This window comes from Podarcis filfolensis, assembly GCF_964270895.1.
Source record: "Podarcis filfolensis genome assembly, chromosome: 5".
In the NCBI taxonomy this organism is placed as follows: domain Eukaryota; kingdom Metazoa; phylum Chordata; class Lepidosauria; order Squamata; family Lacertidae; genus Podarcis; species Podarcis filfolensis.
In genome coordinates, this window is record NC_139608.1 from 62446325 (window position 1) to 62554097 (window position 107773).

General features: G+C 41.8%; 2 protein-coding genes and 1 long non-coding RNA gene across 11 annotated transcripts; 1 reads left to right on the top strand and 2 right to left on the bottom strand.

Moving 5' to 3' along the window:
* Positions 1-6776: 6776 nt before the first annotated feature.
* On the bottom strand, positions 6777-83618 carry MYOF (myoferlin). 5 transcript variants are annotated; one of them, XM_083614033.1, is made up of 55 exons: positions 83308-83490; positions 76355-76410; positions 74692-74783; positions 66208-66316; positions 65695-65785; positions 58948-59108; positions 58161-58289; positions 57610-57672; positions 57470-57520; positions 57234-57264; positions 56552-56678; positions 56343-56421; positions 54990-55116; positions 53366-53469; positions 51865-51933; positions 51725-51768; positions 50551-50633; positions 48838-48876; positions 46520-46644; positions 45464-45580; positions 44710-44887; positions 44255-44379; positions 43059-43165; positions 42581-42773; positions 41245-41397; positions 38895-39026; positions 38170-38333; positions 34207-34321; positions 33380-33485; positions 32597-32736; positions 32249-32422; positions 30592-30703; positions 29758-29835; positions 28802-28983; positions 28550-28708; positions 28334-28432; positions 28074-28235; positions 26473-26638; positions 25017-25093; positions 21596-21607; positions 20050-20148; positions 19450-19575; positions 19126-19281; positions 17459-17550; positions 16599-16769; positions 15460-15608; positions 14931-15070; positions 13967-14055; positions 13157-13252; positions 12460-12601; positions 10987-11086; positions 10652-10845; positions 9897-10006; positions 8205-8352; positions 6777-7444 (listed from the first exon to the last, which is right to left on the bottom strand). In XM_083614033.1, the coding sequence occupies exons 1-55, from the start codon at positions 83393-83395 to the stop codon at positions 7400-7402; spliced, it is 6276 nt and encodes a 2091-aa protein (XP_083470159.1). In that variant the 5' UTR covers positions 83396-83490; the 3' UTR covers positions 6777-7399. The 5 variants fall into 5 exon arrangements, with proteins under 5 accessions (XP_083470159.1, XP_083470157.1, XP_083470155.1 ...); XM_083614031.1 differs by having other exon boundaries at positions 56563-56678; positions 83308-83367; XM_083614029.1 differs by lacking the exon at positions 56343-56421 and having other exon boundaries at positions 56563-56678; positions 83308-83618.
* LOC310762799 lies at positions 61572-64189 on the bottom strand. Its single transcript, XR_014548185.1, has 2 exons — positions 62002-64189; positions 61572-61623 (listed from the first exon to the last, which is right to left on the bottom strand). It is a non-coding gene; the product is annotated as an uncharacterized lncRNA (long non-coding RNA).
* Positions 83619-87518: 3900 nt separating the features above from the next.
* Positions 87519-101879, top strand: CEP55 (centrosomal protein 55). Of its 5 annotated transcripts, none has more exons than XM_083614149.1 (10): positions 87543-87788; positions 90218-90409; positions 90727-91011; positions 93987-94046; positions 97368-97509; positions 98675-98979; positions 99710-99781; positions 100643-100768; positions 100894-101123; positions 101521-101879. In XM_083614149.1, the coding sequence occupies exons 2-9, from the start codon at positions 90251-90253 to the stop codon at positions 101101-101103; spliced, it is 1359 nt and encodes a 452-aa protein (XP_083470275.1). In that variant the 5' UTR covers positions 87543-87788; positions 90218-90250; the 3' UTR covers positions 101104-101123; positions 101521-101879. The 5 variants fall into 5 exon arrangements, with proteins under 5 accessions (XP_083470278.1, XP_083470275.1, XP_083470277.1 ...); XM_083614151.1 differs by having other exon boundaries at positions 98678-98979; XM_083614152.1 differs by having other exon boundaries at positions 87519-87788; positions 100897-101879.
* Positions 101880-107773: the final 5894 nt, after the last annotated feature.

Here is a 107773-nt window from a genome sequence, read left to right on the forward strand (position 1 = left end):
GATGAGAAACAACTCAGAGACAGTGTAAGAAATATGAAAGTCTATAGACCCAAGGAGTCATGGAAAGGAGAATGTTAACTTTTTTAAACGATGATTGCTGTTGTTTAGTTATACGTCACTTTTCAATACAAAGGCTTCCAAATAATGGTAGCATATTGATACAACAAAAGATACAATAAAATGCAACAAATCCTCAATATAAAGATAGCAAAGTCACAAAACAGAAAGGGAACAAATTGGTTCATTTTTAAGTTGTGCAGTAGAGGGAAAGGTAGGATTTCATGTTGAGGAGGACTAGGAGGTGAGGTCATATTTACATAAAAACATTGCCTGCAGTTCAGGCTTTTACACTTGGAAATGAGATGTTTTCAAGTCTATTTTATTCCTATTGTTATGGACTTTAATTTGAATGGTACTGTGTTGGGAAGTCAGATTGTCTGCCTTTCAAATGCATTGAAAAGTATTTAGTTATTTACCATGGGTTTTAGGGGAAGACTGTTTACCAAGTGGAAGGTTATTATTTTTAACCATTTCCAGAGCAGTAACTGTGTTTGCTGGTTGCAGCAAAACAAAGAAAGAGCCTTGTGGCTTTGTAAAGTATTCCTTAAGATACATGCTTTCATGGCTTACAGTCCATCAGATTTCTAATTTCACACATCTGCACATGTGCATGTCGCTAAAAAGGTTTGTTGTCAAAGCTAAATGCTATCAGATAAGGTCTTGTGATCTTCAGACAAAGGGCGGTATACAAATTTTGCTACTGCTACTACTACAACAACAACTACGGTAATACTGCTTCTACTTCCAGGAGTTCAAGGAAGTTTAGACCTTGTTTACTTGAACAGTGGCTGCCCCATGCAGTGGGGCAAACTTTGTTTTTAACACTGAGAAGTGTTTCAAAAGCAATTTGCATGCTTGCAGAGGATGTCAGCAATTAGGGTGCAAGGAGTTAAAACGCTGCATTGGCCTAGCACTACCCTCTTGCGGGAACCTCATTCTTCAGCCCTTGGGATTGTGTCCCAGGTTTCTGATTCTGAGTGACTCAGAAGGAAGTGGTTGATTTTGTATTTGTTTCTTTGAGGTACACACACACACACACACACACACACACACAGAGAGAGAGAGAGAGAGAGAGAGAGAGAGAGAGAGAGAGAGAGTACTGTCAGAAGTGCCAGTTTGGACCTCCTCAGGTTCCAAATGCCTAAAGAGTACTAAAAACATTCCAAAGGATGCCCTGTGAGTCCCAGAATAGGCCACCTCTTTCCAGGTGATCCTTCTAGGAATTAGTCTGCAGTTTTGGAGCAGCTGAATACTACCACTTAGAGCAGGGGGCGGCAAGGTTTACCTCGCCTGGGCCGGTTCACTCCAGTGGAGATCCGTCCAGGGGCCGGATCGCGTGTGCGCGTCAGCATGCACACCCACGATTTCTGGCATCTGCATCTGCACAGATGCAATTGTCGGTGTCGGCATCTACACAGATGCGATTTCTGGCGCTGCGGAAGCGAGTCCCCATGCTGCGCTTTGCCAGTTTAGCACAGCACACGGGGACTCGCCGAGCTGGTGGCTCAGTTCGGGGGCAGCTCGTGGGCCGGTTAAACAACCCCTGTGGGCCGCTTGTGGCCCATGGGCCTTAGGTTGCTGACCCCTGACCTAGAGGCAATGGCAGTTGCCTTGTTATTTATGTATTGACAGGACTGTCCTTTTAACTTCAGTCATTCAAAGAATCTTGCTTTTGCTTTTCATCATTCAAATGATTCTTTAATTGGCACAACCAAAGCATTCAGTTAGCTTCTTATTAATGTATATCTATTTTCAGAAGGATATCTATTTTCAGTTGAAGAAAAATGAGCCCAATTGCTCTGGATAGAACCATTGTATTTTATCACCATTAATTTCTATTCAGAGCAGCCCATTGAAATTAATGGGCCTAGGTTAGTCATGCCCATTAATTTCAATGAGTCTGCTCCAAGTAGGACTATAATTAGATACCCCCCAAGCTGCCAAATATTGGTACATTTAAAACAAGGAATATTTCAAAGCACTTTTCAGCTTTCATTATTGTAATGTGCATGCAGGAAAATTGCACCTTGAACTGTACTAGTTCTCTGAATGTTACATTAGACAGTTACAACATTACATAAATTACACATGCCTCTGCATGGGCACTGGAGTCTGTTTATGCATACAGTATATCAAAGTCATTTGACTGGAATTTTGGTGTGTATACTGACATCTTGTGACTGGCAGAAGAAATACAAGCAGATGTCAGTAGAGTCAGGATGGTGAAACCTGCGGCCTTCCAGATGTTGTGGGACACCAGCAGATCCCATTAGACCAAGCCAGCATGTCTGGACAAGGATGATGCAAGTTGTAGTCCAACAACATCTGGAAAACAAGTTTTACCACCCCTGCAGAGCTTTGTGTGTAATGCATTTAGGAAGGGCAGAGGCAGGTGGATGGGTATTAGATTTTTAAAAATTGTGCTGTATACATTGAGCTGGTAAAGAGAGAGGAAATAATCACAGTACGTTGTTTGTCTAGACTTCTATTCAACATAAATGAACTCTTCCCACCAAAGGCTGGTATAGTTGAAAGAGAAGTGGTGGAAGGAAGAACAGAGCACAACAAAAACAGCAGAACAAAAGAATTGAGGATGGGTCATGCATGTTTTGTTACATTAGGTCAAAGGTTCAGTTGCTGGCACCTCCAGTCTGAAGAAGCAGGAAGCAAGTGGTGTACCTGAGAGGTGTCGCTAATCATAATACCTTGCAATGCAGAAAGTCCCTGTTTTTTTGAAATGAACAGCAGTTGTGGTATGTCTCAGTATGGATTGAAGCCATAGTGTTGGGGGAGAAGCTTTCACCCAACCACTTTTCCTAATTTAAGGCCATCAAGGTATTTGCACCACGGAAGAAAACATTGGAATACCAGTTGCCAGGGTGCAGGGAGGGATCACTTAAATTGGGGGGGGAGGATTGTACAGAGAAAAAGGATATATCCCTATCAGTTATTTTTAATTGCAGTGTTTGTTTTTTAACTTAAACAAGCAAAGGTGCACAAAATCCCAAACATGGGAGGTCTGCTTTGGCTCCAACAGTAAAGCGCTTTAGCTTGATTTAGCTAACTGTTGGGTATGGGGTGGGGTGGTCTATAACAATGGTTCTCTGGGAATTAGTGATTTTGAAGCATTTCAAAATGGTTTCTAAGAAAATGAGGTTGTTTATAAACTAAGAAGTCATATGCTTGCCAGCGCTGCCGGAGAACCTTGAATCCAGATATTGACTGCAGTCCTCCAGGTCTATTTCTTCCTTGGGACTCTCCTTAGACTACATTCCCTCCCCAGGCCGCCGGCCACTCTCCCTATGCTGCATCCCTCCTTAGCCCTGCACTGCACCCTCCTCAAGGCCTTTTGCATGGCTGAAATGTGCTTCTTGCTTGCCTGAATGGAAGTGGGTGCAGGTATAGAAATCTCTGAATCTGACAAAGTAAGAATCACACCAATTGCTCCCCCACCCATTTTTGCCTCTGACCCCATTTCCACCATGTGGTTCCCGCAAAAGATTCCCAAGAGGGAATGCAGCCCTAGTACTGAAAAAAGATTCCTCTCTCCTGTCCTAAAGGAATTCTATCCTTGGCAACTGCTTACAGGAGTGGGTTCACAAAATTTTATGAAATGCTCTTTCAGTACCCGCAACATCTGTTAAATACGTTAAAATGCCAATCTCAGCAGAGAATAAATTTTATTTTCACTCCACTAGCTTCTTCTTTGCTTACTGTTCTTCCCCTCCCCCTCCTCCCTTTCTTCATCTGCACTGTACATTTAAAGCACATGTATATCACGGGACGTGGTGGCGCTGTGGGTTAAACCACAGAGCCTAGACTTGCCGATCAGAAGGTCGGCGGTTCAAATCCCCATGACAGGGTGAGCTCCCGTTGCTCGGTCCCAGCTCCTGCCCACCTAGCAGTTCAAAAGCACATCAAAGTGCAAGTAGATAAATAGGTACCGCTCAGGCGGGAAGGTAAACGGCGTTTCCGTGCGCTGCTCTGGTTCGCCAGAAGCGGCTTAGTCATGCTGGCCACATGACCCGAAAGCTGTACGCTGGCTCCCTCAGTCAATAAGACGAGATGAGCGCCACAACCCCAGAGTCGGTCACGACTGGACCTAATGGTCAGGGGTCCCTTTACCTTTATATCATCATAACAGTCATGGATTCCCCCGAAGAATCATCACAAACCCACAGTTCTAAGTCCCCTTAACAAACTATTTTGGGGAAGCCATAATCTTTAAATGTATGGTATGGATCTCTCTGCCTTCTCTCCTTCTTCCTTTTCTTCAGTTCCCTGTCAGTGGCCAGCAACTGTCTTCTTCCTCTTTTTCACTTACCAGTTCATATTCCTAGGCCTCGGGTTCCTTCAGCCACCCAGAGTTCCACTGCTTGCCAACTGCAGACATCACGCTAACCATAAAACACAGACTATGGGGTAACTCTAACACCTTAAGTTCCAGCTTTTGGTTATCATAAGTTTATGACGCTATAGCTGTTTTAGCCAAATAGCCTTTCTCCTGCAACACATTTTCATGACTGAGGCAACAGGAAAAGCTTCGTAGGGATAGCTCCCTTAAGGCAGGGTACTCTTACAAAGCACGGTGCTTTTTAAAAGTGTTTGAGCAAGTCGTAGGCATTTTTGCTGTAGGCTTTGATGAGCAGTTGTTACATATTGAAAAGATCTGCTCAATGGTTTTAGGGCTGTGAGCGGCTGATGCATTGCCAGTTCAAAAAAAATAACTTCTTGTCACCTTCACACTCCAAGTGTGAAGGATTGCTCAGGTTCCATTTTCATTATTGTTTCCCCCAGAATGGCGCTGACCAAATCTCTCTTTAATAGTATTTTAGCCTTTGGATGAAAAGCAACTCTTCTGTGTTTTCCATCCCCTGTTAAATTTGTGTCACTGACTGAAAGGCCTTAAATCAGGAGTGATCAAACTTGCATTGACACAAGTTGCTGGTTGCTGCCAGAGTATTACAATTTCAATACTGAAGTGACAATCCATGTGGATTGTGATTAGTTCCAGCTCTGAGCTGTCACGTTTAGGTCATGCCTCTCAAGTCGGTTCTTTCCAGTCCCAAATAAAAGGCTATTATATCTTGACAGCACAACCGTTCCACGCTGGCACATAACACTCCGCATTATGGAAATGATTTCCTGAAATTATACCCACCAGCTTACCTCAGAAAAATTTAGCTGATTATCATTTACCCACAAAAAGGTGCAAACCGACTGAAATCTACACATCTTTTTACACAGACGCAAGGTCTGCCCTGTCATGACTCATACCAATGGCAGAGAGAACCTCGTAACATCTATAGCTGCCATATTCTTATTGGTAGTGACAGGGCAAGCTGGGCTCCAACAGGAAATAAAGCCAAATTGCAGAATCCTAAATGTTTGCTCGTAACCACACTTCACATATAAGTATAAACATATGTTAAAACTACAGTTTGGGGTGCCCTACAATAGGGGTGCCTATTGTATTGTAACTAAAGCCTTTTCTTTATTTCGTTAGTGACATCTGAGGATGAATTGGGCAATGTCAAAAGAGGGGGGCTGGTTCACATGTGCACATATACACCATCTTGGTTATACAAGATTTGATTCCTCTCAGCTGCGTGTGTGGACTTGCTCTGTTTTAAAAGATTGTGCTAGATATTGATGGGCATGAAAGTTCTGTCTGTGATGGCTCATTCACACATGTAAGTTACAGAGAGGGCAGGATGGACTTGCAGGATGTTTAAGGCAGCAATGCTATATACACTTACTGTACTTTTCCGCGCATAAGACTAGGATTTTATCTTAAAAAGTTATGTTAAAATTTGAAGGTTGTCTTATGCACGGATAGTGTATCCCTCCATTTTCTTAATTTGTGGTCCCCCCAAAAGGAGCGTCTTATACACGGGGGGTGTGTGTGTGTTATACACAGAAAAATATGGTAACTGGATAGCGGTTGTGGTTCCTTAGGGAGCAACAAACCACATTCCCAGGTACAAATATAATGGGAAGCCAAGGTGATTGGATAGTGTACCCTCAACCCCCTGGCTTGCTGTAGCAGTCAATCCTATATCAGGGGTCAGCAAACTTTTTTCGCAGGGGGCCGGTCCACTGTCCCTCAGACCTTGTGGGGGACTGGACTATATTTTTCGGGGGGGGGGGATATCTCCCCTCCCTTCTCCACAGCACTGGATGAGCCCCGGTGGCTGCTTACCTGTGCCTTGTGAGTGGCAAGGGCTGGCGGTGGCAGCAGAGGGATGATGAGCAGCGCGAAAGGGCTGGCTCCGGAGAGGGGCTGCTTAAAATGGCGCCTAGCCAACCGTGGCTCAACAAAGCCCAGCCACCTTCCTCCTCTAGGCAGGGTGGGGAGAAGCCAGGAAGAGAAAGGGAGGAGGCGCCACCAAGATGTGGGTTTTTTTGGGGGGGGGGGAAATGGCGCAGCCTGAACAATCAGAATCCCCACACCGATCCACGCGGCGATTCCCGGACTGACCACGGGCCGGATCCAGAAGGCAATTGGGCCGGATCCAGCCCCCGGGTCTTAGTTTGCCGACCCATGTCCTATATAGTTAATCCTCACTCACCCCATTCATTGATTTCAGTGGGATTATGGGTATCCAGCTGCACACTATTGTAATTATGATACTACCACCGTCTTGACATCTGATTTTTGCTGTTGTGAACACATAATTGAAATTAGAAGTAACTATAATAATCACAATGATAAATCATGAGTTTATATTGCTTTATTTCATCGTTTTGCTCAAAAAGTTGAACCACAGCGAACGGAAGCTTGTTGCTGTAAATATGACCTTTTAAAAACATGAGGTTCACACAGCTGGTGAACAATTATTATTGCACTGTTTTGTTTTTTTTCATTTCTAAAAATGTAAGTAGTGCCTGCTTTTTCCATAAATCAAGAGGCAGGATTTCAAAGTGCTCATGATAAAAAAAAATACTTTAAGTAGAGTGCATCTTTAAAAAGGAGAGAGAAAGAGAAAGCTTTCTGGAATAATGTTTTTGGAAAGTAATTTTTAAAACAGATGATAACATAACGAGAAAATGAACTGTTGTAGTCAAAACGCTGAACTGTAGCATAGTATTTTACAGTTGGCACCACCCAATACATCATACATAACAGTTCAATTCTTAGAAATGACCCTCTTCCTGGTTAAAAACACAAGCAGCTTGATTTATGCCGCAATCCTATCCAGGGAGTAAATCCCACTGAATACAGTGTGGCTTGGTTTTGAGTAGATATGTATAGGATTATCAGGTGGTTATGTTTGGTCCAAAGGCGGAGGTTTCAAAACCTTACTGGAATGTAACATTTTATAGGAAAGGATCTTCCTTATTTAGGTGGAAATGGATTCACAATCTTCATTGACAGGTAGTTCTACAAAAAAAGAGAAGGAAAGGTGATCAAAGTGCATTCTGAATTTAAACACACACTTATTTTAGTTGAAGAGTGTTTCGCTAAAACTCAGTTCAACATACTTTTAATTTAATTTAGGCTCTTTATATCCTGTCCCACACCCACAGATCTCTGGGCAGGTAACAATAAAACCCATAAAACCACATTATCAATTATAAAAACCACAACAATACAATCAAAATAGCAATTGAAACCATTTCAAATGGCAGGGAAGCTATTGTCAAAGACCTGGACAGGACAGCCTGGCATCTAAAGGTCAGCAGTTTAGGCACCAACTAGATTTCAAGGGGGAGGAAATTCCAAAACTAGGGTGCCACCATTAATGTCTGCCCTTGTTTCCCAGCAAAATGTACCATTCTAATGCTGGGATGCTAAGGATCATCCTCCCCAGATGCATCATCTGAAAAATTTGGATTTGGCTGGAAAATGTATTGGCAGAGCTTTGAGAACTGGAGTAACTCTGGCTAGTGGTCTCAGTCAACAAAGCCGCTAGCTGCTACATCTGCATTACATCTTGTTCCAAGTTATCTTCAGAGATAAACCCTCCGAAGATATAAAATTCCCTTAAGTGAAATGACAGGCAATTTATTTCCTTCCCTTTCCAATTCATGTACTGCTTCCTGGACAGGAGCATCAGGCTTGTATCCTGAATATAAGCCTATAACAGACAGACGCAATGTCACAAGCTAAAAACACTATTACACATTTTTTAAATGCTTACCGGCAGTGAGTACAGAAGAATTGCTGCAAACAAGATCACAATCAGGAGGAGGATGATGCCAATGAAGACCCACTTAAATCTGCGCCACACAATGAACTTCATTGTCTTGCATGGATTTGTGAACCAAAGGAAAGATGTATCTGGTCGGCTATATTTTGGAACAACAACAAAAGTTGGTTACCTTAGCAAGAAACATAGGATACCAAGTAACTCACATATTTATTGCTAATGGGCTCTTGATTTTGTGTAAGACAAAGATTGCCAACCTGGTAGCCTCTGAACAATTTGGACTACAATTCCCATCAACCCCTGCCAGCAATAGTCGGGGATCATGGGAGTTGCAGTCCAGCAATATCTGGAGGGTATCACCTTGGCTACCCCATTATAGCTGATCATGCTTAGAGCATCTCATACAAAGACAAAAGGCAGGTGTTTTAAAATAAGACCTGTTTGAGCCAATTTGCTGTAAATTCACATTTCTACTGGCTTTATCTTCTTGTATGCAGGTTAGGAGTCTTCAGGTGAGAGTCTTCAATCTATTCACTTCTATGGAGCTGAGCCTGCTATTCCAAATATTGAGTTGGGGAAAGGAAACTGGGTTTCTCCCATTCAGCATTTTCCTAGCTGCATGGTGCCTTTGGAATTTTGCCAGCCCTGTCATTGGGCCAACCTTGCTTCTAAATCTTACACAGTAGTTTTCTATCCCTCATCCTTTTCATTTTCTTGCAGTGTTTGCCTGGCCTTAATCTCTCTTGATGCCACTACCAGCTGTGCTCTGATGTCACACAGTTGTAATGGTTCCTCCATGACTTCCATTGCCTACTCTGCTCTGAGAAGGTTCAAACAATTCAAGAACTAGGGAGCCGAATCCCAATATGAAATCTGAATGCCAAGTTTCATTGACAATTTTTTATTAATGAAATCACATTACTATTACCTACATGTTGCATTGGGCTTTTACATGACTCCTTACTGGCAAATCAGTCAAGTGGGGTTTAAATGAAAACAGACACATGATATTTGCTGCTTAGGTATAAAAGTTAAATTATCTGGAAACTTAGTAAAGCCTAGCATATAATGTCTCATATTTATAAAACTAAAGACCAGATAGTTCAGAATTTTGATCATGTGCTGCAGAGAGGGCCTATATATCATGGATAGGTGCTATAAAGTATCCAGAATATTGTTGATGCTAAATGTTTTAAAATAGTTGATTTGTTTAATTCATGTTACAGTCTGTTATTTCTTGAGAACACTGTGTTGGATCCTGACTTGGTCATGCTTAGAATAAAATCATTTATTTCAATGGGTTTACATTAAGCCTGACTAAGGTCACACCCACATGATACATTTAAAGCACTCTTATATCACTTTTAACAGTTGTGGCTTCCCCCATGAATTGTAGTTTGTTAAGGGTGCTGGAAATTGTCTCCTAACTTTCAACACCATTAACAAACTGTAGCTCCCAGGATTCTTGGGGGGAAGCCATGACTTTTAAAGTGGTATAAGGGTGCTTCAGATGTATGGCACAGATGTCTAGATTTGGCATAGCATTCATTCATTTCCCATCTCCACAACTTCCATCATCCACAGCCAGCATAGCCAATCAGGGATGATGGGAACTGTAGTCCAACAACATCTGGATACTCAAGGTTAAAGAATATTGAATTCAAATATAGCAAAGTATCTTACTTTGGTTGCTCTAATTTGGGGTTCATATTAGGTTCATCTCTGCCTTTACCAGCTGGCCGTTCATCAATGTCTTTTTCACCAAGGACTTCCAGAGTCATCTCAACTTTACCCTTCAAATAAATGAAAATACCATCAAGGATTTCACAATGAAAGTAAAACAGACCTCCAGTGTCAGGCATTACAGATGAAGAAGAGAAAATACACAGGGTGGGCTAGGTTCTTAATGCTTCCCATTAAGTTTTAAGAAACAAAACTGGAAATTTGTGTGCATAGAATCCTTGGGTTTATATGCCACAAAACACTAATTATAATATATTTTCAAGCCATATAAAATGGGGGGGGGCAGCATGCATGGAGATATAGATCACAGCTCTTGAATCAGAAAATATTATGAATGCATTAAAATCAATGGGAGACAAGCTATTCATGTCAATTGGTCCTGGATGCAATCACTGGGTCTTATTGTGCACATCTGGGGCAGGTTAATGATAAGTTATTCCAGCCTCTTCCAACTTGGTGCCCTCCATATGTTTTTGACAATAGCTCTCATTAGCCCCAGCTCTGATGATGGACACAACATCTGCAGGTCACCAGTCTGAGGAAGGCTGATATTATGATATTATGATATTTTGCTCATGATATTTAAGGAAGGCGGAGAAGTGCTTGAGGGGAAGGGAGTTATAAGAGATTTAGAGGCAAAATGAAACCCTGGCAACTAATGATGTAATTATTTATGCATATTAACGGGGACGTACAGCCAAAACACGGGAGCCATCTTTTTCTGCATAGCATGGCCACCATCCTCTCATGGATTTCTGTTCAAAGAGTGAAGCAATCTTAGGGGTCTTGAGAGTGTTAGTTGGCTTGTATTCTGGAATCATGTCCAAAGAGCACTTTTCTGGAGACTTTGCTGGCACAATTGCATTGTGTAAATCAAGTTCAACAAAACCTATAGGAAAAGACAGAAGGGTTGGTGGGTGGGAAATCTGGTCACACAATTCGTTTCTCTCCAAATGAAAACTTGACAAAAATCTCTCCCTTTGCAAAACTCCCCACCCACCCAACCCATATTATACTTCAAAGGGCATACCAAGATAGTCATCCAAGGAAAACTTATCATTGTCCCATATTTGAATAAGCAGCTTGGGTGGAATTCTGAATTCTGTATTGTCAAGGCTCCAAAAGTGTTCCTAAGGAGAACAAAACCAGTAAAAAGAAATTGTAGTTTTCATGCCTGCTGCAGTGACCCAACCTCCCTCGCACTGCCCCTAATTCCATCTCTCTGTTAGCAGCATTTCCACAAACAGGGAGTTGTGACTACAGGAAAAAAGTGTGTGCCTAAAGCTGGGTTGTGCAACCTTTTGGCCCACTGGGGGACCCAGTTCCCCAAACCACATCTACCTATCAATCAGCTCATGTTTGGGCAGGTGATCTCAGATGATGGGCAGAGTTATATTCTGCATTGGCCACACTCACCATTTCCTACAAGGAACAGCACTATGCAGCCACAGCAGCACACTCAACATCAGCTAATGAGCGAAGAGTGAAATCCTGCTCAGTGCTCATTTGCTGCTTAATATATCCCCCCCCCACCTCTGCAGGCCAATTTTGATGAGTCAGACACCTGACATCATCATGACTGACAGTGCATGGCTCCACCCACCTGTCAAAGTTGGCCAGTAGAGGTAGAATGAGATAGCGATTTGGTCTGCTGGCCAAAAAGGATCACATTCAAAAGCAATTCATTAGAATGTCCTCTGCTTGCCTAAGCTGGTGAAAACTTTTGCTGCTGCACTCACAGCAGACAAGTAATCTGTTTCCTTACATCTGAACTGTCAAAATAGTTGCTTTTTTATTTTTTAAAAAGAATCCTACCTGAAATTTTCACACTATGAAACATTTTAATATTATGCAGGTTTGTAGTTCTGGAGCCAAAAAGGTGTGGGGTTTATTTTTTGTATCTTAGAACTCATTATCAGACATAGTGGAAAGAAAACTGTATCTCAGGGATATGCAAAGCAAGGTTCATATTTGCATTTTTAAATGTTCAGGTGGCAAGGAGTGACGAATACTTGCTTGAATGTGTGAATTTGGTAAAGGCCACAATCTGACCTACCTATGGGCCACTCTAGATATGACATTACAGACACCTGTAGTAGTTCTTCCAATATTAAGGCTGATTTTTTATATATATGAAAAGCAGATGTGGGAGGCTGAAAGTTTCAGTGGAAGGGCTTCTTAACCCTTTCTACTCTGGTCATTTCCTTCCCAAAATCATGTTCTTACACTCTGCTACTTTTCCATCCTCTATGGATGGAAAAGCATCTGTGCAGGGGAACAGCAAATCTGAGCAGAAAAAAACAAAGGAGGGGAAAGAACTTTCCTTCCATCCCAAACAGATCTACCAAAACATGTGGCAGTGGAGGCTGCAGTTTGCTGTGTCATTTTTTTTTTTAAAGATTCAGGAAAAATCTACACACCACCTCAGTGTCCTGGTGCAAGGCTTTTGGCTGTGAATGGCCAAGCTTAATTTTTATTATTAACATAATCAGAGAAGAATCACCTTTTTTGAAACTGTACAGAGCTGCTCAGCTGGGAAATACTCAAAAGGAAAAATAAATCTCCAGTTGAAGTTCCCTTCCCCGTCTAGGGACCTGTAATGCACATCTGTTTTCTGCTTATTTTCTTCATGGCCAGGCATCCATCTGAAACTCAGAAACAAGGACATTTAGCTGTGCACAGTGAATAGGACTGATGGCTTTGCACAATGCAGCAACACTTCACCGCAGCTTTGGAGCTGTAATGTCTATGTTGCAAAACACCAGAACTGAAACAGAGACCCTGGCACTCTACTGTCTGATTTCATCCCAAATAGCTCCACTAATCTCAGTGTAATGTGGCCAGTTCTGCCAGTTAGATATCTTGCCAGTAATCGGTCCCAATGTCCCCATTAAACTTCCTACACCCAAGATAACAAAGAAGTCATTTGACAGGGCCAGCTCAATACATTTTCGTGCCTGAGGACAACGTTCCAGCCTTTCATTAATTCCTTCTTCCATGAATTACATCACAGGCTGACAGGCAATGGCTTTTCATGCTTCCAGACATGGGTTTTCCCCTCCTTGAGCTGCTGGGGATTGAACCTGGAAACGTCTGCAGGCAACGTTCAATGCAGTGGTACTCTTAATGAGAACCAGACCTTTAAACTGATCTTACAGTTGTGTTCATCATTAACAAGATCTGGGATATGGGTCTCTTACCCTTTCACATAGATATCACTCATCTCTTCCCCTGTGATGCTTTTTTCATCCAGGATGACATCCTTTGTGTTCCACACAATTACCCGCAGCTCATACCTGTAATACAGGATTTGCTCTTAGGTTTATATCCAGCAGATCAGAGGGAGCCAATATGGTTCGTTCCCGATGTTTTGGACTACAGTTCCCATCATCACCAGCCAGCATGGCCAATGGTCAGGAATGGTTAAACTTGTAAAGGGTTCCCATTCATCTTTAAAGTCACAGTTATCCTCGTCATGTAATTTGTGTGTCAGTATTTAAAGAAACAACAAAATGAACTGGACTCCTTGGCAGGTTTTGAATAAACATTCACAAACTTTTTACTGATAATATTTAGATAGATAAATTAAGGATCTGTACAGTTTTGTAACATGCAGAAAATAACATATGTTGGTAAACCAGAGAGAGGAGCTGAGGGAAGTCCGGGGGGGGGGGAGAGAAGGGGAGGGTGGGTTATGTTTTGGTGAGGGGAAAATAGGGGGGATTTAAGGATGATATGCTTTTTGATAATATGTTATGTTGAAATTACTAATAAAAAATATTTTTAAAAAAGGAATGGTTAAACTTGTAGTCCACAACATTTGGAAGGCACTTGGTTGGATATCCCTGTTGTGGAGTATAAAGAACACGTTTGTATTCTAGCAGTGGAAAGGACTGGAACAGAATACGAAGTAAATGCAAACACTGTGCTCATAATCATCACTGCAGTTAAAGAGTCAGCATGGAAGTTCCAAAAAAGCATGCCACCTACCACAATCCTTATTTACTTACTTCTTAGCCTTGCGAGGAGTGATGTTGAAAGGAGGGCCGGGTGGACCCATGCTTTTGGGGAAAACATCCACCCACATCTGAAGCTTCCCCTGCATCAAGTAAGGCAATCGTGTCAGGTCTTTTTTTTTAAAAAAAAAAAACCTGTTATATGACATTATCAGTATTCCAATTTGATATCATGGCCTGAATCCAAACAACCATGCAGCTTATTGCATATGCATAGTTAGACCTTGGGCTTGATTCTCCACTCTTACACCTGCCTACCATGTCACATGGCAACACATGGTTGAAACACATGAGACCTTTCAAAAGTAATTTATGACATGGCATTGCTGGGTTTCCTGTTGTTTCAAGGTGAAGATGTCAGAAATTTCACTTGGAACGCCCAAGCCCTTGCCACAGTCAATACAGCGCTTGAAGTGCTGTGAAAAATTACAGGTCTTTACCAAAACATCAAGAACGGAATACTGCAGTGACCCATGAAACAGCTTCTCATACCACTTCATATAATAACAAAACAAACAAAAAACAATGCTTAACATGCAGGGGGGAAACCAGAAGCTCACCCTGCCCCCAAATGACAAAATATGATAAAGATGAAAAATCCTCATCCAGCTCTAATTGTGTGTGGTATTTTTTTGAGGGGGGGGGGTTGATACAGCTAGAGGTCCCAGTGGATACACAGTGCACTTTTTTTCTTCTAAAAAAATGTTTAGGGGTACTGTCATTTTCCTACTCCTATTGAAATACTGCCCCTCAATGAGGCCAAACTTAGATTCATAAAGAGTTTAGGGGTAGGCGTCCCCCTGCGTCCTCCCAGAAAAAAACACTGTATCTACATCAGGTATGTGATGCCAAGCCAGTCACCAGGGGACTTGGTGGATGTAACTGATGTAGAGATGAGCTCCTTGAAAGAAAAGTGGGATATAAATGCAGTAATAAGTAAAATATAAATGTATAGTACTTGTGAGATGTTTGGCTGGAAGGTACTGTACAAAGTTCTTGTCTCTACATGCTCAGGCACCAAGCCCTGAGTTCTGAGAATGTAAAGGGCAAGCCGTTCTTCACCAGGCCCAAGGTGTTCATGCAGGTTTTTGTTGGCCTCTGAAGTAAAGAAAGAAAAATGTAAATCAGTAGGCATTCACAGCCAAATACTGAAATTACCAAGTATAAATATATACAATCATTCAATAGATTTATTGTGGACCAAGAACAGCCTGCTAGATCTATGAGCACATAGGGTTTTCACTGCTAGCTATGGAAAGGCAAAATTCCACTCAGTCATGCATTGCATCTCTTTCACTTTCCTATAGCGAACAATTGGAAAGCCCCAGTTCCACATGCTGATCTGGTTTTCCACGTCAAAACTACTGGCTACAATTGACAGTGAAGTTTCAATTCTATATTCTTATAAATATAAATGCTCAAGGAAAACACAGTGGGGACAGCACAAACACAAATCAGCGAAACTCAATAACAAGGAGAAAACTCACCAAATTCTTCCAAAGTGTATTCTCTTCCTCCATAACTAATCCTCCTCCCGTTTTCAGAAAGGACTGGGGGAGAATAGCCTTTGACCCTGGCTAAATTTTGCAAGAGTTGTGTTGGCTTCAGTTGGTCTCTCCATGTATTGATACCTGAGCTTTTTTAGGAATTAAGAGAAAAATTCAGGATAGATAGACAGCATGTCTCTTGGATACAGGCACATCATTTCTTAGTAACACTTTGCCATATTCCTCAATATGATGAATGAGTGGATGGAATTATGTTGAATTTAAAAGACGGGAATTCGACTCCACAATAGGGTGTTTTGCGAAACTAAAATACGCTAGGCTATTTTGGAGCCTATGAGAACTAGTTTAGCCTTCTTCTGAGCCCAAGTGATTTTCCCTCCATTGCCAATCACCTATTTCAAGCCTGGACAAACTGTGCTCACTCAGCTTCAAATCATAGTTGATAAAGCTGGCTGTTTTCACTAAGCATAGTTAAGATTAACCACATTTTATGGTTCGGAGGATACACTAAACTGTGGCTAATCTAAAATGGAAGCGGAGCTTCTAATTTTTTTCTAGCCAAGCTGGAGGAAAAGAATGAAGTACCGTATATGAGTCTGGGTGGATGCTATGCTCATTCCTGAAACCATGGTTTAGTGTTATGTCTGAATGAAGCCAAACATACACACACTTCTAGGCTATTTTTTTTGTTGCAATGAAAATGAAGTGCCCACATGAAGGATGCTTCCCCCTTGATTTCTTACACACACTGAAGCTGTAAAATATTATTTGGCACTGCTCACAAGGGCTTCCCATTTCCTGCAATGAAAGCAGCAGTCTTGGATAAGAATCCTTTTTACTTATGAAGCTGCCTCATTGAGAAGCTCACATGTGCAGGAGCTTCAGGGGCACATTGGCATATATATAGGATTCTGAACTGAGGTAAGTTCAGTGCAGACAATGCTTTAATCAGGAAAGTCATAGCATATCCTATCACAGTCTGTGAAAATGCAGTAAATATGAGACGTTAAGTCCAGCCAAGATAACTGCTTCTAAGGAACGTCGTTTTCGCAGGGAGACATTTAATCATGGGCTTAGGTTTTCCATGTTTTTAATAGCTATAGTAGTGAGCAACTTACACACAGTACTGCTGTGGTATTCCACATTGAGATCCAAAGCGGGAGAGAAATCTGTTTTCCAAATCAATGATGGTTTCACCAACTTTTTCATCTCGAGTCAGCATATCATAGTCATAAACAGAAATTTTCAGATCCTTCTCTTGAGGCAAGAAGCAACTCAGTTCGTACATTCTAAACACAGGAATATTTGGCATGTTTGAAATTCAGAAAACTAACCACCCTGAAAACATTAGTGACACTCACAACAAATACGATCAGCATTTTTCATAAACCAGTAAGCCACTGCAATTGGAATTACTAGTTAAACTCCCTGCAAGGGTCACTATGGACCTGTGGACTGATAAAGATAATTAGCTGATAGAAAAAAAAACCAGCAAATGAGTACTAGAAAAATGCTTATTTGTAAATTATAAATACATTTTATTTCATCACATTCTGAGGACATTAGCATATCATTAGCATAAGGATTAAGCCCTCTACCTTCTTACAAAATCCCCCACCCCTTTAAAAAAATTGTATACAATTCCAGGTTATTAACTGGAATATTAGTACTATCAGTAGAATATATAAGCATTTTTAAATGGGAGAATTTTCTTCTTCTGTAAATTGAGGTGAGTGTTATAGTCCATCCCTCACTGTGTTCTAATCCAATTCAGGATCCTCCCATAACAGAAAACCAGAAGAAGAGCGTGCCACACTTTTTCCCCATTCCCCTGACTTTTTTTTTATAAGTAAGAGTAAGGTGAAATAATGATTTCTTGAAACAAAATTAAGGCTATAACAAGGCATAATTGTTCTTTAAACTATGAGAGGATTAGAGCCATTCTAATCACACAGAAGGAGGAAGTCTTAAAAGTTACCTGCCAAAAATTGGATTGATAGTGTTGGGAATATAATGATCTCTGTCTTCCACCACTTTTTTGCCCAAGGTGATTTTAATATAAGGATCACACTGTTTGGAAACAAGGGTATTGTTAATTCATGTGCACTGTAGGATTGATAATTAATACAAGCCACATTTTCTACGAAGGTCCATGTCTATATATGGAGCTCCTACACAAGGAAATTTCCCAAGGAAATTTGGCAGACAGAACAGCTCTGGGCATGCAGCCTTTTGTGCAGATAGAGCTGGTCCTTTCACCTAAGAGGCTGGGGAACCACTCCAGCTCTTCCCAGCAAGGAACTCCATTTATGCCATGGTGCACTGGTCCCTGCAAGTACGGTAATTGCTATGTCAGTCATTACAGTCCTTATCTCATCTATTGCTGTGACACCACTGTGAGGCAGGTAACAGATGCTGCCTTTTAAGAGATATAGATGGGGAAGTGACTTGCTTAGGAGCACCTGGGGGAGTCCACGTCCACCTGAAAATTTCAGCCCAGATTCTCAATTCCAAGTCTGGCATTCTCAGTCATGGTATTATTTTATAAAAGATTTCAGTATTCATATCTCTGTACAGTCCTACCTTGGATCCCAAATGCCTTGTGAGTCGAACATTTTGGCTCCCGAATGCCGCAAACCCAGAAATGAGTGTTCTGGTTTGCGATCGTTCTTCAGAACCTGAATGTCTGACATGGCTTCTGTGGCTTCTAATTGGCTTCAGAAGCTTTCTGCAGCCAATCGGAAGCTGTACCTTGGTTTCCAGCCCTGTATACCTGAAGGAGTGTCTCCACCCCCATCGTTCTGCCCGGACACTGAGGTCCAGTGCCGAGGGCCTTCTGGCGGTTCCCTCACCATGAGAAGCAAAGCTACAGGGAACCAGGCAGAGGGCCTTCTCAGTAGTGGTGTCCGCCCTGTGGAACGCCCTCCCATCAAATGTCAAAGAGATAAACAACTACCTGACATTTAGAAGACATCTGAAGGCAGCCCTGTTCAGGGAAGTTTTTAATGTGTGACATTTTAATGTATTTTTAATCTTTGTTGGAAGCCACCCAGAGTGGCTGGGGAAATGCAGCCAGATGGGTGGAGTACAAATAATAAATTATTATTGTTATTATTGTTATTATTGTGAACATTTTTGGAAGTGTAATGAACTTCCAGAACGGATTCCGTTTGACTTCCGAGGTACCACTGTATATATCTGCCTATTTCTTCCTGCAAAATTATTATTATTAATAATAATATTATCCGAATCCTGGTCTAAACCAGAATCCTGGTCCAAAGCTGTACTACAACTTGCAGACCAGGGATGTCTAACTGGTCAATCATGAGGTTCTGGTGTTGATTACGGGCTCCCTTGTGGTGGCATAAGAGCATCCGGCCCCTCCCCCTCCTCCATTCACGCATGATCGTTAGAACAGAAGACAGAGTTTTCGCTGCGAGGCAGATTGTTCCCTTGGTGAGTGACATTTTCCTCTCCAAAATGGGACTTTCCTCCCTAAAAAAAGCTCAACAACTCAACACCTCAGGGGTAGATCACTGCTAGTTTTTTATTCTGTGAGTAGATTGCAGTCTCTTGGGAGTTGGATGTCCCTGCTGTAGACAATAGTGGTCTAATCTTAACGCTCATCTGGAAATGTTAACTCACCATTCCATTGTTATCCTTAGGCTGGAGTTCTAAGCCTCGGACTATATAAATCCGAATGATACACTCTTGAGGCCCACTGTCTGGAAGTTCACGGAACTGCCGAGGAGGAGGTGGTACATTAGGGTCATCTGGTAATGCGTAGATCCTAAAAGAGCCCTATGAAGTTAAACAAAAATGAAAAGGTAAGTCCAAACCAAAACAAGCCTTTTTTACTTGGTTATTACGTATCTGTTCTGTCTTAGGAATGGAGTACTACGCAGAACAGTACCGTACTTAAGCTTGGTTTTCTGCCTAATAATGTAATTTAAGGTGTGCGTGTTTTACCTTAAATTCTCCCACAACACTAGGGTCATCATTTTCTTCAGACCTGCCCCGATGCAGCTTGAAAGTATCACAAAAATCTGTTAAACCCCTAAAATCGGGTACATTCTCCAGTTCACTCTTGTACACCTTGAAACAAAAGTTAGGTAAAATTACAAAAAAAAAGCATTAGAAACAAACAAGTGGCAAGCTTCAATAAATGCACAACTTTGCAAAACATCCCTAAGTTTTAAAGAAAGTGACTGTGTGTGTATATATAATTCATGGTGCATGTGAAAGCACTTTAGATTGCCTGGGATAATAATACAGTAAGCAGCAATCTGTTATTTGGTGGCGCGATCTTGTCATTTTCCCATAGCACTCATGCAAAATGTGCAGTGATCATGCAAGAGAATATGCCTCTTTCAAGGTAACTTTGGAGTTTCCCCCCTGGGACCTATTTCACAACCCCTTGTACAAAAATAAAAAAGCAATATGCCTCAAGTTTTTTTAAAATTGAGGGTGGCAAGTTCAACCAAAAACAGTACATTGAACTAAAGTCTGCTTATTTTTAAAGTTGGCGACATCTTTAAACAACAACAAGAATGCACTCAAAACAAATACCTTTAGCGTATCGTATCCCTTTGCAATATATTGTCCACATTTCTCAGTATCTCCTATTGAAGCATAAAACTTGCTCCACCAGTCGACAATTTCTTCCTCCTATATAAAAATGGGAGATTATAGGTGTATGTAAAAACAAACTGAAATCCCAGGATGATCTATTCTAGCCCATGGATGGGGACCCTGTGGCCCTCCAAATGTTGCTGAAATACAACTTTCATCAGCCCTATCTGCTGGCCATGTTAACTTGGCCTGAAGGGATTTAGAAGTCCAGCAATACCTGGAAGTTCCCCACAGGCTCCCCACCTCAGATCTAGTCCTTAGGTGTGGAAGCTAGGCAGCACACATGTATAGCAGGGGCCAAGCCTTAACCAATCACAGCAAGCAGAGGAAGGGGCACCTTAAGCTGGATATGTGTGCTGTAGACCTCACCAGAAGACATTCTGATTAAATGGCCCCAAAGTCTATGATGGGGCCAAGAGAGATTCACAGATCATATGGTTCCTGTAGCAAAAAGTTGCAAGGCAGAGAATGGCTCTAGATCTAACAGAGCCTCAAAGCCTCTGGAATGTTGCCAGATTACATTGGATATGCCAGAAAACCCTCTTGCATGAGATGCCTTTTCCTGGCATAGGACCTCTTTCCCCACAATCCCAGCAAGGACCCTTCCCAGCAGATCTCTTCAGAGTAGGTGCACTAAACTGGCAGACTTGGCTCTGGGTGACCTGAGGGGCACAGAAAGGCCTCCAGTGGTTAAGATTCACATTGGCACATCTATGGCAAGGTGTCGGGAGCTCTGCACGTTTGCAGTTCCCTGACCCTAAATTTGGGTGCTGGTGACACTCAACCTGCTTTCCATGCAACTTGCACAGGGAGTGCACTGCGAATAAAAGACAGAATATGTAAGAAGCTAAAGATTTAGTCCGAAATACAGAGCAGAAAACTGAAGTGACAAAGGTGCATCTGGCTAATTGCTATTGCTTTGTTATATCTCTTCATTTCAACAGAGCTTCAGTGGTTCTCTTGTGGATAGCTCATTAAAATAAATACAACGAGGAATGGGGAACTTTTCTTCCAATAGGTCCTCCTTTCAGAGCTGCTTTTTCAGAGGAAATGGGTGGGCAAAACTGCATGTAGCTGCACCCTTTTATTAATACAGTTGTACCTCGAAAGTCAAACAGAATCCATTCCAGAAGTTTGTTTGACTTCCAAAGTGTCCGAAAACCAAAGCGCGGCTTCTGATTGGCTGCAGGAAGCTCCTGCAGCCAATCGGAAGTTGCAGAAGCCCTGCTGGACGTTCGACTTCCAAAAGAACGTTTGAAAACTGGTACAGTCACTTCCGGGTTTTGATCATTTGGGAGCCCGTATTCTTCCTTCAAGAAACTTAAACTCATGCAGCCGCCACTGACCAGGTTGAGGCTGGTTAACTTTAACAATGTAAAGTTATTATGTGCTGTATTACCACATATTTTAGAACATGGTGAGACTTCTCAATAAGTACAAAGGGAATAGTTTACATAACCAAAATCAGGATAGATTTCATTACCTTTTCTGTGAGCTGTTCAGGAGGACACATCCAAAGGGATAGGGAAGGAAAAACCAAAGAAGAATAGTTAAAATTCAACCAATATTTCCCCCCGGTTCTATACACTGAATAAAATAAATTGTGGGTGTTTAATGAATATATTAAATGTGCAGGCAATTTTTTTTTTATTTGTGTCTCTGCATATTGACCAAGTATTTATTAGGGTAGTATGTCCATTTCATAACCAACAGACCTGTTAATCCAACAATTTGATACTCCAGAAAATTAATGTAGCAATTTGATACACTTGGAAAATAAAGCATTTAATGGAACTACCACAAGGGCTCAACCTGATTATCAGCCGGACAGTTCCAGGACTCATTCATTTGTTCAGAATCTCCCAAGTAACTAAAACTGCACTGGTGATCTGTTACTGTTAAAAGGTGAGTAGGATGTGTTATATAAGAATTACATTTTATTTTCAGTTTTATGAAGATTGCGGTCATACGCCATGTGATTCCAAATCCATGCTTTAGATAGGCTTATTATTTTGAATTGCATTGTTTTATCACAGGGCTCCTTTGGGAGGGTAGTCAAGAGAGAAAGTTAATAAATAAATACTTTACAGAACCACTTTACAGAACCACCTTCTGCATGTCTGTTGAAAAGTAAGTTCCAGTGAGTTTGACAGGACATATTTTGGGGTTGCATCCTTAATATCTGTTTTATTTTATTAGTTTACCATGATGTGAAAGCCAGTCTTTGTGCAATAAACACTTTCCACACAATATTGTGCCCTCAGCACCTGGTAAAGCTCTGACCATTTGGCTATTGAAAGTTGCAGTTCTATGAATTATTCTATATTGGTGGGGGGAGAGAGAAACTGTTTTTTTCTGGAGTAGGAAACTTGTCATCTCCAAATGTTGTTGGATTCCAACTTCCATCAGCCCAAGCCAGCATGGCCAATGATGAGGGACAATGGGAGTTTAGGTTCAGCAACATCTGGAGGGTCCCAGATTCCCCAGCCCTCCTTTAGAGCTTGAAACAGAGAGAAAGTATTGTGAAAATTATTATTTCAATTGGCATTCTAATGAAAGAGAGAGAAAACACACGCAAAATGAACCATTATTTTCTTGCTGCCCTTTGTACAGCTACTACCACCACTTCTGCCCTGATATTTTGAAAATATAAACTTGATGATTCTGTGTAAGTCTGTAAAACAAATTCCCACAACAAACTACAATTATAACCTCTATCCGTGAATGCCACTGATTAGCCCATGAACACTCATTGTGTCCCCAAAACCAGTAAGTTTGAGATTTTGGAGAAAACATCCATGTAAAGATGAGAATCATCTACTGCAGGGGTCGGCAAGCTTACCGGAGGATGGGCCGGTCCATGCTCCGTCTGTCGGAGGATGGGCCAGAGCGTGTGTGCACACAAGCTGTTCCGGGTCGGAGGAGCGCCCGTGCGCATGCGCACAGGCACCATCAACCCAGAAGTTGTTCCCTGCGCTACGCTGTGCCATGCTGCACCACACCATGCCGGTAAGAGCGGGTGGCAGGGACGGCAGGGGTCACCATGGGCCAGATAGAGGAGCCCCATGGCCCGCTACCGGCCCATGGGCCTTAGGTTGCTGACCCCTGATCTACTGCATGTGAAGATAAGAATTTTCCTTCAATATGCAACTTAACTTTTTAAAAATATTTTTATTATGTTTCATTTGTATATGATTTCATCTTATCGTCAACATCCAATTCCGCACCCTGTGTGAATTGCTAATGTGAATGCAAGCTTTCCAGTTCCAAATGGAAATACTGCTCTGCAAATGTCCAAATGTGAATGGAAATTTATTTTCTAAGTAATCATTCTGCTTTAAAACCTGAAACTTGGTTTTCTCCAAAACCTCCCTGCAGAAGATTCAAAGGAGGAATGAAAGTTCAGTGAACCAAAGCACCTAAGGCCCCAGGTGAATAGTGCGCATGCGTTTTCTTCATACATACATGCACTGTTGTTGGAGAAGCCATTTTGCTGAGTGCTGTTGACATACCGCTTAAACACTAGAAATTGGAATGTAGTTTAGGAAAGTTCTACATCTGTTATTCTAGTCTGTTAACGGCATACTCTTTTTTATTGTTTGCTTCCCCAAGAAGCCTTTATTTTGTCTTACATTTAAAATATCTCAAATAATTGAAGTCCATATTTTATTGATATATTGATTTTTTAAAGTTTTTTTAAAAGTTTGCTACGTTGATCTCTTCAGGATCTGAGCATACTACTTCTTCCTTTTCATTCATAAGTGTAATCCTACAACCTCTAGGTAAAATGTGAAGTTATCAAGTAAAACATTACAAGCCACAGGCCGTATACAACCCTACAGTCCTTCGTTTCCCCAATCTTTCTTGATAGTGGTTAGTGAACGATGACCTCTAATTATTACAGTCGAACAGGAAGACTGACTGATACAACGAACATATGTTATTATCTGCAAGGACATGGACCTCTGTGGTTTACTTTATCATCACTCAGTGTGTTTACAATAACACAATGTTTGCTCATCTAATTGGCTCTCTCCATATGGTACAATTAAAGGGCAGCTACACTACATCAAAGACTAAATGAAACGGCAGTCAACGAGGGAGAAGGGGCTTCTCAAAGCAAGACAAGCACGGTTTTAAACAACCTGCAATTACACAGAAACAGATAAATCACAATTTTAAAGCTTTTGTATTAAATGATGAACTTCAAATATGTTCATCGTGTGTTAGCACGCAAGCTAAAAAATGCATTAAGTATTAGCATTTGGACTCATATTTGCTATTGATGAACAATCTTGCATATTAGTTAACTGGCAATACTCAGTTTACAGTAAATAATATAGGAGTACGTATTGATGTTCAAAATTACTTTGAACTTGCTAAATGCAAATGTGCACTACATGCATCTAAGCTGAGCCATTCATCTTGCCATGTAATTGAGGAAATAACAGGTAGGCCATGCAACTGACAGGTGTTTTGTTTAACAGCACCTGCATGAAAATGCTATTTGGGCTCCCTAAATTCAACCAAATCTAATTAATATTTCGGATTTTGAACCTCAAGGATTGCCAGTGAACAGGATAAGAGTTCAAACATTATTCATCAATTTATTCACTGAATAATTTTGAACAGCAAATATGTTCTAAAGCTGCTGGCAAACAATTCACAACCAGCATATACAAGTAAGAGATTTTCATTTCCACAGAGCAATAAAATAGTAAGACTGGAGAAATAACAAAGTATATGCCATAACATATACTTCTACATTGTATTCCCAGAGCTCCCTCCAACTTTTACAGACACTTTGCCTGGTTAGGTTTGTGTCTGCTGAAGTTGTAGGCTAAAAAGCCAATGAACTGACTACAAAAATGGAAAGAATTGAACCTGCAAATTAAGGCGATTACCTGCGCTGCTAGTAAAGGTTGCGTGTCTTCCACTTCAATGACCACATCTCGCCGAGGTGCAGCTGACAGAAGAGTAACTGCAAATCAAACATTCCATGATGATAACCAACTCATGGGGGGGGGGGGAATCACACCTGTAAACTTTTCTTTAGTCATAATTTTAGCCTTTATTTTTTCCAGTTCCTCCTGCTATCTCTCTTTGTCTAGAAAAGTCTAGAGCCTGCACCAAATTGTCAGCTGCCTAGAGCTCATGTACACGCAAAACATGTACACACAAAAATATTCTTGAATATATTGTACTTTTGTGTGGATTTTATTGTACACCAATTTGGGAGAAAATCTTGCCTAAAAAGCAGGTAGTAAGTCAGGCTTTATGTTGGGCGGGGTGGGGGTGGGGCAGAACTAAGATATCTGTAACGCAATTGGTCAGTTAGTTAAGTATTTTTATTTATTTCCTTGATTAGGGGGGCAGTTGCTATGCCCATGTAGCCAACAAGGTTATTCCATTTGTACAATGGAATTCCCCCCCAAAATCTGCTCTGGGAGGGGGAGGAGAAGTTCTACTGCCTTACTGTGACAACTTTATTGGATGCAACCCATAATAAAGATAGATGGGTTGGATATAACTGTTAGTCATACATAGGTCTCACTGAAATTACTGTAAAAAAACAGTAATGACTAACTTCAGCCCTGTTGATTTCAATGGGAATGTAACTGGCTTAGGTTCGAGACAACCCATTTGCTTTCCACCAGGGAGCTGAAAACTATTAACTCCATAACTCAGTGTGCAGATCAATTAAAAAGGTGGGACTGGGTCACAGCAGTCCCAAGGGTGACATTGCAAAATCACTCGCTAATATTCTTGCTGCTTTCTCAACTTTCTGTCATTATGTGTGAATACTAGGGATGGACTTATTAGTTTTGTTTCAAGAGTGTGACAGTTTTGCATGTGTTCATTCATAAGTATATCCTGTCCTGTTTCCACATTAATCTATTTTTTTTTAAATCCACACAATGACTTGTTTAAATACATATTTTCTCTCAAAACATGTATTCCCTCAAAGTACCCATTTCTAAATGCATCCCCCAACATGCAGAGAACTGCACCACAAAATCTGAAGAAGTATAAAAACCAAAGGAAAACTGCATTCAGGTCCCCACCCCGGTCCAGAAGATATTGGTACAGTCAATTTCTATCAAAATTCAAGAATAATGATTTTCTCAAGCATCCCTAGTGAATACTGGTTCTTTAAAAGCGGTACTGCCGGGCGTGCTGAGTCAGTCTAACATCCATGGAAAAAGTTGCCTCTACCTTCACAAACGAATGGGAGATACAGAAAAGTCGGTGTACATTTACTTCAAGAGATTGCATGTTTGCTATGTTTCCTGCAAATTGTATTGATCGTTAACAGACCTACATCCGATAAGAAAAATGTCATTATTATGGGAGCTCTACCTTTCATCTGTGGTGCAATGTCGGCTTTCGTCGCATAAGGATCACAGCGAAAACGCTCCAGTGCCCCAATGGTACATTGTCCCACGATAGGTTTACGGCCAAATTGCCTGTGGTCTATCACTTTAATAACTAGTGATGGCGTGTACAATTCCTCTTTGGGCAGTGACTAGTTTAAAACAAAAAAACAGAACACAGTTCCTTAACTTAAAACAAATACACACCTCACAGGATTCCTTTGCTTTCGAATGAGCTGTACAACCTGCCCTGATTCTGGCAACTCTTAAATGTATGTAGGTCTGTACCAAAGCGGAATGTGGGTGGGCCAACTTTAAGAACAAAAGGGATGCATGGATGGGGATGCTGAGCTTCCTCACATCCAAAACTTATTTCCATTCAAACTCTACCCCTGAGTGCTTCCCTTTCAGTTGGGCTCCAGGACTGGATAATGGAATAGTTTCTTTCTTTTTTTTACTTGAAGGCACCCACAAGAGAGAGCTTTATACACCCGTAGTATAACCTTGAATCCAGCTTGGGAGCAACTAACAGCCAGTTTGTGAGTTGTAATCAAGAACGGATGGGAAATCCACTGAGCAAAAAGTGAAGCATTTTTGCAGTAGGCATGAATGCACATGCACGGGCATGCAAGTGCTATCTGTGCTACGTGAGTTTCCCACCCTCTTACACAGCCCTTCCCTGGATGGGCATGCAAATATACATCCACATCTAATGTCAGTGCCACTGAGCATGGCCATCCATGTGCAACAACGGCTTTACACAGTGCTTTGCTGCACACAGGACTCTCTAGAAATATTTAAATCACCTCAAAGGTAATTTCCAGGGTGGGTTCATTTACTCAATCAGAGCTGCCTCCCTTCATGAGGCTGGGTGATGCGTTTGCCTCAGGCGGCACTCCTGAAAATGTGTCACCTCGTTCTGCCACCCAGCTTTGCCACTGGTTTCCCTGGCCTCTAGGGACAGAGAGGGACTGGCGGCAAAGCCTGAGTCAGCAAGAGGGGATGTGTTCCGCCATCCAGCTTTGCTGCCGGGTGGTGGTGGTGGTGGGGAAGATCTTCCCCACCTGGTGGCGTGGTGGGGTTTTGCACCAGCTTATCCTGAAGGAACGGATTCAAAGGCTCACTGGCAGGCAGGAGGGGGGATCCAGAAAGACTCTTCCCCCCTATCCGTCCATCAGGGAAGACTTCTTATGGAATTATGTCAAAGAGAACAACAACTACCAGATTTTTAGAAGACATTTGAAGGCAGCCCTGTTTAGGGAAGCTTTTAATGTTTGATGCATTACTGTATTTTAATATTTTGTTGGAAGTCGTCCAGAGTGGCTGGGGAAGCCCGGCCAGATGGATGGGGTATAAATAAATCATCATCATCATCATCATCATCATCATCATCATCATCATTATTATTATTTGCACTCCCATTGCAGGGATGACAGCTGGCTGTTTAGCCTCAGGTGCCAAAACGCCTCAGGCCACCTGATATCCACTGCTATTGCTCTAATATAAGCATACTAATTCAAATTTCCCCCTTTACCAGCACCACAACTGTGCTACAGATCTTCAATAAAAGAGAATTCAGCACCATACCACTGTCATGCAGAGAACAGATCCAGGAAAATTTGGTGTCTTCTTCAGGTTTTTAATCACAACAGATTCTATCATTTCACCTCCACACTCTATAATAAGACTAGGGGAAGTAACAGAAGCCATTTGGTAGCTTTTCATGTTGCGCAGTCCCCAGGCAAGGATCTGTTTCAAACAAAAAAACAAAGCAAACACCGTCAACGTTGCTAAAGGAAAACATGCTCTGTGCATCATTGTCCATTTTCAAGTAACAACAACAATACCTCAATAAGAGTCCGTTGAACCACGGGTCTGATTCCTTGTGGCACCATGTAAAGGTTTGATGCTTTTTTTGAAGGAAGAATTGGAAGGTTGGTTCCACCCTGCTCAAAGATACAAAGAAAAGGGTTTCTTAATGTATATAAAGCCTGAGTCATACAGAACAATCATCTCGTCAAGGTGGCTTTAAGTCTGAAATCAATATATTTGTTTTCTGTTACCTTTTCACTCAGCAAAAGCTCAGCTGCTAAAAGCACATCTCCACAAGCCTTGCCCCCATTCATAACTGGATACCAGAGAAGTTTCGGACTGATGTCAATATCTGGGTTGAGCTTGACCATAGGACAACAAGAGGTTCTTCCAAGGAACTCATCTTTGCCCTGCAAAAATGGACAAATCCAAAATAGTGAATTTGTAACCACCTGCTGTCATTATATAATCAAGAGGAAATCTGGAAAAAAGCTGCCACCTACCACTTGGTCACTGTCAAAGAGTTCAACAACCACATGAGGAGGGTTTTGTTCTACCGTGTAGGGATCTCCATAGATTTCAATTTCATCAAATATGATGGTTTGATCCCATGTTGGGTTCAATGTTGACTTGATGGTTTCGGTTGTTTTGCTTCGGTGAAGGAATGAAACATGAGCATACGGATCTAAAAAACCACAGGAGAACAGATATGGGTATAGTGATCCATTTTAAAAGACTGCCTTTTAAATTCCCATTCTCTCTTTCTTCTATAATTGGCAAACAAAAGTTGATCTGACCAGCTGGGTGTCTGCCAACCCCGCTGTAGATATGATAGAGAATCCAATTTAAAATTATTCTTGTGCATGGTAACCATTCTTTAATACATTTGTATCTAAGGTACAACACCCAAGGACACATGAACAATAGAGTCATTCCACCTGCAACTTAAACAGTACATCCCACAAACTGAACACACAGATCTGACATGAGTCTAAAACGTAGTTATTTATGGCCTTATTATGAAGCAGAGGTGAATGATTAAAGAGCTCTAGGCCTCCTATTAGAAAGACTTTTAAACCATCAGTGTCTCTGAAGAAGGTACCTGATTATGGGTATTAGCATTTCCTGTACAAATTGTCTTTACCTAGTGCTCAGAGCAATGTAAAATGTTAGATGGAGGCCATCCTCACTGACCTCTTAACAAGGGATCTAATTTCATTTAACTTTTTTTGGTCGTTAACAAGAAAAGGTGTTAAATACATTCTTTGAAGAGACAGGTTTTCAGAGGGTTACGGGAGAAAAAATGGGATTGGGGAGCGGACATGAAAAAAAATCAAGAGAAACTCCCAAAGCCTTGAACATTTCAATCTAACTGCTGCAGGAAAAAAAATAATGGACTTGCTTTGGCAGACAAATGTGTCCTTTGGATTTAATAGATCCCCACCTCCATCCTAAGTACCTGAAAAGCTGTCTTTATCCAAAGCTATTAGATTTCTTGCTTGATAGATATAACATCGAAGGTGGTAACTGTAGACTCCTTAAAAAGAAAAAGGAAAATCAGCTAAATCAGAAGGCTGTAGCAACTTCACCTTTTCAGCTCTAAACTTCAGCATCACTGCTTCCTCCCATCACTTGACTCTTGGTGTGCTTTCCATGGCCCCACCCCACCCCGCCTGATTTTAGTGGTCCACAAGCTTCGTTCAAGTGGTTGAAGATGAGAGGTGACATATCCAATGCATTAAATATTCACATTGATTTTTAATTGTATTTTTTATTATTTCTTTAATTTCTTATATACTGCATTGTTTTTCATTTGTTCGGTGGAATTCAAACAGTAATGCAATGAAATACAACATGTAAGAAATTAAAGAAGCAGTAGAATTAAAAATCATCCAGCACCTAGGACAGCACATTGCAATTGCTACAACACAGAGAAAAATCATGAAGTGGTTCACCAAGACCCTCAGCAATTTTCAAGTGGTCCTTAGGGAGAAGGTGTCTGAGAATCACTGGCTTAGCCTATTGTGCAACCAAAATCATGGTTAAGGTATCTGCTTCTTAACCACATTTTGTAGCCAAGGTTTGTCCCGGTTTGTTACAGGTTGTGGTTAAGGACGAGAGATCCATGGAGAGGCAAAAATAGTTATTAATATTTTGATCACACAGAGAAAGCTGTATCAGATGATGAAAAGGGTAAAGCCTTTAGAAAACTAGTCATGCAGCCAGAACAAAAAGTCTTGCAGCACCTTAAAGAAATATACAGTCTCAAATAAGGAATTTCACATGAACTTACTGTCAAAGTTGCAAGAGATTATAGGAGTGCTTGCACCGAATATACGTGTTGCTGCTGCCTCTTTGGTCTTCTCAGAAGATTTTTCTCCCTCATCAATGCTTGTATCTGCTCCCTAAGATTATATGCATATTATTATTGTTTCTCATTTATAAAACTTGAACGGAAAGCCCAGTTATTGATTCAGATATTCCTGGAAGGAGTTGTAGTTGCTGTTTTAAAAAGTATACTAATATTTATTCACTCATGTGGGTTCAAAAGAGTAATGTCAGGACCCTAAACCAGTCACACCCAGAACACTTCAAAGAAAGGGAGAGACTGAAATTCACTTCTACAGGCAATTGATGATCATAAATAGTAAAAATAAGCAATTTCTATTCCTTGATCCCTTCCACCACTCCTAGACATAATTGTCCATTATTAATACATTCTTACAAGGTCAATGCTGTTAGATAAAAGTTCATCAAAAGACTGCATGAAAAGATGAAAAGTTAAGCCTCATGTTTAACTCCACATGTAGTTTGGGAGGAAGAAGACTGAGAGAAGACAGCTTGGGATGATCGTAAGTATTCGTACTTTAAAACGTCAAAAAACAGGATTCTGGAGGCCCTGCTTTATGCTGAACTTTCTATATTGCTATTACAAGCTGCCGGATGAAAGCATTAGTTGATTTAATTGCCTTCACATAATCCAGCATTTTACAGCCTCTCCTTATACATTGCTTTCAATTATTCCATCAGCTATGGTAAAATATAAATACACTTCAAGCTCTGTCGCATTCCTTTTTCTCTCTACAGCAGACAGACTCATCTACAGCATTTTGGCATTCTGCTGAAAACTCTACCACACCTTCAAGTACTACTTAGAATGCAGGAATATAGAAATGTGCCTCATGAAGTCAGACCATTGATTTATCTAACTCAGGGCTTAGCCATACCTTTCACCCTGCTCTTTCCAAGCACAGGCCTGTGCTGTAATGCTCAATATCCAAGCCTTTTGCAGGGTTCCCCCCACCCCCAGGGAAAACCCGCTCTTTGAATCAGAACAAAGTCATTCTGGGTTTTCCACGGACTGCTGTTTGCTCTGGTTGAGCTTTAAAGAGCAGGTTTTTGTGGCTCACTCGGACATGGGGCTCTAAATCACGGACGGTGCCTGGAAAGAGCAGAGGAAAGGAAAGTGTGGATAAGCCCTCAGGGTTATCTACGCTGAGAGCTCATTCAGACTTGCACTTGTCCTGTGCCTAGAAAGTACGCGTCTGAGCAGTTTTCTGCTTATGAACAGTTTTGCCCTTACTCCATCACTTCCCCTGGAAAACTCACTCTTTAACAACAAATTGGAGCAAACATCAATCCAGAGAAAACACAATTGACATTTGCTTTAAATCAGTGGTAAAGATGGGGATTTCCCAGGGGAAAGTGGCAGGGCAAGAGTGATTCTGGGTGAGCCCTAACTGACACTGACTCTCCATGATTTCCAAAGGTGTCTCTTCCAGCCCTACCAGCCAAGGATTGAACCCAGAACCTTCTGTTTGAAAAGCAGGTGTTCTACCACTGAGCTACAGCCCATTCCACTTGATGATTCTCATTTAACTTTGAGATAATAATTAATCCTGAAGTTAAGCAGCATGAACAAGCCAGCAAGTTAAGTTCCTCTTTCTTACAAGAGCGCCTTCCAGCTTAAAGATGGCTGATGAACCACATGTGTCAGAAGGAATCATTTCTCTCCTCCACCGCCTGCGGCGGAAAGTGTCGGAACTGCGCTGCTTCCAGTGAAATTTCCATCCAATCAGTGATGCAAATTCCCATCCTTCTTGATCTTCATAGGGTGTGGTTGCCTAGAAGACAATTGCAAAAACTCAATCCACAATGGCCAGAATGTAGGGTTAATGATGAACTCTGTAATCAATGCATGCCTTATTTTCTGATACACCATTATTTTTCTAAATAAACATGCACAACGTTCTAGTAAATGCCAATGTTTGGTTGCAATTTATATTTAGCCATTTTACCCTTGATGAAACTGTTTGGTTTGGATCTTTTCTGCGTCTTCGAACCAGCCTTCTTCTTCTATGAGTATGATACATTTTCTCTGCTGCAACCCACGACTTGGGCTTATCGTCAGGGGGAATGGTAATTCCATATTCCCAAGCTAAAATAACACAGATAAAATATACACTGGTTACCATAACAGGATTTTGACTCAGTGACCAATATGGTAGCTGATTTATCAAATTCGTAGCTCTGACAAGCCAAACCACACTAATTCACTACCCCTAATTATTCAAATAACTTATTGTATCATGCTTCTTAACCTTGGTGTAGTTCCTTGGTGTAATTCTATGAAAAAAAAATCACCATTTACCCCCATCAGTTCATCTGTGTCTTGTACATTTCCTAGAGGTTATACTGTTTTTCTAAATATTTTGATTAGACTAAAAATCACACAAAAACTAATGTAACTTATTTCTTTGGGGTACAGTGGTGGACATACTGAATAAGCAAAACCAAATGTGTATTGATGCTCAAATGTGTATTGATGTATTGATGTTTGTGAATGCCTATGGGTCACACTGTAGGACTTCTGATTTGTCCCTAATAGCTGGCACTTCACCCCATGCCATCATGCCAACTCTCCTCCAATTTAAACAGATTTTGCCATGCAGCATGTAGAGGTCTGCATCTTGAGGAACAGAAGTTCAAAGAACAATTTGGAATGCAGAAACAGTTGCCTGGTGCTAGCCCACGGCTTAAGAATCTGACACGAGAGGTATTCTGTCCATTCTAACCCTTACCTTTTTCATCCACTGCTCGGTTTATATCGTATATCCAAGCATCATCCTCCCACATCCAACCTGGAGGACAGGTTATTTCACCTGGTGGTGGTGCTTTTTCTCCATTCTTTGAAACACAAAAGGCAACACACACTTACACACTCCAAGGTAGTGATACTTAAAAAGTAGTAATGACTACACATAACACACATCTAAACTTAATAGGATTTCACACACAAAAATCAAAACAAAATTTTTGGACAACCTTTAAGACTTAAATCTAGTCCACAAAAACTGATGTGGGAATAAATGTAAATGGTACAAGACTTTTTGTTGTTTTGGAGGCATGAGATCAACAAAAGTTGACCCTCAAAAGTAGCCTTGTTGTTTTTACTCTAGGCCTGCACAACCTGGGGCCCACCAAGCCAAATGCCGCACACCAGCCATGAATTTTGGCCTGTTGGGTGCTGGCAATGTCTGTTATTCCAATCCCAGGCATGCATCTAACACAGAAACTATACAGAGCCCCTGATGGGTACTTAATAGGCTGGCTTTGACTTGGTGGATCAAAAGGTTGTACCTGTTTTACTGAAATGATGCCGTCCTCTGTAGGAAGTGGGAAGACGCTATAAAATTGTATTTCCACTTCCACTTTGTATGATCAGTTCACTCCATTGCCTGCTTTAAATTTAGCGGCATGCATTCTGTTTTTATACTGCAATTTGGATTTTAAGTATATTTTGCTGTGAAAACTAACAATCTGCCTTAACTTACATGCATTGCAGCTGTAACCTAAAGAGAGGTTATTGAAATTAAACACATTGGCTCATCAAAAGCGTGATCCTCACCACATCTGTAAAAGCGTCTTCAGCTGCTTTCCATTCTCCTCCAGGATAGCGGCTTTCATTTTGATACACTTCATCAGCAAACTCAGTGTGACCAGCATCTGCTTCCGTCAGCAAGCTGTGAAACCAGAAGCAGACCTTCCAACTATTGTTAGGTGCCAAAAGACGTTCACTGGACACATTGCACTGACAGAATCATGCTGTGCCCACCTGTCAAAGTGACTCACTGGGGTTCGGGAATTCAGGATCTGACCTATCTGCCAGATCCATTTCCCAGAGTCCCACAACCACTTAGGAACCACTTATCCACGAGCAGCTGCCACAGAGCTAGAAGAACGTTCAAACAAGCCACATGGTCCCATGTGGGTAAGTGTCATGTGATCAAACCTTTTAATTTTTCTTCCAGCTGCCAGGATTTGAAGCCAGTTTGACACCCTGATTAAGTGAGAACTTTTACATAGCTCTGACTGCAGTCAACATTGCTGCCAATGAAATGCTTACAGGTTAATGCAGGGAGAGGCAAAAATTGTTTCCAGGAAGGGAGCAAAAGGCAGCATGTGCTCTTGTGGCTTATTCATGGTGGCTTATCACAGTTAAGAGCATATTTGCAGCTAGGAATGGAAGGATCTGCCAATTAAAGGTGTGGGGGGGACTTACTGGTTTGTGTGTTCTTGTTTTTATTCTGTATTTTGTGTTTTTATTTTTTATGTTGTGAACCACCCTGAGATCTGTGTATGAAGGGCTGTATCCAAACTTAATGAATAGTAATAAATAATAATTTTGGTTCTCCCATTTTCTCGTATTTTTTCTAGTCCTAAATTCAGTTCCCTACATTTGGCAGCAATTTGCAATTTTCTTGTTCAACATTTTAGTGTGAATTTCTCCTGAGAAACACCTTTTAAAATGCACTTTGTCTAACGTATGCTCTTTTGCAAGCACTTTCCCCTTATATAATGCATTGCGTATGGCATTTTCACAAATATCTTTATTTTTATGCACATTTTCCTCCAATATCTGCATTTTTGTAAACACTGGTTAGTTGGAGAACTGTAGTGCAGAAGTTGGATGTGTGTGCATATGTGTGTTTCAGAAAGTGGGGGTTTGACAGATTCAGTTTTAATTGCATATTGAATCAAATTTCTCCTTTGTTTGTAGCCAATGAAAACCCTAACATACTGTATTTTTCGCCCTATAGGACGCACCGGCCCATAGGACGCACCTAGTTTTTTGGGGGGGAAATCAAGGAAAAAATTTTTTATTTCCCCCCCAGGTTTGCGCAGCCATCCCCAAGCTAGAAGAGGGAGAAGGAGCGCTCAGTCTCTCTCTTCTGCCTTCAGGGACAGCCTCTCTAGCCTCCGTGGGGCAGCGGCTTGCCCCGCTGTCCCCCGAGTTTGTGGGGCTGGCGGGGGGGGGGAGAGAAGCAAGCTTGTTTCTCCCCCCCGCCAGCCTCCAGATCGGGTCAGGGAATAGCGGGGTGGCGGCGCTCCGCCTCCCCGCTATCCCCCGAGCTTGTGGGGCTGGCAGGGGGGAGAAGCAAGCTTGCTTCCCCCCCCCCAGCCTCCAGACCAGGTCGAGGAATAGCGGGGTGGTGGCACTGCGCCTCCCCACTGTCCCCCGAGCTTTTGGGCTGCAGGCTGCTGCCCGCAAGCCTTGCGAGCCCGTGGGACCTCCCGCCGGGCTTGCAAGACTTGTGGATAGCTTCCTGAAGCCTGGAGAGCGAGAGGGGTCAGTGCGCACCGACCCCTCTCGCTCTCCAGGCTTCAGCGAAAGCCTGCATTCGCCCCATAGGACGCACACACATTTCCCCTTCATTTTTGGAGGGAAAAAAGTGCGTCCTATAGGGCGAAAAATACGGTAGTTTTTTCATTTTACAGTCTTGATCCATTGGGCTGTGTTAGAGGAGAGCTTTAGGAGAAGAGGCTGACAGATCTGACACCCTTGTAGGCCACATCTGGGTATTTTAAATAATAATAATAATCCTAATTTTTATTGGGACCACAACATGTGGTGAGGAAGGGAGGTTTAATCCTTACCTTCTCAGCTGTAATCCCACTGGAAACAAGGCCTCATGCTGCAATTAGAATAGGGTGTCTGTGGAATCTGTATTAGGATTTTCTATTGTTAATTGCAGCACAGCTAATTGCTAAGCACAACAATTAACACAACATATAGCCAGGTCCACAGTTTACCAGGGTGGCAGTCATGGAGAAAGTGGACTGTGTTGGAGTCTACCTAAGGGTGTTAGCTAATTGGGGTCGCCAATGTGACCCGGGCCAATGCTAACCACTCCGGTAAAGACTTTATTTGGGGGGAAAGGATGTTTCTCTGCATGGCTGGACTTGGTCCAAACCACGTTGGCAGTTTGTAAATAGTCTCACTAGGTAGGAATCAGTGGCACCATTTTTAAATATTTTGAAATCACGAAGCTATTCCAAAGTGCTGAAATGCATAGTTGCAATCTGGAAACTATTATTCCTTTCCTGTCTCCTAGGCATCGTCTAGATAAAGAAATGGAGGAAGAAGGCAATTAAGCAGGCTGCCAGGAATCATTTGTGGCACTGAATTTACAATGAGCTATAAATGATCTGCAGCCAGAACTGTAAACTGTTTCTTCCATGGTACAGTGGATCACATTATTCCATAAAGCGCATTATCACTGATGTAGCACACTCTTATTAATATATGCCTTTGAAAAACACACACAAAATAAACACATATATGCAATGTTATAAAAAATGCTACTACAACAGAGGAAAACACCTCATACAAAAGATACTCAGCTATTTATAGTGGGGATCAAAAAGAGGCTACAACTGTTCTATACTGCCATCTGTTGGCCAAAATACAGTTTGTAGATATTTTCCGCCCATTGAAAGGCTGCTTCTTATTACCTCAACCTGTCTTTCCATCAGGCTTCCCTTTCCTTTGAAATAGCATTTGAGAGGCACTTCAATGCGAATGAACATTCCGGACAGCACAGATTTCCCAAATTGTACCGCGAATTGGATTGGAGCAAATTTCACCTCAGATGCGGAAAGCATCTTAAGGCTGTAATCTTGCGCTCCAATCGCCACCATCCTCATAATGGTTTATTACAGAAGATTTATTCTTTACGCCTCAGAGGTTCAAATCCCTGCTCAGCCACAGAGTATCACCGGGTCATCTTAGGCTAGTCGCCATTCCTAATTTGCAGGGTAGTTGTGAGCATAAAAGAGAGGAACGATGAGCTCCTTGAAATTTGGGGAGTGGGATATTATTAATAAATATTTTGCTCCAAGCACTAATTAGAGTTTGATTACCACAAGGTCACTGAGAAAGCCTCGCATATCAAAGCTACTTCCAACCTGATGAGGAACCACTGTGTCAGAAAAGCATGTATTCTGTATGGAGCAGGCATAGGCAAACTTGGACCTCCAGATGGTTGGGGACTACAATTCCCATCATCCCTGACCACTGGTCCTGTTAGCTAGGCATCATGGGAGTTGTAGTCCCAAAACATTTGGAGGGCCGTGTTTGCCTATGCCTGGTATGGAGCATAGTTTGAGTGTGCTTTACACCTTGTTTAAAGAGGAAGGGTGGGACACAACCAGGAAGTATGAAACATCTGTCCAGACTAACTGTGTAAAAGCTTGTTGAAATGCTGTTCCTCTTTTTTAAATGGTCTATAAAATAGTGACACATCCTGTAATGTAGCACAGACTGCCTTGCCTCCCAAAAGATGTCAGTAAAGTTATATTAATGAAATTACCAGCGTGGACATATCCAAAGACAGGACTGACTCCACTGTTACTCATGACAACTATAAACATCTTCACTTGGGAATTCCTAATGGAGCTGTTTTGTACTGAAACTTGGCATTTTATTGCCTCCCTCTCTTTTAGCAAGAGTTTTGAAATTTCCTTAGTGGGAAATTACATAAGCCCCTCCCTTTGTCTTATTTTAGAGGAATCCAAACAAAAAACTGACCTTCTTTCAGGATCAATGAACCAGTCGTCTTTCCAGTCCCATCCTTTGGGAGGCAGAAAGTACTCTCTTTTCAGTTTTATTTTTCCTGTGACATCGGAAAACTTGTGGCGGCCAACGAGTCCGGAAGTTCCCCACTTCCCAAACATAAGTGCCTGGTTTTCATACTGTTGAGAAAGTAAAATAAAATAAAAATAAAGCAACTGCACAGACTGCAGAAAAAAGTTTTCATAAATTAAATATCTATCTTCCTGACAGTATATGAAGCCTTCTGCTGAGTTAGACAACTGATTCCTCTGGGTCAGCACTGCCTACACCAGGCTAACATTTTTTTGGGCACATTTGAAATTTTGAGAGAGTGCCTTTAAAATAGCCTGAAAATGCTAATTACGGCACCAAAGGAACCACAGGTGTTAAAAGTGATACAAAAGTCTCTTCTCTTTGACGGGACTGCTGGGGCAAAGGTCCTCATGTTCATCTGATCTGGCATCTTAGGGCACAAACCCTTGGGACGCTCTCCTCTGCACACACCTGTGAAATGAGTGGGAGCTGCACCAGCACAATTGAAATGGGTGCGCTTTTTGCATGACTCCCATTCATTTGAATGGTGCTTGTGCAGGAGAACTTCCTGGTGGACTGTACCATTACAATTCTTTGGGGAAGATGCAATAGATAAATAAATAAATCCCTGGGACCTTATCTTAAATAGTAATCTTTACTGCACATACCATTTCAGCAAAGACGCTAAATGTTCCTTCTGTGAAGCTATTAAACTTCTTCTCTACTGCACTCAAGCCAAGCCAAAAACTAATTCGCAACTGTGCGGGTATTTTGTTGCCGTTGTTTTTGTCCTGTGGATACTAAACAAAACACACACATACACAAAAGCAGTTACTTTCCGATGTGTCAGAAGGACTAACAAAAGATATACAATAGAAATATTTGTAGTCTGTGCCCCAGTGACAGCTTATTGGCATGTATGTTCCTGGCCAACATTTTCCTGTGCCAGAGGTTACTTCATAATGGTAGGAAAAGTTAAGGTGTTGAAAATTCAGCAGTGTCCCCAAACCAACTTTTAAATAGAGCAGTTTCCCTACATTTAGGAGACAATCACAGCCAGATTGTTAATTCTTTTCCTGTTATTCCGTTCTTGGCTCTTATCTAACAATGTGTTTACTCCTGCCTATTTCTGAGAACTTGGCAGTACCAGTCGTTAGTATTTCCTCGCCATAAGTGGTCTGAAAAGCAGTTGTGTGATGGATGTTTGCATGAGTGTATCCACCACTACAGATAGTGGGAGAGGGAGCCCTGACTACAAGAGGTCAACCCCCCAAAAAATGACTCACACAAAGATGGGCAGCCATATGTTGGGGATGCCCCAGCTCTGAATTTCCTGCACCGGGCAGGAGGTTGGAACAGATAAGCCTATTCTGTGACTCTGCGCAGAGCTACAGCAGGCAGTCTTCATGAGAGAAGATAGGAATGAATGAAAGCAGTGCCAGTTAATGAGGCACAACATGGTGCCAGAAGGATAGGAGCTTTTCTAACCTTACTGTTCAGCATGGGAAGGTGGTGAGTGATGCAGACACAACCATGCAAGCATATGGCCACTGACCCTAACGACATTGGCAGCCTGTGCCCATGCCAGAATGACTAACAACAACAACAATTTATTACTTATACCCTGCCCATCTGGCTGGGCCTCCCCAGCCACTCTGGGCAGCTCCCAACAGAATATTAAAAATATGATAAAACATCAAACATCAAAAACTTCCCTAAACAGGAATCAGCAACTGTTGCTTGCACAGCACTGGCAGCGGCTGTCGTATACACATGCACTTCTACCACCGTCTTTCCCAGCTAAAGGCAGGAAGCCCTCTTTCCTCTATTCTGCCATGCTGTACAGGTTTCACCTGGCAAACCGCTTCAATGGCCACCACTGACTGAATCATCAAGTCCCACCTGAGGCAAAGACACTGTGTGTTTACCCATCTCAGCAAAGCCAGGTTGGAAAAAGGCAGTCCTCCTGAATACAGGCAGAGACCATTTTGCATGGGGGTCTCGTTCTTGACCCCGTGTGCAGATGGTGGAGTGTGCATAAACCACCCCGCCCTGCCCTGCCTCCCCTCCTCTGGGTCTGAAAGGACCCGCACACTGGCAATTGCACATCAATTGGATGCACCTAAAATGGTCGCTGCCTGGAGTCAAAACCAGGGGTGACAGAGCTTGGGAAAGCTCCAGGTCGGTGGCAGCCCTGAAGTCCTCCGACCTCTGTTTGTTGTTTAGTCATTTAGTCATGTCCGACTCTTCATGACCCCATGGACCAGAGCACGCCAGGCACTCCTGTCTTCCACTGCCTCCCGCAGTTTGGTCAAACTCATGCTGGTAGCTTCGAGAACACTGTCCAACCATCTCGTCCTCTGTCGTCCCCTTCTCCTTGTGCCCTCCATCTTTCCCAACATCAGGGTCTTTTCCAGGGAGACTTCTCTTCTCATGAGGTGGCCAAAGTATTGGAGCCTCAGCTTCAGGACCTGTCCTTCCAGTGAGCACACAGGGCTGATTTCCTTCAGAATGGAGAGGTTTGATCTTCTTGCAGTCCATGGGACTCTCAAGAGTCTCCTCCAGCACCATAATTCAAAAGCATCAATTCTTCGGCACCCTGTCCCAATGAGCACAGCATTTCTGCCACCGGCGGAATGCAACTGCCTCTGCCTCCTGCCCACCACTGGTGAAAACACACAGAGAAGACACAAGCAGGCCCCTTCCTTGATAGATGAGAGCCTTTGGACTCTGAAGCCTCTGCTTATTTATTTTATTTATCACGATCCATTTGGTTATTGCAAATTAAGAGGAAATAGATCCATACACAGTTTGTGTGCATGTACATGGAAAGCATAAATTTATTTCAGTGTTTCAGTTTTCAGACGCTTTCAAGCATCTCTGCCAGGACTACTGTATTTCCAGTAGTGGCATTCTGTACCAGACTGACTCTGAAAAGGACTGCTCTCCAGGCCACAGATTTGAACAAGCACTGGAGACCTAACCATGTTGGGCAGACAAGTGTTTGGCTTAGGTTACCTTTAAGAAGACGGTCCGGGACTTCCCACAAAATTTCCCAGATGCCCCAGGAATTGTGGAATATAAAACCTCATGGGCAGGAATGCGAGCGTAGGCAAGCCTTTTCTCCCCCCGGATCATCCAAACGATCACATCAGGCATGCTGTTCTGTGGCTGTTGTTTTGCAATGAGAGGAGAAATGAGACAAAGTTTGTGCAAAACAACATTATTTCCTATTAAAGGCATTTGTAGACTCACATTTATGGGGGAGGGGGAAGGCACTACAGATAATTTGCTCTAAAGAATTATATCACATTATACAGTAACAAAAAGATATGGCAGGTCAGCAGACATTCTGGTATGTTTCATATGTTGTCCAAGTTTGTTATTGAGTGTGCACTCAAAAGGGAGTTACAGCCAATCCCAGGTCTCTGACGTGGGTGGCTGTATTAAACATGTAAAACAACAGGCAAAAACATTCTAATACACAAGAGTTTCTGTCTTCAGCACAACTATAGGCTATATGGGAATAGAATATGGAGAATGTAATGTTTTTATTTCAAGACCATGACACATGAGTCACAGAATACCTTGTATCTACAGTGTTATTCTTCTGGTAAGTTGCCCTGGGAATGCAATTCCACAAGCAGCTACCACCTCCAAAAAGTCTGCCTTTCCTGTCACTACCAGTTGCAGCTCAAATACCAGGTGACTCATGCAGATCCTCAAAAGGTGACCTCAGTATGGCCTAGTTTCCATGTAATGCTAAACCATGGTTTAATAAATTACGGTTTGTCAATTCACGGTTTGTTGGGCTGTCTAAACCCTGACCAGCCCTTTGACTGTGGTTTGCTTACTAACAAGACGTCATGGCTTGTTGTTTTCTTACAAACCTTTGTTTGTTTTAACTATGGTTTGGCATTGCCTATGACTCCTTCCTTTTTTCTTGATTTACTTCTTGCAGTAACTCCTGATCAGAGGGTGAAGAGGCACATTTGCAAGGTAAGAAGACCTTGGAAAAGCTTTGTGCGTCCTCCCTATTATAGTCCTGGGGTAGGACAAGAACGCTGATGGGGGAGGCAAAAATGCTTCAGTTTTTCTCCACGATACAATATTGAAACTAGCACTGTAGTGGGGAGCAGAAACACTGGGCACTGCTGGTCTGCCTGCCTGCCTGAATGTGCGAGTTTGCTTCTGCTTGCCTGCTGGAGCCTGTCCCCCTCCTGCCTGTATGAGTGATAAGCATGTGGCCTCTATGTACCTGTCTGCCTGTTTGTGTACTAGCAATGCCCACCGCTAGCTTGCGACCCTCAGAAGAAAGAAAAAGTTAGCCCATTATCAATACAGAGAGAACAACCTCTTCAGATAGCAGTATTAATTTTTCCAGCCAATCCTCAATTTCTGTCAGTGTGGCCTTGATATCTGTGGCTTCGCTCCTCATTTTCAGAGCTGCCTCCTGAATCTGTCTGATCGATTTCTCCCGCAGTTTGTAGATCTGTGTATCGAGGACCGTGACATTGTGTTTGCCTTGCTGGCTTGGGAATTCCTTGCTGAAAGAAGAAACGAGTAGGCTTTCTTAGTAACAAACATACCAATCAACCAACAGTTTGTGGGAACGGCTGTGAAACCTGAAGTCAGTTTTTAAAATAACATCACAAACATTGGTGTGTAAGGCACCATGGACCCAAAGAGACTCTGGCTCAGGGGTTTTGCTCCCTCCCTGAGGAACTGGGCCACTTCTTAAGCAAAAGGAACCAATCTCTGTAAGCAGCACTGAATTTCTGAATACTGAGTTTCTGGGCAGTTGTGAAGAGGGAAGATACAGAGCAACTTACCTCAGGTCCTCCATAAGCTCATCTATTAGCTTCAGCCACGTTTCAGTCAACTGGTTTTCTGAAACCTTTGCTTGTATTCCTGATTTTAAGGCTGTCAGGTTCGTTTGCTATGGATTTAAAGAGTTGGGTAAGTCCATATGTGGTACTCATTTGCAGCCTTCTTCCCCAGTGAGATTCTCTTATCGGTGTTATAGAAAACTATTTGTAAAGCACACCAAACACATAGTCGGATCCAGATTTAGACATATTCAGAGCTGACCCACTGAAATCAATGGGGCTTAAGCTAGCCATTGTGACTAACTTAAGCCTCATTTGTTACTTATTTTCATTTTCAAATACTCATATACCATATTCATAATACCAGAGTGGTTCACAAAATACACATTAAAACTATACCAAATACCTTTGGCATGGTTTTGTTCTGTTTTCATGCTGGTATAAGAATTTATACTGCTGTGACTGTTGTTATAATTGTCTTTGCTGTAGGAAAATTGTGGAGAAGTCCGCACTGATAATTTCTTTAAAACTTTCAGGAAGGTTAAAAACTTGTATTAAAGGTATTGGGGGCGGGGAGAGTTATTCAGCTGACATCAAGCCTGACCTCATGGCATGTGCCTCCCAAGAGAGAGAATTCCACAAATGGGGAGCCACTTTCCAGAAGGACCTTACCCAGGTATCTGCTCACTGCACCTCAGATAATGGGGACACCTGGAAAATGGCTTGTGATGGTGTACTTATCAGATCAACAGTCCCAGCATATGCCTGTTAATACACTGCCATATGTGGAGAAAAGTGATCCTTTGAGTGCCCTCATTCCATGCTGTAATGGACTTAAATGTCATGAACCAGCTCTCTGAACTGTGCCTGGAAATGGACCAGGAACCAGTGCAATGCATGAAGCATCAGCATAATATGTTCATAATGTCCAGACCCAGTTAACAGCCTTGCAGCTGTATTTTATGCAGCTTACATCACAAAAAAACACATGTTTCTTGCATTTTTCACTGGACGAGACTGAAATTCTGCCTGCTGTGAAACCAGAAGCCCAGTTTTGGCCACAGTTTTGATTACATTGCTGCATGCAAGAATACAAATCCAAGAAGAAGCTTTATAACTTACTTACTTATTTTATATACAGCCACAACTATGTTGTATATATGAATTATGGGAAAGAGAAACAGTTGTGATTAACTTACCAGTTTTTCCACTATGGCAAGAAGAAGGTTCAAAGGGTCCAGTCTATGACTTATATCCTCCCAATATGAAGTAAGTGTCACCACTGGCTTCATGTTTGCCCATGGCAGGTAGTAATAGAAGTTTCCTGGAGTGAAATAAGCACATTATTTGGGGGAATATGTCTTCTTACAAAAATATATACAGTATAGCTGTTGGATTTCAACAATCTTTATTCACATTATTTCAACCAAGACTGGGCAAGCTATTTTTCTGCCTAAGGTGGAAAATGCAAATGAATATCTCAGGTTATTAGATATATATATATCTAAAAATAAATAACTAATAACCTGATGCCCTACAATGGCACCCAAAATCTGCCTTGCTCTACCTAATCATAAGTACAGATTTAAAAGTTACAGCCCCCACCCACCCAAATATGTCTTTATTGCTAGCTTTGCGTAGCAGTAATACGCACCATCAAATACAGCCCGACTGTACTGAGTTGTTGATGCCAGCGGTTTGCAGGTGGTATCAAATTTATTGCCATAGTTCCCTATGCTGACTTCAAATTGGATGGCTTCGCCAATATCTTGCAACATGGTGGCGGAATGGAACACGGCGCTGAGGCTGTACTTTCTTCTCCGCTGATATTTCTGTAGGTTCAAACAAGAACAGTGGTTTAACAAACAGTGGTTTAATTTTTGAAGCAAAACCCCACCTAAAATACATGTTGGCACACACACACATTTACCAGTGTGGAGAAACATTAAATGTCAAACGAAACCACACATTTTAAATGATTTGCTGGCTACCAATACAGTGGAACCTTGGGTTGCAAACGTGATCCGTGCAGGAGGCACGTTCGCAACCCGCAGTGTTCGCAACCCGCAGCGCCACATCTGCGCATACGAGGGTCGCGATTCTGCACATGCGTGAGTATCGAAACCTGGAAGTAACCCGTTCTGGCACTTCCGGGTTCGGCGTGGTGTGCAACCCGAAAACGCATAACCTGAAGCATCTGTAACCCTAGGTAGCACTGTATGTGGAAAATAAATGCAAAAGGAGGCATAGTATTCTTTTCTGCCCGCTCCAAAGATATGTCTAGGCGTGTGATTCACCTAACAACCCTATGAGATCAAGGACTTCCGATTGTAAGGTGGGCCTTGCCCAAAAGGAGCAAGATTGAAATATTTCATATTTCACATATCGGGGAACAAAACAGCACTTACCTCAACCACTAGTACATCATCACTGGGTATCATTTCAATCTTTTTAGAAAGGGGTTTGCTGTCAAGCAGCGTGGTTAGTTCAACCAGGATCCGGCCTCTGTAAGATACCCCCTCTCCCTGAAACACAAACGCAATACTTCAATCTATAGTATGTAAGCTGCAAAGCTAGTATATTCTTTTAAACTGTGAGTATCATCTGCACCCTCCAATTTGCATGCTTTATCACATCTCACAATAAAATAGACTCCCCCCCCCGACATAATTTAAGTCAACAATCCCAGTTTTTCTACTGAAACTAATAAACATGGGTCATTGGATACAATTTTATAATATTGATCTTGAGCTTATTTGTTTATTTGTTTGATTACATTCCTGGGTGAGATGTTGAAGATCCCTGGGTGAGTTACAAATAAGCTCAGTTAAAAGCAATAAGGTCATTAAAGTAAGTAAAACAGAACCACTTCTTCTCAGGCAGCTGGAATCGGGCCAATTAACTGCTTGGCAGGAAGGGGTGGGAAGATTGAATCCAGGCTGTTTTTGTGCCCTCCAAACAGTTGGTTGATGTAATTTGAGCTTCCTTTACAGACCTAAGCACGCACAATCTTAGCTGCTGGGGAGAGAGGCAAGCAGCAATTTGTGTGAGAATCTCCCAATCCTGTTTCTGCATGCCCAGGGCCTAAAGATGGACTAGACTTTGCAAGGTGTGCATGTTACAAAGGGCCACAGTGGTTTTTGGTACCAGAGAAATAACAATATTTTATTTTTAGCACCAATACAATTTGCACGTTATGTTTGAAGACTACAAACACTGTGTTTTGAGAGTCGGTACTATTGTTGCTTGAAAATGACATCACCAAATCAAATTCTTTTAAAAGGTACACATTATTTTATACATGTGATGGAGTGTTTAAAAGGACAACTGGTGAAGGAGTCATAACACTATATTCTCAATGGTGAACTCCCTGGCGACATTCTTTCTCCTGACATTGTGTGGAAGCAAGAGAACAGCAAAAAGCAGATATTTTGACTAAGAGATATTCCAAAAGATAAACAAACCTTTCCAGAATTTAGATCATCGTATGGATCTGGGAATCCAGTATATTCTCTTGGACTTCCATAAAGGTTTAGATAACAAGGCCCAAATGTTGGTAAGAAGCCCACTTCTGTCTCTCCGGTATTTACTGATAAGCAAACATCATGATTAAAACATGTTGTATTAGGGGCTACCTTAAGAGGGTGTGAACATTAACTCTGGATGCAGCAAACTAAAATGTTAAATGTTAGTTGTTAGTCAAATAAGAACATTTTATTCTATGGGTATAAAGAAAGTCCAAGTGCCGGGAATATCTCTCAATAGATTAACCATGACCCATAAACTCTTTGTGACTGGGCCATCTCTAATCCACGGTGACCAACCTGTGGTTCTCTTCATGTTGTTGGACTCCAAATACCCTCAGTCCCAGTTATGCTGGGAAATGTAGTCCAGCAACATCTTGAGGCCACAGTTTCCCCACCCCCTCCTCTGGGGTGCACTGGGGTAAGGAACTATCTGTCCCCGGGAAAATCTAGCCTCCCAAACAGGAACAGTGCAAAAATTTGGCTTCCTGCAAAAGAGCAGTGAGTGAGCAGGATATATGGCAAGACATGTTTGTGGATACATAAGGATGTCTCCATACACTTCAATGAAAGGAGCCCACTGCACATGACAGTGTCTGGAGAGCTCTGGGTCAGAGCGGTGATGCATAAATTTGAATTTAGTCAAAACTTTATGGGAAAAGAACCCCATAGAATAAACTGGCTGTGCTACCTTCATGCTAAGAGACCTTCAAAAGAACCATAGCACTGAGAAATATGTGTCCTGTATTAACATCTTTTTTCAGGAGCCAAAGGAAGGCGATGTAAGCATAGGAGAGAACTACAGGCACAACCAGAGCTTTGACAGCTGTTATTATCAGTGTAGATCCCTCTGCAGAAAGAAACATCCAGAAAAAACTCCAGCTATACTCATAGTTCTCTCATCACTGTGCTTTTCTCTCTTCTTTAGTTCCTGATCAGAAACGTTAATGCATGACTGCTTTTCACACATTAATAAAACTGAAAAGAGATATTAGTCACACATTCTATCTAAACTACTGTTACAGTCACAGGTGAAAGGTTAGCGTAGATCAGTACACGGTTGTAATAATTGAGTTATTTAATTGTATCAGATGTTGCAGCAGAAGACTAGTAGAATCAGTTGCTGTTAAATGCTGGGCACAAATATCCAAACCAACTCATAGCCCCCTAGAAACACAACCACAGCTGCTCTCCAAACTGCAGAGTGAGAGCAGTCTACGAAGAAGTGAGATTCAGAACTCTTCCTTTTTTTGCATTTAGGGTGGGCAGATGCAAAGGAGGTTGGGGCTCCTGTAGTCACTAGTTGTGCAGAAGCAGGAAGTTCAGCAGGTGTCATTTGCCACAATATAATCTCCTATGTTTGCCATGATAAAATCCCTATTGTACATCACTAATAAAAGTGCAGGTGCACCCTCCTGTATTTCACCCAACCATCTTATTCACATTATTTCTGTAGTAGTGTAGAATTAGAAGTATGAATCACTCTCATCCCACAATTCTTTGTAATGTGAAAAATATATAATCTTCTCTCCAAGTAAATGTGCTGATGTCAGGCAAATATAAAGTTACACGCTTTTTTATATATAAAAAAAACATAATTCCTTTTTTAAAGTATTCACTGATCAGGCAAAGGTTTCTTAGAAAATTTCACAGTATAATTACTGTTGCATAATTAAATTTTCAGGGCAATTCAGCACAGAAATGTGAAATCATTTTCTTTTTAACTGTGCTGCTAATAAATCTGCACTACATATTTTTAAATACTGGATGAGAAAACAAAGTGATTTTATGGGTACCTTTCAGAGGCAGATCTTTAATATTGCATCCGTTTTTATGAAAAGCTTTTTAATCTTTGAGAAATCAGGCACAGAATTTGAGGCAAATGTATACTGCCTGTGATAGTTTTCATAGATAAAATCTGTTTATGTGATCTCATTAAACACAGCAAGCCATTAACGGCCCAAACCACCAAGCACTGTTTCCAAAGCTCCTGCATATATCTTTAGTACTACAAGTTGGGGTATAGAATAAATTAAACAATTGCATGCAGAAATATACAGTAAAGCCATGCAAAAGTCAAAGAAAATCTCATGCAATCGTGATCCAATGCCCAAACTGTTAAAAATTATCATCATAAGTATCATCGCAGCTGCTAACATTAATGTAAGTGTATGGGTTACACATTTGGGTTTAAAAGGAAATATTAGTTTGCGGAAAGGGCAAGAATTTGCATTGAACTCCAATATATGATTATGAACCTTCATACGATGAAGCCCCAGCTCCCGAAGATGAAAACTCTATAGATTATAAAAGACAACACATTATTTGGTATGTAGTACTGTATAGAGAACGTACAACATATAAAACATTTAAATCAAAGTGAATCTGGAGTCTTGCTCTAAAAATAAGGTATGTCCTGATCCTAAGTCTTGCTTCTAAATCACATAAGTACTTAGGATGGGTTGTGCCGACAGCTTTGCCGGTATCAACCTCACAAAATAAGAAATTATAGCAGCATTTTACGGCTGTTATGCGGGCATCACAGGATGACAGACAAGTGCAAACATTTAAGATCACAGGTGCCACTCTCATGCAGTCCTCAAAGGAACTAGTCCTCAAAGCTAAATCAGCTTCAGAAGAAAATATAGCACCCCATAGTGGTAAGGAAACTCAAGATAGCGCATGGTATGCATAGACCTATAGCAACCAGTTTTCATTTTTCAACAATAGTGTACTGCACACTCATTATGAAGGATATAATGGATTGGTCTAAGAGAGACACCTCCAAAGAATAGTAACTGTTCTTCCAAAATGTGGGAAATCTCACTGGGGGAGGAGGAAGGCCAACCAACTTTCATCAGGGCAACAACATCCATGGTGGGAAGCTAACCACCAAGACCACACTATTCCTGAAATAGTCCCTGTGGAGACTACTCCAGGGGTCAGCAACCTTTTCCAGCCATGAGCCGGTCCCCTGTCCCTCAGACCATGTGGTGGGCTGGACTATATTTTTTGGGGGGGGAAATGAACGAATTCCTATGCCCCACAAATAACTCAGTGATGCATTTTAAATAAAAGCACACATTCTACTCATGCTGATTCCCGGACCGTCCGCAGGCCTGAGTGAGAAGGCGAATGGGCCGCATCCGGCCCCCGGGCCTTAGGTTGCCTACCCCTGGACTACTCTAGGCAAGCGTTATATGCAGACTCATATGGCACTTTGTACCAATCAGGTAGCAGGACGTATGAATAGGAATGTCAGAAGGAACTGAGTTGCTGCTTACCAGGAGGAGGTGGGACAAAGGAGCAGGGAGGTCAGTGCTGTGCAGGCATATCAGCAGGAGCATCAGATTGGCTCTGCTGATGTGTCTGCACAGCATCCAACCTTCCTAGCACCTGGTCTCTCTTCCCTCCCGGCAAGTGGTCCTTCAGTATACCTGAAGGAGCGTCTCCACCCCCATCGTTCTGCCTGGACACTGAGGTCCAGTGCAGAGGGTCTTCTGGCGGTTCCCTCCCTGCAAGAAGTGAGGTTACAGGAAACCAGGGAAAGGGCCTTCTCAGTTGTGGCACCCACCCTGTGGAATGCCCTCCCATCAGATGTTAAGGAAATAAACAACTACCTGACTTTTAGAAAACATCTGAAGGCAGCCCTGTTTAGGGAAGTTTTTAATGTTTGATGTTTTATCATGTTTTTAATATGTTGGGAGCTACCCAGAGTGGCTGGGGAGGCCCAGCCAGATGGGTGGGGCATAAGTAATAAATTATTATTATTATTATTATTATTATTATTATTATTATTATTATGCCAGGAGGCTTGGTATGTGACACCACCACTCCTCTCCAACGGCTCCATACATTGAACCTGAGTGAAGAAATACAATTTCTTACATTGTCCTTCCTTCTTCTTTCTTCTGTTTTGAACTTACAGGTGCTCCTTTGAAGCAACAACATTGGAAGAGAAACTAGCTTACCTTCAACTTCTCCCCCCGAAGCAGCAATTTTGGAGAGGCTCAAGTATGTGGTGCCTACAACATCATTTCTGGTGAGGCGATCCCTTCATGAAATGATGTAATCGTCAGTATTCATTTTAAATATTCAGATGTGGGTGTGGTCTTAAGCATATAAAATTGTACTACTATATAGGTCCTGTTTTAACCATATTCTGTATTGAAAATTGTATATTTATCACTAATACTACCATTATTATTTACTGCATTTGTAAAGAAACTCTCTCTCTCTCTCTATATATATATATATATATTTCTGCAAAAATAGCCCCCCCCAAAAAAACCCTCCTCACAAAATCTTTTGGCACTTTAGTACAAATTCCTCCTAATATATACATTTTTATATACTTTTGCAAGCAATTTCCCCAGATATGATGCATTTTGTATGTTATTTTAATTAAAAAAAAAAACATTTTTATGCACGTTTCCCTAATATATGCATTTTAGTACACTTTTTTTTTTGGTTGGAGAACTGCATCACAGAATTAGGAGAAATCGCTGTGTCTCGATTCACATTTCGTTTCAAGAAGTATGAATTAGGCAGACTTGCACTAAAATACAAGCTGAACCAAATTTCTCCCCATTCCTAATCCCAGGTCAGCAAGGTTAGGAGAAGACAACACAAAAGGTGTTGCTACACTCACCTATACGTCCGTGACAGGATTTCAGTTCCACCAGTAGCCATCAGATGGCACAACATGCACTACTCAATTGTTAAAGGATGTACACATATCTTTTAGCACCTTGTAGAAAGACTATGTGCCTGTATTACCCCCTGCCTTGACAGCTGACAACCCTGACAGCAGTAAGCCTAATGGACATAATTATCCATGAAACAATTCTAATGATCTCTATAATCTTTATAATGGTTCAAGCTGAGTAGCTAATGAATGAGAACTCGTGGGAATTTTAAACAGGCAGGCCTGTCATGCTCCATAACAGCGGCAATTATTAAGAACACCAAGCTATAACCAACTTCATTACAAATAATCTGAGCACCGCTCTGCAAAGAGCACTTAATTAATTCTGCGATAGCTTGTGCGGCACAAGTCACCAACGTATGTTAAAACCTTTTTGTTTTGAAGCATTGTCATTGTTGCTTTGCATGCAACTCTATAAACAACAAAGGAGAACTCACCAATCGTACACCACCAGTCTTATTTTTTCACACATCGAAGGGAACTAGAAAAAAGAAGAAGGCTGTACTAATTAATCAAAGTCTTATTTCTAAATAAAACAACAACATTGTAATAGTTTTTTGTACAGCAACAAACCAACCTTGATCTGAAGATTAACAAGTTGATTCCACACTGGGTTAGCATTTTTTTCAATTATATTTGTGCAAACCTGGAAAAAAAATCCCCATATGAAAGTTATGAACAGTTCTATGTCTAGGAATAGCTTTTATTCAGACATAAGGAAGATTAACAAATGCTCACAAAATATAACGGGTGCTCTGCATAGTAACTGTCGGTATACAGTCGTACCTTGGTTTCTGAGCAGCTTAGTTCATGCCACAAACCCAGAAGTAGATGTTCCAGTTTGCGAACTTTGCTTTGGAAGCCAAATGTCCAGCGCAGCTTCCATGGCTTCCGATTGGCTGCAGGATGCAGGATGCTAGGCCAGGAGTCACCTATGGCCCCAGAACATAGGAGCCAACTCCTAGGGGCTGAGGTCCCTTAGGCCTCCCCAATAAACTATTTGAGGGGGCTGCTCCCCCCCCAAGTTGATAGGCATTGCCTTTCAAATGGTGTGTACACACTTTGTCTTGTGATCAATAATGCAGGGCGGAACTAACTTACCCCCCATATTTTATTCAAATTTGCACCTCCTGCCCCAGAAGTACATATGCAGAAGGCGCAGACAGATGCCTACTCTGGTGCCCACAGGGTTGTCTCCTCCCACTGAAATCAGGTTTCAAAGAAGCATTTCATGGTAACCAAATGAATGTGCTGTTGTGTGTGTGTGTGTGTGTGTGTGTCTGTCCATCTGTGGTCATGACAGTTTATCCATTTTGCAACTGTGCTCACAGGTCCCAAAAGTTTGGTGACTCTTGGGCTAATCTATAGCATAATGTGCACAAGACTTGGGTTTATGTGCAGCTGAGTGAAGTTCAGGAGCATCTGCTTGCATTTTCAAATAACCACAGTTTGCTATTATGTTCGGATCAGAAATGATGGTTGGCATTAAATGGTTTCTTGAAACAAGCCCAGATCATTAAACATGATCTGAAGTTGGGTTGTTCCAATATCCCACAAGACCAAGCACATTTTGTCCAGGTTCAGATATAACAAAAAACCTGCAGTTAGCTGAAAACATATCACTATAAATGTCTGAGGAGGGGAGGAAGAGGAAGAGAGGGAGGGGAGAACACATGACCTCAGAGGTAAGTGTGTAAGCCCAAGGCTTCAGCACATAATGGGAAACAGTGTTGTGTCTCTGAACCCAGGCAAGATGTGACTACAGTGGTATCTAGGGTTAAGAACTTAACCATTCTTAACCTGAAACTGTTCTTAACCTGAAGCACCACTTTAGCTAATGGGCCTCCTGCTGCTGCCGCACCACCAGAGCACGATTTCTGTTCTTATTCTGAAGCAAAGTTCTTAACCCAAGGTACTATTTCTGGGTTAGCGGATTCTGTAACCTGAAGCGTATGTAACCTGAGGTACCACAGTATTCTTATGGCTTATTGAAACAAGCCAACTTCAAACAATGATTAATGATCCTGACTGGTTTCAAGCATATTTATTTATATAGTTCTGTTATTAGCACTGAATACCTTTTTCCCAGCAAAGCAAACTTCCACAAATGGATCCACAAGGTTTTTCTTATCTGCTTCTCCACCAAATATTTCCTTTACAGTCTGCGCAAAAGCATCATCCACTGCACAGAAAACATACAGGAGAGAAAAAAATGGCAATTATTTTTCACAACCAAGATCTCGGAGCCACAAAGTTGGCATATTTCATGAACATGCAGCAATGTGGCAGCTGGGTATGGTATTGTGGAACTTAAATAGCATGATAGTGAAAACCGAATCCAGCAAATGAGGGATCAGCAGCCAGAAACATGGGGCTCAGATATGGCCCTTTCTGGAGTGATGTCTCGCCATGGAAACACCAAGCTAGAGGTAACAGAGAAATGAGCAGGGATGGCAGCAGCTAAAATGACCCCAAATTCAGGGGCAATATTCACTACAATAGCAGAGGGGCTTACTTTTAGGATTGGTGACAACTTTTTGGCTGCTTTTTTTTTTAAAAAAAAAAAAAGCTTTATTTTGTCACCAAAAAGATGGAAATCCCCACTGGTGGCTGCCATTTTTTTGCAGAGGCTAGCTAGCCATTCCCCTACGATGCTTTGTCCCACAATGCTTTGGAATGAAATAAAATGGTGGCTGGAACTGGTCATTCCTGGGTGGATCTGAGCCCTGTCAAAAGCAGCAGTGCTCAGGGGGTTCCAGTGGGGAGCTCCAAACTAGTGGGGCTTGCATTTGGCACCAGATTAAAACAATGCTGAACACAAGTCCGAGCTGCAATGCAATCTGGAGAACACTTTAAGGCTCTTGATTTTTCCTTTGATGCCACAACTTTATCTACCCTGCCTTTGATGGCAGGTGGGTGTAGCTAGGCCCAAATGACCTTGTAGGCCAAATTGGGCAGTTTGGCAAGCCTTGAATTCTACACCCATGGTAGTAGAAGAAGAATAAATCTTTATTTGCATCAGCCATTAGCCACAGCAATAAAACAACAATATGACACACACAGAGTAGAAATAAAAAGTCAATTATATAAAATACATTTTAGGGTTTTGAATCTATAGTCAAATAGTGGATTTTATTCTAATTGCCCCAGCTAAAAACCTTGCAACCTTTGCCGTCACCTGCTCATCTTGATCTGCCAAGAGAAAGGACACTGTGGCAGTGGCTGGGCAGCCCAAAATGGACAATGAAAGAGGGGTGATAACCTCATTCCTCAAGTCTTTATAAAGAGTGTAAGCCAGAAGGACATGCGCCACAGATTCGGTACTGACATCTACACAGGGACATAAGTGTTTTTTGTGTGGAATCTGTTGGAATCTCAAGTACAGCCGAGGTCAAAACATTCAATCTTGTGAGAGTAAAAGCGCGTCTATATTTTATAATTGCTAGGTTATGCAGATAGGGGTACACCCATGATATATGTAGAGGATTTTTTAAAAAATTAAAAAGGTTATACAGTTATATGAGCCCCTAAATAAAGTTTGAAGCAGTACAGCCCAGACACAGGCTTACCACCTAGGTAAGAATTGATTCTTAAGCATCTCTTGAGCTCTCAAGAAACTAATATTGGTATAAAAAAATTCAGTTGCACACAATTCCAACTTTAAGAATGTGTAACTCAGAAAATAAAACAAAAAGTTTATACTCTGAGGAATATCTTCAGCTCTGTAGATCTTAAGAACGAAAGTGACCCATCGGAGCACTATCCCAGCCGGTAGCAAAAGATTACTTTCTACATCATCGTTTTCATTCTCCCGTTCTCTATTTTCCACCTGTTGGAGACACATTCAAATGCATTATTCTTCTTCCCCTAGCAGACAGCAAGCAAGCCCTTGTTAAATAGCCACTACCTGCAACCATTTCAGAGTGAAGTGCAGAGTTGTGTGCATACAGGGCATAACTCTGGCAACTTCACTTTGAAGTGATTCCTCTTTGCCCCTAAACAACCGCAGCTTGCAAGAAAGCTGTGCCTTTCACAGATCATAGAATGCTGGACTGTGAGCTTGTACTGGAATTATGCATGCATATAAATCTTAGAAGACCACACCCAGGGTGTTTTCACACAGATGATTTAGCCACCACATGTCACCAATTCTATTCTCCTGCAAAGTGGCATTGGGAAGGAGTGATTGGCAGGGCAGCAAAGCTAAGCTGAGGTTCCCCTACTTTCCCCTGCTAGCTGTTTTTCCTCTGTTTCACAATCACAAATCCTATGCAGAACCTATAAAAGCAACGATGTACATCATACAGTGTCATTCTGTCTTCTATTCAGCATTAGCTAAATACATGGTACAAAGTGTGTAAGAGGCTGCAAGGCACTTTTTAGTGTCTTAGACAAGGGTCTAAGAACTGGAGGGTCGAAGTTTTGAGGAAACCTTCCATAAGGTCAGTTTCACTAATCTTCAGTACAAAAGAATGTGAGGATTATCGGCACAAACCTTTAGGCTGACTAATATGTCCAACAATTTGAATTTTGCAGGTCAAGACTTGCACATAAGATTATGTAGCACAAGTTTAGCTAAAACATGATTGGCATTTTGTTTGCAATGTATATAATCTTAAATGGGAAAAAATGGGCTCACTCTACACTGGATTCTTTCCGAATTACAATTTTTTGACATTTTAGAAGTCAAATTTAATGTGAGAATATTGTCATAAAAAGCAACAATAACAACATTCCAGAAGATTTTTGAAATGATATATATTATTGACCATGAAATATCGCCTTGGGCTAATCAGAATCCTTCAGCTTTACGCACCTTACAAAGCTATTGCGAAGATAAAATGGAGAGGGGGGGTGGCATGTATCCTTGCAGATTTGAACATCTCCCCATTTTAATAACACTCCCAAGAGCATCTGGAGAAAAAACCCAAAATTCAGTCTTTTCTGTGACTGAATGAAGCATCAGGGAACAGCAGAGGGGAGAAGCAGTACCATGAGCAAGAAGAGGCTGTACCCCAAAGATGAGAAATTGGGAGAAGTTAAGGGGAGATGTACCTTTGAAAGGCAGCGATGCAGAAGGTCATGGGAGAGAAGTGCTGTGGCGATAGGGTGGAAAGTAGCGGAGCAAGCAGAACTGGGGAAAAGAAACATACAGTAAGCAGGTTCGGTCATTAAAGTACCTTCAAATGTAATTTCTGGCACCAACATAAGCACAGATTAACCCGTGTGAAGCATATTAGTAGAAGGAAAGTATCTATTTATGAATGAAACTTACAGGTGGCTCATCTCCTGTTCCGAGAACGAACATGCTGACTTTCAAGTACCCTTTGGCACCTGAATTTGAATCTTCAGGGTCATTTAGAAGCAGCCATTTTCTCATGGCCGCGTGTCCTGGAAATAAAAAAGAGAGAAGATAGCATCCCTTCAGGGAAATAATATTCTAATTCTCTCAAATAAGCCATATGCAGGAGGTGTTTTTTCTTCTTTAAGGAGTCACATTTAAACTGTGATGATAACTAGTGGCAGTGAGAAGCAGGAGTGTCAAATGCGGAGGGGAAAGGGGGAGGAGGCCATAGCTCACTGGTAGAGCATCTGCTTTGCATGCAGAATGTCCCAGGTTCAAGTCCCAGCATCCCTGGTAGGGGCTGATAGATGCTCCTGCCTGAAACCCACTCCAGAGAGCTGCTGCAAGTCCCTATAGACATTCCTGAGCTGGATGGAACAACGACTTGGTATGAGCTGGGTATGATTGGTAGGTGGAGCGGGGCAGACCAGACCAACTCCAAAGATGGCTGCTGTTGCAGGAGTCAGCACACCCGAAGTGCAATGGATGACCCACACCCTAGGAAAACCACCTTCATAATCATGGTCTGTCCCCTGCCAGCTATTCCCCTTTTTTCCTAGGAGGGAAATACAGAAGATAGTGCCTTAAAGGCACATACTCACCAGGTTCATCGTAGACATAGCCAATGTCAATCTGAAACAAAGGTTTAGCATATTAACACTCCAGAAACAACAACAACAAGGAAAGTACCATAGCAGGAAGTATAACAGTTTTCACAAATAAAACTTCAGAGCCTCCATCTTTTGTGAGAAATGTGTTCCCCTTTCCCAACATTTTCATTACAGATCTGGTAAGAGGTTAAACAGAAAGCATGTGGTGAGACATCAAGAATACTTACTTTAAATTCCCCCATTAGACTGTCGGCACGTAAAGAATAAGAGTCATATACCTATAATTGAACGATAGGAATGGAATAATGTATTACTTTTATTCAACAATAATGAGGCAGTTATAAAGAACATTGTTCGTTTTACTTACCCGAATGCTTATTGTTTCATCAAAGAGCTCTGAAGGGGTCATGTGGACATTGTAGTAAAACATCTGTTAAGTCATGGGAGGAAATAGCTTGGTTATTAAATCTGAATATTCATGGGAGTTAAAAGACACCAAGGATTCAGATGAGGAATTTTATTCATGACGGAGAAAACTCTCTGTTTGAATCCAGCACAAATGCATGTTACATTTCTTCATATGACTTTCAGTCCAAGTTCTTTAATCATTTTACAGCGCAAAATGGGACTTCTCAGTACAGTATAGGAAATCCCAATGATTTCAACAGTTTACTTCCAAATATGTTTGTTTAGGATTTAGCCATCTTATCCATCTCTCTCATAAAATATGGCAACTCGACTTAGATTGTGCACAGATAAGAAAGTAGCTTTGCTTTACTATTTTTTACTGAGAACAGTTAGCCACAAGGAGTGGGGTGAGAGTTAAAGATAGAAATAGATAAAATAAGTTTTTATTTTTTTCCAGGTAAAAAACCTATGCCTTTCAGCTAGGAGATTATCAAATATGCAATACAATACCTCATCAAAATAAGGATTGTTGCCTCTTTTGATTCTTGTTCTGTGTGTCTGGCCACAAATGTGTACTTTCACAACTGGCTTTATGTTATTCCCAGAGAACTGACGTCCTTCAATGACCCTAACACGAATCTAACACAGGGAGAAAAACAAATGCAAATATTAGATCACTGATGTGTTCCTTTTATCGGCTGGTTTCTCATCATGTCACATTGACAAAGTGTTTCTTTTCTTTTATTGTTAAAATAAACTAACCAGCAGCACTGGAATGTATCAACCAAAGCTAGACAAGCCAGAAGAGCATCTCATTCCAATGGGCAGAATCCAGAGTTTCCACTGGCTATATGGAACATTTCTGGGCCCAAACAAGAAAGAAAGCCACTAGATTTATGGAGTGCTGCATCCTCACTTTTAGCTCTGCTGCTTATCAAATATTGATGAGGGGGGCAGGAATACTCCAGACTTGACTTTTAAATCCTGAGATTTATTCATACTGTTCCTTTGCTATTCTAGACTGGAGCCAAGAGACATTGCACTCGGGGAAAGAATCTTCCAAGATTTAAATGAGAGCTTCTGAAACGTCTGGAGATTCCGGAACAGAAAAATTACACATGCTTACTATGCATGAATTTTCCTTTTCACTGATATTTATCATGCAATCCTATGTGTTACACCACTGTGTTCAGTGAGGCTTACTCCTTGGCACCTGTGCACAGGATTGCAGCCTGCGGTCATCCTGAAATCTGGCATATTAGGTCTTGCAATGCATATGACTTATCAACTCTACAACCTGGAAGTCTTGAGGCTTGTTAGAAAGCAGCCTCCGGTTTTGCTTTCCTTTGGCAATTCGACGAGCAAGCTGAGTTTCGCGGGTGCCACGTGGACCGCCCTGGGGAACGGGGCCAGCTCCACCATCAGGCGACTCTTCATCACCTCCGTCTTCTTCGCCATCTGCCAAAGATATAAATCAGTGCGGTGACTGGAGAAACAAGATGAACATAAGCAAAAGCAACAAGGACTGGTGTGCTCATTCCTACGCCTGCAACTACACAGCGTGACCACTACTTTACCTAAATACAATTGAGCGTATGCTGCTTGAAGGTGCAATTAGGCAGTGTCCTCGTTTATTTATTATAACCAACTTTTCTATACGAGGATATTCAAGGCAGTTCACAGCTAAATAAAAAAGCATCAATCCGAAAACCAAAACCACAACAAAAAAATTGCATAATATAAAATGTTATACGGGCTACCGGGGAGGGGGGAATAATACCGAACATTAGGATAAAATACACATTTCACAACAGTTCAAACTAAAACAAGGAGCAACTTAATGGGAGGCTTGTTTCCAGCTATTCCGCCCCTGCCCCTTTGCCTTTGGAAGCCTTATAAGAAGTTTCTGCAGGAGAGAGACTCTGAGCAACATCATGAAGGGCTATTTCTAGGACCAAGGTGGAACTGTCCAGCTCCCTTGCTTTTTTTGCTGATGAGAATTGCTAATGTAAACTCGCTACATTTATAGTATTGAAATGTTGCTTCTCGTATGTTATTATATTTGCTATTGTGTTACAGATAGGTAGCCGTGTTGGTCTGCCATAGTCAAAACAAAAAAAAAAATTCCTTCCAGTAGCACCTTAAAGACCAACTAAGTTAGTTCTTGGTATGAGCTTTCGTGTGCATGCACACTTCTTCAGATACACTGAAACAGAAGTTGCCAGAAGTTAACCGAAGTTATAGAAGGATCTGGCAACTTCTGTTTCAGTGTATCTGAAGACGTGTGCATGCACACGAAAGCTCATACCAAGAACTAACTTAGTTGGTCTTTAAGGTGCTACTGGAAGGAATTTTTTTTTTTTTTCTATTGTGTTGTTTTGCTATGTTATTATGAAATTGCTTTTGCACTTTGATTTTGAAATGCTTTCCTGTTTTCTTTGTTATAAAAGCCACTCAGAGGCTGAGAAGGGGGTTTTTTTGGGGGGGGTGTAAAAGTGGCATATGAATAAAATTATTAAGTTAATTAAAAATCATTATCAGTAGGCATAAGACCCAAAGCGTTGTTGGAATAGCTGTGTCTTCACATATTATACCTCCTTTAGAAAAGTTTTTGCTTGTTTTTTACAATTCCCATGTCACTTTCGCATGCGCCTAAATAGCTCTGGTCATAGTGGGCTAGAAGAGCAGGGCATTTGATGTTCCATTGAGATAGAGAGTCAAATAGGAAGTTCATAAAATATCCAACTCTCCGGCAATTTAGGCCTGTAAAGGTCAAAAGCAGCACTTTGAATTGGAATGGAAACAAACAGGCGACCAGGGAAGAGGAAAAAAAGTATCAGAGTGATATGCTCCTGTTTGTATGTTCCATTTAGCAATCTGTCAACTGCATTTGACCCAAGTTTCGTTCCCACATTGTCATCAAAGGCAGCCTCACAAGGGGCATGTTATAACTCTCTAATCCAGAGGTTTTCAACCTTTTTGAGTCCACGGTTCCCTTGAGCAACTACATTCTTTCTGCGGGACCCCTGTGGGGCTCAGGGGCCCAGTTACGTCACTCCTTGCCTGCCAAGTTGGCAGCCTCTCACCCTTTTTCGAACACCCTCCCTTGTGGAGTGTTCCCCCAGCCTCTGCTTCTCTTCCCTTTCCTTGGGAGTCCTCCAAGCAGCCGCCGCAGCAGCACCCCCTGATCTCTGAGCTGCCTCAGCTCCTGGCAACCAGCACTCCCTGGCCAGATCCAGAGGCACCATTTGCCTGGGGAGCTTGTAGCCAGGTGTGCTGCAACCTGTGCAAGCCATTGGGAAGCAGAGATGCGAGAGGGTATCAGAGGAAGGGAGGGAAGGAAAGAAGGGACAGAGGCCAGTGTTGCCCATGGCACCCCTGACCATCAATTCAAGACACCCCAGAATGCCACAGCACACTGGTTGAAAACCACTGATCTAATCTGACTCTGCATAGGATATGAATGACAATTGCATAATCTGCACTACCATAACATTGCACTACTCTATGTGAAACCATTTTTTTGGAATAGGCTGGGCTGAAACACAGAAATAGAATTTACTTCAGGATCCTGGTTTTGACCTATAAAGCCTTAAATGGCTCAGGACCGCAATACCTCAAGGACTGCCTCTTCCCATATGAACCTATCTGTACCCTGAGATAATCTTCCGAGGCTCTCCTTCGTGTGCCTCCTGCTCAAGAGGTCTGGAGGGCGGCAACACGAGAATGGGCCTTCTCTGCAGTGGCTCGCCATCTATGGAATGCTCTCCCCAGGGAACTTCACCTGACGCCTTCATTATACACCTCTAGGTGCCAGGCAAAAACGTTCCTTTTAAAACAGACCTTTGGTCAATCTTATTGACATCCAACACCCTTTTAGAATGTGGTTCTTTTTGGGGGGAGGGGGTTATTGGGTGATTGTTTTTGGTTTGATTTTATATGTTGTGGTCTTGTTTGTGAACCGCCCTGAGACCTCCGGGTATAAGGTAAAGGTACCCCTGCCCGTACGGGCCAGTCTTGCCAGACTCTAGGGTTGTGCGCTCATCTCACTCTAGAGGCCGGGAGCCAGCGCTGTCCGCAGACACTTCCGGGTCACGTGGCCAGTGTGACAAGCTGCATCTGGCAAGCCAGTGCAGCACACGGAACGCCGTTTACCTTCCCGCTATAAAGCGGTCCCTATTTATCTACTTGCACCCGGGGGTGCTTTCAAACTGCTAGGTTGGCAGGCGCTGGGACCGAACGACGGGAGTGCACCCCGCCGCGGGGATTCGAACCGCCGACCATGTGATCGGCAAGTCCTAGGCGCTGAGGTTTTACCCACAGTGCCACCCGCGTCCCACATACCCTATACCTCCGGGTATAGGGCGGTATATAAGCTGAATAAATATCTAAAATATAGATCCTCTCTTCCAGGTAAATATGATATTGTGCATCCATCTTCAACCAGGAACTGAAACTGTGACATTCATAATGGTGTAATAAAATGTGGCAAATCCTCAGAAATTCTGAATTACAAAACTTTACCACAAATAATTAACCCACAAAGGGCGTCTCCCATAACGTATTTACTCATGATACCTAAATAGAGGCTTTTGAATAAATTTAGTAAGACTTTCTCGGGAACTCATATTGTTTATTCATACTATTTTTCTCTTTCAAAGTAGATTTCATCTTCACATACTTTACTGATCAGAAACCAAATTGCTAATTAAAAAAACCCCTAAGTATCTGCTTATGTATACAAGATACAAACAGCTGCCGCAGAACTTCCTAATAATAATAACAATAGTCAATTGTGTGATTAAACTATCTGTAGGATGTACCACTTCAAAGTATAGATGAGGGGTTGCATGTTGTGTTGCAAAAATACCTTGCAAAAGTAAACTCTTATTTTCAAGCAGACATCTGAAAGCAATACCTCCTTCTGTGGCACAAAGCACATTTTGCATGAGTGCTTTTCTGATTTAAGTGAAGTTAATGAAACATTTCTCTTGTTTAGGCCAGTTCCTACCTTCCAGCATGTTCCGTTCCTGGGGAAAACACGAGAGCCTAGCAGATTCACTTTCCACAATACAATTTAAAGTTTAAAGGTGACGCTACTTGATGAAAACTGGAAGAACAAGTTTCTGTAGCTTGGGGAAAGGTTACACCCTGGCCTCTAAGTATATATTTTTAACTAGCAAGATCCTCCTTTCTCACCTGGGAGTCAAGGCCATACAACCTCTGACAATACATGAGGCTTTCTGTAAACTAACAAATTGGTTTTCAAGACATAAAAAGCTAACATTTGGGAGAGGCTTTAAATCATAACAGTGACTATCTTCGGCAGTAACTACTGAAACAGAGAGCTTCAGGCATGAATTTGATTTATAGAGGCAAGCAAGGTGACACCTTGAACGTTTAGTGAAGTGGAGTGTGTCATAACTCTGAATTAGAAGAGTTAACATAGACTTTGGGATGGGGCCGGCTCAAGGCATTTTGGCACCTGAGGCAAGCCACAAAATGGTTAGAAACAGAACTGTAGAGTTGGAAAGGACCCTGAGAGTCATCTAGACCAACCCCCTGCAATGCAGGAATCTTTTGCCCAATGTGGGACTTGAACCCACACACCTGAGATTAAGAGTCTCATGCTCTACTGACTGAGCTATTTAAGGAGTGCCCCCTCCTGCCAGGGTACAAAGGGGTGAGCAAAGTTCTACATAGGGAACAAGGGAGGGAATATTATCAACCTTACCCAATGGTTGAACTGCGAATCAAAGGTCATCATAGGGGGAAAGAGGCCCACTCTGAATCATGCTGGTTGGATGCAGAGCCTAGGAGACCCCAGAGGGCAGACCCTGCCATTTCCTCCCTAGGGGTGGAAACAGACCAGCAGTGCTTCCTATTTGCCAAGAGGCCACTGTGGAGGCTGCATGGGGAGGCTGCATGGGGAGGCTGTCAAGGAGGTGGTAGTTCCAAAGAGCATGTGGCAGTTGCAGCTGGCATCACAACATCAGGCAAGGTGTTCCTTGGAAGCTGGATTTGTCACCTTGCCTCATGGGTGGGCCAGCCCTGACATTGGGGATTTACAATATGGACCTTTGAAACTTAACTTGAGGTACAATTACGGGCAACTTTACGGGGGTGGGGCATTTGCTTCCAGAAAAAAACGCATCACTTCGAAGGAAGAAAGGAAATGGGGGGAAACAGAACTCCTCTAAAATACCAGAGAAAGTGACTGGAAAGGATAAAAATTGGTTTGCAAGTGTCCCAGGTAGCTCACCTCCCACAGTCCATCCCCACAAGCAATTTTCTCCTCAGCCAGCTGAGCTGGGTTGAGCTAAGAAAATGTGCTGGTGTCTGGGTGGAGCCCAGCTAAAAAAAATGTTCCTGCACCTATCATATCCTGTCTAGTTTGGCTCTGAAGGACTATCATAGAATAGATAGGCTGTTTTATTTGTTTCCTATCGGCCCCACTTGGATGTAATGGTAACTTTATGGCCTCCTACACCTTTACCAGCCCATCTTATGGCACAGCCACAAGGAGGTAAGATATACTTCCACTAACCAGAGATCCAGTTATATTTAGGCTACGTACACATAACTGGCTTAAAGTGCAACAAGGTCTTTCCCTCCCTGCTGTGCTTCAAGCCACATTTGCATGTTGCCGAACACACCAGAGAGGGCGGGCAGATGTCTCCACCTGATGCACATCAAGTTGAAGCTCTGGCTTGAGGGCAAATGCTTCAGACAGCAGTATTTCTCAAGAAACCGCAGGATGACTCCGCATCATGGGTAACGCCTGTGTACACCGATTTGAGAGCCAGTGGTGGGAGCACAGTGGATCCAGAGTAAACAATAATGTGCACACAGCCTGGTTACTCCAAATTATGGTTAGTTCACCCAGGCCTGTGCCTAGAAATACAGAGCAAAGGTAAGTCTGGAAGAGCCCTAACTTCTGTGTAAGCTTTGTGCAAGCAAATCATCCTGAATGCTCAATAGACAGGGTTGCCAGAAAGGGTCTGAACTGTGGTTTATGGCCGTGGCATGTCCTGCAGAGTTCAGAAGAGATGGGAATCCCTGGTCAGTTTGAAAGCAGAAGGATCTGCCCCAGAGAAGAAGAAGGAAGGGGACAGGCAATCTGTGAGCCCAAGGTTTATCAATTCTCCATAAGAACCTCATCCCCTGGCTGCTTGGTTTTCCTTCTGGAGGCTTGTTGTCTTGCTGTGTGCTTGTAAGAAGGAGATTATTTACCTAACTTTCTTAGCTGACTATTGAACTCTGTTGGTATTTAGAATATGTAGGAGTTATTTCTTAATCTTATGGGATCTGTTAGGGTACCAAGGGGTTGCTCGAGAGCAAGTAGGCAAATGCCTCCCTGCTCGGCTGTGAAGCCTTGCTTTTGATGCCAAAATAAACTTTCTCTGTGCAGAGCGCCACTCTCCCATGGCTGGCTCATTCACTGGCAGAAGCTGTGAGTGGGCAGTCCTTAAACCTTCCCCAGCAGAGTAGTTTCTTGACGCCCAATCTGTGCCTCCCCCCTCGGCGCGGAAGCCTACTGCGCAGGGAGGGCGTGGGTAACGGAGAACCTCTCTCCTCCCCGCTTTGCCCAGGCAAGGTTTTCCTGGCACCGCCTCGCTTCCTCCGAGCCCTGAAGCTCCTCTCCACTGGAGGCGTGGTTACTCTTCTCCGCTGAGGAGGTGCTGCTTCCCACGATCTTTGGGGGCTCTCTGTAATCCATTCGGCTTTTCCCCTCTCGCCCCTGAGCCGATCGCAGTTCCCTGACAGGATCCTTACCTCTGCTCTTTAAAAAAAAATATTCCATAATATATAAAGGTGAGGAATGGCTTTTACAACCAGTTGTTTTTATCTTAATTTCCCCCCTTCCTGGCTTTATGATGTATTGTAAAGTCCCTTTCAACCTCAATAAAAATACATTTTTTAAAAAAGGAAACAGTCTGGCTAGAAACTCTCTCTAAAAATCTAGTGACCTTAAAAAACAACAACATTCCTGTAGGGAACAGAAAAGGAGGAAGGATTCGGGGGGTGGGGGGAGCTGAAATACCTTCAATGCCTTGTGCATCCGTCCCCCCTGGGTCATTTGGATTCGGAGGTCCAGCTGGTGGCTCATACCCCACCACCAAATCAATTGTTGCCTAAATTAAAGGAAAAGAAAAATCACAAACACATAGGATCGAAAGAGCTACTTAGGTTCATGCAGAGGGATCGGGCAAAAGCCTATGAGGCCGCCAGCCACTGATTTCATGTCACAATAATTCTTTTCAGATTTTATTGTGCTTCAAAAGAAACATAACCCAAACTCTTGTTTGATTGCAGAAACCAATGTGCATAATGGATAGGAAATAAAATTGCACCTGATGCCCAAAAAACTGTGCAAAATGGCACCCTCCTTACCCACCTTAACACCTACCTCCACACACACTTTCCCTCTCTATAGCAATTTTTAAATTGATCAATGCAGCTTCCATGAAATATATGTTGCCAAAATGTTTCCTGTGCTGTTGAAATAGATTATACTGTAAAACATGCAACTATGAAAAGTAAGGAGGTCACTCACGCCGGTTTCCAGTCCCTTTTCATTCAGCAGTGGAACGAGCTTGAATGGAAGCGATCTGCTTTGTGTGCCTACTAGTTCTTTGAGGGATACAGTTGCTGTGCCAATTAACCTGAAAGACAAGAGGGAAGGACGTTGCCCAGGGATACGCTTAGAGTCTTATATAAAGGACAGAAAACCTTTCTTTGATCAGTTGCCATTTCTTAACTGGCATTTTTGGCAGGAGGGCTCAAGTCAGTTCTAAAAGTTTAGGTGTTGTAAATGAATATGGTACAATTTGTTGCATTAACAAATAATGACAATTTAAGATAGACATAATATATCACAAGAACAGGAAGAAACATGATGGACAGAATAATTGCCACATACAGGAAGAATAAGGAGAGAGTTTGAATACTTCACCTGTAGGTGTATAAATCATTTAATGTGTCAATACGAAGGGAAGTCATTAAAACTGCAGTTGCGATATAAGGGATTGTTATTTTGATGGGAGCGTAATTGGAATTTCTAAGATTTATAAATTTATAAGAATGCAGAAATAAAGTAAATAATCAAACCATCAATTCTAGCACGCGGGGGGTCACTTAAATTGCATAATTTGGCATCTCAGTGATTGGTATTATTAATTGTATTATGATTTGGCATTGTTATAATGAGGCTTTTATTGGATTGTTGTGATTGAAAACTAATAAAAATATTATTTTAAAAATAATAATAATCACAATTTGTTAAGTTTTTGGTTTTTGCATTCAAATGCATATGAGATATTAACAAGGTGCTGGGAGATACTGGGCCAAGTTTTGCAGCTTTTATCTGTACAAAAGAATTGTTCTTTTGCTTCCAAGGTCATCAGCACTGATCACCTTTTAACAACACTTGTCCAGGTGTTGGAAAGGGAGGGGAATGGCATTCCTATCTTGGTCTGGGTCCCCAACCTCCACAACAATTATCAGCTCTGTCAAAGCTGACATAATATATTTTCTGTTTGATTGTATTTTCACTATGTAAGAGTAAGTCCCCACATGAAAATCCTACATGCCCCATGTGCAAATACTACATTATTTTAGCTAAGGGAAAAAATACAGTGACCGTGCTCCAAAGTCTTGCCAGCAGATGAGACCTAGTTCTTTCCTCCTCCTTCTCCTCCTCCTCCTCCTCCTCCTCCTCTTCCTCCACCTCTTGTAGCCCCTGTACCGTCCTAATCTGTTCTAAAGGGTCCCCCAATGCTTCAGATTTTGGAGCAGCACAGGGGGTTGCATGAAAGAGGGGAGGAAGGCTAAGTCTCATTTGCACAACTGGACTGGCACAGCTGGATGTTGCCCAGCAATTTCCACTTAATGTTTGTTACAGCAAGTGTGACTTCTGTACATGTAATTGAAATACTGTATTTACTCGAATCTAATGCTCACTTTTTTGGCCAAATTATGTTGTGAAAATTAAGGTGTGCATTAGATTCGAGTAAATCTGGCAATACCTATTCTTTCCTAGTCTACTCCTCCCCTTACCCTCTTTTCTCCCTGTGGTGAATTATAATATTGTAAGCTCCTTGGAGACAGGGGCCTGTCCTCTTGTACAGTGGTACCTCGGGTTAAGTACTTAATTCGTTCCAGAGGTCCGTTCTTAACCTGAAACTGTTCTTAACCTAAAGCACCACTTTAGCTAATGGGGCCTCCTGCTGCCACTGTGCTGCCGCTGCACAATTTCTGTTCTCATCCTGAAGCAAAGTTCTTAACCCGAGGTAATATTTCTGGGTTAGCGGAGTCTGTAACCTGAAGCATATGTAACCCGAGGTACCACTGTACTGTGCAAAGCTCCACACCCAATGATGGTGCTATAGCAATAAACAAATAAATAATAAACCAGGATTCATATGGAGATGTAACCCTAATGCATGAACAGTTGCAAATTAAGACAGCACTTCATATATTGCTGAAACTGTTGTCCCCATAATTTTAAACGTCACTGAAAATGGAGGCGGCATTCAATTCATTTCTTAAGTGTAATTTGGTTAGACAGTCCCTCACACTACGAGGAAATGGTATCGAAAGTTGGAAAATTTCAAAACCATCCTGACTGTAAATCTGTTCTTACACGGCTGTCATAAGGTACAAGGGTGTGGCTGCTCACACTGTCAACAAGATGAGACAGCTTCATTTCCATTATCTTTGTTTAAAGACATTTCCTTACAGAAGCCTGCTTGTATTCTCAGACACAGAAGTGACATAGGTAACTGCTTTTAATTTGGGCGGGGGGGGGGGGATGGATCACTTCAAGCTGCATTTGTACCACTGCATTTGTACAAGAAGAATTACAGGCCCACAGCTCTCAATCTCCACATCATCCTCTTGTTGAGGCACATGAAGGAAGAAGTGACGAAGCAGAGGTTTCAGACTGGCCAGTTTCTCCAACAATGCAAGCACAAGGACCATCAGAGAGGTGTGTGTGGAAAAGGCAGGTTCCAGGTTGCGTGGCGACCAGTTTTACCCTTCCAGCTTCTCCTCCTTTGTGTAGTAAAGTGGGCATCTCAGCTGGTCCTGAGTAGGGGTGAGGGCTTCACCGGGATGGTTGCCTTGGGGAGAGAAATTCTATTCTGGGTTTCCATCTATTTCTGTATGCTTCGGAAGCCTGTTGTGCATCTCACTTCCTCTTTTTCAGGGTAGGAGCCAAAGTTTCCATTTTTGGACAAGTCTGTTTGAAGCTCCTTGAACATGCACATTCCTGCCAGCTCTTATCAAACTACTGTACACAAGGCTGTGAAAAAAGTTTGCAAGAGTTTTGGGTTCTCCCTGGATTCAGCTGACTCGTTTTGCATTATACATTTGTGTGGGCTTATCTATAAATTGCCTCTAATTGCAGAACAGAAGCTCACTTGCGCATTCTATTTTATAGTGTTAATTTAGAGCCAAGGACATTGTGTTTCTTAAAGGCTGTATTTTAAAAGAAAGAAAGAAAGAAAGAAAGAAAGAAAGAAAGAAAGAAAGAAAGAAAGAAAGAAAGCTTATACAAAGGAGCCTTCCTAGATAACTATGGCCATCCCCATTTTTCCACCACACACTTTAGGGCTCCAAGAGCCGCTGTGTTTAGAATATTAATTTCAACAACATTTCCCATTCCAAAGTTGCATCTGTGTCCATTAGGCTGCATGCACACCACACATTTAAAGCATGTGACTCTCCCTGCCCCCCGAAACTTCTGAAACTGTAGTTCACCCCTCTAAGGACTATAATTTCCAGTGCCCTTAACAAACTGGACTTCCCAGCATTCTTTTGGCATGCATGTCATGTGCTTTAAATGTATGGTGTGTACACAGCCAAAGTCTCAACAGCTGTCTTTAGGGAAATTGCTTTCATGACTGAAGGATTGATTACTTAATGCTCTTATCTAACATGCATAATCCTTCTCTCCAGGCATCACAGATAATAACAGACTCTTCCCTTATTGAGTACTATTGTCCCTACAGATCATATTCTGAATTTTACATTACATGCATTGCAATCTGTCCCTTCGCTGCCACTTATTTTGTTTGACACTAATGGGACTTAAGAGGGATGCGGGTGGCACTGTGAGTTAAACCACAGAGCCTAGGACTTGCTGATCGAAAGGTCGGCGGTTTGAATCCCCGCTGCGGGGTGAGCTCCCATCGTTCGGTCCCAGCTCCTGCCCACCTAGCAGTTCAAAAGCACCCCTAAGTGCAAGTAGATAAATGGGGACCGCTTTCTAGCGGGAAGGTAAACGGCGTTTCCGTGTGCGGCACTGGTGCTGGCTCGCCAGATGCAGCTTCGTCACGCTGGCCATGTGACCCGGAAGTGTCTTCGGACAGCGCCGGCTCCCAGCCTCTTGAGCGAGATGAGCGCGCAACCCTAGAGTCGGTCACGACTGGCCCTGACAGGCAGGGGTACCTTTACCTTTACCTTTAATGGGACTTAAGCAACCTTCATGCCAAGTAACTTTTAACCAATTTTCCTTCCTGCCAATCAGTTTGTTTTCCTTTTGCCCTGCGACTGCATTCACTAGGCGAGGTTATGTGGATGATCCCACAAGATGCATGGCCAGGATTGATTTATCTCCAGATTGGGTTATTGTTTAGTTTGTTGGTTGGTTGTTTGGTTGGTTTGGTCTACCAAAATAGTTGCATTATCGAAAAATTGTGAGGGATAACAATAGAACAATTATGTCAAAGCAAATTGAAGAAGTGGGAGTGAACCTCAACACAAAGTGCTGCCTGTAAGTGGCATTTGCAATGTTCGTTTTATGACACCCCCCTCCCCCATTCACACAGTTATTTCCTTCATTTAAAGCAGATAAAATCTAAACTGGGGGCATCCCTATACCAAGATCCTATTGCCTAAGGTTGTTGAGTGGCAACTTTTCCCTCTACCTCCTGCAACATTAAATGGGTCAGGATATATCCTAACAAAATTTCTCATAGGATTGCAGACAGCACAGAATCTCTACTACTTTCAACACAGGTGAAAAGTCAAGTGGTGTTTCACACACCATTTCTCAGGCTAGTGAAAAGTTACCCAGGTTTGGTTTTCTTTGGGTGTTGCTCTCTGGAGGCTTGTTGGTATATTGCATTTATTTAGAAATATAAAGGCTGAGCACATCTTTAACACTCTTACCAAGCAGCTACTCATATTTCCAGAGAGACAGACATAACCTGACATAGCTTCTTGGGGGAAGCAATGTGCTTTAAAAGTATGGTATGTAGTAAGGGATGGTATGAGGAACTGAAAATTATTTGAATAGTTTTATTTAAAAATCTAAGACTACAAACTTATGGGCAGTTTCCTGGGAATCAATCCTATTAAATGTTGGACTTACTTTGGACTAAACATGCAGAGGACCAGAGCTGGAGAAGTTAGCTGTAAATTTACATCCCTCACTGTGAAGAAATAACTGTTTTCTTGAGTAAAAGTCTGACCTACCACTTTTCTCTTCAGTTGCTAGCCTACCAACCATTCAGTGTCTGGAAAAATATGTACAACTGTTCATTTCTCCTCCCACTTATGGAATAAAACCACGTGACACAAATTTTGGGTGCAACTTGCTTTCTGTAACATGAACTTCTATTCTGTACTATGCAGTAGCAGAAAAGATTCCCCCTGTGTTACACTTCTTTTGTATTTCTGTTTTATATGTAAAATAAAAGAATAAGAAGCTGCTTTAGCTAAATGACAGACTTCAAAGTGGAAGCTAACATAACAGAAAGCAGATGTGTGTCCCCCCTCCATCCTCTCTCCCATTTTCCTTAAAAGGGAAAACTTAGCTGTGCAAATCGTCACGTGAGCTGGACCTTCAGCAACTTTTGTATCATGCATGTTAACATTTTTCAGTCAGGGCTTTTAAAATTACTTTTCCAGTGAGGTAAAGCTTTTGTTACAGCACCTGCACTTTATTTATTTCTTTATTTATTATAATAATATTTTATTAAGTTTAACAATAGAAAGATACATAAAACACACAAAAAAGTAATAAACAACAATACAATCTTTCACAAAAAAGGAAAAAACAATCAGAAACACCACAAATAACACCTGCACTTTAAGCCTTTAAAGTTCCCTTAAAACACCAGCACCTGCACTTTAAGCCTGCTCTGATCTGAAGGTACGATAAAAGTTTCTGCAAGTCAAAGCATGTTTCAGCTTCCAGGAAAAGGGGGTGGGGGCGGGAATATGAAGTGGCTGTGTTGGCTTTAAATACTGGGACAAACATGCCACAGCGATGAGTAGTTTGCTGGCAGTACACAACTGCAAGGAAACATTTACCAGGCTTATTCTCCAAAGAGCAAACTCAGTAAAGACTTCAAAAAAAAACCCCACGAACACTCCTTCCACCCTGGGTTTCTCCGCAAGGAATTTCCTCGACTTTTGTTGCTTTGGCACAAATGCAGTTTGAACTTCACCAGGAAGTTTTTCTGCACCAGCCCCACCAGAATGAGAACATCTTGGTCGATTTTGCTCAGAGAGAGCAAGTAATACAAGAACTACGACAGACCACAAGGAAAAGATGTTCCCCCAATCTCAACATTCATGTCGCACAGGCGTGGGGAATTTTTTAAGAGCCCGAGGGCCACATTCCCTTCTGAATGGCCTAAAAAGGGCCAAACGCTAGTAGTATGCAGGGCCCTGAGGCAAAAGCAGGTGAGTTGAAAAAATTCAGGGCACGAAGCAGAGCTAGTGAGAGGAGTTGCCTGAGGAGATTTATGAGGGCTAGGTAGAGAAGTCTGGGCCTGAAGTTCTCCATCTCAGTGTAGCACTTCTAGCAAGTCAATTTAATGCAGGGCACAATACATTCTTCTTTTTTAAAAGAGGTTTACTACTACAAGAAGAGAGAGAGAAAAGTGTTGTGTGAGAGGCCTAAAAGGGCAGGGAGAAGCTACTTATTCCCAAGAAGTTTTCTTTGTTTGCTCATTATTTTTACTTAGCATGACAAGCTGGAAGCCAACTCCCTACTCATAAATAAGAGAACCAATATTTGTAATGATCAGCACTGGATCATCATGTGAAACACAAACAGAACAAGTGGGTAGCTGCAAACATGTCCTTCGTCTAGAAATGGATATATCTGGTTTAGAAGGGGGAAAGAATCACCTGAAATCCTAGGACGGATGCTTGACTGAACCTGTTTTAGATAAGGATCTATCCCATTTTTGTGATCTCATGAGCATTCTATTATAGTCAGGAGGCCTGTGCCTGAGTTTCTCTCACCAGAAAACACATACCCCAAAAATTCCATGAGATTTGAACTACAGTGTACTTTCCTAGTACACGTAATTGGAATTGGCCCTCTCATTAAGTAAACTGAGGCAGCTATCCTGTGGATAGTGGAGGCCAGCCCGGTTGAAGTAAGATTCGACTGAATGGTATTGGGGATATCACCATGTTCTTCACCGCAGACAGCAGAACGTCTTGGACTGGCCCTAGTTATCCAGGTAAATGAGAAGCTCTAGAGCTTTATTGCCCTGGTTGGTTTTTAAGTGTCCCATGAATATTGTATATTCAGAATATTCAGAACTGAATGCAGGATTAATTTTATCTCATTCTTCTTCTCAAGTTAATAGCACAATTCTATGCACATGTTCTCAGCAATAAATCCTTCTGTGGTCCATGAGGCCTACTCCCTAATAAGTGTGTTTATGATTGGAGCCTAAGGTTAAAATCTCATAGACTTACTCGAGAGTAACCCCTTTGAATTCAATGGCTCTTACTTCTAAATAGACATGTGAGGAATTACACTGTAAACATATCATTATTATTTCAATGTGTGTCTGTTACCAGATATTAAAAGCTCTAAGTAACTGGGAATTGCCCTTTTCTTTCAGAAAGTAGAAATTTTGTGATTTGGTTCCCTAGCAGCAAAAGCAAATGCAGTTTGCTTAAAATGTGTTGCAAAGTGAGTGAAAGAAAGAATTGTTTGCAGGAAGTGGGTTTTTTAAATAAACATTGCTTGGTGAACTTTTAATCATTTCCTAGGAACAATATTTTTACCCATGAATCAGAAAGCAAACTGTACAATATGTTAAAGTTCTAAAAGAACTTTGCTTTCCCTTTCTGACATCCTGAAATGAAAGGGTGTGTCCATAAGGACTAGATCCAACTGTCTCACACACCTACGCTGGCATTCAGAGATAAAAATCACAAGCATAAACACATCTGTGATGCCTCCAGCATCATCTCCATGCATATCTCCACAACAATGGGAAAATATAGGGAAACACACTTTGCAAAGGTAGCTGTTTGTGGCTGCAGTCCTCCTTACAATTAGGCTGTTTAACATCCCACTGAAGTATATCCATAAGATGTATGGCCTGGGCTACTCTGATTGGATACCTTGGACACAGCTGCAGTCCTGACCCAAAAAGTACGGAAGAAAGCTATTCATTGCAGTTTCTCATCCCTCTTCTTTTAAATGGGCATTACACAGGCTAACCAACCTCTCTTGCCACACATTGACAAGCTCCATGCCTTTTGCAAAGCATTATAATTAGAACAGCTACTCCACCCACAACTTCAAAACTCACTTCTTCAAAATCTTTCCTGAACAAGCCTCATTTCCTGGGCACTTCTCAGTTACAGATTAACTCTCTCCTGAACGCACCCATCCTTCCTATACTTTCTTGAGGCCACCTCTCAGCATCACTGTTGCCTTGCGACATTATATTGTAAGCCCTCTAGTGTGGGCTCCATCACTGTTACATTGGGTGCAACACGCAACGTATTGTCAGGATGCTGAATAAGAAAACGTTATGTTTACAGAGATCTTGTCCTCCCATAGTTCAGAAATACGGCTGAAAGGTTAGCTGAAGTACAAGGCAGAAGAGCCAACAGTAAATGATCCAGTAAGATGTCTGAAGTCCTTTCTAACCATACACATGTGTTGCAAAATTAGAGCAATTAGTTTTTAAAAGACACCTTTTGCACGAAGCAAATTGCACTGAAAAAGAAATATATCCCTCCCCTTCAAAATTTCAAAAAGTCAACATACTTGTTTTGCCCTATAGTTTCGAAATCTTTCACAATAATCTGCAGGACTGATGAAATATCCAGAGCGATTCCTTTCAAATCAAACTCAAGAATCTGCGCAAAAAAAATTAGAATAACCCTTAGAAGTTGAAACAACAACATAACCATGCAAAGAACAGGCAATAAAAAAAGATTTAAGGAATCAACATTTTTCATTAGTAACACAATTAAATAGATAAGTGCAGACTATATTTGCATGTAGTTATCTAGGTTGAAAATGCCTGTAGAACTCCAGGCCAGTTCAGACAGTATCAAATGTGTAACTGCTATATGTTCAGGGGGGTGTACAAATGTACATCCATGTGCACAATGGGATAATCTACCAAAGGTTAGTCATGACTATGTCCCATTGAAAGGGATGCATAGTGAATGCAATGGAACCAGCTTCCAAGATTGGGCTACACTACGGCATGACTAAGAAAGCCCCACTGATTTATCTATTATTAGCTCTGAGTCTAACTGACCTTTGCTAAACTGTCCCAGTATGCTGGAGTTTTGCAATCTATCTAATATTTATAAAGTGGAAGGTGACAGGAAGGTGACAAGAACCAGCTGCAGAGGAATACACACAAGCTTGTGTTGCCCTGCCCTACCATGCATCCAAAGTATGTTGTTACTACTTTTTTTTTAAAAAAAAAAAAGCAACCAAAAAGACTGGAAAAGACTTAAAATAATCCTCTGCTGGCACCTTGACATCTAATGTTGAGCAAGGTCTTAAGGTTCATATATGGCATTACAATATGTGTAGTTTGGGGTTCAGCAAGCAGAAATCAAGATATTAGACTAGGTTTTAAATAATAATAATAATAATAATAATAATAATAATAATAATAATAATAATTTATTTATACCCCGCCCATCTGGCTGGGTTTCCCCAGCCACTCTGGCTGGCTCCAAACAGAAAATTTACAGCACAATAAACCGTCAAACATTACAATCTTCCCTAAACAGAGCTGCCTTCAGATGTCTTCTAAAAGTCAGATAGTTGTTTATTTCCTTGACATCTGATGGGAGGGCGTTCCACAGGGCGGGCGCCACTACTGAGAAGACCCTCTGCCTGGTTCCCTGTAACCTCACTTCTCGCAGGGAGGGAACCACCAGAAGGCCCTCGGAGCTGGACCTCAGTGTCTTGGCTGAACGATGGGGGTAGAGACACTCCTTCAGGTATACTGGGCTGAGGCCATTTAGGGCTTTAAAGGTCAGCACCAACACTTTGAATTGTGCTCAGAAACATACTGGGAGGTCTTTGTGTAGGTCTTTAGAGATGCAGTCAATGCAGTGGATGATCTGAGAACACCAAATGCTCCAACATTAATGAAGCTAAGCAGTTGTGATCTTGATCCATGATGGAAGCTCACTTGGAATCCCATGAAACAAGACATAGATAGAATGCACAAGGACTTCTCCCACTAAAGTGAAATATGGAAACTGTGTACCAGATATTGGACATCTCCCCTTAGCAGGAACTGTGGAAGTTTTGTTTCTGGATACAGAGAATCACAGGACCAGTCGGTTGTGACATGTGATTTCTTGTTCCATAATGTCATACAACAGAGAATAGGGCTGAACTTTGTCACACATGCTATGCCTTATCACATACAACAGAACCAATAAAAAAAAGTCACCTCATTCCAAACAGGGTTGAGTTCACTATCAATTTTCTTTGTTTTCTTTTTTTCATCTGGAAATAAACAAAAGCGTGCTTACTGATTGGAAGATATATAAAACAGCAATCACAATATATTAAAATAATATTTTTTTTAATGCAAGAGGGCTGACTTGATTTATTTGGTTGCTGGCCATGGTAGCTAATCTATACAGAATATTTTGTGCTTGTGTACATAATAAACCTGCCTCCCAATAAAGTTGTTTTGGCCTAACTATATTGCCAGCTCCCCCCACACCTTTCAAAACAGATATTTTCTGTTAGTGTACATTCTGCTGTGTCTGTGGTGAAGCCGCTGTTTAAGACACACCTTGATTTAACCTCATTCACCACAAACAATGGTGCAGCAGGGTGTTGTAGGAGGACAATAGCTCAGCAACAGAGCATCTGCCTTGCAGGCAAAAGGCCTTGGGTTCAGCCTCTGACATCTCAGATAGGCTGGGAGAGACTCCTGGCCCCAAACCCTGGAGAGCTGCTGTCAATCAGCGTAGAGACAACACTGAGATAGATTGACCAATGGTCTGAGTTGATATAAGGCTGTTTTTTAATGACTGCGACCGAGTGATCCAGTAACTGCTTTACTTTCAGGAATTGTTGAACTATAACTCCCACCTTCCTGAGCACCAGCCACACTGGCTGAGCCAGCTGGGAATCTGAGTCCAGCAACAACTGGAGGGGTACAGGTTCCCCATCCCTTCATTACAGTGTTCATAATCTCTGCACCTTTAATGGATCATGTTGAATTAAGGCTAACACGGGTCTCAGAGAGTAAGACCCACTGAACATAGTGGGGCTGACTTCCAAGTCGGCATGAACAAGATTGCACTGTGTGTTGAGGAGGAACACAAATGAACAAGTTCCACCTTCCCTTCTCTGTCTAACACTGAGTCAGTCAGCTCTAATGTACTCCTGATAGTTCTCTGCTGGATATATGGAGGAGGCGATGACAATTAGCCCTTGTGCAGGGAGTGGGGAACTGACTCACATTCCAGTAACAGGAATCGTTTTAGAAAGACTATGCAGGACAATGACTCAGACCAGACCACAAAAACTGTAAATTTGCAACTCATACAGGAAAATATCTACCACAATGCTATAAGTCTAAACTGAATTATATTGTAGCTCATTGTGCTTTAACATATATTTAGTAATATCAGGCATTGGTCCAAACTAATTGTTTCATGTAGAAGAAATGAATGGAAAAAGCGGCAGTAGCCAAGGATGCAATTTTCCTTTGGCAAGGACAGGGGCTTATTATGTAGGGCAGCTAAGGGACATGGTGATACAGAATTCTTTGTTATCGTCTTTCTAATTCAGGGTTGGGGGTGCTGTGGCCCTCCATATATTGGTAGATTCCAGCTCTGGTCAGCCTCAGCCAGCATGATAAATGGCCATTGCTTTAAAAACACTTGTGGGGCGGGGGGGGGAGCTACAACACTTTGCTGGCAGAAGAAAAATGGGGCATGTGGCTTTGAATAGGGATTATTATTATTATTATTATTATTATTATTATTATTATTATTATTTATACCCCGCACATCCATCTGGGTTTCCCCAGCCACTCTGGGTGACTTACAGCATATCTAAAAACATAATAAAAGCATCAAACATTAAAAAACCTCCCAATTCAAGGCTGCCTTTAGATGTCTTCTAAAAGTTGTATAATTCTTTATTTCCTTGACATCTGAGGGGAGGGTGCTCCACAGGGAAGGTGCCACTACCAAGAAGGCCCTCTGCCTGGTTTCCTGTAACTTCACTTCTCGCAGTGAGGGAACCAGCAGAAGACCCTCAGAGGAGGACCTCAATGTCCAGGCTGAACAATAGGGGTGGAGACACTCCTTCAGGTATACTGGGCCGAGGCCGTTTAGGGCTTTAAAGGTCAGCACAACACTTTGAATTGTGCTCGGAAACATACTGGAAGCCAGTGAAGATCCATTAGGTGTTGGTGGCCACTCCCAGTTAACAGTCTAGCTGCCACATTCTGGATTAGTTGTAGTTTCTGAGTCACCTTCAAAGGTAGCCCCACGTAGAGTGCATTGCAGTAGTCCAAGCGGGAGATAACCACTATGGTAAGACAGTCTGCAGGCAGGTAAGGTCTTAGCCTGCGTACCAGATGGAGCTGGTAGACAGCTGCCCTGGACACAGAATTGACCTGCACCTGCATAAACATATTTGGTCTAACTCAGTATATGTTCCTATATGCTTCCTATATTCCTTTTTGCCATTATCAACTGGCAGTCAGAAGGGCAAGCAGGACCTTCAACAGAACCTTAACCAATGTGAAGTGTTTCTTTTCAGTATTGCACTCAGTCCATCATGACCCCCTGCAAGATTCTCTAGTCCATTCCCCCTACCAGTTTTTCTGCTTTTGCCCCAGTCAGTCAGTCAGCATTCCAAGGCTATTGCTCAGTGGTTATTGGGCAGTTTTGGAGATTCAACCTTTCCCTACCCAGATGAAATGCTCCTCTTGTGCTGCACCAACACTCATGCCTTAGTAACAGAATTATTATTACATATTTATTTATACCCCATCTTCTTCCCTGATAGGATTCAAGGCAGCTTACAGATAAAAACAAGAATTTCTAAAGGCATAGAAAAAACAGAAATAGATGGAATTGTGATGATACTGTTTCTAAATATTCTGCTGATCAACCTATCCCTGTGATTGCTGCTGGTAGGATATTCTCCTGGTTCCCAAATCTCTCTCCTTTGCTTGTTCTTGACTTGCTTCTACTCACACTTACGTTTGGCTCTGATCCTGTAAATACCACCCACATCCCAGGCCCTTAGAGGCTCTAGAATTACTGCATCTTTGGACTACTTTGCTGCTTTCCCTCTCTGTTGAAGCTATTCACTTAACATTTTCAAGAAGAAAACGACATTTGGTGAAGAACCATAAGGATACACCTTTGCCCTTTTATCCAAACTTCTTCTCCAACAATCTGATTCAAATTTGCATGTGGAAAGTCAGTAATCTGCCTGGTCCACCATGAGCCCAGAAGGCCTTAAAGTCTCTCATTCTGTGACTTTATGCATATGGTTCAACTTCATTAAGGCTGTGGGCTTGAAGAACGCTGAAAAACCCATAAACATGCCAACACATTTTTGGTGACTGTATTTTAAGTATCCTAACTTCAGCTACAGAATTGTAGAGGAAGACAAATAATATAAAACCTGCACATCTATCTTTCATTGCATTCAACCAGGGTGAAAAAGACACAATTAAACATAACAACTAATTCACTGCCTCAAAATGTTTTTTATATAAACTATATTAGAGCATGCAAGGGAGAGTTCAAGCAGAAGAGAGGAAGACGTGATTCAAGGGCTTTAAAATGAACTTTTTTTAAAAAAAATCCTGCCCTCAGGAAATCAGGCCTTCCTACATTTATTTATCTACTGAGGAAATCGGGGCATTCTGTGGCATGTTCATTTGACACAGGAAGTTGGCTGGGCCGTGGTCCTACCATCACTCTCCACAGACCATTCCCCGGGGCTACGCATTAGTAAAACTGAGGAACAAGCGGTCTCTCAAAGAAGGGTGTCAGCAATTATTGAGTTTTGCATTGTGGAACTTCTGTGAATCTTCCAAAGAACCCCAGGGGTCATAGGAACCAGTCCTCACAGCCGTGCCCCCCACAGCTACATTCTTTCTAAGTTTAAAGAGCAAAAATGAAGTTGTGACTAATACAGACAATTCAATATCAAGCTGCCATGTCTCTCTTACTCGCTCACACACCAACTTCAACATTCAGCCTTATGAGGAGTTCTGGTGGGCTCCAACGCTCGCTCGCTATTTTGTGACCTTTTGGCTGGCTGTAATTAAGGGATTTTGGATTTTAAAATAAACCAAAAGGTGGCGGCTTAACCCTTAGCCATGCACGATAATATAACGTACGTCTTTCCCTGCTTAGTTTGTTTGGTAGATTTGTATGCGAGAGAAAAAACTTATTTGGCAGGCAGAGGATTTGCACATGGCGCCTCAAGAGATGACCTTGATGGAAGAAGTGGAGGCTCTGCTACACTACTGCTAGGAAGGTAATTTAAAAATGAAACCTATATTACGTACTGGACCTTTTAAAGGTCAAATCCTATCTTTTGCTGAAGATTCAGCTATAGGACATTTGCACTGTATGTAGAAGGTCTAAGGATCAATCTCAGGCATCTGCAGGTAGGGCTGGGAAGGTCCCACACCTGAAACCCTGGAGAGCTGACACCAGTCAGTGTGGTCATTACTAGGTAAAGGTGAAAAAAGCTGAAGGAACCCTGGACGGTTATGTCCAGTCAAAGACGACTATGGGGTTGTGGTGCTCATCTCTGCTTTCAGGCCAAGGGAGGCTGCGTTTGTCCACAGACAGCTTTCTGGGTCATGTGGCCAGCATGGCTAAACCACTTCTGGTGCAACGGAACACCGTGACAGAAACCAGAGCTCACGGAAATGCCGTTTACCTTCCCGCTGCAGCTGTACCTATTTATCTACTTGCACTGGTATGCTTTCGAACTAGGTTGGCAGGAGCTGAGACAGAGAATGGGAGCTCACTCCATCACAGGGATTCGAACCACCAACCTTCTGATCAACAAGCCCAAGAGGCTCAGTGCTTCAGACCACAGTGCCACCTGCATCCATTACTAATCCAGATAGACCAATGGTCTGACTCAGTATGGGGTAGCTCTTTATGTTCCTGTGAATTTATTCTCACCTGTTTTTAGGCAGGCCAACAGGCAGACAGAAGAGAGAATTAGATTGGGAGAGAGAGGGTGTCTTTAATCCTTACGCCATGTGGTTTTTATCACCTAACACACCCTACACCCCTCCCAGACCCCCGGGCACCAAGGTAAGCTGCTTTTTGTACTGCTGAGGGGAAAATAGTAAATACAGATAACGTGCAATATATCATTTGACCCCTATCCTACGATTAAGCTACCCATACACTGCCTCGTGCAAAAATCCAGCTAGCTAAGTTTTTTTTTTTTTAAAGGTAAATACACCTTGAGCAAGCTCAAATATGGACTGTGTAAACCATGAATGAATCACAAAAAAATCATGAATATCATACATCAGCCTTTGGCTTTTTCACAAAGCGATGTCTCAGAAAAACCAAGAAAGGTCTGCAAAAATGTAGTTTAGGGGTGTAATCCTATGCTGCAGATCTACTGGTTGAGAACTTGTGGGGTTCAGCGGAAGCCTTGATCGTCCAGGGGAATACCAAATGCAATGCACCAGGACAGACACACTGGCGGAACACCCTTGATATGCTGGTGGAATAGCCGGGGGGGGGGGGAGATGTGGGAAGAACAGGGAAGGAGCACATTCCACATCCTATACTACATCAGTCCATAGCCACACCCGCATAGATGGCGCAACTTTGCACTAGCCCCAGGCCTAACACCAATAAGTTCCCTTCCATTGCTTTCAAAGAGCTTTTAGAAATAACTGAACAGCAGTAGTATATCTTAAGTCCCATGGTAATGTGAATAGAAGGCTTGCTCTGTCGGTTTGTAACTACTGCATTTATTCACCCATAAATTCCTGTTTCACAAGCCACCATTTGAATTTTATGCAAAGGCAGAACAGAAGGACTGCGCTGAATATCCTAAAATATGGCAAGTAGACCAGGCTTCCTCAATCTCGGCCCTCCAGATGTTTTGAGACTACAATTCCCATCATCCCTGACCACTGGTCCTGCTAGCTAGGGATCATGGGAGTTGTAGGCCAAAAACAGCTGGAGGGCCGAGTTTGAGGAAGCCTGAAGTGGACAGAAACCTTTTTTAAAAAAACCAACAACCAACCCAACTAGGAGTAGAGGAAACTATGGTTCACACCTTTCCACAATGCCATTCAAATATTCCAGTAATAAGGTTTTCAAGTATTACGGTACAAACCAACTTCCTTATTGCACTGTATTTCCTTATTTAAATAATCTCAGCCTATTGTAAACTCAGTATCCTGCAGTTATCTGCATCCAGAAAAACCTATTTTTCAGTTCAGCACAGGCATCCAAGAATAATATATCTAAACTTCAGGCCACTGTCTGTTCAATTAGGGCAGCCATACGTCCGGAGTTTCCCGGACATTACCGGGATTCCAAAGGCAGACATCAAGGGGAATTTCCGAAAGGCGGTGCTTTGTCCTGGATCTTAGGCAAGTCAATCGAAAAAAGCTCAACAACTTCTTTCAGGGTGTCCTGGTTTTTACTTTTTGAAACATGGCAACCCTAGTTTAATGTATGTGATGAGCTATAAGGCAAACTACTCTATATGGACCTTAACATAACAGTATTACAACCATCTACTTATGAGGATAGGAAGTAGCACAAACTGAAATTCGTCACAAAGTTTACACCAAAGGAAAGTGGAATAAATCTGTCAGTTTCACACTTACGGACAAATGCAAATGAGCTTCCTTTTTTCTCTCCCTCATCTTTTATTACTTTGCTAAGCACAAAGTCTGAAAAGCAAAAAGCCCCCAAGGAGGGGGAAGGAGTCTAACAACATAGATGATTAATGTTCTAAATGTTTTTAAAACTATTTTAAGGCAAACAGGAAAAGAAATCTGTGTTTCCATTTAAAAAAAAAAAGATGTGAACTAAACACTCAAAATCGCTATTTGCTGTTGCAAAAAAGTAATTTCTTAAGGTGAAATTCACTTACACATTAATCCAAACTAAAGAGGGGCTCTATCTATGTGTGGGCATAGATGCAACAAGCCTATACAGAAGTTTAGAAAGAGCCGCTCCACAAAATGCCACCCTACTTCTTAAAAAAAAACCTGTGTTGTACAAAAGTTACTACTTTCCTCAGAAGTATGTCATTTGCAAATTACCAGAACTGTTACACTTTTTATCATGGCATCTTGGCACATTGAAAAACATCCTTGCTTAAAATAATCTTTCACAAGTTAGCTTTCCTTACCTTTAAAAATAACGGACACGATAGGATCTGGTTTTCCGAATTTATGTCTAGGGATATTGGAAGCAGATTCCACAATTACCCGAAGCATGGTTTTCAGTGTTTTTTAAACTGCAGCAGTTTTCAAAGAAATGTGTACTTCAGACTCTCTGCAGCCTCCAGTCTGAAGTGCCAGCAAGAGGAGGCTGGAAATGGCTCTGCTACAGTAAAGTGCAGCTGATGGGTGGATCTATGACGAGTTTAGTTACTAAAGGCTAGGGGGGGGGGGGAGAGATTTGTGTAAACTGACTCCCTGTGGTATTAGAGAGAGTTAGTTACTAAAGGCTAAGTAGGGGGAGGGTTTGTGTAAGCTGACACCCACCATTCCTGTGGTATTAGAAAAAACTGGTACCAACTTGTGAATTCTGGCAGTGCAAAGTAAGGAATTTGCTAAGTATGGTGGTTGATAAAGAGATGGGAATCTTTTTGCATATGAATTATAGTCGGGAAAGAAATATGAATGTAACACACAGAACTACACCCCCCCCCCATTTTGCTATTGATGTGAAAAGAAGTTAATATAACTTTTGCAATAAAACATAGCAATATTCTCCCTTTTGAAACGAACTTCTTTCCACATGCCATCAGCCGGTAGACTCCTGTCAATTTTTTGTTTATTTTTCATCCAGGACTTCAATCAATCAAAATAGCCTTAGATTGCCCCCTTCTGGAGGGATCAAAAATAACCTGGGAAATAAATTTGTAGGATGGTTATGTACAGTACATGTATTTTCACCAATCAGTATATTAGGAAAGAAAGCAAAAAAAATAACATTCTTTTTTAAAAAATAAATCTGATTTTAATTTATAACAAATAAACATTTCAGCAAAAAAGGAAACAATTCTTATATATAAATCTTCAACTTCCACCCCCCTCTTTCTGTGGTTCTATAAATGTGTTCTCTTTCTTTTTTCCTGGATATCCAAATTATCTCCATTTATTCCTTTTCTTATCCATTTCCTATATGTTTTAGAAACTGCAAGTTTTTACAATAATCTTGCTAATGTCTTAATTTGTTTGCAATTTGTAATTCAACAAATGATTTCCATTCCTTATTCAAAGTTTGTTATCTTGATTTCTTATTCTTCTGGTAAGTTTCGCCATTTCTGCATATTCCATTAGTTCCTGTAGCCATTCTTCTCTCGTTAGGACTTCTTACTCCTTCATTTTTGGGCAAATATCATTCTTGCAGTGGTAGTTGTATACATAAATAAATTTCTTTATTGTTTAGGTAATTCTGATCTCAAAATCCCTAAGAAAAAAGCTTCTGATTTTTTAAACAAATGTTATCTTAAACATCTTTTTCAATTCATTATAAATCATTTCCTAGTAAGCTTTAACCTTAATACAAGACATTTTTGCCAGTCTACTAGGTGTTAAGTACCATCTATATAACGTGTTCATATATTTTTTTCTTAAACCATAACATGCTGTAACGTTTATATCCATTTTCCATAATTGTTCCCATGCCTGCATTTCTTTGTTATGACCCATATCTATTGCCCAATGTATCACTGAAGATTTCACTTGTTCATCTTTTGTCTCCCATTCCAATAACATCTTACACATTCTAGACATCACTTTAACAATACAATCTAGCAGGTCTCTCTCTTTAATTAGTCATCTTTAATTAGTCATCACTTGAGAATCAAAGGAGCAGGCCAGGCCACTGGAATAAATGGCATTTTAAAGTCCATTGACCTGTGCAAGGTAAGTACAGCCAATTTATCCCTCCATGTTCTTGCATGCCATGATGTCAGAATTCCACGCACACTAACAATAGAGAGAGAGATTAAATTATAGTGATATAATAATAATCAGGATAAAGGCTTTTCTTATGGGTCTTACTTAACTTACCAGTGACAGGATGTCTGTGTAATCCCCAGTGACGGTTTTTGCAAGGCAACAAATAGCCTTTTTTGATGCTGATACATAGAAAACACAGCGAGTTTGTTTTCTCCTGCTCCAAAGGCTAGAACCAATGCATCCAAGTTATAAGAAAGGAGATTCTGACTAAACATCAAGAAAAACTTTCTGACAGTAAAAGCTGTTTGACAGTGAAACGGACTCCCTCGGAAGGTGGTGAACTCTTTCTTTGGAGGTTTTAAAGCAGAGGTTGGATTTAACTGAGATTCCTGCATCCCAAGGGGTTAGACCAGATGACCTTCCAGCTCTACAATTCTATGATTCTACTGTTAATAGATGGACAGAGCACTATCAAGAACTGTACTCGTTGGAAAAAATGGTCTCCAAGGCTGGATCTAGACACGTCAAAGAAGCGATTCAGTTAAACGCATTGTAAACTTATATACACGTGGTCTAAACCACTGAGCCTCTTGGGCTTACTGATCAGGAGGTGGACGGTTTGAATCCCCATGACGGGGTGAGTTCCCGTTGCTCGGTCCCAGCTCCTGCAGCCTAGCAGTTCGAAAGCATGCCAGTGCAAGTAGATAAATAGGTACCGCTCCGGCGGGAAGGTAAACGGCGTTTCCGTGCGCTGCTCTGGTTCTCCAGAAGCGGCTTAGTCATGCTGGCCACATGACTGTCTGCGGAGCGGACAAATGCCAGCTCCCTCGGCCTGTAAAGCGAGATGAGCACCGCAACCCCAAAGTCATTCACGACTGGACTTAACTGTCAGGGGTCCTTCACCTTTACCTAACCTTATACATATAGAGAAAGATGGGACTCCACAGCACCATCTGGTGTCACCGTGTTATTCATATACAGTGCATATAAAACACCTTTTCTTTACCAATCTATCTGAGTCCCAACACAGCAACTGATAGCATCCGGATTCTGCCTGTCTTGGAAGAGCTGGATTTCCCTCCCTCCCTTGACAAGCTGAAGCTTGTCATCAACTCTTAGGCATGTGGTAAAGACCCAGGGCAGGATGGAATCCCAACAGAAGTGCTGAAAGCCTTAAGTCCTCCCTCATGATGCACCTCCACAGCCTTCTCTTGCAGTGTTGGGGGAAAGGATCTGTGCCATAAGACATGTGCAACCCCATCATTGTGACCCTATAAGAACAAAGGTGACCACCATGATTGTAACAACTGTGGAATCCCCCTGCTGGGTACTTGGGGAAAGCTTTCGCCCATGCAGTTCTCAGCAGATTAGAGTTACACGCTGACAGGATCTATCAAGAGTCACAAGATCCTCCCAAGGAAGTAACATGGAGTCCAGACTTTTTATGACGGTACAGGATTTAGGCTATAATCCTGTACCATCATAAAAAGTCTGGACTCCATGTTACTTCCTTGGGAGGAGACGTGTGTCACCTTGTTAGTTCCTTGTGGTGCTTATTCGTATTTTCCAATCTCAGGTACCAAAACACAAAGGAAGCATGTCTAGTCATATCAGTAATGTCTACACAGGCCGGAAGCAGCTGTCTGGGATTTCACAAAGGGCTCTCCACCAGCTCAAAGTGGAGATGCCCGGGGTCAGAATCTTCTCCATGTCAAACGGAGGCTGTGCCATTGATCCACAGCCCTTCCCACACGTCGTGCAGCCCTTACTCTCGCGCATGCCGGTGTAACCAAGTGAGCAAAATCTGCAACATATGGCAAACCTGGTCTCTGGTCAAGATTGCTCGAGAGAAGCTCCGTCTATTATTATTATTAATCAGTGCTTTTTTCTGGTGGGACGCATACCCCTAAACATTTTGTGAATCTTTGTACTTTTGTCCATTTACTCTATTTATTTCCCCAACTTGAACTACAAAATGGTGATTTTCTTGAGTCAGAATGAAAGCACCTCTAAACATTGTTTTTGTTTGTTTTAGAAAAAAGCACCGATTATAATTATTATTTGCTTTGCTGTGTTCTTTCTCACGAGGTTACACGCGAGCTAATCAGCGTCGATCCGCTCAGACTTTCCTACATTGAAAACCACCCATGCCAGAATTGCTGATGGAAATTTTAAAAACGCTTCTGTAGCGGCGAAGGATGCTGAAACTGCAAAATTCACAGCAGGGCAACGCATTCCATTAAAATACACCAAGAAAGGAGGCGGGCGCGCAAAATAAATCGCAAGCTTCCAACGTCCTCCTCCCCACTCCTCTTTCTCCGCCTACTTCCTTAAACCCCGCCCCTCTCGGAATCACCGCCATTCGCGCCGCCTTCTCCGCGCAAGCTCCAGCTCCGCCGGCGTTTCGTCTCGTTTTGACCCTTCCCGCGCCCCGTCGCTTTCCAACTGAAACGGAAATGGCGTCGAGCAGAGCCGCGGCATTCAAACTCCCGGAAACAAGCGCTCGGGCGGGGCCGGGTTCGAAGAGGAGCGGTAAAGCGGCTCCCCTCCGCGTCCCTCCCGGAGAGGTGGAAGGAAGGGAGGGGCGGCGGCGCCGTTGTTGCAGCAGCAGCAGCAGCCTTGACGCTGCCCTGTCCTCCCGTCAGTCGCTCGCCGGGTCTCTCCAGTTTCGCGACCACCCGAGGCTGAAAGAAAGCGGGTAAACGGGGCGGAGTGGGGGAAAGAGAGCTCGGCTCGGAATGGGCGAAGGAAGGGGTGGGTTAGGTCAGGGAGAGAAACGCGGGTCCCCAGAATATTGGGTTGGCTTAGCTGTCTTGCACCTGCTCTGCTTTTCCATAAGGCGCTCCAGGGGAGAGGGCGTTATGCTTTTGTTATTGCAGCAGGGACAAAACAGAAATACTGCACATGCATGCATGCATGCATGCAGTGCCGGATTTACGTATAAACTAAACAAGCTATAGCTTAGGGTCCACTCCCTTGGCCCCAAAATTTTTAAAAGGAAAAACATATGTGTTACTAAAGAAACTTCTGTTATTGCTAAATGCCAATGTGTTTGCATTATCAAGTTTTGTTATGAATAAAAAATCATTTTAAGTTAGAGCTTAATCATTATGTCACTATTAATATACTTATTCTCAGTTGTATTTCACTATTAATATACTATTAATATACTTATATTCGAGTTCAATAATTACTTTGTTAAAATACATACTCTATTTTGTTATGTGCAAGTGGCTTAGATACCTATTAGGTCCATAAATTACCATGTAGCGTATATTCAACCCAAAAAACAGTAACAATTTGTTGTTGACAAAGGACAGCTGGACATATAAAGGGCCCCATTACCTTCAGGAGCTTAGGGCCTCATCAAACCTAAATCCAGCTCTGTATACACCCACGGACAAAACGCCTCCTCAGCACTGATATTCTCAGTGATGGTCTAGGAGGTGTGCGATCCGCCTTGTCCAGCTTTTGCCTGCCTACATAGCGAAACCTCCTCCCTATCCACCTCTTTTTTGACTTGTCCGCTAGGCGTTTTCTAGCCACCTCAAGTTTCCTACCAAATGCAATACTGTGCTGCGTGGGAGATCTGCTAAATCCGGGGTGGGTGGGTGTGATTTCTCTCCTGGAGATGAAATGACTGTAATCTTTCCCCTATGGGACAAACAATAGTCAGGGACCAGTTTTCATTGGAGAAGTGGCAACACCGTAGGGGTTTAACATGATGGCTCTGAAGAAATTTGCAGCCTCTTGCACCTGCACTACATTTCCGGTTGTTGTTTTTTTAAAAAATAACAAAGCGAAGCGTTAAGAAAATATGCCTGCAAGTAGTGAAGGGAGGGGGGAAGGTGGAAATAGACTATATTGTGCTTGAGCTTCAGATGGGAGAGGGATCTGATGCTGGGAGTAGCAAGCTGCATAAAATATCTGATGCCTGATTTTAGTACCTATTGTACTTTGTAGCGTAACGCACCCTGGAGCTTCTGGTAGGTAAGACATTCTAATGATAATAAATCATAATAATAAGGCAAATGCTTTGAGGTGTTACAGAAGGCAGCAAATTGTTATTTAATTGAATTACTACTGTGTTGTTATTGGCAGGGATGAAGGGGAAGTACTTGTGGGATTTTGTGCCCCAGGTATCAAAATACTATACAGCTTGCATACTATACAGCTTGATAGGGGGATTTTGCTGGTGGCAAAATGTATTGTGCCAGCCATTCTCTCAGAAGTCTACTAGTAGTTTCATATAATAATAATTTTACAGTATATAATAAAATATATTAGTCCCTATGACCTTTCAGTACTTCCTGTTTCCCTTGGGCCACATTTTCCAAGCATCACATGATGTGGCAGACACAGCTGCATTTTTTATATATTCCGTTGTGATGTTTTGTTGCAGACTAGCTAAGTATTATAATTGTAACAGGGATCACAAATATTTCAGAATTTATTTATTTTTTTGCAGTTATGTTGTTGATTCTAACTATCAGCCCACAAATTCTACACATTTTTAATTTTGCTGCTCTTAACTTTGGAAGGAGCACTGCCTATTTCAGTGGAAATATTATGTTCTTTGAATGGGGATTTTTGTTCTATTCAAAATGTTTGTGAGTCAAACTTACTACTATAATCCTGTTTTATGCATGTTTGGGACCAAGTGTGGTATTCAATTAAACATTTGTGCAAAAGGATTAGTTGTCACACAGTGGTACTTCCTCCCCCTCCCAACCTTTCCTCCCTTGTGCACCCTTCATTGCCTCCAAATCTGCTTTAGAGGATTAGGGGAACTCCAGAACAGATTTAGGGAGGGGAGAAGGAGAGAATGTTCCTTTGCCCAGTGCGAAATCCTAGCATTGAAGGAAAGTTCTCCATAGTGCCACACTGACTACAGCTCTGTGGCGCCAAATTTTTAACATAATTTCTATAGAGGAAGTCCCAGTGAATTCGATTAGACTTCTGAGTAAGCTTGCTTAAGATCAGGCTGATAGACGAGTTATTCAGCTTATTTAATGAGACTTGAATTGAGGCTTTATTACAAGCCACTTGGGACACTGCAAGGAAACATACATAATGCAAGGACAGAAGAGGCTGTTCCTTCAATGGTACCTGGTTATTTATTTTTAGAAAATCTGAAGGACATCAAAGGACATCAAAGAGATGAATATCGGCAAGTGGGGATTGAAGTCTGGTGATTCCAAATCTGAATCTGAGTTGCAGTTATATAAGAAAGAGAATGCAGCCCTTAAAAAATCTTTGGAAGACCTCACTAAGGGCAAAAGAAAAATGACACCAGAAGAAAAGAACAGATTCCTGGAGGTGATATAAACATTTCTGCATGCAAAACTTCCTGTCTTGTGCTGTTAACTGTAAAGGAATCACTGAAGATTTAACAAATGAAGTGATTTTGTATTGCATATTACTTAAAATCTGAATGTTAATTTTGAACATTTAAAGTGTCTTCTCTCTCAAAGTCAGAACTTGGGAGATAATAGTTACTTTGCCACAAAACACCAATTTTACCATCATAGTTGCTAACAGTACCGGTATGATTGCTTGCCCTGTACAATTAAGAATATTTTATTTAAAAATTGGCTTGTTAACTGTGATAATATGCTTGCTTACATTTCATGTAGAGAATACTTGCCCTTGAAACAGAAAATGCAAAATGTAATAATATCCTTGGAGAAAAAAATCAAGAAATTCAGCTCCTGAAAGACAAGCTGAAGATCAAAAGTAAAAATGGTGATGTTACTTCTCTGCTTAGTCAACTAGAAGAGAAAACACAGGAAGTGGCAAAGAGAGAACAGCTACTTCATTCCCTCTCAGAAGAGGTGGATCGGTTGAAAAACCAGTTATCTGCAGTTACTACAGATTGTTCAGACCTTGAAAATAGAGCCAATAATGTGCAGATTTCCCAGGTAAGTTATTTTGGCTGTTGCTATATATTTATTACCCCACCATTTTCCATGACAGGACAAACAACAGCTTACAGATAAAAATGAGAAGTGCTTAAAGCATAGAAAACAATTTAAAAATAATTAAACATTGATAGTATTAAAGCTATGTGTTGTTGTTGTTTAGTCGTGTCCAACTCTTTGTGACCCCGTGGACCAGAGCATGCCAGGCACTCCTGTCTTCCACTGCCTCCCGCAGTTTGGTCAGGCTCATGTTTGTAGCTTCGAGAACACTATCCAACCATCTCATCCTCTGTCGTCCCCTTCTCCTCCATCTTTCCCAACATCAGGGTCTTTTCCAGGGAGTCTTCTCTTCTCATGAGGTGGCCAAGGTATTGGAGCCTCAGCTTCAGGATCTGTCCTTCCAGTGAGCACTCAGGGCTGATTTCCTTAAGATGGATAGGTTTGATCTTCTTGCAGTCCATGGGACTCTCATGAGTCTCCTCCAGCACCATAATTCAAAAGCATCAATTCTTCGGCAATCAGCCTTCTTTATGGTCCAGCTCTCACTTCCATACATCACTACTGAAAGCCATACCATTTACAATTAAAACAGCATTAGCTTAATGTTCTTGATGGTAAGGGCAGTTTGACAATGGAACCAACTGCCTACAGTGGTGGTGAGTTGTTGTTGTTGTTGTTGTTGCATCAGGCCTTCAAATAGAGGCTGGGCAGCTATCTATTAGGGATGCTCTAACTCTGGAATTCCTGCACTGAGCTGGGGGTTGGGTTAGGTGGCTTACGGGTCCATAGTCACTGTCGACCGTATGGACATCCCTATTCTAATTGATGCAAAGCATCAGCTTAGACCAAATTCTTTTAACATAAGAAGCGTAAAAAGAGCCTGCTGGATTGGGCCAATGGCCCATCTAGTCCTGCATCCTGTTCTCACAGTGGCCTGTGGGAAACACACAAGCACTCTGCCTACCTACTATTCCCAGCAACTGGCATTCGGAGACATACTGCCTCCAACAGTGAAGGTAGAACACAGCCATTGTGGCAAACAGCCTTTGATAGGCTCATCCTCCACCAAATTGTCCAATCTCCTTGTAAAGCCATTGCTGTCTCCTGCTGGAGCAAGTTCCACAATTTAACAGCTTTGCTAGCCCGTTAATTATCCCATTGCTAACACCGACAGATTTTTAGCATTGCTAACATCAGCAGATAACCTTAGTAATCTCCAGCTTGGTAAATGGAATGTTGGTGAGTCTGATTCCTTGCAAAAGGCTTTTGATTCGAGGTAGAATACTGTGGAAAGCAATTATGGCAATACCATGGAGAGAAGGTAGGTGGCAATAGAACATCAGCTACATTGTGTGAAACGGCATATACAGTGGTACCTCGATTTACGAACTTAATCTGTTCTTAAACCACACTTTCCCTAATGAGGCCTCCCACCACCGGTGTCCTTCCACTGTTCAGATTCCGTTCGTAGACTGAGGTAAAGATCACAAACTGGAACACTACTTCCGGTTTTGCGGAGTTCGTAAACCGAATAGTTCGTAAACAGGACTGTTCGTAAACCGAGGTACCACTGTATAAGTTACAGGCTGGCTGTGTGTGTTCTCAACTGGTGATCAAACATTTACAGGAAAATAAGTTAGTCCTGATATTTTAGGGCCAGCGACAAGTTAGCGCCTTGTTTAATTTTTAGTATGCCATTTGGGAATCCTAGTATTTAAAACACCTTGGCCGCAGTCCAGTACAGAATTGAATGCACTTAAGCCCATTGATTTCAATAGCTTAAGCATACTTATGTTTATATGGGATTGTGGCTAGGATGTGCAACTGTTGAAAATGTATCTTGAACGCAGGTTACGTTCAAGTCAGATTAGCCTTGTGCTAGAAGGGAATTAATTTCTGGTAATGGGCAATATACTTACTCCTGTAGGACTGAGTTTAATAAACCGAAAAGGCTTCCAAAGGGTGTGTGTGTGTATTTATATATATCTATATATCTATATATATATATAGATATTCCCCTAGTTTTGCAAAAGCCCTCTGAATCCCCATTTGGGTTTGGAAAGCGCAGATTGGCAAATAACTCGGTGTGTAACTTAATAGTGTCTGCTGAAAATAGTTCCCAATACCTAAAATATGAAATCTTTTGAAATCCATTTTAGCAGGAGCCCCTGTTACGTAAAAGTTGCAACTAGTGCAAAATGCACCCCAGTATGAACCCAGGCCACACCAACTTTGAAGGAGTTGCACTTGTTGGTATGCTTCTGAGTCCAACATACATTCCTAAACTGTTTGGCGCTTAAATATACGACAGAATGCCTCTTCCCTCATGGTTGTCCCATCCCAGGTGAAGTAGAGGGATGGGTGTAGGGGTTTTTATGTCGTCATCTTCCCCCACCTCTGGAACAATCTATCCCAGAGGTGCATCTAGCACTGCATTAATACCCTTGTTCTAGTTGCTGAAGGTGCCCCATGCTGCAAAAGCATTTGTAGAACTAGTTTTCTATGAAGAATATATTAACCTAGCCTGTATTGCTGCCATGGTGCTTGCTTCAAGTGTATTTGCTGAATCATGTTGCATTTTAATTGGTTTTCATGTAATGTTGATGTGTAATACTTTATATTCTTTGGGGATGTAGTTGGTCAGAGCAATCAAAGCAATATCATTGGAGCTTAATCAAAGGAATCTGGGAGTTTGGGGGCATATCCCATAGTGAATTTAATGAAGTTTTTCTATTGCAGGTAGTTCCTTTTCAACCCACAATACAGCAGAAAATAATTCTTCAGAAAATATTTGATGTAGTGCACATAAGAAGTCAATTGGCTTTTTAAAATGATGCTTTTCCTATTACATAGAACAAGTTGGTCTTAGAAAAATTCATGCCGTGATGTGGTTGTATATATTCCTGTCTAAAAATAAGAGACATGTACACCCAGCTTAGCAAAATCAAACTGTTGAACTGGTTTGTGTTTTGCAGGAAACTGCTATAAACTGCGCTGGAACACCAACAAATGAAGTTGAAATCCAACTGAAAGATGTAAGATTCTTTTAAAAACTGTGTGTGTGTGTATATACTGTTAGTTTCTGTTTTGCCACTGTGCAGCTGCTTGGAGTCACAGGACTCTGTTTACATTCCAAAGACCTTCCAGGCTGTTGGAAGTCTCACGGGAGACAGGAGACAGATGTGATGTTACTGGTTTCCTGTTTCTTTGTTGTTCAGTTGCTCTCTGCTCTCACAGGGAGAGGATGTATTTTTCTGCCTGCGTAGTAAGAAATAAAGCATAACGATGTAGCCATAAATCTCATCACTTCTGCTGCTTTGATTCTCTGCTGAAATGGGAATGTGCCTGAGGCCTCATCAAAGGCTCAGGTCGTTAATTATCGTTGGAGGCGATTCCGGAGGAAAATGAGCTTTATCAGCTTGGCCGAACGGAGATCCCGACATATACTACTAAAGAGAAATACCTAATAGTTCAGGCCAATCCCTTGCATGTTTACTTGGAAGCAAGTTTCAGGGCCTCGAAACGAGGCTTGCTCCCAAATAGATGTGTATGGTAGAGCTCAGTGGCAGAACATCTGCTTTGCAGGCAGAATGTTGCAAATTCAATCCCTGGCATCTCCAGGTGGGGCTGGGAAATACCCACGTTTGAAGCTCTGCTAGTCATTGTAGACAATAATGAGCTAGATGGACCCATGTTATCCCTGTGAATAAGGCAGCTTCCTATGTAAATTTAAGAGTGCAAGAAGTGGAACCACCATGCTAGATTAGACCAAGGTCTATTGTCTAGTCCAGATTTACATTCACAAGCATCTGGCTGTGTTTGGGAGACTACTCAGAACTTGAAGGCAACAGCTCCAGCCCATTATTCGCCCGCAACTTCACATAAGAATTCCCAGGCAGGTGAAGCAAGCAGATATGAAATGGTACTTTACGGGCTGCTTTGCATTAAAATGCAAGTAACCTTTAAGACGTTAGCAGTGTTCTAACTGGCATTGTAAGTGACACTTCTAATTATACTTGTGCCACAGAAATGTGAATTGGCAATGTTTAGAGTGCTGTGTTTGGGCCATGTTCAGATCTCTACTCGGTCTCCTCACTTGGGGTGGGGGCAGGATTCAGTGAGCTATACCTGCTTCCATGAGTCTCCTTTACTTGACCATAAATGAGAATTATACAGCCCAGCATTTCTTCAAAAAATGTTGCACAAACTAGTAACTGTGACTGGCTTGTGGGATTGTCTCGGCACTGCACCACAGATGACGCCCTATCGATAGGCTGTGCTTCTGAATCCAGGTTTATGTTCAGGTGTTATAAGATTCCTTCAAATAAGGGCAAGTTTCCCCGATCAAGCTTTACGTGATGAATGTGTTGTGGAAAGGAGAATTGTTGGTTTATTTTTGTTCTTACTATGCATTTTGAGTTTTTAATATTGTAACTTCCCTGAGATCTACAGATGAATCCTTGAATTTAGTCACCAGGGTGTTTACATGCAGACCAAATTTTTCTGGTCTCTTTGGCATCTGCCATTGTTCACTTGCTCAGATGGAGCCACTGCCCTACCTGTGTCAGGGCTTCATTCCTTGCTACACACCTGCATCTAAGGATGATTAATACTGTGCATCTTTTAGAATTATTATTTTTTAAAGCAAAAGGGACAGTGACAGGCGAACAAGCTCTGCATTTCCCTCCATGGGTGTGAAATAACACAAAATAATGTTTCAAGACTGACATTTATCTTTTGACTGTGTATAAGCCTCTGCTACTACACTCTCAGTAAACTAGCAATTAGAGAGGTTAATTGTATAGAAATGCATATCTCGAAGCTTGTACTGTTGTATAGAGTTGTAGGCGAGCCTCAGGACTGAATGCCTATGATTTTGGGCAGTGTCCAATGAAGTAGTTCTGTTATCACAAGGATTTATGGCTGCACAACAGAACTTTCCCTCCCTACACACCCTAACTAAATTTGCTCTGGAGGATTGGGGGAACACCCAGAGCAGTCTAGGAAGTGCGCAGAAGAGAGGTAGGGAAAGTCACATTGTTTAGGTGGAAGTCCTTGTGCTAACAGACTACTTTGTTGGATGCTGCCCTTTATGTTGGTGTAGCTAACTTTTCCATATATCAAATACACACACACACACACACACACACGAAAATAGTACTGTGAGCCTTGGAAGAAAGTATATAATGCCCCCTAACTGCAGCCACTGGGATACATACAAACTACTCCAGAAATTAAAAACCATTTTGAAGACTGTTCAATATGACTTGGGAGGTGGTGGTTCAAGAAAAAGTCAAATTTCACTGCGCTAGCACAAGCCTGTTTTGCGGGCCCAAGTAGTTCTTTGGATCCTGGCCAAAGTTAACATAGAAAGGAGATTTACCAGGTAGCACAGCTACAGACTGTTTGGGCTGCGCGGAGCCATAAATTTTTATAGGTCTTGGAATAGGAAACGCAACCTCCTACCACGCTTTTGTAACTGCTTTGCCTATACATAGCCAACTTCACAGCTTGTTTGGGGTGCCTATTTTTCTTAACATTCAAAATATGCAATTATATTATAAAATAATAATTTGCTGATCTTATTAAAACAGTATAATTAACTCTTGGAATCGTATGTTGAAGCAAATATCTTGAGGCTTCATAATGTGAATAAGTGTGGTTTCAGTAGCATTGTCATCGTTAGAAGTGAATCTTAAGAATAATACTTGCTTAAAAGTGCTTTGGAAAATCTCTCAGGTAGCTTCTGTTTCCCGGAGTGTTTCACAATCTGTATTGTTTGCAAGAGATAACCAATGACATCAGCAGATGGTATGCCTATACTCGCCCTATCTTTACAAGGTTTTCATGATCTTAAATAAAAGCTGATCTGGTTGTTTGATTAAAAAGTAAGTTCATTTATGTATATTTAGTTTCTGACATTGCGAATCACTCTGAGGAAAACATGTGATGGCAGCACCTCTTAATACCCAAAGGGTGTTTCTCAGGCATGTCTCAGGTGGTACTAGGCATGTTTTATCAGGTTGATAAAACAGCTAAACACCTCTTGCATAAATAACAGCAAAAACAGGCATGTTTGAGTGATTGACAGAAATTCCAAGTTACACTTTGCAGTCAAAGTAAAGTTGAATTTTATTTATTAAAACTTGTGTTCACATGATCTTTAACAGTTAAATATTTCAAAACTGGTAGAAAGCATAAAGTTGAAAAACACAGTCTTCTTTAGGCTGAGGCTCCTGTGCCAAGTAGGATGCTTTTCGTGTACTGATAATACATATGACTTAGAGAAAGGTAAGTTATCAATACTTTCCTTGAAGCAACTCTTAACCAACTTACTTATTATCTTCCCTCTCAAGGCTTTGGAGAAAAACCAGCAGTGGCTAATATATGACCAACAGCGAGAGGCCTATGTTCAGAGCCTTGTGGCAAGACTCTTTGAACTGGAACAGCAGCTGGAAACTGTTAACCAGCACCAACCAAATGAAACCAGGGCAGAAGGTATTAGCTGGCTTTTCTTCAGGCTCAACAGATTGCACGACAAATTAGTTTATGTGGAGAAAGATATCCCAGATCAGTTTTCTGGTTTTAGCTATGAACACTTACAAGCATAAAGCTAAATTAAATTATCACTCTTTTTGGATACTTATACACGTGCTGTAAAAATGAAATAAAAAGTGGTGTACAAATATATACTGATCGTTGCTTAGCTGCGAATCATGGGTGTTGGGATAAATAAATATTGAGTTGTCTTGGCATTGCTCAAGTCACCAGCATGTGACATTCGTTTTTGTAGCAGACATATGAAGTTGTTTTGTAGGTGTGGATTTTTAAGCATGGATCATTAGAAAAAATTACGACTCTTATGGAGTGTGTGCATCTCTTAAGAACTAGCTACCTCCGTAGAGCAGAAAACTTGTGGAGAAACTTCTTGATAACAGGTCATTGTTGCCTTACAGTTTGCTTGCCTGTGCTGATTTCATATCCATCAAATACATAGTGTCTGGTTTCTTCCTGGAAACCGATCGGTTTTCTCTTGTTACTATAAAACACACTCATTAAGCATCTGGTGGTTTTTAGCCGATTTAGCTGTTGATGATCTATAACCTGGCTGTAGCGCTGTGAGGAAGTCTGTCCCATGATTAGCTCTGTGGTGGTTCTGTGAGTCCTCAGTCATCAAAGGGATGGACTTCATGGAATCATCAGGAGGTGATGGGGCTAACCTTGTCCTCTGATAAAAGGCGTGTGCCTTGGTCCTATTCAAAACTTTGCCAAGTTGCTTGAGGACTAGAGTTGGGGGCCCTTCATGGTGCCATTGCTGCCTAGCCCCGGCAGCTTGGCTGTGTAGAGTCTGCTGAACGTAGAAGGAGCCCTTCTTTCCCCTCTCGAGGAATTGCAAGATTGCCACATAGTGGCGTGGATTGGATCTGCCCCCTATCCTGGTGTAGAATATGTTCTTCTTTAACAACGTATTAGTGTCTTAAATTTCCTTCTGAGTAAGTTTGAATAAGGAAATACAGCTTACTGCGAGGGGCAAGGCAGAGTCTAGAATAAGGCTGTTCAGTTTTGTTTACAAATACATTCTGCGGGTGTGAGTTTGCTAAGGATCTTCGTTGAAGCATCCCCCCCCCCTTCTCTTCCATGTTCTGTTGTGGGTTCCTGCCAGAAGATAAGCAACGATATTATGAGCAGTTGTTGCTAGCCGCCAGAAATGATCTAGAGACAGAAAGGCGTTCCGTAGCCCAGCTGCATTCTGACCTCATTGAATTCAAAAGGAAGTATGACGAAGCCAAGCAGGAGGTGATGAATTTAAATAGTCTACTAAAGTCGCACAAGCAGGCTGACATTCAGACTCTTCAGGACGAAAACAACCTCAAAGGGCAGATGCTGCAGAGGCTTACTCAAGAAAATGAAGTGACCAGAGACCAGCTTGAGGAAGAAAGGAAACGAACGCAAGCACTCTCATCTCAGGTTGGTATATAGGGGATTTGCTGACTTCACTTTCACAATGTACACATTTATGGAGTTGGGGTGGAAGATGACCTCCAACATGATCCCTACCCCTTTCCCCCTCCATAATTCAAGGGGATGTGAATTATATCAGATGCACATATAAATGTGGTAAGTGCCAATGCTGATTAGCCACACTGCATTGCTTTCAAAGGGATGTGCATTTCAAGGGCCCTTACCACTGAAATCAACCAAGTGTGGACAGGCAGCATCTTTGCTTAGATACCTGTCCTATATTGTTAAGCAATACGTGCTTCCATGCATGGGTCTTCTTGGGTGTGAGTTGAGCAAAGAAGCATGGGGGGGGGGGAGGCAGCAGGAAAAGGAGGAAATCACTGTTCTATACCCTGTCCCTTTTTCTTAGGTGAGATGCATAACCAAGTAGAAGCAAAATATTGTTAATTTAATTTATTACCCGCCCTTCACTCTGAAGTCCAAGGGTGGGTTACAACACTTTAAAGTGCAACAATAAAAGCAATATATAACACAATTCCAATAATAGGTTTGTTCCTAAAAATACTTGTTCAGCATGCTTGAAAACTTTAAAAAGCAAGGAACCTGGAGCAGCCGCTCTACCATCTTACTAGTAAGGATGCATAAAACCAATAAACCCATGGATTGACATAGGTTGATTATTTGAAACCACCTTATAGAATTGTCTTGTTAATATAGTCTTTTACACATGGTATAGGTTGAGATGCTTCAGAGATCTTTGCTAAAACAGCAAGAAGAACACACAAGGATAACAGCTTTGGAACAGCAGGTACCAGGTTACACACTATTATTTTAATGACACTTTTCAGTCAGAACTAAAACCCATAGGCAAAATATTCATGTTAATATTTTAGGCAGTTTTATTACAATACAAGCAAGTAAGCTGTTCTTCCTAATATTGAGATATATTGTGCATTTTTCATGATAGTGATTTGTCTTGGTACTTACTGCTGATAGGAAAGTTTTGAACTAAGTGAGAATTTAAAATCCATTCATCATTTAATTGACATCCCTCTGTAGAATCTCTACTCTTTTAATTCTACGGTTATGGTAGTGAGGTTTTTTGAAATATTAAAGGACTTAACAACTGTGTGTGTACATGCAGTAAGGTAAAGGGGACTCCTGACCATTAGGTCCAGTCGTGACCAACTCTGGGATTGTGGCGCTCATCTTGCTTTATTGGCCGAGGGAGCCGGCGTACAGCTTCCAGGTCATGTGGCCAGCATGACTAAGCCGCTTCTGGCGAACCAGAGCAGCGCACGGAAATGCCATTTACCTTCCCGCCGGAGCAAGTACCTATTTATCTACTTGCACTTTGACGTGCTTTCGAACTGCTAGGTTGGCAGGAGCTGGGACAGAGCAACGGGGGCTCACCCCGTCACGGGGATTCGAACCGCCGACCTTCTGATTGGCAAGTCCTAGGCTCTGTGGTTTAACCCACAGTGCAACCCATGTCCCCGTACATGCAGTAGCAGAACATTAAAAATACATTGCACAAACCCTTCAAAATAGGCTTTATTTATTTGCTTTAGATCCAACCTTTTGTTTTCCTAAGGAGCTCATGTAATTATAGCATGAAATCCAGCGTGTGTAATAGACTCTCTGGTTTTCTCCGAATGTTTCTTGCCAGATCCAGGCATGCACATCCGATTTTGAGAATGAGAAACTCGACCGTCAGAACTTGCAGCATCAGTTGAGCAAAGTCCTTAAGGAGCTGCGCAAGGCAAGGGACCAAATAACTCGCCTTGAGCCCTCAGTGAGTAGGACTGCGTTTCTAGAGTCATTGGGTGGAATCAGTGTGGTGCTAAGAAGATTGGCTGGACCTATAGAGGAATATTACTAATTTGTAATGGGAAATGCACCAATTCATTTTTTTTCCAGAAGCTTCCAGAGTGTGGAGGATGTACAGAAGTCTTGCACAACTTCCAGGCTGCCTTTGAAGACAAGCTGACAATACAGAACAAATGTCCTTCACCCAAACGTTCAAATCTTCTTGATGAAAGTTTCCTGGAGTGCCCCAAATGTAAAGCACAATATCCTACAAGCCAGCATAGGGAGCTGTTAGCCCATATTGACTTCTGTGCAGATTAAATGCAAGGACAAACTTGTAGGTATGTCTTGTCGCTCCCATGTATTTTTGACAGAAAATAATGGCTTGTTAAAAAAAAAAAGCAACAAGATTCTAAAGGACCACAGTTCCTACTCCCATGATATGCACTTCTATTCTCATTATTATTGTTTTACAAAGGGTTAGTCCTTAACAGTATCTACGAAAACAGGAAACAGTTTTGTTTTAGAGTGGTAATGTAAATTCTAAACTACTGATTGTGCCGTATTTGCACAGCCGGAGCCAGTAGAAATGGTTTGATTTTATTTTCCATGACCAAATACCCCCATGCAAATAGTCAACAAAATTACTGCCAAACATTCCTGTTTCGATCTTAAAGATATATGTAGTTTGTTTTACTGGATTAATATTTTCTGCTTTTATATATTGTCTGTTTCCAGAAATGCATTTTCAGAATCTTGGGGCAGAAAGGAAAATGTTTCTAATATATGAGTCTCTGGGAGGATGTAGCCCACCTGAGGGAATGTGTGGCGACAATTGCGTGTAGCAGAAAATTTATATAGTACCTCTTCTACCTTCCATCAAACATTTTGTGTGTGTGTGTGCAGAAAAAAAAGAGTGAACCCAAAATTCAGAGCATCAGGGTGCCTCTTAAGACTGTTGCAGCCATTTTGTTTGCTTGAAATACACTCCTGTTTGCACTCTGCTATCCCACAGCTAAAAGCTGGGGATATAATTTATCAGGGAACCTGTATGAGGAAATGGTTTTTAAATGAATAAAACAGAATTGGCTATGCCACCAACGCTCTCTGTGTCTTTTTTTAATAGCTGGTGAACGTTGAGGCAAATCAAACAGCTAGGCAAATTGTATCTATGTATGCAGTGCTGTGTTTCTCAAAGTTCATGAAATCATCCTCTCCTATCCCTTAAAATACATGAGATCACCTTCATTTGCCTTCAGTTCCTCATCCCTGTTTTGCCACTTCCTTAACTCTTCTCATTATGCCACCTCCCCAGCCTAAGTTAACTTGACTGTAAACAGTCACTGCTCGTTCTCAGAAATCCCATTGGGGTGTAATGCCTTATATTTTGGAAATTCCCGTGCCTTGTGTTTGTAAAATCGCTACCCAATTTGGCATGCAAACTGTTTGCAACGAACCACCTTGCAGGTATCACACACCAATATGGAAACAGATATTGTTGGTTGTATGGCACTAGGTGAAACGATGCCAAACTAAGAGACCACGCTACAATAAAACGTCCTATCTTGCAATCTCGCCAGACAAAACTGGCTAGTACAATTCTGAAGTTTCTTTCCTTAAGTTTGGATTTGGCCAGGCTCATGTTCGGACGTGCTTTGATCTTGACTGGTTTGTGGTAGAGCAAGCATGAGCTCCAGCCACCAGGACCACCACACTTAGCCCTGCACTCGACTCCTGCCCAGCCCACTCTGCTGAACCCTTTTAACAACAAAGCATCGAACAGAATGCTGCCTTCAAATAGCAAGGGTTTTTCAGACTGGTTGTGTTGTACGGGTTTTAACTTTTTTAAAAAATTGTCATTATTTTTAAAATAAGGTTTTCTTTACAATGTTCTTATTTCATTTAGCCTCTTATATCCCTGAAACATATGATTGCCTTAAATCAGGAGTGGACAAACATTTCAGGATCAAGTGCCACGTTTTCGGGTGGGGGGTTATGTTTGCGGGAGGACCACATATCCCAAGTGGCAGACAAGACCAATCAAAAAGCGAGACACTCCATCTCTCTCTCTCTCTCTCTCTCTCTCTCTCTCTCTCTCTCTCTCTCTCTCACACACACACACACACACCCATCCATCCATCCAAAACATTGCAAACCTGCCTGCCTTCACCAGAACCAAGCAGTGATTCCTACACAAAACTGTCAAGTTGAACCATAAGAAGAACTGCTGCAGATAAAAATATATCTTGAAAAACAACAATGTCTGGAATGGCTACTCTGACAGGGCTTTGTGCATGGGCAGAATGTGCCCAGAAATGCCTGTCTCCTAGATGGACATTTTTTGTTGCTGCTTTACGGCAGCAGCAAAATACAGTAGCTTCTTTGATGTAGGAGAACAAAGGATGTGGGAGGGCTGTATGCAGCCTGTAGATTGCCCATTTTCTCTTATGAGCCCCATTGGGACAGAAGGACTCATTTTAGAGAAACTAAGCCCACAGGATACAGAGGAAAAGAAAGTGTAATGTATGCTACTCCATTAACAGTAAATGGTACTCTCACAAAAAATTATTAATATGTATATTCTGTGTTATACGTGGTGTTGGCCTACTTGGAACACCATATTCATTGGAAAAGCATTGTTAGTAGGCTTATTTATCAGCCAGTTGGGAGACATTGTAATGTAGTATTGTTAAAGGACTGTTCTTCTGGGTTAGTTCCAAAATGTGCTTCTTCTCTGGAGAAAGATAGTACACTCAAGACTTCTGAGTGGAGCTGGGTTCTGCAAAAAAGAAAGAAAAGTGTGTAGTATTGATTCTCCCCCAACAGAAATTCTCTTTCTTGATGTAGGACAGCTTTTGCCAACCTGAGGCCTTCCCGAGGTTTTGGATTATTCCCATTAGCTTCAGCTAGCATGTCAATGCTGGCTGGAGCTGATGGAAATAATAGCCCAAAACAGTTGAAGGATTGGCTAAGGCAGTGGTACAGTTTTGTGTGTTTCTATTGCACATGATTAGGAAATTTATTCTGTAAACCAGCTGACTTTGACACTTCTCCCCTCAATGTTGCCTTCCGGAACGTTAAGGTATTAGGGGTTGTCAGTGACAAATGTGCTTTGTACTGTTCTGAAAAGAGGGCAGGCCCAAGATTGGCATAGTATTTACCCAGGTAGCTTTCCATGGTAAAAATCTACCAAGCTTGAGGAAAAGCTAATTTTTACATGACTGGAACAAACTGACCCAGTTGGCGCACGTTATCTTCTGTCTAGCTTTCGTTACGCAGAATGCAGTGGATTATGCAACTAAGTTTTGGTTTCAAATTCTCATGATAAACTCAATCTGTTCAAATATAGATTTATGATTCCCAAATGTAAACGATAAGTAATACTAATATAACTTAATATCCTTGAATTGCCCACACACCCTACTCAAAGAAACTAGACTGACACTAAATAATTCAGCTTTTTATTAAAGCCTTGGAGTTCTACTACTGTATTGAAGTATTAAGCAAGCATAAAGAGATGCAAGGTACCACCCCAGGTCCAAATTCTCAAGTCACTTTATAGAACATTTCATTAGTTTAGCTTTGCAGAGGTGTAACGCTGTGGCCAAAACGGTTTTGTAGCATTTCCAGTGCTAACAAATGTAGCAATAAGTGTGTAGGCTTGTGCTGATCAGGGAGTCCCATTAGTAAGCATGTATGTAAACCTTTATGACAAGGATTTAGAGGCAGGGCAGGAATATGTTATACCTGTTGCCATTGGATACCTTTTCATTACCAGGCCTTATGCTCACTCATTGCCCGGAGACGACTTATTACCTGGGTCCATTTAAATCTAGCTTCAGACCTGATTTTAGCAGGGAAGCTGTCTGCTGCCTTATGTAAACTATTAGTAGCATTAAATGAATTTATCTACTGCCTTTCATTTCAAGAAGAAATACCAAGGTGGTTCAAAAATGTGAAACGACCAACCACAAAATAACAGGTATAAAACTCAATAGAAATAATGCAACCCATAATTAAAATCTGTAGTAAAACAATTTCACCCAAACTCTCAAAACATTCATAGTTCAAATGTATAATATACACTCCCAACAACATGTTAAAACAGCAATCGAGCAGGAAGTTCAAGCCAGTATATCAGGGGAATACTTGTCAAAATGTGTGTTGTCAAGAGCTGACAAAATTCCTTGTATTCTGATAGTCATCAAACCGATGTTAGGATGATGGGGACTGAGAACATGTTTCTCTTGTACCTCTCAGTGGCTTTATATACCACTGGATTGTCAATTCTAGAAGGTGATGCTGGGGCATTGTCACTCACCCCATAGCATTTACAACCTCTGCATGAAACTGTTTATAGTGAGGCTGTCTTGAGAATTCAGAGCTGAGAATCATCAAAAATGTCAAATCAATAATGAACTGGATAAGAGTCAATAAACTGATGTTCAAAGCTGACAAGATGGAGGTACCATTGCTGAGCAGACAGGCAGGACTCTTCAGGGAGGTGGTTTCCAACATGTACAACCCTCCCCTCCCCAAAGGATTTGTCTTATGGAGAGGCACACAGATCTAGTGTTGTCCCTGGAAGCTCAAGTGATATGGAACACCTTTTGCCCGCTGAAGCCATTCATGGATAGGAAGAGCTTGGCCATTAGGTGTCTATGGTTTGGCAATCTCCAGATTAAACCACTGCAACACATTGACTACAGGGCTGCCCTTGAAGGTGGCAAAGACTGTTCAGAAATGGCAGTTAGTTCAGAATACAGCTGCCGCAGCTAACAAGAAGGAAATGTTGGGAACATTTTTGTCGTGCTTAAACAGCTCAGCTGGCTTCTTGGTCCATTTCCAAGATCAGTCCCAAGTGCTGGTGCTTACTTTCAAGAGCCCTTATGCTGCTTCAGACTTGAAAAGCGGAAGGGGCATCTATTGCCATATCAACCTGCTTATGAACCTGGGCCATCTTTGGAATCCCTCCAGGTTTCTCTGCTATCTGAGAAGAGCTGGTTGGTAATTTGAGAGACTGCATCAGATGCCACAACACCACTGCTCCGCATCACTGCCCCCAGGCTTGCCTGTCACCTGTTTTGATGTATTTCCAGTGCAGCCTTTTATCTGCTTTTGATTCTTTTAATGCTGGTTCCACCTGCTTTCTTATTCTTGCATGTTTTATTTTATCTGCAGACTGCGTCGTTGCCCTGGAAATACTTCCACTGAAACGTGGCATATAAATCTATAAAACTAAAGCAAACAAAAAAGACCTAAGTCCCCATTGACTGAGCTGGGAGAATCACACAAGAGGCAACATTCCCTAAAACAAAATACATTTGTCTTAAAGCTAAAGTCACACAGATAGTAATTATTGATACAGCTTGCCTGAAGCACTTAGTCTTAGTGTGGTTTTAAAGGCAACTCATGGAACAGGGAAGTGGTAAGAATTTGATGTATAAAGGCTCCCACCCATCAGCTGGTTTGGTGCTACCCATCACTGACCTCAGCTTAAGTCAGGTTGAACGTGTTTGTTGTTCTTTTCCCTTCAACCAACCAAACAGCACTAGGATTGCTCTTAGTCTTTGCCCAGGTGTGTTAACCTGCCGTCATCAAATGTTATTTTTAGGCCTCTAAGATGCAAACTGTGGGCAACATCCATGTCCATCTTGCCTGCACAACAGAAGTCCACTGATGCACATCATCCATCTTCCATAAAGCCTTCCCTGCTCATTTGAAACATGCTTTGTTTATAAATGGAAATCCAGATAATGTTGCTTCAGACCCCAGATAACATAGGATGCTCCTCTGTTTCAGATAGTTAATAGTATGATGCAATCTTCCACACCAGGCCCTCTCTAGAACTTTAATGAGAAATGCAGCACTTTAACCTGGGGGAAAGATTCTACTGAGAAACTTTAGGAGGGGGAAGAATTATTCCGCCCCCCTCTCCTAGGCCAGTGACCTACCTATTCCTGCACAACTATTTTCAAACTCAGCCAGCCTACCCTCGTCACCATGTCAACTGTTCGCCATCTGCTTCTTCATATTCAGTATATCTCTGCCATCTGTTTGTCTTAAGACGGTGAAAAAGAACTGAGTTGGCCTGCTCTTATTTGCTACATGCAAATAAAGGACTGAATGCCTTCATGCATGGAATGCAATAAACAATTTCTTTTTCACAGCCCTTGAAGGCCAGCTGAAAAGGACTCTGCCTTCTTTATGGTTAGAGTTTAATATGTCACGCCAAACACCACAAATATTTAAAGATGCTATGTGTCACCCCTCACATGTAAAGGAGTATGAAAGCACCAAGAACACAACGTCTTCAAAGCCTACACAGACTTACGCCTCTAGGCAAACATACATTTCCCAAAGACCGAGGCTGCAATCTATACATGCTTACCTGGGAATAATTCTCATTGAACCCAACAAGATGTACTTCCCAGTAAAAGTTTGTGAATAACACTGCCATATGCCAGCCTTTCACTCATTTCCACACACTTTCTAAAACAGCTTGCCTCACATGCTTGTGTAAAAGGGAAAAAAGGAAAAAGAAATACTGCTTACCATAAGTCCAGGTTTTTAAGACAAGCTGTAGAATGGAATGGATCGGACCAGTTTTACAATCTAAGCGCTTCAGCATTGTTATGGTGTATTATAATTCAAACATGGGGAACAAGAGAAACTATATTCACATGGGGGGGGACATTATTAATCATTGATCAAAAAGTTTTTTGGGTTTTTTTAAACCCTAACAAGATGCCCTGATTTGATTGAGCAGCAACAGATAAAATAAAATGTGATATTCATTCTGAAAGGTCTGTAAAGCAGGTTGGCAAAAGAGTTCTGTGTAACTCCTAAGCTTTGTGTTATTAAAGGATTTGTGCCTTAGTGGTAGGGCACATGCTTTCAATTAATGAGGGCCCAAACTGAATCCAGTTAAAGAATCTCAGCAGATATCTTGGCAAGCTGCTGTCAATCAGATAGACACTACTGGTCTAGG

Coding starts and splice junctions, on each gene's coding strand:
- MYOF (XM_083614033.1), bottom strand. CDS start 83,395: ATGCTTCGGGTAATTGTGGAATCTGCTTCCAATATCCCTAGACATAAA. Junction 65,786..66,207: donor AAAAGGGACTGGAAACCGGC/GTGAGTGACCTC, acceptor CCTTTAATTTAG/GCAACAATTGATTTGGTGGT. Junction 55,117..56,342: donor TGCATCGCTGCCTTTCAAAG/GTACATCTCCCC, acceptor TGTCTCCAACAG/GTGGAAAATAGAGAACGGGA.
- CEP55 (XM_083614148.1), top strand. CDS start 90,251: ATGAATATCGGCAAGTGGGGATTGAAGTCTGGTGATTCCAAATCTGAA. Junction 94,047..97,367: donor TTGAAATCCAACTGAAAGAT/GTAAGATTCTTT, acceptor TTCCCTCTCAAG/GCTTTGGAGAAAAACCAGCA. Junction 98,980..99,709: donor CGCAAGCACTCTCATCTCAG/GTTGGTATATAG, acceptor CACATGGTATAG/GTTGAGATGCTTCAGAGATC.